This window comes from Arachis hypogaea, chromosome 15 (genome assembly GCF_003086295.3).
Source record: "Arachis hypogaea cultivar Tifrunner chromosome 15, arahy.Tifrunner.gnm2.J5K5, whole genome shotgun sequence".
In the NCBI taxonomy this organism is placed as follows: Eukaryota; Viridiplantae; Streptophyta; class Magnoliopsida; order Fabales; family Fabaceae; genus Arachis; species Arachis hypogaea.
The window spans coordinates 3,372,279-3,489,389 of record NC_092050.1 but is presented as its reverse complement, the minus strand read 5'-3'; the positions used below and the strand labels follow the sequence as shown (position 1 = coordinate 3,489,389).

Below are 117,111 nucleotides of genomic sequence, written 5' to 3'. Positions count from 1 at the left end.
TATAAATTAATTTTAACTCCTATTAGTACATTGAATTAAAAATAACATATAAAAATGTACTTGTATTTATTAAATTTTAATAACATATAAAAATTAATGACTTTTTAAATATTTTTTTTTATAATAAGAGTACATTTTTATATACTTTAAATATTTTGTATAAAAAAGTACTTGTATTTATCATACAAAAATAAAGTGTTGTGCCAATAGCCCAATATAATAACATTATAACATTTTAAATCAATTTTTTTCTAGGATTTTAGATTAAAAGCAGCACATGAAAAAACATTATTGGTATTTTAAAGCTAACTTAATTAAAAAAGATAGAACTGTATTTTTTAGGATTTTATGTACATAATTAGGCTAATTTTTTTTAATATTGATCAAAGATGTGTGTTACACTATGTTATTTGGTTTCAGATAAGTTTTACTCTACTATATTTTTTTTTACTTTTTAAAAGACACAAATCTAAAAAATTTTATAAATTAATTTTAAAAAAATATCATTGACGTTTTATAAAATTTTGTAGATTTGTGTCTTTTGAATTATAAAATCATTGACGTTTTACTCTACTATATTTATAAAATTTTTTAATTAAGTTAGCTTTAAAACACCAATAATGCTTTTTCATGTGCTGCTTTTAATCTAAAATTCTAGAAAAAAATTAATTTAAAATGTTATAATGTTATTATATTGGCACAACACTTTATTTTTGTATGATAAATACAAGTACATTTTTATACAAAGTATTTAAAGTATATAAAAATGTACTCTTATTATAAAAAAAATATTTAAAAAGTCATTAATTTTTATATGTTATTAAAATTTAATAAATACAAGTACATTTTTATATGTTATTTTTAATTCAATGTACTAATAGGAGTTAAAATTAATTTATATTTAATAATTTTATACTAAAATTAATTTACTATAATCTTATTTTATACTTCTTTTAGTATATATTTTTTATATTATATAGTATTTTTTCTAGTATCTTATTGTACAATGTGTAATTAGCTATTTGATTCGAAATGTGAGTAATTCGAATCAATTTGATTCGAACTACTCTAGGCCACGTGCTCCAAGTAATTCGAGTTAATATAACTTGAACCATGCATACAGAATTCGATACAATTTGATTCGAACTACGTTCGAATATTGCTTGGGAGTAATTCGATGTGATTCAATTCAAATTACGTGTAAATATAATTCGAATTTTATTGATTCGAATTATATAAAAGTCATATTTGGTGGAATGGTGTATCAGAATTCATTTTGGCTGAATTGCGTAAATTGTTTCCTCCCATGGCTTAATAACGTTTTTTACCCTAGTATTTGTGTAGATATAACATGATTGTAACAAATATAAAGGATCGTTTTTATCCAAATGTTTGAGGTAAATTTTATTTTAACATTTAAATCATTTTATTTGTATTTTTAATATTTATAAAAGTGATTTAATGTTATTCTATTATCAATTATACTTACAAATTAGATTATATTTTTTAATTATTCTCACTTGGATATATTCATTCTCAATTAAGACTTATTTGGATGTGTTTAATTTTAATATTATACACATTATTTGTGTTCAGATTTAATCATATCCCGAAAAAATAAATTATGTAAATATTACACGGATTAGTTTCAACTTTTGATAATGAGTTATTATTCGAAGTGGATCATCGGTTCTATCTTGGGCATTTGTATTCTTTTAAGAAGAGACTTCCAGAACTCTAACTAAAGCTCATGATATGTAATTGACGGTAGAATAACATTGAATAACTTTTATAAACGGTAAAAATACAAATAGGATGATTTAAACGTTAAAGATACAAATAGGACTTACTCCAAATATTTAAGAAAAAAATCATACTTTACTCTTATATATTAGATGTTTCACCCAGAAAGATTTCAAATAGTTAAATTATTTGATTGTCATATCTCAAATAGATATTTTGAATATAAATGTTATTTATTATATTTTGAGACTAAATCTCTAGAATCCCATGAGTTGTAAAGATTCTAATCTATTTACACCCAAGTACGATTTTAGTCTTTAAGGTAGGACCTGAAAATTTTTTTCGTTCTTAACTTTTTTTTTGCTTACAAATTCGTCACTAAAATTTAACTTAATTTTAAAATTGTGGACCAAAATACTCTTTCCTTTCTTCCTCAAAATTCTCATTTTCTATTCTTCCTTTTCTTTTTCTCCATCAGAGAAGCTTTCACCATCACAGAAGCAGAACCAGAAGCAACCAGAAGCAGATAAACAAGACAAGAAGCAGAAGTAGAAGCAATACACATGAATAATAAAAATGGATAAATAAGGCAGCCAGAAGATAAATAAGGCAATACACATTGAGAACCAGAAGGCAACAAAGCAGAGTCTTGTCTTCCTCTCCAACAAAAGAAACAGAAGCAGAAGCAACTAGAAGAATTAACAACAACAATAGAATAAAAAATAAACAGAAGCAACCAGAAGTATCAACAACAACAACAGTAATGAAATAAATAGAAGCAACACACTTTCCTTTAAATTTAAAAAATTAAAAAAAAAAGAATAAAAAATGGAAACAGCACTGCAGGGACCTCAAGGGAAAGCAGGTGATTTGCGAATCGCGAGGAGAAGGATTGCGGCAGTAGCGGGGGAGGAGGGGCTGCGGTGGTGAACTGCGAATCGCGAGGGGAGGAGAGCTGCGGTGGTGGTGGCAAATCGCGTGGAAATGATTGCGGCAGTGGTGGCAACGCCACGAATTGCGACGAGAATAGCAATGCGGCAGTGGTGGGCTGCAAATCGCAACGAAGAGGGCACTGTGATGGTCAGTGACACTGCAAATCACGAGGGAGGCACTGCGGCAGTGCAAATTACGAGGGATGACGACACTCTTGAAGGCTGGCAACGGATTCCCTTCCCTCTCTTCTTTCCTGAACACTCCTTCTTCCGTGAAACCCCCTTCCCTTTCCCCTTAACGCGTTTTTCCTTTCCCAGTTCCCCTTAACGTGTTATTTTTTATTTTATATTTTTTTAGTTAGAGATAATTTGGTAATAAAAATTAAAAGTTTGGTAAAAAAGACGATTTTAAAATTAAGTTAAACTTTAAGAATGATTTTATAAGTAAAAAGAGGTTAGAGATAAAAAAAATTTTCAGTCCCTACCTTAGAGACTAAAATCATACTTAACCTTTAAATAAATCTCTTACTCCCCTAATACTAGGTAATTAGAAAATAAACCATCATTTATTAATTTTAAGAATAATTAATAAATATTAAATAAGATAAATTTAAATTATTTTTTGTTACTAAATATTTTTAATAATAATGAACCACGTGCACAAATAATGAAGGTGGTGATGGACCCACACTCCACCGGTTCAAAACCACAGGGCACTCAAGAACCTCCTCTCCTACTATGATATGATAAGGAGAATATATAATGAACATGATCAAGATGTGATGAATTGTCTCCCATGTCACCAACAACCAACTTCATTCTCAATATGGACCATGTTCACAAACAAGAACAAGATTATTACCAACACCACCTTAGTAGTGCTGTGCCTGAAAAATAACCATCAATATAACCAGTTTTTTGAAAAATATCTATATGCACCGGTTTTACTATAGATTTTTCCTGGATTTTGAACAAACACTATAAACAAGTGGGTATGACTTTGGTTCAAGCTAAGGTACCAACATTTTTAATCCTAATCCTAATCTTCATCTTTGTAGGTATACCCAATCCGCCATCATTCTTTTGGAGTTTGGACCACTATATCGGACTGAAACTCCACCTCTTCCGCCACCATAAACCGACCCATATACATGCATCATTTATGTTGGCACTTCCTTAACACCGAAATTAATTATAAGGTGACAATTCCCTTACAATTATCGATCATTAATAATTAAAATTTATTAAATAATAATTTAATCAAATATATTAAATTATTTAACGATTTTAATTATTAATTTTATATAAATATAATTATATACGCATTTTTACCTAATTATAACTACTCTTAAAGTTACTTTTGCGGACAATAATCAGCATGGTTAATGTAAAATACTTAAATCACAAATATTAATATTTAATTTGGTAAAATTTTTTGAAAAAATACTTGTACTTTTTTAAAATATACATTTTTTATTTTATGTTTATTAAATAAAAAAGTTTATATATTTGTACTTGCAACTTTTAAAAGATATGAATACTTTTGAATACACCTAAAAGAATAATACCCCAAATAGATCTCCAAAAAATTTACAATCGGATAGATTTATCCCCAACGAAATTTAACTAAGATTTTGACTCTAAGGTTTTTAGTTATACACTAGATATGTCCCCATGTCAGTTTGACCTGGTAAGGACTAACGGTGACAATCCGACGTGGAGGTTAACAGGCTGACGTGTCCAGTTAAGTGCGACATGTCACCTCCATGACAATTTGGTCTCCATCCAAGCTGGACAAAGCGTTGTCGTATTAGATCTTATGCAAACGACTTCGTTTCGTGGAAAATAAATAAGTCCCCACCAGAAAAGGCAGAATAATAAAATGGCACCGTTTTAACTAGGGGACCAATTCGATGCATAAGTCTTCTCATATTCAATTGTGTGGTGAAATTACTCCATACCTCGTTAGCGCTGCTAGGTTTTACAAAGAAACCCTTCCATATCCCCATCAATGTTGTTCATAGTCATTGCTGTGGTTGATCGTAAAAGTGGTTGATCGTAAAAGTGGTTGTGACAGAGGTCGTGATAGCAGTTGGTTCCATACCCCATTGATCAAGGATAGTCGAAAGTGATTTTGAATTTCTGATTTTGTGTACATGTATTGTTATGGATAGTTGTAGTGAATACTGATTAGCGATAGTGGATAAAATAAGTAATGTATTATACCTCTTTATTTAGTTAGAATCCCTTGATACATTCGTTTTGTGAATAAACAAATAAGAGGTGGTACTGATGTTGACATTTGGATTGTTTGTTGGCATTTAGATGTCCAAAAATATGGTTTCTGTGTTTCATCATGGTGAAAGCTTTGTTTGAAATAACAACAGTGTCCTGGTCTACATTAGTGAAAATGTGAAAAGGTTCCCCCCAATGGACGTTGACCTCATTTGCTTCTTTGACTTGAAGAAGCTTTTTTCTGGAGTTGGGATACCATAACTACAAAGCTATGTATTGGTATGATCCCACATCTGCAACCCTAAAATCTGGTCTACACTCTATTAATGGAGATAAAGAAATTAGAATCCTGCAGAAGAATAAGATACAGAATGAAGATACGGATGAATTTTACATTTATCTTGACCATCCGATATTGAAAATGATGGAGGAGATATTATCTGATAGTGATGAGGATATTGAGGAGGTAGTTGTTGAGGATGTTGGGTTGGACAATGATGCAATCATTAAGAGTAGTTCAAATGATGATGATGGGTATGAATCTATATAAGATGAGCCATATAAGCCCCTATCTTTAGGTTATGATTTTTCTGATTTAAGTGAGGATGAGCAGTGTGATAGAAAAAAAAGGTGGATGGAAAGAGAGAAAAGGTGATCATGAGAAGAAAAAAGCTACAGCAGTGAAAGCTACAAAGCCTTGTGTCAATGTTAGCAGAGATACTAAGGCTACGACTCAAAGTAAAAGAGTATGGGATAAGAAAGAAAAATGTGCTGTAAGTGGTGGAAGTGGGCCTGATGTGAGAAAGAAGAGTGATGCTAGGTCAAGTGTCGTTGGGCCTGGTAAGGATGAATCAAAACTAAATGACAATAATTGGCCCAATAAAAGTAATGGACTGATCCTAAAAAGTCTTTAACTTTTGAAGAGAAAATTGGAGTGGAGCCAATGGATGATTTAGACATAGATTTTGAACATGAGTCAGAAGTCTTCTTGACTCCTCCAGGCTCAAGTGATGAATGGGGTGATGAATTTCATTTGCCTCAATATGATTCAAATGCAGAATTTGAAAAAGTACAATTTTAGCTGAAGATGGAGTTTAAGATTTTGGAACAATTCAAAAATTCTCTAAAGGACTACACTATAATTGAAGGCAGAAGAATATTCCATATCAAGACTAATAAGAGAATGGTGAGAGTAGCATGTGTTCATGAAAGATTCATGGTTGAAAAGGAGATACAAAAGGAAAAAGCCAAAACAAGATTGAGAGCTAAGAGAAAAGCTAAGGCAAAGAAAGATACATCAAATGTAGGTGAAACTGACAATGCTTATGAAATTATTGATAATAGTAGTATGGTACCTACTGAGACAAATGTTGCTGAAGATGATAATGCAGCTCATGACATTGCAACTGAGAAAAAATTGGCTGAAGCTAATTCAAACCAACCTAACCCTGATGAGGTGTCTGATATTGTTGTAACTGATAGAGTTTAAGGTGACCATAACCAAAATGCTAGAAAGACAGGATTTAAGGCAGTGGATGATAAAGAACAACATGAAAAAAAATGATTGTCTTTGGATTATCTAATGTGCTAGAAACTCAAGGTTTGGAGGCTACTAGATGAAGACTTTTAGTCCTGTGCATATTTGTAGGAGAGAATTTGAAAGCAACATGGCAGATTAAAATTGAAATGTAGACAAGTTGTCAACAAAAAATTTTAAATCATTTAAGACCAACCCATACAAAGGTATGGGATCATATCAAAATTGATTATAATATGATAATTAGTGACATGATGTTGTATCGGGGTTTGAAAATGGCAAAAGAGATGTATGTTGATAATGAGAAGTCTCAATATGAAAAGGTGAGAGACTACCTACAAGAACTACACAAAAGCAATCTGGTTCAACTGTCCTTTTAGTAGTGAAGCCTATTCTCCAGTCATCTCCACTATTTGACAAGTTATATGTGTGTTTAGATGCTTGTAAACAGAAGTTTAGGATCAAAATCTTAGTTAAATTTTGTTGGAGACAAATCTGTCTGATCGTGATGAATCTCTTGGAGATTTATTTGGAGTATTATTCCACCTAAAATGAAGCTTTTTAAAAATGACTTGTGCTTATTAAAATTAAAAAATTTAATATAACTTTGTACATTACTTAATATTCAAATTTAGTTCTTAGATTTATGTTTACTACAATATTTTTAAATTTTAAAAAATATTTTATCAAATGTACTTATTATTATTATTTATACTTATTAAAAATTATTTTTAATTTAATTTTTTTTTTGGTAAACCAGCGGAGCCTAAGCCCAAGAAAAGAAAACAAAAAACTAGTTGGAGGGGTTAGTATCTCTGTTTACATCTTTTAAAAGGAGATCTTTCATCTCTTCAGATGGACTATTAAGGAAATAAAATCTAAATTGTTTTCTTATACTAACTTTGGCCAAGTGGTCAGCAGAGGCGTTGCCACTTCTATGTGTGTGCATGACTTTAATCTCCCAAGACTTATCTTTTAGTTTCTGAATTTCTCTAACCAAGGAGTTGTAATTTTGGCTTTTCCTTTCTTTACTTATTTCTTTGTAAACTTCCAACGAATCAGTCTCAATAATAATTCTCCTCATCCCCAAGTCCCATGCCATGTTGAGACCATGAAAGACACCCCATAGTTCTGCCCGAAAGGCGTGACAGTTTCCCAAATTTGCCATGAATCCTCCTACCCAATCACCTTCATGAGTCCGAATCAATCCACCACAACCTGCCGTCTTCACACTTTCTATTACTAATCCATTTGTATTCAGTTTCACCCATTCAATAGGGGGAGGTTTCCATTCAATTCTTGTCTTTGCTATCACTTGTCCTCCTTTTTTCATGTTCAATTTCTTGAAAGCTTCCTTTGACTGATTTATGGCATTTCTGATTATCAACACAGCATTTTGAGGTCTATCAAAAGGTTGGGCATGAACCTCTTGGTTTTTCTATTTCCACAAATACCAACAAGTAATAAAAAATTCATCTTTTCAAGAAAAAAGAGAAGATTTACCAATATTATTCTCCAGGTTTAGCACTATCCAGTTATGGAGATCCATGCCGTAGAAAATGGCTGCCACTGCTGGATTGATAATCTGTTTCCATATGATCGCTGCTTTAGGACAGTCTCTCATCACATGAATAATAGTTTCTTGTTGGTTCTTGCAGTGATGACAATTGGGGTTTGTTCCCATGAATTTTGCTTTTCTACTTGCTGTAAGTAATCGACCATGAGCAAGTTGCCATATGAAAATCTCACTCGTTCTTGTTCCTTCCACTTCCATATGCTGCTCCATCTTATGTCATTATGAGTGTCATTAACCGGGGACAAGTTCTTATAGGCTGAGCCAATTGAAAATATACCATTAGGTGTATGATTCCAGCATATCGAATCCGTGTTACCTTGATTGGGAGGAGGGATGGATTTAATTTTATCAATAATTGATGATGGGAGCAAATGATTAAGTTCTCCAAAATTCCAGTTACTATTCTGATTTACATATTTTGAGACAGTTTCATTCTCTTTTTCCCTTGAAATTGGATTGATGGTAGCTCTGATTAAGGAATTTTCTCCCTTTACCCACTTGTCATACCAGAACAAAGTGCTTTTGCCGTCTCCAATAATCTTGTGGCAACTGTCTTGTAGTTTACCCTATAGTTTTATCATCTCTTTTCAAAGAGGAGAGTCATTTGTTCTGTAGGATCTTCCAACCTCATATTCCCTTCTTTTTATATATTTATTGTACATTACCTGTGCCTAGAGAGAGTCCGATTCAGTCCATAAATTCCAAATCATCTTCATAATGAAAGCATCATTATTTTATATATAATTCTATTTTTAAAAAATAAAAACTTTACCAAAACAAATCTAACCATATATAACATCATATTATAGCAAAAGAATAGAATTATATATTCCATTCATTATCTTAAAAAAAACATAGATAAACACAAATATTTGATTAGGTAATAAACAATGAAACCCTAACATCACTAGATTATTATTTGTATCATTTTCAGGAGTGAATGGTTGAACTGGATGGTCAACAAACATTGGCCAACGAATTAGGCATGTAATGTAGTAGTAGAAGAAGGAAATTAGTTACCTCAATTTGAACATGTCTTGCATATATTGCGATATCATCACTACCTATATATGGGGCCAATAATGGTGAATATTTATGCATCGCACAAACAAAAAGGTGGAAAAAGGGAAGCGAACCTTAGCTTAATTGTTGATGGAAACAGAGAGACAAAGAAAAGATGATCTTGAATTTAGTAGTATATATTTTGAGTTGACGTAAGATGTTTATATTCAAAGAATGCCACGGTATAATAGTAGTGATGCCTATAAAAAGGTTTAGAAAGTTTAATATAAGAACAACACGTAATTAACTATTCACTACTATTGGTGTAAAGCCACCTAAGTTGCATGTGCATATATATCTTTGGTCAACACACTATGTGATTGTGATTGTGATCGTCAATTATGATTTTCCATACACGGAAATTAGATTCTCAAGAATTTTATCAGATGATTTTTATTAACTTCAAATTAGAAAAAACAGTACAATTTTTTTAAATCTATTTATTGTTTCAAATTTGTTGTTCCTTCGTGGCACATTCCGTAAAGTAGATGTTGGACGATACACATTTATAATACTACTCAATTATATATTTATAATTAAAGTGATAATTATATCATCAAAAATTATGATTTTGGATTAATTAGTTCTTGAAAAAAAAAACATCAATGTTCTCTATAATAACAAATAGTTAACATGTATGTCTTTCTATTAATAAATAATATGAAATAATGAAATAGAGTTGTCAATATATTTTATTATTTATAGTTGTGCATATTCTATTATTATTGGTGAACATAAAAACGATGTAGTTTTGAATAATGAAGTATTATTATTTTTTGAATTTATATCTATTTATAATAATCCTACTAAAATAGGTGAAGTTTCGCTCTAAAAATTGTTATTTAATTTGTATGACAACTTTTTTATAAATAAATACGTTACAGTAAATAATAGTACATATGAACACTACTGTTAAATTTTATTTAATGAATTAATAGAAAGATATTATATATCTACTATTTACTATCATAAAAGACTAAATTAATATTTTTTTTCAAAAACTAATTAGTTTGAAGTCAAGAATTTTAAGGTCCTAATTATTTATATTATCAGTAAGGATATAATTTTCTTTTTGGATATAAGGATTAGAGTGATATTTAATAGGAGTAAGTATTGTTTTGGTCCCTGATGTTTAGGGTCAGAATTGAAATCGTCCTTACGTAATTTTTTATTTAGAATCGTCTTTAACGTTTTATTTCGTATTAAAATTGTCTTTTTAATTTTTTACGGACAAAAAGATCTTCCAGCACTTTTACCACCACTACCACCTCCCTTACTCCACCTCCCTTACCTCCATCAAATACTAATAATCAGATTCAAGAACACTAATAATAACACATTATTTAAATTCAGAAACAACATTAAATTTAACAACAAAATCAACACACAACAACAATGAAATCAAAAAAATAATAAATCAAAATCAGGAGCAGAAACAGAAACAAAGCAGAAACAAAGTAAAAGCAAAAACAGACATAGACGCAGAAGCAGAAGAAGATGCAGATGCAGAAACAGATGCAAAAGAAGCAGAATCACTGGCGTCGCCCGTGCCTCTTCCCCTTTTGTCACTGCCCCGCGCTTCGCCCTTTCTCCTTCCTCGCGCATCTCTCTCTCTCTCTCTTCGCTATTCTGCTTCCTCGACGGCAGCTCGTGGGCGAATCGCCGGCGACAGCTCAACGGCGTGGTCTTCCTCCAAGGCCCGATGATGACACGATGGCAGCGGCGACTGCAGCGAGTCCTAGCAGCGCCGACTTTCCCTCTTCTCTTCTCTCCCGTCACAGCCCCTCTCTCCTTTCTTCTTTCTTTCTCCTTTCTTCTTTCTTTCTTTCTTTTGGGTTTTTGTCAAAGCTGCTAAGGTTGTGTTGTTTGGAAAGAAATGCGATGGGATAAATGTTGATTCCCGACGGCGACAGTGACGGCAGCTTCAAGTTTCGTCGGCACCGTCCCGCTCCCCCCTTTCCCTTTTTCCTCTCCCCTCGCGCCTTTTCCCTTTTCCTTTCTCCCCCCTCGCGTTCTTTTCTTTTATTTTCTAATTTTATAATTTTTTTTATTTATTAGAATAGGAGTAATTTAGTAATAAAATTAATTTTTTTATTAAAAAATACGATTTTAATACAAAAATAAAATATTAAGAATGATTCTTAATAAAAAATTACGTTAGAGACGATTTTTATTCTGACCCTAAATGTTAGAGACTAAAATAATATTTATCTCTATCTAATATATTATTAAATCTATTAAATTGTAAAAGTGTGGTAGATGAAATAAAATTAAAAAAAAAAAGAAAATATAAATATATAATTTAAGGCATGTTTTTTAATCTTGCATATTAAATAACACATATTTACTCACACACACTACTACTAGCTATTACTATAAATTCTATATTTTTTATTGAGAATTCGAACTTACGTGCATCGCCCAATAAAATAGATGATGCTGCCATTCATCTAAGGGCTCTGCTGCAATTTAATTTATGTTCTTAAAAGGACTATTAACAAATTCATTACACTTTATTAAATTTGTCTGTTATTTTTATTTGTTATTTAAAAAAAAAATATTATACTTATTTTTTTAAGTTAATTATACTTATTTTTTAACAAAATTATTTATAGATTTTAATTGTTTTATTTTATTTTAAAATTTAAAATTAATTTAATAATTAATATAAATAGATAATATTATTCTCCCATATACAACAATATAACAATAAAAATTCTTCATATTTTTTTATTTTTTCATAATTTTATTACACCTCTTATTATTAGGCCCGTGAAATACCTACTTCAAATAGAAAAAGCCATTATAAAGCAACATCCATATGCACAATTATTATTATTATATGCACCTTAGAAAAAAGTTGATATTGGCAAATTTTAGTAAAAGATTAAACACGGCTATAGGTATTAGGACCATGTCACTACTCACTATGTATGATTGTATATGGCATTTCTTTTGACAAAATATTCAAAGATACTTTTAGATTCAGAATCAGAGACACAGCTATTTGAATCACCATCATAACTTTAAATTAAACGTGTTCAGATATTATTAGGATTCTTTTCAGTTTTCACAATTTCACCTGCTCTTAATCCCCCAACTCCCTATCATTTTCTTTATTTGGAATTCGGATTCAAAATCGGTAATAATTATTAGTTTATTACACAATGACTTATAAGAATGCATTCCCATTCGAAATATATATATATAATTTTTTTAAAATATCTTCCAGCAGTTCCAGACATATAAATACTGTATATACAAAGTTAACAAAAAATATAAATTATTTTTTTACCTACTAATTCACTATTCAGATTTCAGATAATCACATGCAAAAACTACACCTGTATTCACTCGTCACCAGTCATTTTAAATTTTAAATTTTATTATATTTTATATTTTTAAATTTTTTATTTATGAGTAATTTCTTTCTAATTTTAAATATTTTTATTATTTTTAGTTTTTGATATTTTTTTTAATGATCAACTGTTAACTCTTTTGCTAATTAAAAGTGTTAATTCCCTTAATAGACGCTTACAACGTACTTACTACTTACTACTTGGTGAAATAACTTTAAAAAAAAACTTTATAAATACATTGTTGCTAAAAGATCACAAAATAAAATAAAAGCATACATCAATTAGATCATCTTTATACGAATAAATATAGAAAATTAATTTTTTATTTAAAATTATTTTTTAATCATCATTTTTGGAGGATTCAAGTTTAAAATTAAGATTTAAATTTTAACAAAATTTAAAATAAAATATAATTTCAAAAAATTTAGCTGATGGCTAACTAAATAATTTTATATTGGATCTAACACATAGACTCCGTTTGTTTATAAGAACAAGATATAAAAGATAGAGACACAAAATTTAAGTTAAATCTCAATTTGGCCTCTGAAATTTGATCCGATACTCAGAATGACTCTTATAATTTTGTTGGCCCCAATTAAAACCTCCGAATTTGCAATCGTGCTCCGACTTGCCCTTGCGATTATCTCCGTCACTGGAATGCTGATCTGACACAATTGCATGACATGGTAGACACTATTTAAACGATGACGCATTGGTTTCGCGCCCAAATCTTTTGAAAACTACGTAGTGTAAGAGTTTTCTTGATGTTTTATAACTAATTATGATCGTCGTTGTAGTGGAAAGAGAGTTTTAACCCCAAAAAAATTGAAACAAGTGGTTTTCAAAGGGTTTGGGCGTGAAACCAATACGTCGTCGTTTAAGTAGTGTCCACCGTGTCATGCAATTGCGTCAGATCAGCATTCCGATGACGGAGATGATTGCACAGGCAAGCCGGAGCTACGATTGCAAATTTGGGGGTTCTAATTGGGGCCAACGAAATTGTGGGGGTTATTCTAAGTATCGGACTAAATTTTAGGGGCCAAATTAAGATTTAACTCCACAAAATTTTGTGTTTTTTATTCTATTTGGTGATAAACTAAAACAAATTATGAATATCTAATTTATTCTTATTTTTTATTTAAAAAAATCGAGACAAAAAATATAATTATAAAAAATTAACAAAAATAATGAAAAACATAAAAATAAGTTGTATTTTTTGTTAGTGTCTCTATTTTTTTTTTGTTAAAATTGACATAAAATATACTAATTTAATATTTTTAGACACATTATTTCTATTTATGTCTTTTATATTAAACTTTTATATTTTTATATTTCTATATTAGTGTCTATCTCTATAAACAATTGCGCAGTAATGGATACACTTAACAAGTGAGCTAGACACATGTGTTTCAATCCTAAAAGGACAGCACCTTGCATTATGAATTATTAAGATAGCCCCTCCAATTAATAGGAGGCATGAGATTATGACCACCTTAAAGGATAAGAAGCCATTGCCAACCTGTTGGAGGTTTTATCTCCTTTTGTCTACCCCTGACCATGATACTGTACCCTTCTTTCATCTTCTTCTTTGGAACATTAATTGTGACTACTCAACAAAAAGTGATTACTCTTTTTCTACTAATTAATTAGTTGCCAACCTGCTTGTTAGGCAATGCTAACAAACTCATCATACATATAATCATATATATATATATAAACATATACACACACATGCTTTAATTTGCACTATGTGTATATTTCCAGTAATGTTATTTTATAGTTAAGTATATATCTTCAACTTCCCTTTATAAATTTATTGAAGTGATACTCACAAACATAATAAAAATCAAACCAAGTAGTTCTTATATAATAACTACATTCATGGTCCTTATTTTAATCCAATCCTACTTAACTCAGTCTGGAAAAAGAATTATTTCCACTTAGACAAAAATATTTAGTCTTTACATATTTCATAATATCATATACTATTTATGTATTATTAGGAAATTAAATTCGTTCTTAATTTAGTGACACTAAATACTTAGTCTGTAAAAAAAATTTATGAGTTAAAAAATATTTATTTATCATGTGTATATATATTTTTATAGACATAAACATTATATATCAAAAAATATTTAAAAGATTAATATTTTTATTAAAATTTGGTCAATACTACTTAATCAATAAAAGAAATATGAGTAATTTTATATTATTAGATATAATCTCACACTATTAAAAATATTAATAATAACTAATTAATAATTACAAATCACAAAATTTACTAGTCCTCTAACATTTCTCATATTAAAAATATGAATTAGACGAATAAGATTGAGTATATATTCAAATTTGGTTTTACCTAAATCAAGTAAAATTATTAGTGAATGAGAATGGATTGAATATCTATAAGTATAGATGATACTATATGAATTAAGTTAAATTAGTCTAGTAGTTATTAATTCATTAGTCTACTTAAATTAGTGAAAGGAGTTTGAATTTTATTTTGTGTATGTAGTAATTCATTGGTTAATAACAAATTTTTAAATAAAGCTTTAATTTGCGACAGATTAATCTTTAATTTATCAAATTGAAAAATATCGTGAGAAATTATATCGATAGTAGTGTAAATCCTACTTGTATACGGATAGTATACTATATATGAACCCTAATAATATCTACCGCATTATTGGTATTTGGTATATATAACACACTACATACTCTTAACTAAGAACGACACACATGCTGAGCACATAGAATTGCAAAAGGAATGAAGGGTCACATACATTGGCTTGATGATGAATATCTGAGTTTCAATCATTGATTTGGAGATGGGAACATTATTATTATTATTATTTATTTGCATTATTGATAACTGACCGTAGCACATGTTGAATGAGACATAGAAGACTCAGTGGAAATACTTATCAAAGGCTACAAATTAAACAAAGCCTTCAAATTAAAAAAGACATACGCACTCTTGCTTTTCATTTTGGGTGCATTAATCTTAATTATTGCCACCTTTTTATTCTTGTCCATGCACATAAATTTCGTTATTCTATGGGCCGGGCACATTATGATATGACTCATACTTACATATACATGATTTGTAAGACATGAAAAATGATCCCTTAATTTATTATGATTATGATATGAGACATTTTCATTATCACCAAGCAATCAATTCAAGATTTGTGCCCACATGAATTTTCTTTAAATTAAAGTTTAATTTGTTTATCATTTTTTATAATTTTTAATTTTTATTTTGGAGTCGTTAGTGATTTTACAGGTCATTATGTGATTAAAAGAAAAATCTTAAGAAATAGAAAAAATAATAAAAAATTGTAAAATATCTGAAACGTAATATATGTATTTTAAACTCATTAAGCATTACAAGTTATAATTCAAGATTTTGGAATCATAGATCTTATCCAAAAGAATCGGAATTATAGCTAGTATTTGGCTTAACTCTTTAGATAAAAAAATTAAAAATAATAAATATATATAAAAATCAACTATCAGAATTAATTATTAATATATTTATATATAAATATATATGTATAATATAATTTATTTTTAATGTATATTTTAATATATATTTTATAATAATAATTAATTTTAATAATTGATTTTAATATATATTTTAGTATATATTTAATATGACTGATAATTTGATATATAATACACAGTATTATAATAATTATGCTACGCATATACTAAAGAAGAGTGTTAAGGATCAGTAATTTTTGTATTTTGTAATCATTAATTGGTCATCAATAGTATTTTTAATAGTGTGAGATTACATTCAATGGTGGGAGATATCTGACTTTTCTTTTGATGGTTAATGTTGGCCACAGAATACAAAAATTGTTGATCCCCTAGACTTTTTCTATATACACTACCGCAGAAGCGGAGAGTAGCGGCGGAGAAACAGCGGCTGTGGCCAAAATCGCCGCATATTGGACGGATAGCTGCAGAGATGACTGACGGTCTGGTAAATGACGCAAAACGCTCCTGGATAGCGGCTGGGCAGCGAAGACCACAGCGAAATTAGGATATATATCGTTAACATTTCTCGTCTGACCCTATATTATTGGCGCACACCAAAGCAGAGCAGAGGCGCGAACCGCACACACCCCCTGTGCCACAATATACCCGGCGACTACTTCCATAAATGCCGCTAGGTGAGTTTTAATTCAATGTTTCAATTCCTCTTTTTATATCACAACCAATAATCTCTTCCCCCCAATTGTGCAGAAACCCGCGAATTTATTTTAGCAGCGCGCCAACCAAGAGCAAGAGCAGAGCCGTGAACTTCAGCGGAAGAACTCACCCAGGTGAGGATCTTATCATAATTCAATGTATCCGTAAACCGTGTCAGACTCATATGGCGGCGGTTTTGTATTGTGTGCAGCAAAATTTTGATTTAGCGGCGGTTATACCAGCGGTTTATGAAAACCGCCGCCAAACACAATCCCGGCGCATATCCATGGCGGTCCTATGAACCGCTGGCATTTGATTTTGCGGCGGTTTTACTAATCAAGAAAAAAACTGCCGCCAATTCCCGCCTCCCTTGTATACTAAAATTAGTCACGGTATAAAATATATGTTAAAATATAAATATACATTGAAAATAAATTAAATCACACATGTATTTATACACAAATATATTAATGGCTAATTTTAGACTTTTAGTAGCTCATTTTGATGTATGAATAACATTTTTTTGTGTCTTAAACCATCTTTAGTAGTGTATTCTTTTTTCTTAAATAGTCAAAATTATGCTTAATAAGTTATAACTCAAATAACATATATAATCTCTCTATAATTATTTAGATGTTGCAAATTCGAATCTCACTTCTAACTAAAAAAAATTGAGACTCGAATCCGAGATCTCTATTTAAAAATAAGGAGAGTTATATAGCTCGTTGGCTTGTATACTTGTATTCTTGTTCTTGGTATATGTACTGTTATATATTATTCGTATCTTGGCAGAGACCTTGTGTGCACGTTGCTATATATTTTGCCCTGTTTTGTTGGTATCTTTGTATGTGACCCCCAATTATTGTATTTAATGCATGAGTTTCATTCATGAAATTAATATATTATTGTAAGCACTATAAATCCGTATCATTGAAGAAGGTTCATGTGATTCAGATACCAGTCATGGATCAAATTGTATGTTGAAATCCCTCTTAGTGTGACTAATCAAATACAATCTCACTAGTTACTTCATAATCTTCTTAATCTCTCTCAAATTAATTACCTTTGATTTCTGATACCTTCAATTATCTTAGGGAAAAAAAATCATAGTAATTTTCTCTATGACTAATTAAATGATATCATAGACTCTCTCTTTCGTTTATAGAAATATATAATAATTGTTGTAACGTTTATAGTGCTCGGATATTTTTATAAAATTTTAAATTTTTTAATAAACATAACATTGAACTAAATGAACTCTGCGCTTAAAAAAAAAAAACTAATGTAAGCATGACAATTGAAAAATTAAAAGACGTAAATTTTTAGTTTTGTTGCGCCACTATGGATAGAGAATTCTCGACTACTAGACAAATTTTGAACAGAAATTAAGCTAGAAAACACAAAATAAAAATATGTTATATTTACTTTAAAATTTTAATGTATTAAATTAATGAATTTTTTTATCTTATAAATTGATTAAAGGATTAAGTGCGATTTTGATTCTTAAAGTATAGATCGAAAATTTTTTTGTTCTCAATCTTTTTTGAATACAAAATCGTTTCTAAAGTTTAAAACTAAATTTTAAAATGATTATTTTTATTTAAATATTAAAATTTTAGATAAAATTACCCATAACAAAAAATTATAAAATAAAAAATAAGAAAAATATGGTGTTTTTATTCGTGAGAAGGGAAAGGGAAGAAGAAGAATAAGCTATCAACAATCCACTTTTGCCTCTACTTCTGCCATCACTTCTGTACGATTTTGGTTCTTAAGATAAGGATAATTTTAAAATTAAATTAAACTTTATAAACGATTTTGTATGCAAAAAAAATTGAAGACGAAAAAATTTTAGCCTATATTTTAAAAATCAAAATTAATTAAATTTTTTATTTTTTTATTTTTTCCGATGTAAGACTAATTTATTATATTCTTTACACTTACTATTTAACAAATCTAGGCAAATATATTAATGTATTATATTCATTAATTAATATTTAATATTGAGAAAGGCACATCTAGTTAGTGACTGAAGTTGGAATGATAATTAAGGAACTTAATGTGTTGTATTCATTAATTAATAGTGACAAAGACACATCTAGTTATTAGTGACTGAAGTTGGAATGATAATTAAGGAACTCCTCATTTATTTTCTACTTCATATATAGAGTGACACGAACTCATAATTTATATTTTCAAAAAAAAAAGAATTAATATAACAATAGGAAAAATACAATTTCAAAGGTAGAATATTCGGATGGCAGGTACACATGATTCGTGAAATAATATCTGTACGATCGATTATTGACCATTATCTTTTAAGTTAAACATTACATTTTGATTAATAAAAAATAGTAAATAGTACTGCTGCTGCAGCTAAGCTTAGACGTAAATTATTAATAAGAATGGCATATTTTTGTTGGTATATATAACTGAATAAAATTACATGCATGCCACTGCCATATCCACAACCACACATTAAAACCTGTGGATGGTTTCCAATTCAGGGTACGAAACGAAACTGCTCTAACTTGCGCTGTTTTCTTTCCAAGAAACACCAAAAAAAAACTTTGGGCCACTTGGTTATGCTATTCCTTATTTTTATTTATTAAATCCATAGTTTAATATACTAACGTACATATGTGGATTTTAATACTTTCTGGTTGATAATACTAATCAAGGTGGTTAAGATACAGCAGCAAAGTGCAAACACGAAACTTCAAATTTAGTAGCAAATTTTTGGATATTTGTATTGTTGTAAATACCTGGTATATTTAATTTCTTATCAATATATTAGGTGTATATTAAAATTAATTATTAAAATTAATTTTTTTTAGTTAAGAGTGAGATTTGAATTCGTAATCTCTAGATGAATATAAAAAAATTATATCATTTAAATTATAATTTGTTAATAATTATTAAAATTAATTAGTAAAATAAAAATATATATTAAAATATAAAATATATATTAAAAAGAAATAAAGATATATATATTTATATTATATACAAATATATTATAACTGATTTAATAATTAATTTTAGTATATAAATAATATTTAAAATTTTTTAGGTTTAATTACTCTGTTGATTCCTATAGTTTTATCAAATTTTTAATTAAGTATCTATACTTTTTTTCTTTTTTATTGAGTCTCTACACTACTTTTAATTTTGTAATTATGTTCTTTTTATATAAAAAATATTAAAATTAACCAAATATTTTTCTCAAAATACATGCGATCAAAGATCTAGTTAGATTTTTAATTATGAAACAGTTCAATTTTTAAAGAAATATTCAATTAACTCGAATATTTTATACACTAGAAAGGACCTAATTATAAAATTAGAAATAGTGTAAGAATCCTATTGAAAGAAAAAAATATAAAGACTTAATTAAAAATTTGGTAAAATAATAAAAATTAATAAAATAATTAAACTAATTTTTTATTGGCTAAAAGATTTGGATATGGGAATAGAATGAGTGTTATATCTTAACATGATAATTTTTAGTGTTTTTTAAAATTATGGGATATACACAAATGGATCCAATTTGTGTATGAAAAAGTCACCAAAAAAAAAAAATTTGTGTATGAAAAATTTGAAAAATTTGGAGTACACAAATCGGACCGTCCGATTTGTATACCTAAAAATTGGACGGCCTGATTTTTGTACCTCTTAAAAATCGGACGGTCCGATTTGTATTTTATATATTAAATTATCCCACATTTTAAAAAATACCATAGTAAATCATAATTTTAGTACTATCATAATTTTAAAAAACATCATTGTTAATCCAATATTAAAAATAAAAAATAATTTTTTATTATCGGTAAATATATATATTTAGATGTATTATATATTTTATATTTTAGTATACTTTACTACTACACGTATATATTTATACAGTAGTTAATTTAATAAAAAAAATTTAGTAAAAAAAATATATCGTTGAGATTTTTATGCCAACAAAATTGGTTTAATTTTTATAAAATCTCCTTTATGTTGAGAAAAGTAGTTAAGATATCTTCAGTCCTCACAAATCACAACATGTGTCTGAGAGTATTTTCTAGAACTCACTGAAATCCATTATTGACTTCGAGTTATACATTAAGTAGATTTGATAGGGACATGTAGTTATCCACTATACTATTTTAAATTTTAAAAATAAAAAATATCTCATTTCATTATTAAACAATAACGGGGAAATAATGAAAATCAAACACAGTTTACCTACTTGTTTAAATTAAACATGACAAGTCAGATTAAGAAAGGAAAAGGAGAAATTATTTTATCAATAACATAGAAAAGGGAACAAAAAGGAAATTAACTGTTCTATAAAATAAAGAACAAAGCAAACAGAAACTATTTTTCCAATAAATTAAGCAGTTAAATAATTTTTAAAATATTATTTTATTAGTGCTATTAACACTTATGACTTGATTGACAAATTGATGAAAATCAAAATGACTTGAAGTATATCATCATTTTTTAAGATATAACAAATATCATCTATGACTAATTAATGTTATTAATAATAATATTTGGCAAATATAAGATAGAAAAACTATAGAAAGAATCAAGAACATGGTGGGCCATGGCTTTAATTCTCTGAAGTTTTGTTCCCTTACTCTTCCTCAATCGATAAAATACGGATTACGGAGTATAGTCATTTTTTAGTATAATTTTTTTTGTTTTTTTTTTAAATCTAGACAATTTGTATTTTAATAATTAAAAAATAATAATTCATTTTCTGTTTTTTGTTTTTGTTAAACATGTGAGTATTTTTATAAGAATGGTTTTTTAAAAATAATAAAAAATGCTTATATGTAATATTAATTTGTATGATTTAGTATTTACTCTTTTACATAAATGATAATTATTTAATTGAGAATTTAAAATTATTTATCATTTATAAAATTATCAAAACAATATTATAAAGGAGTGATTATCATTTGATCCTAATCAAATAGTTATATTCACGTAGAACTGATGAGTATGCAAAAATAATAAAATTCTAAAAGAATAAAAAAATAAAAAAAAATTTATTGATTGTTAATTGATTGAATTTATAAATTATGAAAGTAAAATTAAATATATATAGAACATTGGCTTATAAAAGATAAAAATAAATAAAGATAAGATAAGATAAAGATAAGATAATAATAAAGACTAAAATTATAACTAAATTTGTGTATTTTATTAGACTGAATTTATAAACCTTAAAAAATTTTTATTGTTGTGATTGGTTAAAATAAAAGAATAATTTAATAGTTATGTTATAAATTACATCGTCACACATAAGTATTTTAACTCATATTTTGTCGAAAATTTCATAGAATGTATTTAATAAAAAAAAATGAATTATTATTTTTCAATCGTGAAGTTACAGATTGTCTAAACTGAAAAAAATGAGAACAAAAAAAATTTTACCATTTATTTTTCTTGATTTTTAGCCATTTTAATATGTTAAATAATTAGTTTAAAATAAAAAAAAACAGAGATAAAAATTAAGAATATATGTAATATACGAATAAAATCAATACTAACATAAACATGAATTTAGCTAATATATATCTTAAAAATATAAGTTGAAATTATTAATTAAAATTTTAAAAAAGTACAAAATTTAATTTTTAATGTATTTATTATATATTTATTAAAATAAAAAATTTAAATTTTTTTACACATAATAATTTTATCAGGTAATTTTTAAACACGTCATAGTTAAACCTAAACACATTCTCTAGACTCTAGGGGTCAGAAATTAATAGCTTTTTTGGGAATACGAAAAATAATAATTTAACCAAATTAAATTTATATTTATAACTAAAATAAATATAATAAGAAAACAAAAAAAAAGTGATAATTACTTTGTTGTATTTGTGAAAAATTTAATTACTTTTGAACAAAAAATTATTATTTTATTTATAAACTTCATAAACATATATAAGCACGTAATACTTCTTTAATACTTAATATTTGAAATTTATAAAAAGAAATATAGACGTTGTTTAGTAAAATTTTAATTTAATTTGTTCTTTATTAAAAAAACTTAAGCTTTTTAAGTGCTAAAAGAAATAATAAAATTTATTTTCATTTATAAATTATAATGAACTAAATATAGAAACATATAATGGATAAATATGAATAATGAATAAAATAAAAATAATAATGAGGCTTAATTAGTGAATTGGTTCATAAAAAGGTCCTTACCTTCTGCTTTACCCACTTGCCTCTTCACATTCACAATCCAAAGTGGGACCATCCACCACTCTCTCTTGACCCAAAGTCTCTTTCTTCTTCTTCTTCTTCTCTTCTCCTTCCAACTCTTATCCTCAAACCTTCCTTCTTCCACAATTATTTAACCATCCTCCCTCCTTCCTTCCTTCTCTAACAAACCCTTTCATTAATTTCTTTTCTTTTTCTCTAATTCACACAATCACATGACACGTGCTCTTAGATCCCTCACATCCACCGCCGACAACGCCACCGTCGTTGCCGCCGCTCCGCCTCCCGAGGCTGTGGCTCTTGAATCCGACTTCGTCGTCATCCTCGCAGCTCTCCTCTGCGCCCTCATATGCGTCGTCGGTCTTGTCGCCGTCGCCAGGTGCGCCTGGCTCCGCCGAGGCTCCGCCGCCGGAGCCTCACCGCGTCAGGCTCTCGCCAACAAAGGATTGAAGAAGAAGGTTCTCCAGTCGTTACCAAAATTCGCCTACGTTGACGGAGGAGATCCAGAATCCGGATTCGGTAGCGGTGCCGGGTGGATGGTGACGGCGGAGTGCGCGATCTGCCTTTCGGATTTTGCCGCCGGCGATGAGATCCGCGTGTTGCCGCAGTGTGGCCACGGGTTCCACGTGGCCTGCATAGACACGTGGCTTGGATCACACTCTTCTTGCCCTTCGTGCCGACAGGTTTTAGCGGTTGCGAGGTGCCAGAAGTGCGGGAGGTTTCCCGCCACCGGAGCTGGAAGCTCCGCCGCAAGAGCATCGATCAATGAACCTGAGCTGAAGTCGAGAGAAGACGACAATGCCGTTTTTAACAATAACACTAATAACAGTAACAGTAATAGCGGCGGTTTCAGTTGTAATAGCAACAATAGTAGTAGCAACACCAGCAATAATAGTGGTTTCTTGCCTTGAAAAAACAGTTGTAGTTTTTTGTATGTATCTGTAGGCTCTTTTTTAGCATTATTATTTTACCTTTTTCTTTTTTTTTTAAATATCATCATCACTTGGAAGTTGTTGGTGGTTGAGATTGTAATTTGGGCAATCTAAATCTTTAGCATTATAAACCTTGCCAATTGTTAGTACTATTGTTACTACTTGCTCTGTATATTTTGGCAATTTAAATTTAATCCAATGTAATTGGTAGAGTTAGATTGAGCATGTGAAATGATCTTTTTGATGTATTTGGGTGGTGGATAACATGTGAAATGGTCTCATTAGATCCAAAATGGATATTATAGAAAAGGAGATTAGTAAATGATTAGGAGAAAGATTAAAAGACCCCATATTGCCTAACGTAGTTGAAACTTGAAATCTTCGGAATTTGGACCTCTTTAAACAATTACAAAGGGACACTGTTACAGGCAATAAATAACTATATAGGGTTTAGGTGATAAAGACAAATTAGCTCCTGGTTGACCATTATTTTATCACAGATATATATGGTAGTTTGCTCTTTGCCGATAAATCATCTCTTCTAAACTAAATTGATTTTTTTAATATAATTTCATTATTAAAAAAAATGAATATTGATCTTGTTGATAATATTTTTAAAAGATTATGAGATTTTTAATAAAAATATTTATTTTAATTTTTAATTTTAATTTAGTGAAATTAATTAATTTTTTTTGTTGATAATTTTCTTTTAAAATATATTTACATAACACATTAATTATTAATATACTTTTTATTTAATTTTTATAAATAAAAGTAATTTAAAAATTATTAATATTTTTTAATTTTACACCGTAAATAATATATTTGAAAAAGGTAAAACGTAAAAATTAAACGATCCTAACAATCACTTTAAAAGCTAACGATATTCTCAACAAAAAATATGAATCTTAATTGATTTTTAATGGATAAATTAGTCATTTAATATGCCATATAATTTGTTTCGTTAATATAGAGAAAAATATTGACTAAAAAATTAATTAGTCTCACAAATTTAAATATCAAAAGTTAAAAAATAATTTTTTTTTATTGAAAATCTCATCTTTCTACTTAATTACGAGGACTGTTTAGATATTTTTTTCTTAAAAAAATCTTGACTTAACGAAAATTTTGGAAAGCTATCAGATACAGTTTATCAATAAAGAAGGTTTTCGAAAAAAATAAAAAGAAAACAAATAGGACAAAAAATTTAAGACTTCTTTTTTTGATATATTAAATTGAATAAGTTTAACTTAAATACCATTATAATCAGACAAAAAATTATTATTATGAAAATTTAAGAGCATAATTATCGAAAAGAGAGTGCTAGGGGAATAATAATTATCTTGAACAACATGAATAACCACCAATTAAATACAAGTATACTAAATTCTAATTTAATGTTACTTATTAAATTTATTATTTTAATCTTATTAATTTACATTGTTCACATATTGTTCAAGAATATTATTAATTACCTGTACTTTTCCTTTACCGAAATTGTGACAAACAACTATAGTTAGTAAGTCATACGTGGTTAGCAAGATTGAAAATTGGTTTGTAGCGAGAAATTCAAACTAAGATGAAATCAAACATTAAATTGAACCCATAATTGAAGCCAGAGAGTAACAGTGATGTTCAATTTGTAGAGCGGCATATTCAAGTTGCAATAGATTCTTATATTGAGTTATGTGAGAAATTGATTTACTCGAACATATTGAAGAAGAAAATATAAAGCTGACTAAAAATGATTTTGTCATTTTGTGACAAATAATGACACAAGTTAAAATATCTTTTATTTAATGAAAAAATTTAAGAGTTAACAATTTTATTAAATTTTAATCAGTATATAATCAATAAAAAAAAGTAAATTATTGAATAAAATTTTACATCAATCTTACATTATTAAAATTATTATTAATAATTATTTAATAGTTACAAATCATAAAAATTGCTGATTCTAACATTCTTTTTCGTTTATTCATCATAGCTGTTATTATTCTCTAACCATAACATGATTAATACATTTTTTTAAAAGTAAACACAGCATGTAGTTGTTGATATGTCATGTCAAAGGGGCATTAATAACCAGTCACATCTTAAATTGTAATTACATGCTTAGTCATGCAAGTTAGCCCAACCAACCATAACATCCTCTCAATTTTTTAATTAATTTTATTAAATCTATTCCTATACCATACAAGATTTAAATAGGATATCCTGAAAAAAAAAAAAGAGTTATATAATATAAAATCACAGTTTATTAAAATAAAAAATTAATTGCATTTATCCTAACAACCACCCTCATACGGCGGTTTCCCAATTTCCTGTGTGTCGCTGCTCTTTTTTTCCCCTTCAAATTCAGTTGGTTCACTTAGTTTTATATATGGTCAATAATCCGATTAATTTGAATCAGTAAGTAGAAATTTTAAAAGGAACATTAATAATATGTTTGGTTCTAGTTATTCAAAAAGCATTTTTACAATTTTTTTATGTAATTAAAAAAAAAGTTGAAAACTAAAGATAAAACAAATACACACTCTTTTTGCCTTTTATATTCCCCTCTTCTCTTTTTGTTGGGTACTAACCATTAATATCATATTAAAAAAAATAGAATTTACATAATCTGAAATTTAAATTTTACTTTAGAGAGTAAAGTATGATATTCTACTCTTGAATGGTTTTTCTTTTATATATATTTTTGGTCTCACCTATGAAATGAATGGTGAGAAATCACACTTTACTCTCTAAAATAAAATCCAAACTTTAGATGATCCAAATTCAAAAAAATATAAGAAAATAAGGAGTTTAGTGTATAATATATATAATAGAAATAAAAAAATTAAAATAAGATAATAATTAATTTTAAATAATTTTACAGTTTGAATTTAAAAAAATAAGAATTTACAAATGGTGCAGTTACGTTTATACGATAATCTTCTTTTCTCTGTCTGCGTGTGATTTCTTTTTGTTCTGCAGAACCTTCTTTTCGTCCATTCTCTTTCTATCACTCCGGTCCGTCGCTGCCAAGAACATCAGCTGTCGCCGCTCAGAACACCAGCTGATACCACACAGTTTTCCGCCGACGATGCCTAGCCTCTCTGCGTTCTGCTTGCGCGCCGTAGCAACGGGAGATCGCGCTGCAATAGACTTATGCATCCTCGTTACCGCTACCCACCCGCCACCGGCCATGCAGGCCCACCGTAGACCGCCGCCTCCCGTTGCGCTGTTCAAGACTACAATCAATGAATATATAGAATTAATAGCTGACAAAAAATTTGTTGGTCCATGACTTTGGTTGTTATATATCCACATATCCACGATCAATGAAGATACATAATCTTTAGTTTTCTTTTTTCTCTTTTTTAACACCTCTGATTTAATTCTATTTTTTTCACAATCTAATCGCTGTCGAATGTCAACTCTCTCCATCCCACAAATGTACTAACAAATACTAGATGGTCATTTTATTAGTCAAATTATTATTTTGATGACGATTCCACGATATTGATGGAGAGGAGGCTACAAAAGTGATTGCCGATGAAGAGGAAAAGTGATTTGGAGATGAAACGGTTTGTAATTTAGGATTTAAATTTAGGATAATTTGTCTTTCTAACAAGAATTGTACAATAATTAGCCAATTATATACTTTATCAAGATTTTTCATTGTGTTTCTAACAAAAATTGTACAATATATTATATATCATTACCAATCAATATACACATATTCATATACACAATCATACACGTACCAATCTAATCCAAGTGATTGAAATGAGAATATGTTAATCATTTTAGTCAAAGGGAATCAAATACTAAGGTCTATAATCCACCCCCAACAATAAGTGCTAACCATCTCTGCTATGACTTACACCCATCCTTCTACTTCAAGCTTCATTTCCCATTATGGATCCTCTCCTCATCTTCAATAAATAAATCTTTTTAGCAAATAATTAAATGCTAAATAATGGATCAAAATCAATCAAGTTTAATTTTGATGTACTATTATTCAATTAGATTTTTTATTTATTTATATATTTAAATAATCATGATAAGATCAGGTTTTATCAAGAGAACATAAGACTGTAATCTTTTCTAATCCATAAAAATTAAATCTATGTTGATGTTTACACATGATAAGATCAGGTTTTATAGATTTAGATCTTCTAAATTTTAAATTTTTACTTTAAAAAGTAAAGTGTGATTTTTTACCTTTAAATAGTTTCTCTTTCATATTTATTCTTGGTCTTACCTACCAAATAAATGGTGAGAGATTACACTTTATTCTCTAAAGTGAAATTCAAACTTTAGAGGATTAAAATTCAAGTTTTATGAGGAACAAAAAAGGTGAGGTAGCTTTTTCTCTTTTTCTTATTACATTTCTAATTCAATTAATTTATCAGTGATCAATGTTTTATATAAGAGTTTGTTATTAGTCGATAAATTATTTCATATACAAAATAATTTTTAAATTTTTGAACACTTATTTTTTTGGTAATCGAATATAAAAAAAGGACCTAAAAAAAGAGTAAGACTTCTCTTTAATAATAAAGTTTAAATTATTAGGGAGTAACAACTATTCTAAATACATCTACTTATTAAAAACAGTAATTTTAATCATTAAATATTCAATTCATTAAATAGTCCAATGAATTAACTACTCGATTAATTTAATTAGGTTGATTTTTCTTATTTTATATAAAAAGTTGGAGATGCTCCTTTAGCACAATGTTGGTCCTCCTCAATTCCGCATCTATCCCAATTCCCATTCAATAAGAAACGTCTCCAATAGGAGGCTATATAAAAAGGCTCCTGCCTCCCTCACACACACTTGATGCTTATACAAAGTTTTAAAAAATAAATAAATAAAAAAATCGATGGCATCTTCTACTTTTTGGGTTTCGAGAAGGACACGTGTCTTATAAGTTATTAGGCCCCGCCTCCCATTTATCTTCCGAATTTATACCTTGAAATGTGTTACATTTATATATCAAATGCAAAAAAAAAAAAAATGTATAATAGTAATAACAACAAAATTTAATGAAATTTTATATTTTATTCAATAATAAATAGCACATGATTTGGTAAAGTGGCTCACACTAATGCACGTTAGAACATTTTTTTTCTTATACCTTCCTTTCCCTTCATGTCATGGTGGCTGGCATAGTGTTGAGGTGTGAACAACCACATGCAGTGTAAAGTTGAAAGCTGATTACAAGCTATAAGCCTAAATACACTTTCCTTAATCCTCCGTAGGATAAGCATGATTAGAGAGCACTAAAGACTTATCCATTTGTCCCTTCTAATTGTTTTGTTTTCCACCAAATTGATGGATATAGATGAGGACTCAGTAACCAGCACCTTCTTTCCCAACTTTCTTTTGTTTTCATACTTCACAATCAAACCTTTCACTTAGGCACTTACTTAGCACGTGACTCATCAGAACATGACATCTCCGCGGGTCATTTGTTTCTTTGTTGTTGTTATCGACATGGTATTAATACTTCTTTTTTAAGACAGCGAAGTTCATCGTCTCATTCTTAAATAGACACACAATAAAATATGTGACTTATTGAAAAAATAAGTCATCATTTTTATTGTGCGTGTATTTAAAATATAAGACGACGAACTTGTATCTACACAAAAGGTTCTTTATCTTCTTTTGTAGCCGCCTACAGAAGTAGCAATCAAATCTCACTCTACCTAATCATTTTTTTTGGCATCTAACATGATTGTTACATGAAGATAACTATATCATCATAGCAGTGCTATTCTATCACGCCTTCTACAGGTTTAAAGGCAAGACTTGCAAATTAAGACATGGAAGCATGAAGATAATATGTAAGTGGGGTTTTTTGGATTTGATGTTTTGATTGGAGAATAACTTTGCAAGACAAGATCCTAATCCACTTCATCATCATATCATTTAATAGAGGGAGAAACATAAGTGAATAAATCATCTAAACTTATCTTAAATTTAACTCTTGTAAATTCTAGAATGTACTCTAGAGAGTCAGATATACAATAGTGATGAAAACAAAAAAAAAAAATAAAAATTATCAGCAACTATTAAAAAAGAAGCATGAAATCTTATCAAATTCAAGAACTATCATCAGTTAGAATTGTACATTTACTGTTTTCTTTGAGTGCACTTATTACTTAGAACCACCACCAACATATAACCTGATAACCTGATAACTTATCGATGAGTATCAAGTAACAAATAAGTGTTGCTATTTTTGTTGTCATATAGTCATAGATAGTTAATATTTTGGTTCATACCTCTTCTTTTAATTAATCTTCCCATTCATAAGCAGGGTATAACAAGATAGCAGAAATTACTCTTAAATTGAAACATGTTTTCATCTCTTCCTTCCAAGCGGTGGCTCTTATAATAGTATAGCTAATTGCATTCATCAAATATGGTTGCAGTTTTAACCGAATCTAGTAGAGACAATACCTTAAATCGACCTACTTTTCTCTTCATCATCACTTTCTCCTTCAAATACAGAAGCCATCTTCATGGCCAGCTTTGCAGCCATTTCCCTTCTTTGAAAATCAGGCATCAACCTTAAGCTTGCACGCATATTCCCAATCTCAGACATCATTTGTTCCAAATCATCTAAGTCAAGAAACTTACCTGTATCCAACTTCTCGCCTTCAAGATCATCCATGTCCTCTACTACTTCCTTGTCACTCTCATCCTAAAATGCAGTGCTAGAGGTTGAGGGCTCAAACTCTTTGTTGGGCTTGATTCCATCCTCATTTTCACATCCTGTTTTCAGGTTGCCATGAGGAACTGATCCTCCTGCGTCTAAGGATGTCGCAGAAACCCATTGTTGTTCACTTGTTCTGTATCATCCCATGGCTCTGCTGAACAGGCTGACTGATAAAACTTCATACTCCAATTCATAATCAGATTCTTCCGAAGACAACTCTGAAGAAAAAGAAGAGAAACTAAATTCGAAGGCTTAGAGTTTATTCTACATTACAGACATTGGTATGCTTTAAAGAACAAGAAAGGTTAAGGGAATTACCTTCTTTCACAGGCAACAATGACTCACTCGTTCTATTACCAGATTTCAATATCATTTCAGGCCACATAAGAGCAGAAAGAGCATCATAGAGCCTTTCAACTCCCTATGAATCACCATATACAGACAAGCCTGTCAAAAACAGTTCTTTGTCTCAGTGTTGCGATACATCAAACTTTTAAAGTTGGAAATAGGTTTAATACTTAATAACTCATCATTGTATCCTTGAACTAAGCGAACTAAACAAGGTTTGGTCATGATGGTGTTCCTACTTACAAGACATTGCTTGTTAACCCCCAAAAAATAGTCATGGTTATGACTAATTAATATGTAGACCAAATGTTTCAAATAAAAAATCAGAGCAATGTGCAGAGTATCATATGATTAACTTGTGTATGGACCTCATTCGCAAAGGCATACATTTGTCAAAATCGGCATCGGAAGCACATGCCTCAATGAACTCAAATGTTATTCTCAGTACACAATTCCAAGCAGGACTTTCTGATATCCCCTGATGATTCTTCATCCCCTAATAAACTAGTTCTCTCCAATTCAGATATTCTATAATCAGCAACCTCTGCATAAGGATCAAGAACAGAATCATCTAGCTTCAGTAGTTGTCTTCTGTACTCAGCATGAGCCGGATGACCTGGAAACAGGTCCACTTTGTTTCCAATGCATCTCAAAGTTTTTTGAATATCCGTGCAAGATACCCAATCTTGAAGTGCAGTTAGAGAAGATAGCTGCAAGTACAAGAGAGAAAATAATAATAACAATAAAGATATGTCAGTTCAAAAGCATAAGTTCATGCAATTAAATCATACAACATACAACACTAACATCCCTCATGTAAAAAACCATAACCAAAGCTTCCAATTCTTGCAATATAGAGAGTTTCCCAACAGAACAATCATCACCAAGGTTAGCTATCCAAATAGAAACATCAGCAGAGTAATACTTATTGCTGATATTCCACCTGTTCATGACACCAAACACACAATGAAGGAACACACACACACAAAAGAGGTAAAAGAAAATCAAAATCAATCATTTGGTGAAAATGATTCAGGGTTAACACACCCATGGACATTTACTTCAGATGCAGACTCAGAAGTATCTTCAAAATCAACAGAGAGCAACCCTGAAGTAATCAAGCATGCAAAATAAAATTCAGCAGGTGAAAAACTAAATCTAGATAGTACATTAGAATGATCATAGATAACTATGGAAGAACATGATGATCAACGTATTAGGGTTGGGCTTTTATGAGATATATACACATAAATAAACTGATATCTTGTGCTGAAAATGTGATTTGAAGTAAAAAACAGTTAAACAATATACCAAATTCAAAGTGACCGAAAACCCGAGCTTGAAATTCAACCAAAGTAACTAAAATTTCAAATGAGATAAATTGAATTGAAAAATGAGATACTAACAGCAAGCAAAACATGAAACAAGGAGAAGAGGAAGTCAGAAAGCGTAACTTACGGGATAAAAAGGTACGTTTACCAACGTTAGGGGATCCAATGATGAAGATGCCGGGTCGGCTCTCAAGGGGAATCGAATCCTTGATCGATTCATTAGCGTTCATTTTTCAGTAACAAGCTTCAAACTTTGGTCCTTAGGAACGCTTTTTTCTTTTGAATTTTGTTTCTTGCTTTTTCTGAAACCCTAATTGTTGGCGGTTCTGTTCTGACTCGGTCATTGTCGTCGTCGGCTCCTTCATGGCGCCGGCGCGAAAACCTTGCAGTGATCCCCTGAGCTGGTCACCACACAAGCAACGGTGTGGCTATCTGCGAACCAGTCATTTTCCGCCACGTTGGACCCTTTTTTTTTTTTTTTGGTACTTACCCTTTTTGTTGTCAAGGAAAATCTTGTTATTGGATCTTACTAAATTCAGAAAAAAAAATATAATTATTAGACAAAATTCCACTCCACTCTCCTGCGAGATGCTAAAATGACATTTTCCTTTCCTCTATTTTATAAATGTACATTTTCTTCTCTTCTAATTTTTAAAAAACTTCTTCTTTAATCCATTTTAAATTTTTTGTATTAACTAATATTAATTTTATCTATTTTTTAAAAAAATAAACTATTTTTTAAAAAAATACTCGTTAACAAAAATTTTATTTTTTATCATTAAATTTTATTTACTAAAATACCTTTTAATATCCTTTTATCACGTTCCCTCTTTTTTTTTTGGTATTTAAACGGGGCTAAAACGCCCAAAAGGAAAAAACCAGAAACTAAATACAGGTAGAACGGGGTAAGGTAGCCCCTCTCTCATCCTCCTGGAGAATGCTAACTAACTCTGGGAATGGATAGTCCTAGAACAAAAACCCAAAATCAAGATCAATACTCTTCTTAGCCAGGCAATCTGCACACTTGTTGCCTTCCCTGTAGTTATGTACAAAAAAAATTCTCCAATCAAGTTTTTTCAGCTCACTAATCCTTCTAATAAGAGAATTAGGGTGCCTTTCTAACTTTCTTTCCTCATTCAATAACTTCACCACTCCCTCTGAGTCACATTCTACCATTATCTTCTTCATCCCCAATCTCCTTGCCATGTTCAGCCCTTGCACAACACCCCACAGTTCGGCGATGAGGGCAGAGCAGTTTCCAATCGTGTGAGTGAAGTCCGCAACCCACTTCCCGTTCTCATCCCGCAAGAGGCCGCCGCACCCCGCCTTGCCCGCATCCCTTCCCGATGCTCCATCGACATTAAGCTTCAGCCATCCCTTCGGCGGGGTTTCCACCCCACCCGGCCCAGTCTTCTCGCCCGCGCTTTTCCAACCAGGTAAGCTTTTTCAAAAGCTTTGTTAATTTCCTGAATTTCTTTGATGATTTCTGTGTATGGCTGGATTGGTCTTCTGTAGTTGTCCTCATGATTTTCCTTATTTCTCCAAAACCAGATTTTTGAGCATGTAACCATGTATATATCCTTCCAATCTATATTTTGGTTCTGTCCCAATTGTTTTGTTAGGTTAGCTTCCACCCAATCTCCCCAATTAAGACTGAAGAATTTATGCAATTCCATAGGATTAAGAAAATTAACCCAAATTGTTGATGCTTTAGGGCAATCTCTGAATAGGTGTAGAAGATCTTCTTGCACTCCTTGGCAAACCTTGCAGTCTCCACTTCCACCAAACAGTCCTGCTATTCTCTGATTTGTAAGAGTTCTCTTATACATAACAGTCCACATGAAAACCTTGACTCTTTGGGGGCCTTTCCAACTCCATAGGTGACTCCAAATAGTTTTATTGGGTTTGCTCCAATTGTTTAGAGCTTTATAGGTCGATGCAATCGAGAAATCTCCCTCTTCATTATGCTTCCACCCTTTTCTATCCTCATCTGCCTCAGAATGAGGAGGGTATGTTGCTGTAATTTTCTGGACAATCTCTTCTGGCAGATAGGTATTGAGTTTTCTCCGGTTCCATTCTCCATTATCTTCCACCCATTCTGAGACAAGGCTATTGCTATCTGAAATCTGTGTTTTGGCACTCTCTTGCAGTGCTCCTACCCCTTTAAGCCAGTGATCATGCCAAAATCTAGTACCCCTTCCATTCCCAATAAACTTAATAGTGTTTGATTGAAAAGTTGGCCACATCTTGAGAACTTCTCTCCAGAAGCTTGAATCTGTGTTTCTACTTTGCGTGTCATCATCAATTAGGTTTCCATCATAGTATTTGTGCTTAAGGACTTTCACCCACATCTGCTCTGAGTTTTCATCCATTTGCCATAAAATTTTTATAAGGAAAGCATCATTCATGGATGATAGCTTCCTGAACCCCAATCCTCCTTCGTGCCTTGGGAGACATATAGTCTTCCATCTAATCAGGTGCAATCTTTTTTTTATTTGGTTCGTCTCCCCATATGAAGTTTCTTTGAAGTCTTTCCACCTCTCTACAAACTCCCTTAGGTACCTTTTCGTGCTGCATCTGGTAGTTCAGAATCAGACTAATAGTTGATTGTGCAAGTGTTAACCTTCCTGCCAAAGAAAGACACTTAGTCTTCCAGCCTTTAAGTTTGCTTTGAACCCTTCTCACTATATCCTTATACCTCTCCTTTCCTTCCCTTTTGTCAGAGATGCTCGCTCCCAAATATTTTCCTAGCTCTTTCTGTTCTTTAAATTTAGACAAATTTAGAATATCCTCCCTTGTGCTTCCAGCTGTACCCTTAGAGAACACAATAGCAGTCTTCTGTTCGTTTATTTTCAACCCCGAAGCATTGCAAAAAATTTCCAAGACACCTTTTATTCTTGCCATTTGGTCTTGTGTTGCTTCCGCAAAAAGAAGAAGGTCGTCCGCAAATATAAGATGGGAAATTTTTGGTCCATCTCTACCCACCCCAATCGGCTTCCATTCCCCGTCCAGCACATTTTGTTCTATGAGATGCGAGAGCTTGTCCATGCACATAACGAACAAGTAGGGCGAAAATGGGATCCCCTTGTCTCAATCCTTTTCTTGGAATAAATTCTTCCGTCTTATTCCCATTCCAAATAACATTGAACGATACCGTGCTCACGCATTGCATTATAATCTCAACCATCTTATCCGGCAATCTGAATTCTTCCAATCTAGTCTTGAGAAAATCCCAACTCATCCTGTCATAGGCTTTTTCGAAATCTATTTTGATCACCATGAACTGTTTTCTCCCCTTCATTCTCTTCATAGTGTGAATAAGCTCCTTTGCAATGATGATGTTGTCTTGAATTTTCCTTCCCGGTATGAAACTTGACTGGTGCGCCGCTATTCTGTCATTCAAGTGTGGTTTTAACCTTTCCACTAGCACTTTTGTTATGACCTTATAGCACACATTGCATAGTGCTATAGGCCTGAACTGGTTAATCAGCTCTGGATTGTTGATCTTAGGCACCAAAGCAATGAGGGTGGAGTTTGCTTGTCTGATAGTTTCTGGATTCCTCCAGCACATATCTATGAATTCCTGTACTTTTCCTTTCATGCTGTCCCAGTTACTCTTATAGATGAGAGCAGGGAATCCATCACTTCCAGGTGCTTTCAGGGAGCCAATGCTGAAAATGGCTTTCCTCACTTCTTCTTCATTTAAAGGTGTTATGAATCTCCTGCAATCATTATTGGTAAAATCAGGTGGGGCATAGTATTTTAATTCAAAAGGAACAGTCATTACCTCATTTTGATAGATATTTTTGAAGTGGTTAATAATGTGGTCTCCTAGCTCCTCCTCTTCTTCGATCCACTCCCCATCTGTTCCTTTGAGCTTCATAATTCTATTCTTCCCCCTCTTGACAATTATTTTAGTATGGTAGTATCGGGTGTTTCTATCTCCATCCACGATCCAATTCTCCCTAGATTTCTGCAACCAAAAAGATTCCTCTTTGTCCAGAATGTCATCTAGCTCTCTATTAAGTTTTTGCTCTAGATCTTCAAGGTAGGGATTCCTTCCGTAGCTATTGCTTCTTTGAATTCCTTCAATTCTATTAAGAAGTCTCCTTTTTGTTTTGAAAATGTTGCCAAAACTGTTCTTGTTCCATTCTTGGAGGTCCTCTTTGAGCTTATTAAGGGCACTGCAAAGCGAGGCCTGATTGTTCCAGCTGTCGTTAAAACAGTTCTGAAATTCTGGGTGAAGAGTCCACATAGCCTTAAACCTAAAGGGTTTATTGTTGGCTATATGTGTAACTCTCTCTGTTTTAATCAGCAGCGGGTGGTGATCCGATCTTCTTCTCGTAAGCACCTCGACAGTAGCATCATGCAATCTCGTTCTCCACTGATTATTAGCCAGACCTCTATCTAGTCTCTTAAAGACCCTCTCTTGTCCCTCCCATTGGGGTCCTCTCCAGGTGAACCGGGAGCCGATGAAACCGAGATCAATTAGCCCACTTTCATTGATCCAATTAGCAAACCGGTTACAAGCATTAAGGTCAATAGCCGCTCCACCTTTTTTCTCTGAGCTGTCCTTGATCTCATTGAAGTCCCCTGCTATTAGCCATTCGCCTCTCATAGTGTTGGCTATATCCAGAAGCTTTGGCCAGATCAATATCCTCATTTGATAGTGTGGATTAGCATAAACCGCAGTAAAGAACCATTCTTTCTTTCCATCTTCTTGTATTTTAGTGTGAATAAATTGTGCATGGGATTCCACTATGCTAATATTCAGGTCTGCTCTGTTCCAACAAATCCATATCCCTCCTGCAAAACCCTGGGCTTCTTCCCAAATATAGTTGTTAAACCCAATCTGTCTAATAACATTCTTTGCATTCTCTCCACTGCATTTAGTTTCTAACAAGATAGAAATATCAGGCTTGTGTTGTCTGATTATTTCTTTGAACGTTCTTCTAAAAGCACTACTTGCTGCTCCCCTGACATTCCAAATTAAACTAATCATTAAAAAGATTGGAAGGGAAGTAAAAAACAAAACAAAATATTTAAAACAGGCACTCAATAAAAGCACAGGAAGCCCAACACCTGGCACCCTAATTGTCATCCATTTTAGCGTCCTCAAGAGCACTGATGTGAGGAGTAGTGAAGTCTACTCCCTCCAACAATCTTATATTCAGGTCTTCTGTCTCTTCCTTCATTTCCATGGGAGCTGGACTATTTTTCTTTGTATTATCTAAGTCAGGTGGTCTTCCATTGGTTGGAGTGTTTTGATTTGATAATTCAATGCCTTCGTTCATAGTGCATTGGGTAGAATCAACTTTATCTATCCAATTTTCTTCATGATGTTCTCCCTTTTCTTGTTGTTTAGTCATGCTTCTGCTTTCATTTCCTTTTCCCCCCTTTTCCTTATGTTCTGTGTTGAGTGTATGCTGTTGCTGTTCAACATTGTTGGCTCCCCCTATGCCTTTTCCTTCCCGATTCTTCCTTTGTGTTTCAGGTTTATTTTGCTGAATCTTAACCCTCTTCCCTTTTGCATTATCTTTCTTTCCTTTTTCCTTCTCCTTTTTTCCCTCTGATTTTTTCCCATTTTCACCTTCAGTTGTCTCTTCATTCACTTCCTCAATATGCAGCACACTAAATCTGCTCTTATTTTCTGTCTTCGTACTTGTTTCTTTTGTCTTGCTGGATCCTGCCTTTTGGCCTTTTCTTCCTTTTTTTGGTCTTTGGACAACCATCCAATCACCAAAATTTTCTTGACTTTCTTGCATGACTTGCTTTCCTTTATCCAGCTTCTTTCCGTCTTCCTTATTATTCCTTTCATCACTCATATGATTTTTCTCTGGTAACTCCTTCTCCCTCTCTCCTTGAACACTTGGCACATTGTTTTGGGCTACTTTTAACGGACAGAGCTTTTGATCATGATCTATCCGTCCACAAGAAAAACAGATCTGATGTATCCCTTCATATTCCACCCTATACTCCCTTCCGTTGATTAGGTACTTCCCCACAAGTGGCTTTGTTAGGTCCACTTCTACGCACATTCTCGCAAACTTTCCTCTACTTAGCTCTGCTGTATTGCTATCCACTTTTATTGTTCTTCCAACTAAATTTCCAATCTTTCTTAGCACCATTCTGTCATACAGTTCAATGGGGAGTCCCGGTAGTCTTATCCAAGCAGTTACCTTGTCTATACTTGCTGTCAGGGGATTGAAGTTTGGTTCCCACATTCTCACTGTGAGGTAATGATCATAAATCTTCCAAGGTCCTTCTAGTAGGGCAAAATCAAAATCTTCCATCGAATAGAACTTTACTAGGTAGTATTCCTGGCCCAAGTCTATCACATCAATGCATCCTTTCCTACCCCACATAGTTTCTAGCCGTCTCTTCATTGCTGCGTATCCAACCTTCCTTCCTAATAGCTTTACAATGAGTGTATTCCACCATGGCTTCCATAATCTTCGTTCTGTTGTCTCATTTATGATTATATTGTAGAGCCCTTCCTTAACTGCCTCTACTCTTATCTCTGGGCTGGTTTACTGATCTGTTTCCTGCACATTTTCTGACCCTTCAACTCCTTCTTCTTCTGATGACATGGAGTCATCTTCCAAGTTATTTTCTGTTGGTCCATTCTTTACGGTTTGTGCAAACGATCTTTGTCTAACCTGGTCCTTCTTTCCACCTAAATCTTCGAACATCCACTCCTCTTCCCTGGGAGTAAGTAGTTGATCTCCTGTAAAACCTCCTTCATTTGTTCTTACTTTTTTCTTTCTTCCTTGCAGTGTTTCTCTTTCCTCCATCACTGGAGGATGTTCTTGGGTAGCTCCTCCTGGATCTCCAGGGTCGCCGGCGCCAGACATCAAGAGCGAAAAGGGAAAAGCACTCACACACAAACTCACTTCAGAGAGAAAAACTAGCCGTTAGAAGTGGTATGACTTTATCACGTTCCCTCTTTATTGGATCTATAACATCCCAAAAATATTTTCACTTTTTTTGTTTGAAAAAATATTTTCATTTTGTTTTTCTTAACAAACCCACAATACCAAACCTTCAACTGTTGAAGCCTGATACCACCAAAAAAATCAAGTAGCCCATAAAATCAATTTCCCAGAAAAGATTACCGTAACAATATTATTATGCGAACCTCGTTAAAATTGTTGCCCAAAAAAAAAGAAAAAAAAAACCTCATTAAAATTAAAATCATTCTCGTGACAGACCATCGAAGTCAAAATCTCTGTTTCTATCAGTGTATTTGTAGCAACTGTTAAGGGTGTGTTTGGGGTTCACGTTGGAAAACAAAAAAGCTCGTTTGAACGTCTTGAACGCCACATTGTTATGTTTGGCAATTTTTTGAAACCCCTAACCCAGAATTGCTTTCACCTGTGAACGTACGTTCACGAGAAGCTAAAAATTCAAGCTTCTGCGTTCACGTTGGAAAAATTAATGACCGTTGGAAGAGTTAGGTAACAAATTTATTTCATATCTACCAACTGTACCCTTCCTTTCTTCTATAAAAAGAATGCACATAACCACATAATTTCACACAATAGTAGTTCTTTCTATGTTCTTAGTTACAAAATTTTTTTTATCAAACTCTTTCAGATTTGTTTCCATCACTGCCAAGGTAAAGATTTTAATTTTCTTTTTAATATTTTTTAGTTCTTTCTTTCATATTTTAATTTTTATGTTTTTTATTGTATTTTTTATTTATATGATAAATATTTTTCATATTATTTTTTTAGTGTTCTGATGTTATTTTTTTAATTTTCTATTGTTATATTTTTATTTTTTTGTTTATATGACAACTATTGTTGATATAAATTTTATTTTTATTAATTTTTATTATGTTTTATTTATATAATTATTTTTTCTATCCTTTATTGTACTATATTTATGTTATGTATAAAATTTTTTATTTTTTTATTTGATTATATTCATATAAATTTTATTTACTTTTTATTATAATTTTTTTGTTCATATGATATATATTGTTGGTTGTAATTATTATATACTATATTTGTATAATTTTTTTTGTTTTTATTTTTTATTTTTATTGTACTTTATTTATTTTTATTATATAGTAATTATAAGTAATAAAAGAGTTATAAATAATAAAAATTTACAGTCTAAAATATATTAAATTAAAGAGTACTCACAGAACTAAAATAAATTATAAAATCTTTTTTTTGTTTAACATTATACAATGTATAGTACTCTCTTTTATATTTTTATTTTTTATTATTTTTTAGTTCATATGAATTTTTTTATCTTTTACTGTTCTTTATGTTTAATATGTAAGATGTCTTTTTTATTTTTATTTGACTTTGTTTTTTTATTTTTTACTTATTTTTATCATTGGCCTTTTTTATATTATTTTTCAGTGTTGTAATCTCTCATCTTTCAGGTATATTATTAATTTTTTTATGGTTTTTTTTATTTCTTGCTCTTATGAATTTTATTTTTCTTTTTTTATGCCCTGTATTTATATTGTTGGTTTTATATGATATATATTGTTCATATAAATTTTATTTTATTTTTATTATATTTCTTTTATTTATATGATATATATATTATTGATTTTATAAAATTTTTATCGTTTTTTATTTACATGAATTCTCGTTTTATATTTTATTATAGTTTATTTTTGTTTTGGCTGAAATTTTTTATTTTTTATTCGATATGTAAAATTTATAATTATAATTTTCATATATTATATTTTATTGTAACTTTTTTATAATATAGATTAATTGATCTCATCAAAAAAGACAAATTAAATAAAAAATATTCATAAGTATTAATAAAATTATGAATGTTGGATGTCAAAAAAGTCTTATAAGAATAAAATTATTGAGAGTATGGTATAAAAAGGTAACATATTTGATTAAATACTCTTATATATATATATATATATATATATATATATATATATCTAAAATTTATATTTTTTTTAATAGAATAATAAATAACAATGAATCTCTAAAGACAAAAGCAGCATGGGACACGGAGACTACTAAACAATTTATTCAAGCATGTTTAGATCAAGTTGCTAAACAGCAACGTAACGGAACCACTCTTACAACTGGGAAACAATATGATAAGATTCAGTTAAAAAAGAAATGGGACAATCTCAAAAAGGAATGGTCAGCATGGTACAAACTTTTTGGCAAAGAAACGGATTTAGGATGGAATTATACTAAACATACCGTTGATGCACCAAATGAATGGTGGGAGAGAAAACAATTGGTACGTAGTAACTTATTATTAAAGTAAAAATTTTAACTTTAATTTTGGTAATAAGTCTTGTGTTGATTAGTTGTACACATGCAGGAAAATCCCTTATATGAAAAATTCAGAAATAAAGGACTTCCTTTTAAAGATGAGTTAACTATATTATTTAAAGATGTTATGGCCGATGACAAATTTGTTTGGGCTCCCTCATCTCGGATGTTACCAAGTAGCATAGAAGAAGATGGTGATGGATATCGACCATACTTTGAAGAAGGTCACGTTGATATAGAAGAAGGTTCTGGAGATAGTGAAGAAGGTATAGGTGCTAGTGTGGGAGTTAGTTCTGAATTTCAACACATAAATCTTAGCTCTTCTCAAAAAAATAATAGTCAAAAGAGTACGGGAAAAAGAAAGAGAGATGTGGTTTGTGAAACAATCAAAAAGAAGAAAAATTTTAAAGTCCCTGCCTCAAAGCAAATTGCAGATGCAATAAGTAGAATTGCCTCTGCATCTGAATCACGCTCAACTATTGTGTCCACATTTCTAGTACCCGGTGCATCTATTGGGGAAGTAATGGCTGAGATTCAAAAGATGGAAATGATTACTAGTAATCTCGATTTTCATAGTCGTTGTTGTCAACTAATGATGTTTAAACCTGTTAGAGAAATGTTTGTATCTTTAAAAGGATATGAGCAAAGATTGTTGGATTGACTCAAACATGCAGCATATAATCCACTACCATTCATGCAAAATTAATCTTTTTTTCTTCTGATTTTCATGCAAAACTAATTTAGTTATTATTGTACTCCATTTTAATTTGTCCATGAATTTTTTGTTCTGCTAGGATAAGACAATTGAAAATTTTATGTGCTACTTATTTAGCATTTTATAATATAATGTTTGTGGTACTTAATTATTGTTCTTATGATATATAATTTATTTCTTAGTTTGGTATTGATAAGAATTTATTTATATTTTTATGTAGGACTTATTTTTTGTTAATTAATTTGGAATGAACATGGAGTATTTACTTGAAGAATATGAAAAACAACAACATGAAGAATCAAAATTACTTTCCATTATAGAAGAAGAAACAGATGAAATTGAAAATATTTCTCCATTAATTGGTTAATATGCAGTCAATTATTTGTGCAAAAAACCATGCAGAACTAGTGAACAAACAGGTTATTTATGGGTGCAAAAAATTTTAGGTGGTCATGACATTCGTTGTTATGAAATGTTTCGGATAGAAAAATATGTTTTTTTTTTCAATGTTGTGATGAATTAATTGAACAAGGATTAAAACCTACAAGACAAATGGGAGTTCAGGAAATGGTTGCTATGTTCTTAAATACGGTTGGTCATGGAGTGGGTAATAGGATGATACAAGAAAGGTTTCAACATTTTGGAGAGACAGTAAGTAGACATTTTCATAAGGTATTGATTGCTTGCTTGAGATTATCTATTAAATATATTAAGCCATCGGATCCTAAGTTTCAAAATGTTCATAGCAAAATAAAAAATACCAACCATTTTTTAAAGATGCTATAGGAGCAATTGATGGTACTCATATACCATGTGTGGTTAGCCCAAGTGATCAACCCAAATTTATTGGAAGAAAGGGATATCCAACACAGAATATAATGGCTGTATGTGATTGGGACATGTGGTTTATTTTTGCTTTACCTGAATGGGAAGACACTGCGCATGATGCTCGTGTATTTGATAATGCTATTACAGCTCCTACCATGAATTTTCTGCATCCTCCTCCAGGTTAATTTTTATCATTTTCTACAAATAAACTATATTTACTTGATTATCATGTAACTAATTTTATTCCTCATTAGGTAAATATTATTTGGTAGATGCTGGTTGTCCAACATCGAAAGGATATATTGGTCCATATAAATGTGAACGCTATCATCTTGCAGATTTTAGGCGTTCTTCTGGATTTACAAATCATAATAAAGTATTTAATTATTATCACTCAAGCTTAAGATGCACAATAGAAAGGACTTTTGGAGTGTAGAAAAATAGATTTGCTATCTTGCGACACATGCCCAAGTTCAAAATTGAAACTAAAGTGCAGATAGTGTGTGCAACAATGGCTATTCATAATTTTATTAGAAGACATTCTGAAACAGATACTGAGTTTAATCAATATGAACATGCAAACATTCTTGATGGAGAAGATAATAGTTATGTTGGTGAAAGCTCAGATCAAACTCTAACCATTAGCTCTTCTGCAGAAATGGATCGTGTTCGAGACTCGATTAGAGATCAAATTATTAATTACATGCAGTAGAAATAATAGTGTTCTTATGTACTAATTTTGTATACGATATTATTTTTTATGTATTTTCATTAGTGTTTTATCTTTTAATTTAATATTTATTAGTGTTTTTATGTATTAAAATATATTTTGTCAATTTTTATATGTTACTTTAATTTAATAAGTAAATATTAACTTTATTATAAAATGAATTAATAAGATCTATTCAAATATTTAAAGTAAAATAATAGAATAATATAAAAAATTATTTTAATTAATGTCTCTTTTAGTAATTTTTTATCTAAAAGTGATTTTGAATAGTATAACCCAAATAATATTTATTTTACTATAATCAATTTTAATATAAAAATTGCCAAACATAAATCACATTAACACAAACTTATTTTTCATCAAAAATAAGTTTACAAAATCACTTTTATGTAAACTCTCGTTTGCAAACTGAAATCCAAAACACACTAAATCTGTCAAACTTGTTATTGAACGAAGTGTCACATAATGACACAGTACACTTAAAATCTATAGATGTAAATATTTTATACCATCTACACCATAAAATTTGCCTTTATATATATGCCTCCCCTGAGACCATAAATATTGTGCCTATCGTAGTTTATTTTTTCATTTTTTTTTCAAAAATTAAGAATTAGTGGAGAAGAGATACATATTGGTTTCATGTTTCTGCAAGGTGATTGCATTGAAAGGGTTATTTATTTAAATAAACTGTTTGAAGATAGATATTATTAAATTGTCCTAAATTTGAATTAATAACAATTATGTCCTCCTAATATTTATATAAATCCTGGGTGAACCGCAAGAGTTATGAAAAAATAAATCTTCAAATAGTTTATTAAGTAAATTATCCTCATTGAAATGATAATTGAATTATTAAGAGTTTGTTAGGACGTTATTTTTAGAAAATATTTTTTTTTAAATTTTTTTATAAAAATAAGAGTGATTTTATGTTTGAATATCTTATGTAAAATTTTTTTATTTATTAATTATCTTTAGATAAAATAAGATAAAAGTACTTTTTATTCATTTATTATATAAAAAATATTTTTTTAAAAATAAAAAATATAAATAATAACTTTTTAAAAAATATATATTTTTATTTTTTTAGTATTTTTATTTTTACTATTAAAAATTTATCAAATATACTAAAAAATAAAAAAAATTATCGATTTAATGGATCCAAACAAGTATTAAGTATAAATGGGGTGAGGATTTTTTGGTTCTGAGAAGAGTATAAGCTTCATAGTTGGTTTAATTAGTTGTATCACTTGAAAATCGGGATTATAATAATAAAATCATCTTTTAAATTTTGAGTTATTTATTATCCTTGACTAATTCATTTGATAATAGTACGTATGTGTTCTCAATATTGTTTAATTTTAAATATTTACAATGATAAATAGTAATATATTTTATGATCTTATAAATATATTTAAAATGAAATTTAAATAATTCTTTTTTATATATTAGGATAATATATACGTAGATAATTTTTAAAATGAAGATACGTAAGTATTATTATAGATTTCATTACCACCATATATATATATATATATATATATATATATATATATATATATATATATATATATATATATATATATTCTGTCTACATTTTATATTGTATCATTTTTTCAATCTATCCTGAGATTTGATATCTTAAATTATTGATAGGAAGACAATTCTACTGAGAGTGAAGACAACCTACATTAGAATATGTTCAGAGTTGTAACCTAGGACTCCTTTAATCATTAAACATTTTTTCCAAAATCCACTCGTGCAATGAAATTATAAATTAAAAGGAGTACATATCATAGTCTAAAATCATATACAATTATTTTAAGATTCATGGCTCAGTTCTATCTTCACATTTTCGAAAATAATTTATTAGAAGTAAACAGTAGTTTGGAAGATTCCAATGGAAACTAAACAAGTAAACACAGTATTATTTTTATTTATGATTCTTTTGGTATACAGAATTCATAGAGAAGTTTATGTATATTCTATTAATAGAAAATTTTATGTATAATGATTAGCACTCAATTTTAAAATATCACAAAAGAATAAAAAAAATCAGCAAAATTGAAATCTCATACATAAATCTCTTATATCATCATTTTAACTACTTGTTCCTCTTTTTTATTCCCTCTTTTTTTAAAATATTATTTTTTTATACATAAATCTCTTATATCATTTTATCTCTTGTACATAAATTTATTTTTTTCTTCAAGAGTGTCGCTGGCCAATAAATTACTGCTTGCTTAAGCGAATGAATACACTGACCACTCGAGTTGGTTTCTCGTTCATCTTTTTAGTCTTTATCTTTTACTATATTCCTGAAAATCTTTCTAACAATGCAATTACTTTCTCCTGAAAATCTTTTACTCTTGGCACCCAAATTAAAGTTAAGTGCATAATGGATAGCATAATAAAACTGTAGCTGCATCTGTATTAATCCTTTAATAACACGCAATCTCTTACCATTCATTTAGGGGTAAAAATGAAACGCCAAAGAATGAACAAGGATAAACTAATATAAGGACCATTATAAACTATAAGCATAATTTGTAGATTAATACTCGTATTTATCCTAAACCCACAAAAGGAAACCTGCTGCTGATATGTGTACGGACGCCAAAATGTTCACTCATCAACTAACTTTACCAAGCTTCCAAATTCATATATGAACAATGCATTTTCTTCTTAATAATTATGATGATGATCTTCATTATCAACCTTTTGTTCCAATTGTAGCAGGATCAGTACCAGGCTTTGCACCAATTGCAAAGAACTCAATAATGACTTCCAAAGGCATGCCCTTTGTTTCAGGAACTTTCAAGTATACAAATATCCATGAAATGATGCAGCCGGCAACGAATAATCCGAAGACGCCAGTGAGGCCGAGGATTTGGAGCAAATAGGGAAATGTAGAAGTGACAATCAAGGTACAAACCCAGTATGTGAGTGAAGTCATAGAAATGCAGATTCCGCGAACACTGGTTGGGAAGATTTCGGCGCATATTATGTTGGGAATAACACCAAAGCCCATGCAGAAGCAGCTTTCATAGACCACAACACTAACAGCAGTGATTGCTGCATTGAGGACAGAACCCATCTGAAACGATTCCCGGACTACTAGTATCACGAGACAAACTATCAGAACAGGGATTGTGTACAACATTATTGACCTGCCATCAGAAAATATATGATGTCATTGTCAGAGGTACATACAGAGATTCTGATAGGATACATCAGGAGGCAAACGACTTTCATTAACTGGCAACAGAAATAACACGAAAGTAAGGACGTAATCAATGTCGTAGTTTAATCATACCTCCGGCCAGCAATATCCATGAGCTTGATGGAAAGACCTATACAAGGCAGCATACAGAATGTGGTAATGACATTTACAAGTAATGAAGAAGATGTAGAACTGATGCCCAAATTCGATAGAAGAGCTCCTACCCCAGCTTGTTCAAGAATTTGGGGAGCATAGTATAGAAATCCATTTATACCAGCAGCCTGCAACATATATTACATTTTCATAATCAGATATGAAGAAACCATAAGAGAGAACAATATGCAAGTGCCCCCTGTTTATATTGTTTGTCTTAGCTACTTTTAAACTATGAGGAAAAGAGCACCCTGGAAACAACATATCAAATTGGCATTCCAATCTTAAAGCTCATGAACAATTATCTTCATGACTATTAAAACAGTAATTTGGGCCTTCATAACATAATCTTAAAAGCTGGATAAACATCCTATTTCAGGATGAATACAAGGGAGATCAAACATAGGAAATAACCAAGTGATGTAATTCTACTAATACAAATGTTAACTAACTGTACCTGTTGAAGAATTTGAAGCCCTATTCCGACAATCAATGCTCGCTTGACACCTGGTTCTAGCAGACTTCTCCACTTTGGACCTTTTTTAGCCACTTCTGGCATACTCAACATATCATGAGTACCTAGAACAGACTGGCTGACTAGAGCAGCAGCCTGATAAGTTTCGACATCTACAGGAATGTCATACCCAGAAGCTGAAACAAATGAAACATGCTGTTCTTGAGACGGTGCAGCAGGATCTGCATGCAAATAAACCCTTTGCACTCCTTTTCCATCATCAGCTGGTTTATAAACCAATTGCCAACCTCCACCGATGTTTGTATTTCTAGGTGTCTCCACAGCATTCCCATGAGCGAAACTGCTTCTCAGGCTGCTAGTGCTCCTGAAACCCAAGTTGTCCTTTGATCTCTCCCCAGCATCACCTTGAAATGACATTAGTGGAGCATGCAGATTGTCGCCAGTACCAAAGGGGCTGGAATCTCCAAAGATGCTGTTTGCATTATGGATTAGCATGCTGCGCGAACCTCCACCCTCAGGGAGAGTGTTCTCATGCAAACTCCCAAAGAGATTGACAATAGGATCTTTAAGACTGCCAGCAGCCTGAGACACAAAGCTTCCTTGCTGCGACAACATACTGCGCGATATCAAGCTACCCTGTCCATTTACTGGGTGAGCAACCAATGACACTCCCTCATTTGGTCCATATAGCTTTATATAATCTTTCCCTGCTTCCTGGTGAACAAGAGCCTCACTGGCTGGGGCAACTATGTACTCTTCCAATGAAGTGGCTTCGCCACCAGGACTAAGACCCTCCGCGAGCAGAGCCAACTCCCCTATATATCAAAGTTTACTCCAAAATCAACAGAAAGTGATTACACAAAAGAAATAAAATAACATAAAAAAAAGAGACTAAATTACAGCAAATTGCTGTCACCTGAAACGTCTTCAACCCCGCGAAGTCTTCGCAGAACTTTTTCAGCCTCGGGGACTCGACCTTTGCTAACAAGCCACCTAGGGGACTCAGGTAGGAAAAACATGGCAAGCAAGAAATAGCCAACAGAAGGAATAGATATAACCCCAAGCATGGTTCTCCAACTAGGAGAAGACAGCAGGGACATCAAGAAAACCAAGATGTAAGCCAGAAACATTCCAGCGGAACACGAAAACTGTGTGACAGTGTTCAATTGGCCTCTGATATCGGCAGGGGCTACCTCCGATATGTAAAGAGGAGTAAGAGTCACGGCAAGCGAAATAGCAACCCCATCTAAAATCCTTGAGAGCAGAATAACAGTAACATTAGGAGCCCAGAGAATCACCAAACCACTGAGGAAGAACATAATGGATGAAACTATCAGCATAGGGCGTCTGCCAAGCAAATCAGAGACCGTGCCAGCAAATATGGTCATGATGGTGCCACTTATGAAGGACATAGATACTATTAGCCCTTCAAGTGTGGGATCAGATTCCAAGTTGAACTCTTGCTTGATGTAGGTCATGCCCCCTGCATAAGGGGAACCAACATGTTTGTTCAATTCTCTGAGTCATTAGATCAAACACCTTACACACTAGACACTACTATCCACAACAATAAAACTGGGGATACCCATTTGAGTTTCATATCATATATCATTAGAAAGAAAACAACATATGCAACAATCAACGAATTGAGAACACAGAATTAAATCAATTAATATTCAGAATGAAACATGATTAAGATAAAAGACCAACCTGCAATGGTTGAACTATCCCATCCAATCAGTAGATTCCCAACTGTTGCAGCAACTGCAATGATCACAACCTGCATCATTTTGTTTCTTCCTCTTCTTAGCTTTAATCCCTCCTCTTTAGAGAAAGAAAAAGCTAAAAAGAAAAGAATAAGCAAACACAATCACTCAACAAGAGCTCGTCATATGTAATGTGAAAAGATCAAGACTTTAATGTTGAGTTCAGATGTTCACTACTCCCCAACTTCACAAACACTGTCAATCCAAATAATGCACTCTTATTTCTTCGTATTATTTATTTATAAGATATTGTGTTTGTTCGGGTGAATTTTTAAAATGAGATTTTTTTTAATTATTTTTTTTAAAAGATTTTATGAAAAAAATAAAAGTAATTTTATCTTTTGATATTTTATGTAAAAAAAAATTTTTATTTATTAATTATGTTTGAGTTTAATAATATAAAAGTATTTTTTTGTTTATTTATTATATAAAAAATATCTTTTTTTTTAAAAAAAATTTAAAAAATATAAATTACAGTTTCTTAAAAAGATTTTTTTACTGCTTTTACTTTATTATTAAAAATTTGTCAAATACAATAAATAATAAAAAAATATTTTTTATTAAAAAAGATTTTTTTTATCCAAATAATCGGACCCAAACAACTAACAGATCTTTTTGTTTATTATATCACCATGTTTTTACTATTTTATTTTTTGAATAAGTTTTTAACTTTATTTACTCACTTGAATTTTACTTGAATTGTGTTGGTGTTCCGATTTTTTGTATGTTTTTTCAAGTAGAAAGATGAAGAGAAATTCTAAATTTTAATTTAATTTTTAAATGAAAAAGTTATTTTTATTTTTTTATATTTTTAAATATAACATATATATATATATATATTCAAATTTTATTTATTTGAATATTAGAAAAATCATTACTCTTTTAAGTAAATTACATAAGTTTCTACAAAGACTTTTCAAATTTGTTTACCAAAATAAAAAAGAATTTTTAAATTTGGCATATATAAAAAATTGATAATTTATAAAATTTAAAAAAACTATGCTATTTGAATTATATTTGATTTTTTTTTTTTTTGTCTTTCAAATCATCTAGTTGTTAGAATGCTATCTGATGATGTTATCTTTAACACCTGAATTTTGTTTTAAGATAATTTAATAATTTGATTTACACAGAAAATTTTGGTTACCAATTTTAGAAGAAAATCCATAAAAACTAGCTTAATTCAAATTTAAATTTTCAGTAACTAAATTAAGTATTTTTGCTTTTATTGTTATTAAACAAAGGAAGATGATATGAAATATAATTGATTTAGGATGATGAGATAGATTATTTTGAGACAAAATCCCACAAATATTAGCAAACAAATAAGATTTTGATGAAGATAGTTGTTGGCTCCAGAAATGAACATGTACGTATCAATCAAAGTGTTTTCTTTCTCAGCAAATCAAAATCATATCTATGGGGACTAACTGGCTATATGCTTAGCTGTCCCAAATTAAATTATTATTATGTTATTCCCTCATAATGATATGATTGCAATTTTTCGTATCTAACAATTTGCATAAAATAATTATTGAGCAATTAATTACTAGTTTAATTTAGAAGTCAAAATCAGATCTAAAATAAAATACAAACAAACGAGGAATGTGGCGTGTGTTTGAGAAGTGTTTGACTCAGAATGTGCCACGTTGCATTTTTGGACGGTCGTGATTAGCATTTGCGTAATCATTCAAAGTACTATATAACACTCTTGTCCACGTTTTTCTACAAGACTTTTCTTTATTAAGTATTAAACAATAAACTAAGATTTAAGAACCGTTTTTAAGCATCTTTTTAATAAAAAATGGAATTTGATTAACATGTACATAAAGGGAAAAGTTTTGATTAAAACATTAAATTAATTTTAATATGATTAACAAGTATCTTAAAGGTACACATAAAGTATTAACGGATTTTTTAGGAGGAAATTTAATTTATTTAATAGGTTGATTTTATAACATTCCATTCTCTTTATGAAAATTTATCTTAAAAAAATTAACAAATACTTAAAGATATTTGCTAGACTTTTTTTTTTTATTTTCAATTTATAGCGAACTATTTATGTGTTGTTGTGGATGAATTAATTTGTTGAAAACACTTGTTATTAACAAACAAAACTACAATAACGGAAAATATGGAAGATATTTGTATGAAATTAGGAGGTCATGTTTCAGTTGAGACTTGAGAGGAAAGTTCAAAGTACATAGAGAAAGCCAATGAAAGATTTTAGGCGGCAACAACCTTATCCAAAACACGTGTTTCTGATTCACTTACGAAATCCAGCAAAAATTCTTGCATAAATGTTGCCAGCCGTTCCCAACTACCTCAACAATTTTGGAAGGGCTCCTCATAAACTAAAGTAAAAATTTACTAAAAGGTAACTTTTTAAAATTTAGGACTTAACTAAGCAATAATTACAAAATACTGTATATATATTTTGGAAAATTTTAGTCTCCAGATTGGAGAATTATTTGATATACTAGTTGTATTTTTTTATTTACTGTTTAGGAAAACATTTAAGAGAATTATTAAGATATTATTTTAAATTCTCGCTAGTCTTATATTTTGATATTAAAAAAAATTAATTTAGATATACTGATAGTATAAATGTTTGATATAATCGTATAATTACACTCATTCTTTTAGATGATCGTTTATGTGATTAATGTGAAAAGTAATTATGTTTACTGATGTGACATTACATAATTAAATATACGTGTAAAAGCATTACACTATTTTATATTGATAGTGTATCAAAATTAAATTCTATTAAAATTAGTAAACAAAGATAATTCTCTATATTTTCCAAAGCTCTTTTTCTATTTTGTTTTTAATTTTGAAATGGGTGATAAAGCCCAATAGAAAGAGAGACTATTTTTATTCATAAAACTTCACCTCTGTGGATATGTCTTTTTTGTCTGGGTTTTGTTATCCGTATCTGAATAAAATTAAAAATAATTATGACCTCGTATTGTAGTGGATCAGCGTTGGGTTAAAGCACTATAGTAATAACTAATAATAGGTTAGATTGGGCCACTGTTGGGCTTTTTCCTTTTTGGGACCACAAAACTTCAATAGGTGCTAATGTAGTATCTTTAATATGGGCCTGGTATGAGTTTCCCAGATAGACCAAAAGTATGATGAGTAGTTGAGTACAACACCAAACTGAAATTTTTTGGGCCAAGCAATTGAACATTTCAAACCCCAAAAAGAAAAAAGATGTATGAATTTTAAAAATATTATGAAAATCCTGACCCAAAAAAAAGAATTCATGAAAACAAAATATTAATCACAATTATATTTATAAATTATAATCCTATTTGTTCCCTCAATATCCTTATTTTATTCAAAATTTAAAAATCATATATATAAAACTTATCTTTAAATGTTTTCAATAACTTTTTTTAATAAATAAATTTTAATTTTTGAGAAAAAATAAAATTTAAAATTTATTATTTCATTCAATATTTCTAATAATAAATTATTATTTAAAATATATTATATTTTTGCTTTTTTCTAAAAGGCATTAATATTCTTAACATGAGTTAAATAAAACATATAGAAAAAGTGTATATTCTAGAAGAAACAGCATTTTTTGTGTAAACGAAATTACACAAGTGAGAGTACTTATTAGTTATTACAAAGAAAATGAAAAGCACAATTGAAAGTGACTTTGGCAAACCAAATAAAAGTCAAGTTATAGATTCAAATTCTGAAATTCCATTTAATAGCACTGAATCATGATCTATCAATCAATCAATATTTATTTAATTTTAGTAACGTGGCCATGCATTTTGCCAAAAGAAAAGCATGGCTATAATACATCTCTTTGCTTATACAACAATTAGAAACTTCTTTCTTTTATTTTTCTTCTTAAATACATTTATTTATTTTATTTATTATTATTTTTCCATTAAAAGAAAGGGGCCAATTTTGAATTGTTCCTCATTGGGGGTTTTTCTCGAACACCTTCTCCGGAAACCCCAAAGAAGTTCCTGCAATATGGGATTGGAGGTATCTGGATTCGGGTTTAGCATTTTTATTTGCATTTACATTTTGTAGAATCAGATTCCATAGTCCTAGTTAGAGTGGCGCGTATCACTGCCTAAATTTGATTCCTTTGTTTGTGCCCACAAAACTATTGAGTGGTCAAAATCTATAGTGTGCTTAAAAAACTTAACTTTGATGAGTATTTTTGTTAGTGTGAATGGAGGTTGAGTTCTTTCACTGAAGAAGGAACGAGTTAGTTCAGTTTTTTGTTCCTTTTTCATTTGGGGTGGCTTGGTTTTTTATCATGGCCATGGAAGGAAGAAGAATCTCTGAGGAATTGAGCCCCAGGTATTATGCTCTTTGTGCTGTTGGCGGAATGCTCAGTGCTGGCACTACCCATATTGCTCTAACTCCTCTTGATGTCTTGAAGGTCAACATGCAGGTGCATTTCAATTTTATGTTATTTTTTTTTTTTTTTTGGTGACTGAAATAAATTAAACAAAGAAAAACAAAAAAAATAAAACAAGGAACTGCTTAAATAGAGGGACAGTCCCGTTTAAGACTACTCTTAAACTCCTCCCAAGGTGAAAGAAGCTCCACATGCGAAAGTTGTAACTTCATCGCCATCTTTGCCATAGTATCTGCCACCGTGTTTGCATCTCTCATAATCAAACGAAAGTCAACACGCCAATTCCAATGCATGATATCTCTTATTTTGAGCACCAGTGGATCAATAAACCCAAAACCATCTTGAGTAACAAGATTAAATGCTTCCACACAATCTGTCTCACAAATAACATCTCGTTGACCCACATCCCAAGCTAAGAGATATCCTCTCCAAATAGCAAACAATTCTCCTTGAAGAATACTATTACTCTCAATCATTCCCAAACACCCCCTTTGCCAGCTCCCATTACAATCTCTAATAACACAAGCAAAACCAACACTATCACCCGAACCAAAATAACTAGCATCACAATTAATCTTAAAAGTACCAATGGATGGGGGATTCCAAAAACCATTTAGAGTAGAGGGAAGGGACATACGTTGTAATTCAAAAATATTTCTAAGCTCCTTTTCTGAAGTTAATGCCAGACAAATGACTTTTTCCGGAGGCCAAGTTTCATGGGGATTAAAGATGTCGTTATTCCTTGCTCGCCATATCCACCAAAGTCCCGAAAAGAACTTGAACGGGTGCTCTCTGCTATGATACAAGAACCAGTTCTTCAAATCCAAAGGATGACAAGGAATATCCAACCTTTGCCAGACAAGCTGAGCTTTTGGACAATCCCGAATACAATGTATAACCGATTCCTGGCTAGAAAGACATCTTGGACACATATCCGATGACGACATCCCTCTTCTAAAGCGAAAACTTGCAGTAGGAAGAGCCTCCTTAAGACACAACCAAGCCAAAAATTTATGCTTTTCCGGAACAAGCTGACGCCAAAGCCAAAGCCAATTCTCCCTCTCCTCCCAACCAAACAGCTGCTTACACAACCACAAGTAACCATTGCGTGAGTCATAGACTTTGGCAGCAGACCCACTCCAATACCAACCCACTTCCGGACCTGCTTGTTCATCTGGATTGTAAGAGAGAATATTATCTTTCAGATTTTGAGATAAAGGAGAATAAAGAGTATCCAAATGCCACCTACCAACCGACCAAATATCCTGTATCCGGAGATTCGAATCAGAAATGTGGACATAATCCATCTCATTAGATAACCGTCCTTTTCTCCTCCAGCTAGAAAACCAAAAATTCTGGTTCAAATCTCCAATACACCAAGCAAACCCATCCTTCAACACTTTCCAAGCCTTGCAAAGACACCTCCAAATGGGAGAGTCCTTGTTCTTAGGATAACTAAAACAGTCATATAGAGATGATCGGTATTTGGCATCCAATAATTGGACCCATAGCTTGTTTGGCTGCTGGAAAAAAGTCCAAACTAGCTTCCCAAGAAGAGCAATATTTACACAATAAGGATCTCTAATCCCCAAACCTCCATATTTTTTTGGAGTAACCAGTACCTTCCAACTAACAAGATTCAATCCTCTTCCATCAACTTGTCCTTTCCAAAGAAAATTCCTCATCATAGACTCCAATTTACTAATGATTCCTTTGGGAAAAATAGAGACCTGCATCTGGTACGTGGGAATAGCAGCGGCAACAGAATTAACCAAGCAGAGTCTACCAGCCCGATTGAGTAAACTCCCTTTCCAGCTTGCTAGCCTACTCCGAATCTTATCCAGGACACCATTGAAAGCTGAACGAGTCACCCTAGAATGGCTAAGGGTAACTCCAAGATACTTGCCCAAATCCTGGACAAATCTGATAGAGGATACCCCAGTGAAAACCTCTTTCCTTCTTGCAGAGACATTCTTGGAGCAAAGCGCTTTAGACTTCTCCACATTAATCTTCATCCCAGATGCTTTGCAAAAACTCTCTAAAACCAACATCACATTTTGCACTTGTCTCTTTGTAGCTTTACAGAATAGAAGCAAGTCATCCGCAAACATTAAATGGGATATTCTTGGTCCCCCTCTAGAAATAGCAACCGGCTCCCACAAGCCCAAATCAACCTGATGACTAATAAAGCATGCCAGTCGCTCCATACACAACACAAAAAGATAGGGTGACATAGGGTCTCCTTGTCTAAGACCTCGGCTAGGAGTAAAGCCATTCAGACGACTCCCATTCCAAAGAATAGATAAGGAAGAAGCAGTGACACAATTCATAATCAAATTAAGTGTAGGAATAGGAAAACCAAAGCTCTTAAGGGTATGAGCTAAAAACCTCCAGTCAACTCTATCATAAGCTTTCTCCAGATCAATCTTAAAGGCCAGTGTGCCTTTCTTTGATTTAGTCTTCTTCATAAAGTGGAGGACTTCTTGAGCAATAATGATGTTGTCAGGAGTTCCTCGTCCCGGAATAAATCCTCCTTGAAGCGGGCCAACAATCTCCGCAAGATGAGGACGAAGCCTATTAACAAGGACCTTCGTGATGATCTTGTAAACTACATTGCAGAGACTAATCGGCCTGAAATCTTTCATAGATACCGGTGATTCAACCTTTGGAATGAGAACCAGTAAAGTCTCCAACATTCTCGGATCAAGAGTAACACCGGAGAATGCCTGCTTAACCATCTTCCAAACATCAAAACCAATGATCTCCCAATATTCTTTGAAGAAGAAAGCTTGAAACCCATCCGGACCTGGAGCTTTAAAAGAGTTCATGTGAAAAACAGCTGTTTTAACTTCCTCCATAGTAACTGGTGCCGTAAGATTATTGCAAGCTTCCTCATTCAGAGAAGGAAGAGGCACATCACCAAGGCAACCCAAATCAACATCATCCAAATGACAGAATAAGCTTTTATAGAAAGACTCTGCTTCTTGACTCAGAACCTCTGGATCAGTTTCCCACACTCCATCCTTGAGAAAAAGGCCATGAATCTTATTATGCTTCCTTCGCGCAAGAGTTTGAATATGAAAGAATCTTGTATTCCTATCCCCGAACCTTACCCACTGCTCTCTGGACTTTTGGAACCATAGGAGCTCTTCTTGCACTAGAGTATTATTATAATCATCAAGCAACTGTTGCTCTTTCTGACGCAAATAAATACTATCCACCACTTCCAAACGCTTTTGTAAATAATTAATCTGCTGCTCTAATTCACATTTCTTAACAAAAATGTTACCAAATACTTTCGAGTTAAACTCTAGTGAATTCTTCTGTACTTCTGAAAGCTTGCCATGAATTCCTCTATTTCCAGACCACCATGACTGGTTCACAATATCTTTATACCCAGGATGAGTAGCCCAAGCAGCAACAAATCGGAAAGGTCGATTCCCTTTAGGCTGAGGACGACCTTTACAACGCACCAGAATAGGGCAATGATCAGACTGAAGCCTATTTAAAACTTCTGCATAAGCCTCTGGAAAGATAGATAACCAACTACTATTTATACATACTCGATCAAGCTTTTTTGCCACGTCAACATAATTTTTCACCCTCCTGTACCAAGAAAACTGCCTCCCGATAGTCTTCAGATCAAACAAACCACTATCCCCTAATGAAGTAGCAAACATGTCTGCTCTTTGATGAGAAAATTGACAGCCCTTAGATTCATGAGAAAATTTGACTTCATTAAAATCACCAAGAACAATCCAAGGTCCTTGAAAAACCATGGATTGTGCAACAAGATAATCCCAAAGGAGAACCCTTTTATTAAATTGAGGACTGCCATAAATACCACTACACCTCCAAATTAAATTATCAAAGTGAACCTCAACAGTAACACCCTGATCAAAAGCATCAATGAACTTACAACAAACACCCTTCATAGAGGATAGAAACCAAATACCTCCCTTATGCCCCTCTGCCTCTACTATACCAACAGAGTGATACCCCAACCTTTCCCAAAATAATTTTAAATGCTGAAAAGGGGAGTGAGTTTCAACCACAATAAAGAAAACAGGTCTAAATTTCCTAACAAGTTCCTTACAATGCACCCGGGCTAACTTATTAGAAGCACCCCTAATATTCCAAACAATCATATTTAAACTATCCATAAATAATAGGGACATAATAAATAAGAACATAAACTCTAAACAGAATCACCAACCTCAATAGGTGGTTTGTCCTGCGGTACTGGCACACTCTGATCCTCAATAATTGCCACCTTTGGACCCCCTGACACTGCATTTGCCATGCTTCCATCTACTAAGGTTTCCTCCGTTGTGCCACCATTTTTATCAACTGGCGAGTTCTGCAAGGAGGAAGGCCGAGGACGCTTCCGTAGAGAAATTCCACGACGTGCAGGAGTTCTGCGCGATGGAGATGGCGCAATTTCATGTTTTTCTTGCTTCCCCATCCTAATGCCAGTTGATTTGCCTCCATCACCATGCAAATTGGGCCTTGGAACCCTTCTCGAACCAAACTTGTGCTGCTTTCCATCTTGGTCCTTCAAACCTGATGACTGGCCCATTGTAAATTTTTTCTTACGCAGCACTTGTTGCCAGCCCTCTCCATCATCCATGCATGCCTCATTAACAAGACCATCAGGCACGTGAGGAGCCAATGATTCCGTAACCACATCCTTCCCTTTAACAACTCCTAATTTCTCACCCAAATCACGAGCTTCTGATTCAGCCTCTTTTTGAATCTCATGATTGTTGTGTGGCACTAGTGTTGGGGCTTCATTATTTTTTCCATCACCAAAGGAATTTATGTTTCCTTCCAAGGACTCCTTCTCCATGCACAACGATTTATCATGCCCATACCGTGCACAAGTAGCACAAATCAACTGTAAACTCTCGTACTCCACTTCATAAGTCACACCCTCCACTATAATATGTTTAATTACAGGCAACTCAAGATTAATTTGAACACAAGCTCGGGCATATTTTCCTCTTTCTGCAAGCTTAGTAGCCAAATCTACTTTCACCGGAATCCCAATTGCAGAAGCAATTCGCAGCATTGCTTGTTCCTGGTAGCACCAAATTGGAAGTCCCGAGACTCGAATCCATACCAGCGTTGATCCAAAGGATTTTTCGCATGGCCTAAAATCCACATCCCATGGCTTTACTGCAACATAGTGACCGTCTATCAACCACGGGCCACCAAGAATGACTTTCTCACGATCCCCAGCAATATCAAATTTAACCAAAAAATATCCAAATCCCACATCCAACAAATCAAACCCTCCTTTGATGCGCCATACTATCCGGAGCTTATGCATGAGAGCCGTGTAGCCATAATACTTATCCAGCACCTTGATCACGATGGCTTCCTTATAAGGTTCAGCTAGACAGCTCTTTGCCTCCTTGGTAAAACTGACACTTGGTGGACGAGAATCACCCTGCTTACCTGTCACCGTCGCGATACCATCCCCAGATAAAGACCCTACTAATGCAAAGGCCTTAGACTTTTCTGCACCAATAACTTTATCTCTAAAAGAGACCTTGGTTGGCTTTCCTAACCCCTCTCGAGAAGAACCCTCCTTAACACCGGATGCACACCCACCCACGCTCTCCCCCTTATCTCTTCCGATGGCATGGCCATCTTCCTCACCGTGTTTCACCCTCAACCGCTCGTCCCCGCTTTCTCCTTCTCTCATTCTCTTTGAGTACGGAGTACGTACTCTTTCTCTGCTAGGGTTTTTGTACAAAATTAATTTAAACAAGAAATAATAATTTTTATGTTATAATTACACTGATTTGTTGCAAAAGTTTTAATATTTTAGGGTGCCCTTATGTCATGTGAGTGAGATATCATCAATTTTGTATTAGCAAACAATTTTGTTAGGATTGAATTTTGTTTCAGGGGGTGCCCTTAACAGCATGAGAGTGTTATGAGTGTTTGTAATGATTAATTGAATGATCTTGTTGTTAACTTGATCATGTCTCTTATGGGGAATTGGTTTTTTGTTACATATAGGTGTACCCTGTGAAGTATTACAGCATTTCCAAGTGCTTTTCTTCCTTACTGAGGGAACAAGGGCCTTCTGCCCTTTGGAGGGGATGGACTGGCAAGTTCTTTGGCTACGGCGCACAGGGTGGCTGTAGGTTTGGTCTCTATGAATATTTTAAGGGGGTTTATTCCAATGTGTTCGTAGACCAGAACAGGAACTTTGTTTACTTTCTCAGTAGTGCGTCTGCTGAAATGTTTGCCAATCTAGCATTGTGTCCATTTGAAGCTGTAAAAGTGAGGGTTCAAGCGCAACCATGCTTTGCTAAGGGCTTGCACGATGGCTTTCCGAAGTTATATGCAGCAGAAGGCACACGAGGGTAAAGAAAGATTGAACTCGTTAAATTTCGTGCTTCTAATGAACTTGTCTCTAGGGGTGATCATGATTATTTATATTCTATGTTTGGTTTACTCCTTGCAGATTCTACCGTGGACTTTTTCCACTTTTGGGTCGAAACCTTCCATGTAATTTCATAATCTCTTAAAACTTGTATTTAATTTAGCTAGTTAGGCTGGTAAAAATTTATACTTGAAAACTAGGGTGTTCTTAACTATCTGCCAGAAAATTCTGCAATAGGTGATTACATCTTGCTTTTCCCCATCTACTTAACATCCCAAAAATATGTTTCTGTATAACTTGAATCATGCTGATACGGTTATTGGCATTAGTTGCCTGATGGGTGATAATTGACAATAATAATAAAAAACTTATTTTAGGCCAATCATGCTGAGTACTCTGTAAGCTTGGACTTTGTAATTGTTAATTTTGTTCATTTGTATTAGGTGAGGGGTAAATAGTTGCAGTGATGATATCATCATATCATCAATGAACTGAATAAGTGTCCTGTTTCCTTTTGGGCAGTTTCCATGGTTATGTTTGCAACATTTGAGCATTCCGTTGATTTTTTGTATCGTAATGTTGCTAAAAGAAGAAAGGAAGATTGTTCTATAGCTCAACAGCTTGGTGTGACATGTATAGCTGGATATGCAGCCGGATCTGTTGGTAGTTTCATTTCCAATCCTGCTGACAATATTGTATCCTCTCTCTATAACAGAAAGGCCGATAGTTTCATGCTGGTACTCATTTTTCCACTTTTTGTTTTATGATTTCTTTTTAAGATTCGATATGTTGTACTAAATGTGATCCGCTAATTCTCCGTGTGCAGGCTATCAGAAAAATTGGGTTTGCCAATCTATTTACCAGGAGCCTTCCTATTCGACTTTTGCTTGTTGGTCCCTCGATAACTTTGCAATGGTTTTTCTATGACACCATCAAAGTTTTAGGCGGACTGTAAGTGCGTTACTCCTAGGCTTTTTTAAGTGATATTTATTAGTTTTCTTTGTGGTCTTCTGTTTGATTCAAATATTATTATTAACTCAACTTTGAATCCAACATTCTGCACTTCGGTTATAATTATATTTCAGGATGTAATTGTTTTCCTCCTTTGATTGTTAATGAGAAAACAAAGGAGGGAGTAAACTGAAGTAACTTGCTCATAATTAATCATTCAACAGTGAATAACTTTCACTGAAAATTTAAATTTGCAAATACATGGAGAAGAAATTTGATCTGATATATCTGTGAAAGGTTCCTTTTCATGAAATATGGATTTCATGTGTTGATTAAGTTTGTATCTTCTAACATAGGCCATCAGCTCATTCCACTTGCACATAGTTTATAGTTTACATCTATATTTGCACCAACATTGAATCATTGATGTTTTTCTTTGTCTCTCTGTCATGACATGATCATACGGAAATGCCGGTATATAAATAACGATTGAATTAGTCATTTGCATAATAGTTTGCTTCAGAAAGAACTGAACTATTTTCAGCTCCAAAAGAAAATTTGGTGATAGGTGGAAGCATGAAAACTATGTCACCTAGATAACATCATTATTTGCTTGAAGGGGATTAACAAACTGTAACAAAATGATCAGCTGGGTCACAAAAGCTATTGTTGATTATTAATCACAGTCGATATCAAATTTGATCTTTCTCTAGTAAGTAACAACAACAACAGAGCCTTATCCTCCCACTAGGTGTGGTCGGCTAATCTTTCTCTAGTAAGCAGAATACAAGAAAAGATTATAACCATTGGGCTATGATCTTTGACTTCAGTAGGGCCTTGAAATGTTTTTTACTAACAATGTAAGGAGTGAATGAATGTATACAAAAAAAACATATAAATCTTTTACTGCAGGGAAGCAGGTTTATGATTTATGTTTTCTGTAGTAATGATGTTAATATTAGAGAATTATCATTAGGATATGTTAACCAACAAAAGAAAAAAAAATGCTGAGAATAGAACTGCATGGCTTTTGAACTTCTGAACTAGCCACTAGCATGTACTGCTTGATCAGAAAAAAAAATGTTATCTAATGAGAAGTTTGGAAAGCCATTAACTGCTAATTATCTAATAGATTTTGTTTTGATTGATCTATGTTGTTCCATTTGATAACTCTGAATCAACCTACCATTTATGAAATCCAAGCATTTTGAAATGTATCTTTTTGTGATCTCGCAGGCCGACTAGTGGCGAAGTTGCAACCGACTTGAGAGATGATGCAAGCTAGAATGGAATTCCGCAGTCTGCAGTCTGCAGTCTAATTTTTGCATCGATTGCAAGACGATTTTATAGTATACACCGGAATAATTTTTTTGTGGCAGCTTTTTTGTTTTCTGCCACCATTTATCAACCTTGAATTCTGTCATGATAGGGTTTCAGATAAGCTTTTGAAGTTTGGTTTTGAAGAAAAGAGCCAATTTCTGTTATTACTTCTTGTAGTAGCCATGGATTTAGCCAAAGAACTTGAACATTTACCAGCAATGTCTTTGCTATCAGTTTACCATTTATGGTGCCATTGCCTCCCTCAATTTTATCTGATATTAAGTTCTCACTTCTTATATTGTTTGTGGTATCAGTTATTTTCATAATATTGTTTGGACCAAATTTTCAATTTAACCTAAAAAATTGAAGCATCCACAATTTAGTCTATAAAGAAGCTTAAAAAGGCCAATAATAACCTTGAAATATAATTTTTTTGACAGATTTCACTAAACTGACACGAACATAAAATAAAAATATTTATTAGGGGTGAGCACAGGTAGCGGGTTCTGATTACCCGTCCGAACCTGAACCGAACCAATTAAATTGGTTCTGGAATCAACGGGTAATTGGGTCCAATCCGAACCAAACCGATAATCTTTGTTAATAATTGGTTCGGGTATCGGTTTTGGAGTGCGGAACCTAAACCAACCCGCGAACTCGATCATATATTAATTAAATAAAAAAATAAAAAATATATATATGATTTTTTCATTAGACAAAAATTATTCACTATTAATATGTTTTGATTTTAATGAATTTAGTTTTTAATGTATTTGGTATTTAACATGTTTGGATTATTTCTATTAATGTTACATGTTTATTGTATTTGTTGAATTTTTAAGATAAAGATTTGTTTTTTTGTTATGAATTTCAAAGTCGGGTACCCAATTACCCGAACCGAACCAATCCGTTCTTAATCGGTTTGGTTCTAATTTTACCATAAACCCGAACCAAACCGACCCGTGCTCACCCCTAATATTTATGGAAATTCACAAAGAAAAAAAAATTAGAGCTTCATACACGACAATTAGAAATTAAGTATTTTAGGTGTTTTAGTCATTTTAGTCGTTGATCTTAATTATAAAATTTATAAAAAAGCTTAAAAGGCCAATAATAACCTTGAAATATAATTTTTTTGACAGATTTCACTAAACTGATACTTAACATAAAATCAAAATATTTATGGAATTCACAAAGAAAAAAAAATAGGGCTTCATACACGACGATTAAAAATTAAGTATTTTAGGTGTTTTAGTCAGCCGTTGATCTTAATTATAAAATTTATATATATAGTTAAATCAACAGCTAAAATTACAAAAATACTTAAAAAATAGTGAAACACTTAAAATGTTTCCAATATTATCCTTGTGTTGATTTGAGTAAAAAGGTAGAGTTAGGTGTTAACTATAATTAGTAGTATATAAGAAAGTGAATGATGGAGAGTATTATTGAATTGAAGAGAAGAAGGATGATGGTGTTCACGAGGAGAGTGGCATGTAGCTGATAAATGAGGGTATTGTCACAACTCACCACATGTCATTGCAATTTCATTATCATTAACATGACTTTGTATAATGTCAATATCCACCAAAACTTTAAGGCAAGGGTTGGCCCCCTTAACTACCCTTCTTTTTATAACACAAGATTCATGATCATGTCTTTGCCATATTCTAACTTTCTACACAAAAACTAGGATTTAGGGCCTCCACAAAATACAACAACCAATTATATTTTATGTATATAAAATATATATTAAAATAAGTTAAGAACTAAATACTAAGTAGAAGCTAGTGAGGGTGATTTTTTACCAAATCTTTTGACGTGGGAAGATGGTGAGGGTGATTTTTTAGGATCATAAAAACTATTTGTATGACGTGTTCTCTCATATAAGAAAGCTTTCACGGGATTCATAGCAAAGTTGTTTTTGATAACCCCTTTTTATATATTTTCGAAAGCAACAAATTTCTTTTTGATTATCATAATATTGACCCAAAGCTCTTATTTCTTGGTCCAAATCGTACCCAGCTTCTATAATAACCAAAAAAAATAGATGATTTGAACTTGTCAATGTAAATCTTCAAGGTGTTAAATTAGCAAATTGTACTAAGTGATGTAATAATAATAATAATAATAATAATAATAATAATAATAAGGTCAGGGTAACATAATTGAATAATTCCCAGTTGTATATTGCCATACACTTTTCTGGCAACCAACCATTCATGCAAATATATAACTGTGAGGGGGGCACACGTGGGGCCACCTGGAACTCCATTAATTATTAATTAATACATATAAGCAGGACCATTCTTCAAACCATCCTTAAGCTTCTTCTAGATCTTGAAGCCACAAATAATTTCTCATTTCGGTTTTTTTTAGTGGTATTTCTCAATTCGATAAATTAAAAATTAATTTATTATAAATTTGAGTTTTATTAAAAAATTAATTACTGATTAATAAATTATTACATACACAAAATAATAAAATTTAAACTTTTAATACTTATTTTAATAAACGAATAAATTCACCACTAAATTAACTTAAATTAGTTGTATCTCAGTTTTTGATCAAGTATAATGCTTTGCAAATCTGCTTCATTAACTCAACCTATGAATATTATTGGTTTAAAAATGAGAAGTACTTCTAGTAAAAATTAGGTAAAGTGATAAATATTTAATCATGTAATTAAATTTGTATGTTAAGATTGAATTTTAAGAATGATGAGTGTGGATTATTGTGCATAAATATGACTCATCAATGTGGGGTAGGGAAGGTTGGGAATTGATCGCCAACTAAGTTATATAATTTTTAAATAATATTCGTGGTGTGTATGCTGCATTTATTAAACTAGTTGCAATGGCCAATGATTAAAGAATTGTTATGGAAGTTGAAGAACCTTCTCCCCCTTCTCCAATCCATTGATGAGTTGATATATAGTTGCATAAAATATTCAATATATTACTCTTTTTCATAATAGTTATCCAAAGATCGAATCTAATCCCACATAAGTGTGGTTAGGTGAATGCTAAACAGGTCTTTTTTTTTAAGGTTTAAATTTTTGAAAAGTGAAGCATTTTATTTTATTTTTGATACATAAAAAATATTTATCTGTTTAGTGTTTGTTTTTTTAGTTTTTGAAGAATTAGAAATATTTTAAAGTTAATTTGTGTTTTTCAAATAAATATTTATATTTATTCTTACTCTTTATCATATTTATGTATATTGAAGTTATTTTAAATGTGAAAAGTAATTTTAACAAACAAAATTTTGTAATTTTTTAAAATTTAAAAGTTTATCCAACTTCACTTTAAAATCTGTGCTTTTACTTATGCATTGAAAAAACAATACTAGCCATCAATTATTAAAGAGTAATAATATTTTATTAAAAGATATTTATTACACTTTCTTTCTTATTTAATAATCTGGTTATCCAAATAAATATTTTGTATACTAAATTCAGTTATTAAAATTAATCATTAATATAAAATATATGTTAAAATATAAAATATACATTAAAAATAAATTAAATAATACATATATTTTTATATAAATACACAATGATTAATTTTAGTAACTGATTTTGATATATACCTAACATGAATGTTTTGTTATTAATAATTATTGGGAGGATATTATTATTAGCTATTGTATCAAAATTGTAAGAAAAGTATTAATCACTTAATATGCTGAATAATGAAAATTACAAACTAATCCAACCACTCCCAAGAATAAAGAAAAATAATACTACTAGGAGCAGTTATTTTTTTTTTCTCAATAAACAATTGTTACGCATCATTTTTAGCTCCATAATAACATTTCTTCAATAACATTAGAATTAAGATTTTTTTTTCAATTAATATATGCTTTCTAGGAACACCATATATGAAAATTTTATGCTCATTGATTAAGAGGGGGGAATGAAAATAACAGATAAATAGTTTAATATCCCTATCAACAATTTATATTTCTCTTGATTCTGATCACTTGCTAGATTGCTACTTGGCACTGATTTATACCAAGAAAGGCTCCGATCCCTCCTCCAATAATTATTATGAAAACCAAAAAATGATATTAAAAACAAATTATCAAAAGGACATTGAAACTCCAATCAAGATTAATGTCCTTAAATTATTTTGCCTTACCTACAAAGGTCAACTTCTATAGATTTTGGTGTCGGTGACAATTTAAAGCTTTACTAGCATGAAAATTTAGCATTTAGATTTTAAATACATTATACTCATATTATTAGTGAAGTGATATTTTCAGCTGTGATCAATCATTATCTTATAGAATGATCTAAAATGTCATTTCACTAACATTGAAATTATTTATTTATTTATTTTGAAAATTTTGAGATTATTACTATTCTTCTGTTCTTATAGTAATAAGGCCTTTGCTTTTGATTTTTCATGTAAATTAAGAAAATGATTGAAAGTGTTAGTGTTATGTAAATTAAGTCACATAATTATCTCAAATAACTATAAGCATGTAATATTAATTTGCTAAATTAACACTTATTTATGAAAAACTAACTCTGAAAAAAGGACACTTATTTGAGAATAAAAAAATATAAATTTAGCTAATATATAGTGTTAAAAATTGGGTAATTCACTTAAATAAATTGTTTCAATTTTAAAATTATGTAAATGCATTATTTCAAGACGAAGACGCAAATACATTGTTTCACATATCTATAAAAATCGCTACTGGCAGTAGTAATTTACATAAATACAGAATCCGCTGCTGCCAACTGCGGATTACGTTTAGTTGTGGTAGCATAGAAACTGCTGTTGTCTGCCGCGATTTCTGCATGATTATGATTGGTCATAAACCGCTACTATCAGTAGCGATTTATGTGCATTGGTTTACGTATGTAAACCGCTAAAGGCAGCAGCGGTTTACGTTGAGTATGAAAACAAATAGTAAAACTAATCTTTATCTAAAAAATAATTACAAAATAAATAATTAATGGTATATACTGTTTAAATAATATCATAAATAAAAAACTTAATTTGTCATTCTCTTTTATTTATATCAACCATACAAAGGAGATTCGAAGAGTTTGAAACATGGGTTGTGTTCTTTGCTGCTGATTTGCCTTTGAGGTTCTAGCTAAATGAATTTTTTTTATTTGTGCAACTTTATTGTTTTATGCCAAAAAATAAAAACTATTTGTATTTTATAGTTGATTGATTGGATAAATAATAGTGATAGCATCATAATTTTGATGAATAAAATAAAAAATATAAATATGCATGTAATAATTTTTTATTTGCATTTCTTATTAAAATAAGACTAAATAGCAAATCAAAGAGTGAGTATTGACAGAGTACTAAAATATATAAACTAAGACTATTTTTTTTATATTCATCCCTTCTAAAACTCATGAATGATAAAATAATTTATTTTTAGTAAAAAATAGTGAATTTTTTCATTAAAAATAACAAATCAAATAAAAAAATTTTACTATTTTTTACTAAAAATAAATTATTTTATCATTCATGAATTTTAAAAGGGATGAAGATAAAAAAAATTAGTCTTAGTTTATATATTTTAGTACTCTGTGAATACTCCCTCTTTAATTTGCTATTTAGTCTCATTTTAATAATAAATATAAATAAAAAATTATTATATGCATATTTATATTTTTTATTTTATTCATCAAAATTATGATGCTATCACTATTATTTATCCAATCAATCAACTATAAAATACAAATAGTTTTATTTTTTGGCATAAAACAACAAAATTGCACAAATAAAAAAAAAATTCATTTAGCTAGAATCTCAAATGCAAATCAGCAGCAAAGAACACAACTCATGTTCTAAACTCTCATAGTCTCTTTTATATGGTTGATATAAATAAAAGAGAATGAAGTGATTTTTAAAGAGAAAAATATATGATTTAGTGAACTTTTGGCTAAAAATAAATTATTTTATTATTTATAAATTTTAAAAGAGATGAGAATAAAAAAAATAGTCTTGATTTATATAATTTAATACTTTGAGTATTGTATTTTTTTAATATTATCTTCCCCATCCATTTATGAATAACACTCTACCTCTCCACATTTGGCTCCTCTATGGTTTATATAGAGAACCCATTAACACATATTAAACGTAAACCGCTGTTTACGCACGCACACCAACCTAACATACATGTAAACCGCGTTTGGTACTAGCAGTTTTTGTTCTCTTGTACCTACTGCCAATAGAATAGAACAATTTAAATAAGTAAATTGCCCTTAAAGATTACTATTAATAAAGTTTTTAAATTCATTTATTTTAATGATTACATAATAAATGCAATAAAATTTTAAATTTGATATGTTCTTAAAAAAATATTCTTAATTAATTACTTTAACATGTGTCTTAAAATACACATATTAACCCAATTCAAATAATATTTAATAACAAAAAAAATTAGCCAAAAATAATCATAATTTATCTTATTTAATATTTATTAATTATTACAATAATTAATAAATATTAAATAAAATAAATTTTGACTGTTTTTTTTCCTAGCATTATTGATAGTCTGATAATAATATACCAATGTGGACTTTATAAACATCTAATAGAATCTGATAATAACATTTATGGGTATATTCGTTGAATCTGAAGGCATCCATAAGTAATTTCAAAAGTGGGCCAATTATATCCATGAATAATTTGAATGTTATTCTCTAATTTGAAGACTACTTTGTATTAACTATCACTAGTATCACCTTTTCCCAAAATTTTGTGAACAATTCCTAAGACAATGCAATAAGAACATGTTTAAAATAGCAATTTGGTGTCCAAATTCTAATTAAGCCACGCCAGAACTTGAAACATTTCAATATTAAAGTTTGACATTTTGGCCTAAACAACCACATAAGCTGAATGTATTTGTCTGCCCCCACAATGCCTTTGACATTATGCTTTTTCTTTCAATTTTTTATTGACAAATAAGTTTATATATAATTATATATGTGTGTAAAATTTATAAAATAATCCAAACTTTAAAAATATTATTTTTCAGTTTTTTTTTTTATTTTGAAAAAGCTAAAAATATATATATTTTTGGATTAAAATTAGCGTTATATATATAACACTGTGAGTGTAAAAAAAATAACAAACAATTAATTGTTTATTGCCACATTAATAACTAACTTTTAAATTTATTATTTAAAAAATAATCTAAACACATGAATCTAATTAGATAACCATGCAAAACTCTTTATACTATTAATTTATCAAAATTAATATATATATATATATATATATATATATATATATATATATATATATATATAATTCAATTTTGTAAAATTATATGTACATATTTTGGATGAAGGAAAGGGATAATCCTTCCATGATGAAACAAAGGCTGACCTGGATATTGAATCCTTATTAATATAAATACACTTTTTTCCTTATAAGAGAGATATAAAATATAAGTATGAACACTTGTTATTATTAGCTGTAAATCTATGATAGTGAAAGCTTGTTGCATGATCTAGTGGACCCCTTCCAGATACTCAAAGAGGTACTTGACACCTTAGAGAAGCTGAGAAATTTGATGTATTTGGTTTGGTTTGATTTAATTTAATTTAAATACAATAATTGACCTCATTTTATTTATTCTTTTTGTTAATTTATGATTAATGGCATGTGATGTAGCACACTAAGCTTCCAATTTTGGATGAAGGGTTGAGTTAGGATATAGGCATGTGTTGGCCAAACTATCTTCTTCCATGGTCACAAGTATATATATTATAGAAAAAGTTTTAAGTGTATTGAAAACACCAGTGTTCTAATTATTTTAACCGTTAATTTTAATTAATATATATTATATATATTTTTTATAATTCAAATCAACAGTCCGGTATTTCTGATACACTTAAAATTCTTCCTATATTATAACCCTTTCTTTCCATTTGTTTCTTTTATTAAGAATTAGCAACTTAGTTGTAATTTTCCCATTAACATTGGCAATGCTTTTGTCTATAGGGAAAACAACCAAAGTTTATGAACATATATATTGACACTAGTGGTCAATGTCTTTTTTATGGCATTAAGTAATTATTTATGATTATTCAACATTTAATTTAAGTTAATGTTTTCTATAGCTGCCCATGTGGTTAAATGAACCATAACTAGGGACCTATGATATTAACTAATGATGATGATAATGATCTTTTTGTCCTTGAAGTCAACAATAGAAACAGAACCAAAGTGAAAGTAGCAGTAGCATATTCATTAATATGAGTGGCATAAAGGTAAATGTTATTCATTTAACAGCTGAGAGTGAATGTGAAACAACAATTTGAGGACACAAATACATAGATAGACACAGATTCAGACACAGACATAGTACATAATCAACCTCGGTTCTCCCCCAACTACCCTCCCATTTTGCCTATTGTACACTTTTCTTTTTGACAAATTATGCTTTCAAGACAACACTTACACAACAAATACAAATGAGATAAAATTGAAAAATCAAATTATACAAAAATAAAGAAAAAGAAAAAGAAAAAATAATCAGAAAATATACTACAATTTTGTGCAGCCAAGTCAAAGCAAATTTGCAAATGAAATTTGCCAATTCATTCTTGTTGTACCATTCCCTTTGTCTTGCTCAGGTTACTGACTGCAAATGACAGATATCTATGTCCCTTTTTTCTTTCCTTTTTGCCCTTCACTTCACATCTTTCTCAAATGGGAAAACAGAAGATATCAGCAGCCATTGTATCATTCCCTCCAGAAGAAATCCAGCCATGTCACAACCAGGGAACCTGATACAAACAGAACAACAGATACAACTATACAATGGTTAAACTTACAGCTAGGACTATTTCATCAACTACTCCCTTCGTTCCGTTACTACTGTCACTTATCCGGTCGATCGCTACAGGGATAAGCGATAAGTGATAGTAACATAAAACGGAACGAGACGAGTAAATTTTGTGGAAAAAAGGTTATCAAACTCGACAGTTCGTCTAAACTAATAAACTCAGGTTGGGACACAAACTAGTAAACTAGTAAGGATTCCCGAGTTAATTCGAGTTTGATAACTTACTTCGAGTGGTGGAAAACGAATTCAACTTACTCAAGGGATCTGTTGCATGCCAACAATGGTGTGATTAAAAAATCATTTCAGGTTTTCACATAATTAACTCCATCACGCTTTCTTTTGTTAGAATTGGAAAAGAAGCAGATCTGAGCCCAGCTCTTTTTCTGCTTAAGTGGCTGGGTTTTTACATCTTTCTTATCCCTCTTCTCCACTAGCTCAGTCATGTACTCCACAACAGCCTGAGATACAACAAGAGTGATTGTGATTTCTAAAAATAGAAAGGTCTATAGCGAAATACCAAAAGAACTAGACGGATAAGGGAAGTTACCTGTGCCCCCTTTTCAGCTATATGTCTTGGTGGAACTTCAAGAGGATTCTCTTCCACTCGCAGGACGCGTAGTCGTGTGAGCATCCTAAATGAGTCCGGAAGGACTCGTATCTGATTGTTACTGATATCCAGTTCCTCGAGCATTTCAAGGTTCCCAATAGATCTTGGTAAGGATCTCATGTCAGCGAAATTGTTTCCTATGTTCATCTTGACAAGAGAGGTCGCGAAACATAAGCTCTCCGGTACTGACTCGAGCTCATTGAAACTCACATCAAGTTCCTTCAGGTTTATTAGAGACGACATTGTTGTAGGTAGTTGCTTGAGGTTATTGTACCGGACAGACAAAATCTCCAGACTCTGAATCTTTCCTACAGCTTCCGGCAGGGCCTTCAGACGATTGTAATCGGCACGAAGCTCTCTAAGCTTGGTACAGTTACCAATAGAATGTGGAATTTCTTCTATATCATTTGTCTCCACATTCAATATTTTTAGGCTAACAAGTGACCCTATGGTATCGGGAAGCACTGGAAGCATATTCGAACTCAAATCGAGCTCCTCAAGCCGTATCAATCTGCCAAAAGAAGCAGGCAGTGATGTTAACTGGTTTCCCCTCAAATCAAGAAAGACCAAGCTGAGGAGACCTCCAATAGAATCCGGGAGCTCAGTGATCCTATTCGAATGCAGGTCCAATCTGGTCAAGGATGAAAGGCCCCCAATGGTGGCAGGTAGGGCCGTAATCCGGTTCTCGGATAAATCAAGTGTGACCAAACTCGACAACTTCCCTATCGAATCAGGCAACCAATCAACCTGGTCCTTCAGTTTGTTCTGCAGCTTGAGATCACGAGTACCTTTCTTTGCAGAGACCTCAATTAAACTAGCAAGTTTGATCAAACTTAACTTATCACTACCATCTTGGCCTGCACAACAAAGATTCATTTCATCAGAACAAAAACCATCCCCACCTATTCAAACAATCCAAGTTCCAATATGACTACCTAAACATAATCAAAATCATCATAAGAATAATAACCCAATTCGAATGTAAAGAAATGAGAAGCATATATGGTTTTACCTGCACTTGTCGTGGCTTTCAGAGATGGATCCAATATCTGAGGCTTGGATGGTAAACTTGATTCAATTCCAAATCCATTAGAGTAGAATGTAGACTTTGAATTCTTCACATAACTATCATCTCTTGTTACCAACTCCTTAGCCTTCCCAAGCTCCTTCTCCGCACGGAACAATATAGAAGAACCAGCAGCAGAAGAGCTCGGAAGGGCGTCAAAACCGGCCTTAGAACCCGAAGCAGACGCCGAACTCTGCGCCGCAAAGCTCGTCGAAACAGAAGCAGTTGAAGCGGAGCCATTGGAGTAACCATGCTTCCTTGAATCCGAAGTGTTAGAAGCAGAGGGACTGGAAGAAACACACCTTGAAGCTCTCTGAATCAATTCGTCGAACAGAGAGTGGACATTCTCGAGATCAAGTAGCTTCAGTGCTTCCCTCTTCTGCTCCTTGCTATGATAATAAACCAAGCTTCTCTGCATCTCTTGCAGCACCATGAAAAGCTCTTCAGGCACTTCGGGACCCTTACTCTGCCTGGAAATGGATTCAATTCTCGCTTGGTCCTCTTTGTCAACGTTCAGAATCAGAACCTTTGCAGCTTCAACCTCGTCAATGGCGGGTCTAGAAGGTAAGGATCTGTGAATCCTCATTATTTCTTCCACCACCGTGTCCACCGACGACCAAGTTTCCATTTTTATTAGCTTCGAAATCACGTTATTCCCAGCAATTCACAGAAACTAAAAACAAAACAAACTTTAATTACTGTTGGGTCCAAAGCTCAAAACTTTACCCCCATCACAAAACACCCAGCTGCAAAAACGACGCCGCTTCGCAGTTGAAATTGGAAATGGAAAGGAAAAGCGAAGAATCAGAAGAATTCCAGTTTCGTTTTTTCGTTGATTGTTCGAAGCTAATTTTGGAGTGAATTTTTTCTCTTTTTTCTTTTTTTGAATTGAAGAAGAGAAGAATTTGAGAGGTGAGTGAGAGAGAATGGAACAAGATCTGCGGGTTTCTCTGCTACTAATATTTACTCCTTTCTTCTTCTTCTTCTCCTTTCTTCTGCTTGTCTTATGCGGCAGTTTTTTTAATGTGTTTCCAGATATGCCCCTGTTATGTTGGTTAAATAACGAGAGAGGACAGAGGGGTTATGCGCCCGCGGTATTATTAACGGTTTTTAAATGCCGTTGGTTATGTATTAAGAGAATTAGGAGCTGTAATGTTCCCTCCAACTCCAAGATTCAGATTCATTCTTATTCATTGATGTTGTAATAAAGCTTTCCATTTTGTTACTGGATAAGAAAGACTTGGATAGTGGAATGAAATCCAATCATGGTGAGTTGGCAAGCATCGGATACATCAAAATTGCTTATTTTGGTCACTTGAGTGTCAGTGTTTTCTTCAGTTTTTGCACTTCTTAATAAATTACCATCATTAACCTTTTCTCTAATCACCGTTATTATTATTATTATTATTATAACTTGGCTAAAAATTAATATAATAAAAAAAGTTAAGATTAGAAGGAGATTGGAAGATGGGGAGTGGGGACAGCTGCAAGAGCTGAGAAGGGTTACACGTTCAAAGGGTGTATCCAGCTGGCAGCTCCCTTTCCTTTTTTAGTTGTTTATGATATCGCAAATCAAAATTTTATTTAAAAATTTGTTATTAGTCAATAAATTATTACATGCACATACAAAATTTAAATTCTCAATCCTTATACTAAAGAACTAGCTACTAGACTAGCCAAAATTACTAATACTCACACTATTTTCACACCCCACAACAATAGACACTATCAGTTTCTCTACTAAATTTCTATAGTACTTAGTCAATATTACACCCATTTAGTTTTTAAGATTTTAATTACACTATTATCGTCTCTAAATCTAAATTTTAGATATTATAATAGTCTTTTATTTTTTTATTTATGATAACTCAACAAATAAAATGATAAATTAAGACTCTTTTATCATGTTAGATAATGATAAAATGACATCCTTTAACTTTAGTGTTCAACCAAAACAAAACCTCCAATCAAAATGTGAGCAGACTGTTTTATATTTCTATATTATCAAAACCACGTTGTTTTATTGTCTAATATAGTAAGAAATTAAAGTGGCAATTCATCACTTTATTTACAATTAAAAGACCACTATAATGCTCTAAATTCATTCGTAGATATATAATTTATGATAAATATTAAAAGTCATTAAAATTTATTAATTTCGGTCATTAATTAGTAATTAATATTTAAAAATATAAATTAAAATATATTATTAAATTATTAAACTAAAATAATTAAATTAACAATTAAAAATAATAATAAAAGATAATAATTTTGATAAATCTCTAATATTTCTCATAATTTATTTCTTTATTCTTATTAATTATTATTATGAATTTATGAGTGAGTGAGCGAGAAAAGGGTGATGATCATGGTGATGGGTGTCATAGCTTGATGCCCTAAATTGAAATAAAAATAAAACATAATTAATTTGTTGATGTAATTAAATGATTGATTAATAGTAGAGAGTCACGTGCTATGGCAATAGATGTCCCCTCACATAGAGGCGAAGCCCATCTTCATCTTACTCGCTTGCCCCCCTTATGCCTTGCTTCTCCATTATATCTTCTTAACCTCATTTAATTTATTACTATATTTATCTCAATTCTCACCAACTTAACCACCACTATTCTCTCATCCACACCTTCCTACTAAAACTTTTATTTTTTTAAATAATTTATAAAAATTAATTTTTAAAAGTTATATTTATCTTATCCGTATTTAATAAATTAAATTAAAAATAATTTTTAATATACACAAATAATAAGTGTGTTTGGTAAAATTATTTTTTAAATTTAAAAATATTAAATATTAATATAAAAATTTAATTTTTTAATTTTGACAAATATAATTTATTTTTTTAAAAAAGTTAATGTTTTTAAAAATATTTTTAACTTTTAAAAACTGTAAGTATAAGGATATGAGTTTTTTAGTTTACTAAATATAAATATCTTTTCAAAAAATTTTACCAAATTAAATTTCATAATTACATAAGTATCCGAAATATAACATACGGTAAATGAATACGACTTTTACAAAAATATTTTCATTCTAATTTAAGTAAAGTTATATCTCGATAAGCTATGTTATAACATCAAAATCATCTTTCTATAAAACGAACAAAAGATCACAAAGTGAGTGGTAAAAAAACTCAATCTTTCCCACAATTTAACTGATTTATATCTCTCTATTAACTTGAGTATTAAAACATTTTTTGCAGATACACACTCTGCGCTCAAGATCAAAGAAGCTTCCAGATACAATCGAACAAGATATATTTTTGGATATATTCAAAGACTCTCAACCAAAAACTTATAGATGTTCTTATTTTTTTTCTTAATTGATTTTATAAGATGTGATTTATATTATATGAAGTTTTCTTTTACATACATTTTTAGAGCCATTTAAGCTTTGTAGGGTAATAAAATGGGAAAAACTTTAGAGGATCCAAATCCAATAAAATCATATTTTATGAAACCAATTAAAAGAAATCAATTTCTCCTGAAACTACAACACGTTCATATATATACATGCCCCTACATTAAATATTCTCTATTATTATTATTATTAATTTTTTTTGGGACATCCTTTTATTTAATAAGTTAAAAATTAATCAATTATAAATTTAAATTTTATTTAAAAGTTTGTCGTCGTTTAATTAGTTATTATATATACAATATAAAATTTAAATTCTGACATTTATTTAAATAAAAGAATGAACTGGTTATTTAACTAATTCAAATTAATTAATTGTTTAATATAATTATATTGTTATTACAATTTGAAAGTTTGTATTTGTATTTATAACAACCGTGCCATATATGAGTAGTGCCATAAATGTCATTGCTCATTTATGGGAATGAAAATTTATTAGTTCTTGATTGAAGGAATAATATAATAAAATGAATGATGTTAAATGTAATGTATATAAGGCAATGTGAGAGAAAGTCGGGTACACCTTTCACCCTTATGTTATCTTGTTAGGCCTTGCCCCCCTTATCATTCATTATTCATGCAATCATATCACCATGCATATAACTCAACATATTTCAATTACGAAATTGTCTACTATATATATGGGTATGTATATAATACAATACATATTCCAATTTCACTCAATATATATGAAAAATTATTGAGATGCGGGATCCAATACACTATTGACCTCACAAAACACCTTCAATTCTTATCCGTTCGTTTAGAGGAATGAATCAATAATGTGTATATATATGCATATAATATGCATATAAAATTATATAGCTCTCAGAAAACAAATTATTTAGATGTATAGTTCAGTTTTTATTTGATTAATCAACTGTGAAACAGTGATAGTATATATTTTTCATCAATATAGTTGAATTAAAGTTGTGATATTGCATACTTTTAAATGGACTTCAGAGTTGCGACGAATTAATTTTTGGCCCATTGAATGAAAAATATCGTAGATAAACAGAAAAAAAACTTGTGACACTGCATGGAATGTAATTTTCAGATTTTTTAGAAATTTAGTGTGTTTGGTTTCTGATTTTTTATAAAATTATGTTATAATATTTTTTGTTTTTGGAATTTTATAATAAAATTAAAATTCTATTTTTATTTTTATTTTATATTTCACTTCTTCTCTTACAAAATTGTAAATACTGAAAAAAAAAAAGAAAAAACCAAACATGTCCTAAACTGGCATCAGTTCATCGGAGTTAGAAGGTATCTTTTGAGTATGAGGTTTAACCATTTTTTTTAATTAATGAATTTATCATATAGATGTAGCTATTTTATTATTGTGTGTCGTGTTAGTGAATGAGTTTTCTTTTATTTTTTTTCAGATATAGATTTAAAACCTAAATCATGATATATTGATTTCTCATCATGCACACGAGTGGGTGTTGGGCAAAATACAAGCAAATTAATTTAACATCCATGCATAATCATAGTAAGAATTTTTTTCAGTTTTTTATCAAAAGAACCAAATGTTATTCTTTTTTTCTGTAACAAAAGATGATTTGTTCAGAATACTAAGAACAGCAAAATTATTGGGAGTGAACATTGAAAAAATATGGTTTGAACTCTGCTATAAAATAACACACGTAAAACAAATAAAGGAATAAAAGTTATCGTGAAACCATTTATTTTAATTATTTGATGTATAATTGTTATTTATTTTTAGATTTTCGTTTCTTGATTTTGAATATACTTTTGGTATAAATTTATCCATTTTTTTTCAAATAATAATATTATAGACAAAAATAAACCAATTATAACAAAAAAGCTTAAACTAAAAACATTGTAGATTTTGAAGGATAAATATTAATTATAGAAAATTGGGCTATAATGTTAAAATTATGATTTTGCCACCACTAATATTCTATCATTTTAAATTTGGTATTTTTTCAAATCTTTTATGGCTGTTCTTTAAATTTTCGCAAAACCTTAAAAATAAAAATTAAATGTCATTTTCAATCCGGGCCTTTTTTTTTTCAAAAGACAAGGCATCCTTCCACAATTTGAAAATTCCAAATCGGTCCTTGATTATCCAAGTAATTAGTCTAAATTACCCCTTTAAATGGTGACTTATTAATGTGTCTAGACTACTTAGATCAATTACTTGGATGGTTAAAATCCAATTAGAGATTTTCGATTTGTGAAGAGATATTTTATCATTCAGACAAATGATTGAGAATCGAAAAAGGCATACTCAAAAGTAGAAAAATTTTGCTAACAAGTAACAAGAACACTTATTAGCAATACAGTTTAGGGAGAATAAAACTTTGAAGTTTTTAATGCACATAAGTATGCTTTTCCTATAACATCATTTCCTTCTAGTGCAATTGTTAGTAAATAAGTAAAAACAGTACCTGCAATGTTGAACCATAGCATTGGGAAATATAATACAGACTTTATTTATATTATCTATAGACTAAATTCAAGTCGAACAAGATTCATTGACATATATCCTTCCACTGAACAAAATATTTTCTAAGATTTCCCTATACACCAGCACAGCAGAAAATAAAACAAAATATAAACAACTTTTCATGTGGTTTTTGTAGCCTGCAAAATTCTATCGGAGTGGGTGCACCTTTCCCGGCCTTGTTGAGGAAGGTGATCTAGACTTTGAATCCTCATGATTTGGAGATGGAGGTCCTCTTCCCAACCTCTGTAAGGCCGAAGGTCTGGTGTTTTCAATTTTAAACCTCACCCTCTTCTCAGCTGTATTTTCATCATACAGTTTTGTTGAGGAAGGTGATCTAGACTTTGAATTCTCATGATTTGGAGATGGAGGAGGTCCTCTTCTCAACCTCTGTAAGGCCGAAGGTTTTTCAATTTCAAACCTCACCCTCTTCTCAGCTGTATGTTCTTCATACAGCTTTGTTGAGGAAGGTGATCTAGACTTTGCATTCTCATGATTCGGAGATGGAGGTCCTCTTCTCAACCTCTTTAACACCTGAGGTTTGGTCTCCTCAATCTGGAAGCTCACCCTTCTCTCATCTGCCATGTTCATCACACAAAGCAAAGGCTTCTGAAAAACCAAGGACTAGAAGACTATGTAATATTTGTGCTCTAGTGGAACTTATTTTAGGGTTCACTTCAACATCATTTAAAAAAAATGGAAAACAATTAATTGAAGACAACTTTGAGAAAGTTCTCATTGTTACAGAGTATATTTAATCATCTTTAATTAAATAAAGCCAATTTTCCCCAAACACAAAAAACAAAAAAAAAAAAACCTCGAATTTGTTGGTTCAAGTGACCTCACAAGTGTATCCTGAAAGTCTTGAGACTAAACAGAAGTGAACTTCACAATACAGTGTTGGTCCTAACTTCAAACCTAGCCCTTTTTTTGCTAGAACAAGAGTTAAAAGGAACAATTATTATATCTAACAAGTAACATTTGGTGTTAAGCAGACTTTTAAAAACAATCGTGCAAATATCATCTACTGGTTTGTAAATACTAAATGAGCAGATGCCTAACCTTCACCAGAGGCATTCGTAACACCTTCCATCTTTATCCTATCAGAATCTTTATGCTTGCAGTCATATCCTGAACGCTTATCGGAAAGATTAACTGTGCCAGGTGCCATCTTTTGTTCTTCATCTGAACATTGACCCCCAAAAGGCTGCATATAGCAGAACCTAAAATAGCAATAATTGCAAAAGGATTAATAATGCAACATAAGTAATCATGAAATATAGAGCAAATTTTCATGACATGAAAACACAGTTACTCAAGCAAATATGAAATGGACTATCGTTTAGGATACCATTGCATAGGTAATTTTTCGACGTCATAGTTATGAGGTAACATTCTCCACTTTCTGCACTTGTCACATTGCACCCATTCGGAATCAGGTTTGTAGATACAATTATCTTTATGCTGGAAAAAGAAACGAAAGTACAGTTCAGCACATTTCCCTAGTAAACAAAGATATATATGTAAAAAATTGGAGTTTGTAGCATGAATAGTGACTTCTAACCCCCTATTTATCCATTTAAAACATCAGTTTATTCTCCCATTCAACCAGAGATACTAGTGTAGGAGGAAAACCAAAGTGAATGTCAAATTTCTAACATGTCTCATAAGATGAACATAACTATTAACACAACGTTTACCTAATTACAAGCAAATTCTGTTACTCAAAACAAGAAATAGCAATGATAAATTGAGAAGCAACCCCTCTATTATTACAATAGAACAATAGAATTTTCAGAAGAGCTTTACCAACTTAAGTGAATCAAAATTTTTGTCCCAGTATTCATCTGCTTTTTTCGCAAGCCACTCCTCAAGTAGCGCATATGACTCAGAGTCTTGAAATCCCTGCTTGTTGTTATGCACCCAAACACGGCCATCCTTATCATCCTATGCCAGTAAGCACAAAACAAGTACAGGAGTTAAGATGTAAAGAAAGTGTGTTTTTAGATAAAATGAACAAATAATTGTTGACAGCATTCAAGTAAAGACTCTGATAACAACATTGATTCCCATAAGATACAGGTATTAGAAAATTCTTTAGAAGTTCAATTGGAGAAATTTACTCAAAGTAAGTTCCATGAAAAGTAGGCAGAACATAAGTATAACTGAGGCTCTTGAGAATAGAAAATCCTTGGCAGAATGCAAAGAACATAAAATAGCATTGCAAAATACAAGGATCAAAGATGGAAACTAATTAAATCAAGAACATGTATTTCCTCATATATGTACTTTTTAATTTTTAGATCTTCATGTCATTAAATATATTTAATTATATTAAATAGTTAAACTATCTTTTAAAATAAAATTTATATATGTGAATTGCATTAACTCATCGTAACAATGCAAGCAAACTAAAATATAATCTAGGAACATCAGACAAATAATTTTTGTTAAAAAAATAAAAATATTAAAAAAAGAGAGAAAGAAGACTTATCATTTAGACAGCTTAACAAAGTACATAATTCCATTTGCAACACACAACCAAATTAAGTAAAACTATCTAAGCATGTAAACATTATTCCCTCGTATGTTTGAAAAATGGTTGGAGTCTAGGAAAAAAAAAAGATACCAAAGCAACATAATGCTTTCAAGGAAATGCAATCCGAAAAGACCATACCATTAAATTGGTCACATCTATGACACCAATTATACCCCGCCCTACATCTGCACTATGGATCATACCACCAACTCTCTTGTAAGCCTACAAAGGAAAACAGACAAATATAAACTCCAGTATTATATAGAGTGAAGCTAAGCATGCACAGTCAAACATGAAAATGTGTTGGAAGAGTAGCCAAACAAAAGAGCAACAGAAATTTTGAAATAAAGAGAAAGTTAAAGTAGCATCTATTGCACAAAAATAAGATAAAATCTAGCTTTTAGTGGCTTTATCATTTTGAAACAATTCTATAATGCTTAAATTGTCAGGTAAAAGCACATCAGTTGTTTTATATTCTAACAGGCACATCTGGAATAATCATAGGAATGATTAATACCCATGAAATCCAAGATCATCAGGTTCATGTATCTTCCAATGGTAGTTTATAAATTATAGCATGCCAAGTTCCCCATAATGGTTACTCCAACAATGTGGACTAACTCACCTCAATTAAACGACCATGCCAGTACAAAAATATTCCACAGTTTCCCTGCTCCCATTCTAATTCACTATATCCCAGAGTTAATTCAACAGGATTTCCCAAGATGTCACCAGATTCCACAACAGTTTTTGTTAGAAATTTTGCTAGTGGTCGACTTTTAACCTGAGCAAAGATAAGAGGAACAATTAGAATGAAGCTAACAAGGCTTAAAGATCATAAATCATCAACTTCCGTGGCCCCTGGCTAGTTATAATGTATAAACAAAGGGTTGTCTTAGTTGCACTTCAATCATCAAGGTGTGTGGAGAACCTTGAAATAATGAGGAAGATTGAGGTGCACTGGTGCACGGATCACTTATAGTGCTCTGTATTAATTTTATATCTCTAGCCAGACTTCAAAGATGTTTAGATGCATTTGAAAATTACCTATTTTCTTTGCGTGATCTAAAAAATTGCGAAGTACCTCAAAAAAAGTTCTCTTAAACTTCAGAATAAGTCTATCTAATTTCAAGATCATATTGATAAAAATAAAATTGCTATATGAAATATTGAAATTTTAAATTTCTTCAAGAGAAAAGAGAAAAAAGAAAGTGTATAATTTTGTGATCACTTTAAATACACCTTTTTTGTCACTTTTAAATGTAACAAATCACAATTTGAATCTGACTAAGACTAGAAATTAATATAGTGCAATATAAGCAATTGATGTTTGCCCCCACAATCTTTACATTAGATTGTATGGTGCAACACACACCTGGAAATTTGAAGTGCACTGAAGCATTCTCCAAAAAGCATAATATTATAAGCAAGCTGTGCAAGAATGGATTACCAGTGTTCCTTGAACAAACATCTTCATTCGTGGAACTAAGAATATGACTTCTAAATAAGCTCGTAGCGAGAAGTCTAGTGGAACCTGAATGCAACAGAACATAAAACAGGATACATAGTTTCAAATGACAAACTTGAAAAAGCAAAAGTGGTGCCAAACCTTCAGACTAACTTGGCCTTGACGAGAACGAATCCTTCTAGAGCGGACAAAAATGTCGCCTTGGTGGAAAGAACTCCCACCAAACAGTCCATCTTGCCATTCTAGACAATAACCTGACCCCCATTCATCAAGGTTCCATATGTAGATCTGTGTTCCTGTAGCACCACAAAACAAGGCTGCCTTCTCCCCAATTAGATACTTGTCAAATGGTGAAAAGTCCTTAATAGCTTTCAAATTGTTTTTTGCCAAAGCTTCAGACTGAACAGCTGTGTCAATTTCCACCTGTTGTCCTTGCCGACAGTAACTAACTATTGGAATCTCAATATTCTGCAGTAAAATCATTTAAAAGGATAGCAGTATGAACTAACAGAAATTCCATCATTATTTAGAATAATAAATACGTGTCAATCAGCATTGGGTTGTTTAATGACATCTACCATCTGGAAGTAAGACGATTTATTTTTAAACCCACAACAACAATTAATGATGTATGAAATACAACAAAACAAAATTTCATAGAACTCTCCATACATCTTTGCCTTCATTCAAAGATTGTGAAAGAAACGCTAAAGATCTGGAGTTAGCAGTCTGGGTTAGAACAAGAACATCCCTCCCAAGCCTCATTGCTCCTGTCTAAGTAAGAAAACCACGAAGGAAAAACAATTATGAATTCAGTCAACGTCAAGCAAAAAGACAAAGTGTAAACTGAAGAGATCTTATTTATCTTATAATTTGACACAAAACAAAACAAGGCTGTGAATTAAAATCTATCTTATATGTCATCCTTTTAACCTGGAATGGGGTTTTGTGAGAGAACAAGGGGTTGTATAAGATCAATTTATGCTTCTGTCAATATCCACAATGATGCCAAGGTATCAGCACACAAAGCTAAGAGAAATTCCAACACACAAAAGTCAAGCAAGCAAAACAAGCCTTAACTAGTTTCAATTCTTCTTATATTTTATAAAAGATATTTATTCATAGTAGAGGCTTCGGAGGCAAAAGCATAGGTTGGTTAACCAAACTTTTTAACGAGATCCTAGCGTCTGAGAGGATGTCAAATGAGTGGAGGAAAAACACCTTAGTCCCTATTTACAAGAAAAAAGGATATACAAAATTGTAACAACTACAGAAGGATCAAGCACATAGGTCATACCATGAAGTTATGGGAGAGAGTCATAGAACATAGGTTGAGATAGGAGACATAGGTCTCTAAGAACTAGTTTGGCTTTATGCCAAATAGATCTACCACCTAAGGTTAAGATATATACTTGTTAAGGAGAATGATGGAGACTCTAGAATAACAAAAGGATCTACACATGGTGTTTATTGCTTTGGAAAAAAAAGAAGCATATGATAGAGTATCAAGAAAGGTCCTATGGAAGGTCTCGGAAAAGAAGAGTATAATGTGACAGAGAAATTTCCTATTGGTGTAGGATTGCACTAAGGACCATCTCTAAGTCCATATCTCTTTACATTGGTTTAGGAGATACTGAACATATCCAGGAATCAGCACCCTAGGCATGTTTTTGCCGATGACATTGTCCTTATGGGAGAAATAAGGAAACCTTTAATTCAAAAGTGAGAGTTGTGGAGAAGAGCCTTAGAGGAGTATGGTTTGCACATAAGCCGCGGTAAGATGGAATATATGGAATGAAAGTTCCGTAGGTGAGAGAAAAATAATAATACAAAAGTGAAAAATAGAAAAAGCATCCTATCGCAAGTAAAGTATTTTAAGTATCTTGGGTGTATCGAACAGCATAATGGAGAAATTGAGGAGGATGTAAAACATAGGACGCAAACGGGATTGTCAAAGTGGCAAAGTGCGTCTGGTTTTATATGTGACAAAAAAAATATACTTGAAACTTAATGGGAAATTTTATCGCCATTAGGCCGGCTATGTTTTATTAAACATAGTGTTGGGCGGCAAATAAAATGCGTCCAAGCTGAAATATCACAAGTATCACCTTGTCCAGGACCATCGCAGGAAAACTATAACCAAGATCTTTTTTATCTGGCATTAACTAGAACCACGTGCATCCAAAGCACCTTTTACTAAGATCAATGTAGTTGTATGTAAACCTAGACCAATAGCATGATGAACTAAGAATTCTCTGGGTCCTATTGTTAAGAATAGAGAATTACTACACTCATTTATAGCATTTAACCAACCGGGCAACCATATGCTTCGCCCTGCATTGAACGCCAAAGATTAGGTTGCTGAGATGGCTGAACGATCACACACGTATGCACAAAACATAGAACGAAGATATATGAGAGAAAGTTGGAATAGCACTTAGTGGTTTGGACATGTGGGAAGAAAATCGGCAAAGCATCCAGTTAGGAGGGTAGATTAGATGGAAGATAGACGTTAGCGAATGGTAGAGGAAAGGCAAAAGAAATCACACATGAGGTGGTCAAAAGAGATCTACATGTAAAGGGTCTCATTGTAGACATGATACATGATAGAACTCAACGGCGTTGTTTATTCATGTAGTCAACTCCACCTAGTAGGATAAGGCATTGTTATTATTTTATTCACATTAGAGAATAATTGTGTAAAATGGACATAAAGCATTCTCTTAAACCAGCCACCAAAAAACCAAAAGATAGTGATACAAAACAACTAGACTTTGTCAGGAAGATACTGGTTGTTGGAGATCCAAGAAAACAAAAGCTTTTCAGCATGTAACACCCACAAACACTTTGAAGTTCAAATAGGCATCAAAGACAAAGGCAAAGGACAGAGTTACCTTAGATTCAAAGACAATTAGACAAATCAACCCAAAGGGAGCAAAACTAAGGTGAGCAGTGGAAAACCCAAAAAGGAGGAAAAGAAATAACAACCTTGAATCCGATGCCAAATCTGCCAATGTGATCCTTGACATCTTTATCAGGTTGTTTATGCCCAAACGATACCATTTTCACAATCTCGTCATGGTTCATCCCTTGACCATTATCAATAATTGACAACATAGGAACATTCTTCCCAGATTTCTTCAACTTGATCATCTCTACAAAAATATCCAACCTGTGACATCCAAGCAATAATAGGTACAATTTTAAGAGAATACCTTGGATCCTTTACCTCTAATGTTGAAGATTTGATATAACCATTTATTACTATTTTTTTATAGGAAAATTAAAAGAAAAGAAATCAATTGATGACAGAGAATATTACAAAAGAGAGGACTAGGTATTGCCTTGAGAAAGGGAAAAAATGCTTGTAGATCCTAAGGAAACACTCGGTTCCTGTCTTGAAATAGGAAGAAAAAGAACATAGTGGAATGGTAGAGATGCATCTCCCAAAGGTACAAAAATTGGCTTAAAAATTGCCTCCAAGACATGTCTCTTTGTGTAGCTCCATTTTGGAAGTAAAGAAATTATTTTAAAAATAGCATTTCCAATGCAAACTCATGTTTCATGAAAGTAGATCCAAGAAAGAAAAGTTAGAGTAAAATAAAGTACTGGTAGATAGCAAGTTAACTACCAAAGAGAAACAAGCAAATAGCCAACAAGAAACAAAAAACCTACTTGGAGGCTTTGGCATCCCTTGAATTATCAACAAGCTCAGCTATCCCACCAAAAATCCATCCAGAATGAGCTTGACCAAGAGTTTTTAGGTAACTTGGGTCTGCTCGTATGTAATTTTTCTCGAAGAGTCTATCCTGCTTCATATGAGTTTTACTTTTCAATTCATCACAAGTTTCACTCATAGAATGGTTGGCACAATCATCAGTTTGAGGGCAGTTAGGATCAGAGGAACAAACTTCTGCACCATTTGCTGGGCCTCTCATCATCGAAGTATTAGGTCGGCGATGCTCCTCAGCCAAGTGCGAACCTGCTAAAGAATTATCTAGTCCAAATTACTTCACCAATTTAAATGACCAGGAGAAACTAAGATTCAAATATAGGACTCCATAGTCATCTTCACCATTTGGAAAGGAAAAGCAAACTCCCAAATTATAGATAAACCAGAGCTACAAACAACATGCTACAGCTACACCTCAAAAACAAACAATAAAATACAACACAATGCACAAAAAGAATAAATGCGTGCCAAGCCATCAATTAATTAGATCACAAATAGATTGAAATAATGTGCATGAGATTATTTTAACTGAAGTATTAACTGATTACATTGTTTTAAGAGAAAAATAAAATTCGATGTACCATAGAATGCATACCTGATTCGCAATCCCGTGGTCTACTATCCACAACGCATGTCTTGCCTATCCGATAGGCAACACTAACTCGGGTAGATGTCGAGGCTTTAGCAGGGGGCAGAATGTAAAACTTGTATGGCTCAAAGTCTGCAATAGCAATCTGCCAAAAATGAGTCTTAGACATTGCAAAGACAGTGAAAAGTGATTAACGGATAGGATAAATCACACTCATTAATCACAAAATCCCATTATGTGTTGTTTTATTGTCATCAAATGAATATTTCAGTTCTTTTTCTTGTTTTGATACATAATCTTTTAGTTTTTAATAGACACATAGAATCATGTAGCCAAACATGCATATGCTTAAGTTGAGAACAAAAGATACAGAGACAGGTGTCAGAGATAAGACATAAGAGTAGCATCTCTTCCTTGGTCCCCTTCTGCTCCCGCTCTAGTGGATACAAAATTAGGCAAACTTTGCCCTAGAACAGAGACATCTTGTATTTTATGCCTAGACCTTCCTCAAATAGATTTATGCCTCCCAGTGTTTATATTTTTTTCTTGAGACAGTTATATCAAACGAGGCCTAATTGGCATTAAACCGTGCTAACAATTATAGCAACCATTATAAATAAAGGATTTCATCATAATCACAAACATATGCATGCCAGAGCTGAAATAATAATTAATAGAAGTAGCACACCATGTCATACTTGTGCAGGAAATCCAAGAACCTTCTCCACTCGTGCTTTTCATGCGAATTTTCTGGGGCAGGGTCCAATGAAAACTGGGGCAACATGGAAATTCCTGATACTTTCATATGTTTCATTGTATGTATGTTCAACTCATTGGACCTGCAAAAACTTTTTTCACGTCAGCAAATGAATCACACACAATAAATGCTAAAGAATATAGAAAACTAAAGTATGCTTCAGTAAGAAGAATAATTCATACAGTTCAGTAGGCGCGTTTGTGGACTTGACACTGCATATAGTTTTCCGATCCTTTTTAAGGACAAAACTCATCTGCATAAAGAGGATCAAGAAGTGAGAAACATTAACAGCGCATTACGTGCTATTATATCAAAAATCAAAGAGCGATGAAAGTTCAGAAAGCTAACTTGTGAATGCTTTAGTCTTGTTACAAAAAAAATTAAAAAAAAAAAAAAATCTCATTTGAAAGAGAAAATGGCTCATAAACAGAACGAAGCTCGAAAGCTTTAAAACTTGCATTTTCAAGAAGATAACAGCTGCATGCAGCAATTGCAATGCAGGTTAGGAAAACAGCAAAAGTCAAAAAGTGCAATTAAAGAAAGAGAGAAGGAAGAATGTTACTTACTATTACTATGATAATGGTGATGAAAGGGAAGGGAAACCCTAGGTAGCAGTGGAGAATGGAGAGGGAAGAGAGGAAGTGAAACGACGTCGTTTGGGACAGAAGGGAGAAAGAGTGAGGAGAACTGAGGGAAGAAGAACTGGGAAGAGAAATGAAGAGACGTTTACCCGCTCAGAGCCGATATATTCGATTAACACGTTGGACAGTCTCACATTATTTTTTTAATTGTTTAATAAAATGTAATTTCTTATTTTATATTTTTTAAATAAAATTAAAAAATATAAAAAATATTAAATAATAAAAAATTATAGAGAAAAAATCCTAAACAGACAACTACTTCAAAAGACAACGAAATTCTTGACAAAAAAAAATATTCAATTGGACTCCTAAACTTTATTTTTATATGACTGATTAACTCTTATGTCAAAAAAAAGTCAATATTATTTTTTTTGCACAAAAACTAATTAATTCCAAAAAATAAAAAATGAAGACCGAGTTAAATATTTTTTTTTGTTCCGCTACGTTACCAACAGCATATCTATTCTGCCAACTCTTATTTATAATTGTGTTTTATAGAAGTGTGTTCGTAGATGTGTCTAATAATTAATATATATTTTAAATACATATATAAAGAGACACATCCAGAAAAAAGATAGTTATTAAACACAGTTATAAAAAAAACATTTTTATTAGACACATCTACGAACACACTTCCATAAAACACAACACAAATATAAATAAGAGTTGGTAACAAAGTAGAATGACGAGAGAAAAAAAAAATCAAACCAAAGCAGAAAAAAAAAACGATAACGATATTGAAAAAAACAACAGAGTGTGTATGTATAATAATCTTAACTTAGTTAAACTTAATTTTAAAAATACTTGCCGCCTAATATTTCTAATAATCGTATTTGTTTTTATATATTTACATTAACTTTAAATGGATAAGTAATCTCGATTTATTTTATTGTTTAAATATGTGTATATAATCTAGAAATAGAATAAAAGTGCATTTAGATTTGTATTTTTATTTTTTATTTTTTAATTTTAAAATTTTGTGAAAAAAATACAAAAAATAAAAAGTAAAAATAAAAAAATATATAATTTTATTATTTTTATTTTTTTATAAAATTTAAAAATAAAAAATACTAAAAATAAAGATAAACTAAATGTGTCCTAAATTTTCCTAAAATTTACATATCATTCAAGGATCCCACTATTAAACCAATCTTGATGATGTTGATCATTACTAATTAGTCGGGAATAACAAAGAGCTATTTAAATTTCTCTCGTTAAAAGAAAATGTTTACACGAAAATTAAAATGCATTAATTGGCGGCGAATCCGGCGATATTACTCCCGAGTGAATAAATTCAAACAGCTAATTGCTTTGTGATTCAAATTTATAACATAAATACATAATAATTCCATTTTTTAATATCTAATTTAATAGGCAATGTCTAGTTATGACTTTTTACTCTTTTAGGCAGTTGTTGCATGCAATACAACTGTAAAAAATGAGGAATACTTAAAGGTTAGTTTAGGTAAATAACTTAATTAAGTTTTTTTGAAAAAAATAGTTTAAATAATAAATGATTATTATATTAAAAGTAGTTTATAAATAAGTTATTTTGTATTTAAATTTTTAATTTTAAAATATTTATTTTATAAAAATATGATAAAAAATAATAGTATTAGGAGATAAGTCATTTTTTTTAACTTCTCTATAAGTTTCTAAATAATTTTTTAGAAAACCACAATTAATTTTAAAAATTACACCAGACATTAATACTACTACTTTTCATAAGTCAAAAGCTAAAAAAAATTACTTTTAAAGCTTTTCCAACAGACCTTAATCAGACTCTTGGTAATTTTTTTGAAGGATTACCAAGTTTTTAAAAAAAAAATACTTTTTATTTTTTAATATTTAACTTTATGAGAAGTTAATTACTAATATAATTTAATTTAATTTTTATAAATAAAAATAATTTAAAAATTATTAATATTTTTTAGTTTTATACAATAAATTTAATTAATATATTTGAGAAAAATAAAAAAAGTAAAAAATAAAAACAAAACAGCTTTGATAATTATCTTCAAAAGATAATGAGATTACAAAAAAAATGTTAATCTTAGTTGGTTCTTAATAGATAAATCAACAGTCTAACATGTCATGTAGGTTTATTACGTAAATATTAATAGAAAATATTGACAAAAAAAACTAATTAGTCTCACAAAAATAAAAATTAGGGACTGAAAAGGATTTTTTTTTTTTTTGTTGAGGACCTCATTGTCTTTCGAAATAATTGTCAATAATCATTTAAAAAAAAATTTCTCGTAAAAAATTCATGGGCAAATCACTTCATTTAAAATGAAACATAGCTAATATTACCCATTTATTTTTACAATAAAACACTACGTCCAAGCCGTTGGTAAGCCATTTAACCAACTAAGTTTAACTAAATTCCTATAACCTAATTAAGTTTCATACGTCACTATCTCTAACAATTTTTTTTACCTAATGTGCGACTATATATAACTGCGTCTTTTATGCAAATTTTTTTTTTCAATTTTCTCAACTTTTTCTACCTTCTTTGTGTTTTCTTCCCTTTTTATGTTCTCTTCATTCTCAGCATTCTCTTTGTTTACGATTAATGCTCTTTGATCTGATTTGAAGATTTTGGATCAAATTTTTTTGATTTGTTTTTTCCATGAGTCTATTTATGTTATGTTTAATGGTAGTTTCGGTGCATTTTAAAACACAATTTGGTGTAATATAAAATTTTTTCGATATCGTACTTATAAATCTTCGGTGTCTTTTATGTCTATTTGTCCCAAAAATTTAGATGACTTTTAATATATTTGTGGCTTTTTTTTCACCTTTTTTTTCTCATGTTTCTTTTTCATTATCATTATCATTATTATTATCATCGTTGTCTTCTTTTTATATGTATAACAATTCAAATCTAGAATATACCGAAATTTTTTAATAATGACGACACATAAACAATCTTAGTTTAAAATAAGTTCAGACTACAAATACACTTTATTTAAATCCATAATGCACTACAATTACTTAATGATAACGACACACAAATAAACTCAATTCAAAATAAGTTCAGACCAAAAGTGCACCTTATTTAAATCCATAATATATCGATATTCAAATTCAGAATGTGAAGGATTAACATGTATTCACAACACACAGTGGAAAAAAAATAATCCTAAAGATTTATTTTGTGCTTAAACTTTATTCAAATAATATATATAGATCAGATCTAAATTATATACCTTCGAACGCTTTAGTAAAAACCTTATTCTTCGATTCTACAAAGACTCTATGTGTATCCACACCAAGACTAACATTTGCTGTCAACTCCTTGACTAATGAACATCTAATCTAAATTGAGAAATCTCATGCAACTCTTTACACGCCATAAAATTCTTCTCCAAGAATTAGACTCACATACGTTTATGTGTGTAGAGGTAAAGGAATAAAACACTTTCTCACGATTTTCCTCTACTCTTGACATACATATATATAGTATGAGATTTGTTACTGATTTTAAATTTGAATCTCAATTCAAATTTAAATCATATCTTGTTATTTTAAACTTGAAGCTTTAAAATTTATGAATCATATCATAACTCAATTTGAAACGTAATCAGTTAGGATCTCATCCAAATTTAGAATTTAAATTAGAAATAAAATAACTAATTATTCTCAAATATCATTCTCAATTATCATACTATTATTATATTCTTGGTGTTAGTAAATAATACATTAATATTCTATTTAAATTAATATAATTATTTATTTGATCAAATCAAAATATTAATTAAATAATTGCTGCAGCAAAAATTAAAACACTCGTTAGTGTGTGACCCCATATGTTCAATACTAAGTGGGTAGTAAATTAGTTATACTAAATTTACTAATCAAGGTTGGTGTCTAACAATACTCCTCAACAACCTAATAGTATAAAGTAATATATTTTTACTAAAAACATGATAAGAACAAAATATAATTCATTCTATCTTTCTAACTTTTGGTTATTCCTTAGAGTATGATTTAATTGTCAAATTCTAACTTATTAACATTATTATAACGAACTCTGAATGACCTAAGAAACTTATTTCTTCATTCATTCAATCTTCTTGGCCAAGGTTTTATTCATCACAGTTATTATAATCATAGAGCTCAAATTATGTATTGAGAGTTGACCGATTTTTTATTGATTAATTATTAATTCTACAATTATTTAAATCATACCCAATATCCATTCAACTAGTAGCATCTTAGGGTATTTGGTATCCGGAATCAAAGTATAATAAATACATTATTAATTACTATGACAGTCGCAGGTCAAAAGAAACTCCATTACTATATTCATCTTGAGAATATCCTATTGACAAATATACGATAATTATAACTATTATGAATTCTCAAAGTGAGTCAATTCAATGGTCATATCTCTATATGCACCATATATATATAAATATTGATCTAGAATTAGTCAAAAGGTCCCAACATCCTGTCTTTATAAACGAAAACACAACCTAATGAACTTAGCTCCCAAAAGACTAGAATTAGTCAAAAGGTCCCAGTAATATTTAATGGTGTGAAAGCGCTATCTCTTTGCTATAACGAGTTACTTTAGTATCAAAAAAAATACTTTAATTTCCCAATATCCTTAATTCTAGAATGAGATTCTAAGATTCGCTTAATGGTGGTAATCTCGTAAATGGAATTTTCAATAAGCACAATATCATCAACATATATTAGCAAGATTCACACAGTGTGTTGATATCCACGAGAAAGAAAAAGATTGGGGAGTTTTTTATACTTACACTTGACTAGATTGGTGCAATCCATACAAATATTTGTGGAGATGACAATATTATTTTGGAAGACTTGAAGAGAGGCTCGGTGGCAACTCCATGTATACCACTTCCATAAATTGCTACAAAAGAATGCATTGTTGACGTCAAGCTGCTAAACTGACCTTTGTTTAATATAATTTAAAGCCATAATCCTAACAAACTTGTAAATTTCATAAAAGATTTCGATCCTAATAGAATAATTTTATACAATGAGTCACTACGTTTAGAAAAAAGAGAGGTGAAAAGATGTGAAAATGATCTAATCTGGTTAGGCCTGATTTTGCTTAAGTTTAGCCAATTATAATGTCTAGTCCAATAAATAGAAAGAATGCGAAAAAAAGAGAGTAAATATTCATTTCTATATACAAAATTTGGACGCTAACAACACTAACAATAAAAAATTGAAAACTATATAAAAATAAGTTTTGTTCGATAAAAATAGTTAATTATTAATTTTTTCATAATTCCGTAAATATCCTCCCATTTTCTCTTTCGATTGCTACATGTTATCAGAACCAGATGGTTTCTGAGGTTTTGGTGACACTACTGGTGTTGACTTGTACTCTACTACCATGTCATGATACCACTCATCCCAAAAACTTTAACTAATGAAAAAAAGTAACACTAATTATTATATCTCTAATATTCCATAAACCTCTATGACTCCTCATACTTTCCCTATAAAAAAATTTCTAACATTACTATAGAAATCCATAATAAAGTGTGTGTGAACGTGTATAGTGTAAGGGCAAAAAAATAAAATAAATTGAAAAAACAAAAAGTGTATTTAGTTCTTTTGTACCTGTTGTAAGACAATAGATATGGAGAGAGAAAATCAATTTGGTTTAAGTTTGTCTGAATATAAAATTTGGTGATAATTTTTTTTATGATGAAAATGAAACTCAACTAAAATTATTAGTTAAAAATTGTTAAATAATGTAACATGTTAAACTAAATTATTATCCAGTTACTTTTAATTATTAACTTCACAAACAGCTCATACATGTGAGTCTTTACTTTCTCTTATTTTTTAATTGTTGTTACAGCAACTTCCACCCAATAAAGGGAGTTTTCGGTACAAATAACAAAAATAAAAACAACAAAACATACATGACATACATTTTTTATTAGCTTTTTATTTTCACCTACCCTATCATAATTTTTTTGGCATTGCCATCGAAATGATTGTGAATTAAAATTTTATTACTATTCTCACAATGGTTTTACATCTCTCTCCGCATTTGGATGAAAGTGAAATTCTTTGGATTAGCTTTTTCAAATTGAAGTAATCTAATCTGTTGGATAAAATTATTAAAATTATTTACCATGTAGTGCAAGAGAATGAGTGGAATAATTGATGATAAAGTTATTGGAAGAGAAATAGGAATATTATGAAAATAAGAACAAGCTAAAAAAACAAAAGTTCATTAAAAAGTTTAGGTCTGGCATACAGAGTCTATATCCCTCTTTTAACCCAAAGACAAATTTTTTTCCCTACCTCTGTCACAATATGGGGAGATACAAATTAAACACACTTTTCTCAACCATCACTTTATAAGAACAACTTTCGATCAAACAAAACAACAAAAATCTATGTTCATTTACTTCATTAGTTCATTATTATTCCAAAAATTTATTCATTCTAATTAAATTACTGCAAAATTTAATTCCAACACCTACTTCAAGGGGAGCATGTATGAAAAAGAACTAAATTTATGCAATGGACCAGGGACAACTTCATGATATTCCATACAAAAAATACAATCACTTGAAAGATCGAATAATGGAAGATCGCAAACCATCTTTAATTTCCATCCAATTTAACACTAGCTAACATGACATTTCATCATAATCATATCAGCAAAATCGCAGAAGTTTGATTTGACTGAAACCAGAGCTTCACTGTATATATATATATATATATTGAAAAAAAAACTACCTTATAAGCTAATTAGTAGGATTCTGGCTTACCTCTGATCCATGAATCCACTAATTGACATCATTTTTGCATGCAAGATCTCAGATCCATTTTCCTCCATCCCCACCAACCAAAAATTTAATTTTATTCGAAACAAAAATGACGATAAACACAGAACGGCTAGATTGAAAGTTTTACATCTCATTTGATTTATCAACAAAAATAAAATATAAAATACAGATGTGCAAAAGAAATCGCAAGTCCATAGATGAAACAAGGAGAAGACGGTGAATCTCTTTGGAATTAGGATCATTGCATGCAAAAATGATGAGAATTAAATGGGTTCCGCAATTGGAAGAAACTGCATGCGTTCGCAAAAATTAGAACACATTAACTGACATCATTTTTGCGTGCAAGATCTCAGATCTATTCTCCTCTACCCCACCAAATAAAAATCTAATTTTATTTAAAAAAATGACAATAGATACAATCAAAGCGGCTAAATTAAATATTTTGCATCTTTTTTATTTATAAACAAAAATAAAAAAATACAGATTTGCAGAATCGAAGTCCATGGATGAAGATGGAAAATATCTATGGAACTAGGATCATTGCATGCAAAAATGATGAGAATTGAATGGTTCCGCTGTTGAAAGAAGCCGCATGCTTCCCCAAAAATTAGGTCAATATAAATTGGGAATGAAAAGAGAGTATAAATAGGAGAGGCTAAGCTCTACATAGGAACCTGCGGGTACCCACCCGCTCCTATCCGCTCAGGGCGGATTTTTAGCGGGATGGGTTCTTGGGAGGGATAGGACGGGGTCGGTTTAGACAATACTCGTCCCGTTATATATGTAATATATATTATTTTAATATATAATATGTATAATATATGTAAAATAATTAATAAATAATTAACAATATTGTATCATATTTAAATTTTTACTTTAATTTATGTTATGTATGTGATGATGGTTATATAAATATTGAAATTTAATTTTATTTATTGGATTTTAATAATTATAGGAACGGATAAAGGAGGAACAGGTACCCGCAGGAACGGGTTAGGGTTCAGCGTTTTACTACCCGCAGATAGAAGTGAGGGATTCTATGCGGGTTGGTGTACGGCAGAGCGGAATCAAGTAAAACAAAAACCCGCCCCTACTCGCTCCGTTGCCACCTCTACTTCTACAAAAGAGTCAAACCCACTATTAAGACAAACTTAATGGCATTTATTGAATGTATTTTTTTTTATGGTAGCTGAGATTTTTTTATTTGATTTACATGGAATATGTTCGATGAAAGTTTTTAAATTTATTTACTTAACAATAATATAAAAGCTTAAATTTTGTATATATTTTACTAAATAATTCTTAATGGGTGATTTTAATATGCATCAGTTTTATTATTATTATTGGCATATGTGCAAGTCAAAATACATTTTATTTATTACCCTTATATAGCACAAAGTATACAAAATTATTATTTTGTGATTAATAATAAAAGGATTATATACACATAAAAAGTTGCTTATCAAATAAATTATGATATATTTATATATAAATAAATACATTATTACATATATTTATAATATGTATTTTATATATGTATGATTTTTTATGTGCACTTGTTATAAATGTGAAAGGATTAGAATTCAACAAAATTTGCTAATGAGTGAGAAAAAAATTAGTTAAAATGTTAAAAGTAAAAAATACGTTTTTATGAGTGTTTAATAATAATTGTTAGCAAAATAGTTTTTTTTTGTGACTTGTTAGCAAAATAATTTGTTTCCACCCATGTTACCATCTATTTTATTTTCACGGAAATAAAATCTACTACCTTGGAGAAACAAAATAGTTTCTGTTTCCTCCGTGTTCAACTTAAAATGTAAAATTATTTTACACTCATTAGTCATTACCGAAACAAAATCATTTTTTAACTTATATTAATTAATTAAAGAAACTTTTTGTTATATCATTTTCACACGAAAAGAAAATGGTTTTTTCTTTTTCTTTTTTCTAGGTATCGGAAACAATGAAAAGTGGCCCAAAGTATAAAGGGACCTTTTTTAATTTGGATTCTACATTTGATTCGTGGGCGTTTTCCCAAACTGAAACGAGCACAAAGCCTTTTGCTCTAGTCCTTTTCTTGTTTCTGGTTTCTAATTTCTATTAATCTTAATGGAAATATTATATGAAAATATTTTTTTGAATGCAGTGTTTTGTTTTGTTTTTTCTAATTGTGATTAGGGTTAGAGACTTAGGGTGTTGCTGCACTGAGTTTATTTATTTATGGTGGATGGTGTTAGTTGGCTCAAAGCCTCAAACTAACATAATCTTTTTACAATATTACCAATTTTGTTCTTTTTTTTACGTTTTTTAGAATGTTTTTTTGTAATACCAATTTTGTTCATTATCAGGCCACAAAAAAATGGTATATTGGTTCCTCACTTCCTCTAGGCCTTCCGAGTCCAAATGAGCATAGTTCTATTTTGACATGTAGTCCATATTACACATTTAAGTTTTTTTGGTAACTAAGTTCAATCAAGTCGGTTCAAATAAACAAAAATCAGTTTCATTAGTGAAAGTGTGTAGACTTGAATGAACACGTATTATAATCTTATTTAATTAAATGAATGTAAAAAATAAATTGCATATTAAAATATCACAAGATAACACCAACATTACTTAAATTAACATGTTTGTACTATATTCGAATCTTATTTAGTTGCATGAATGTAGGTTCACATTTATTGGATTGAATTTTTTCCAAAAACAAAAAAACATTGAAATTTCCTAATTTTGACACCAAAGTATTATTACAAAAATACAGAAACAAAAATTTAATGATTTTTTAAAAGTTTTTTTTTGTTACTCTTACTTCTTTCAAGAGCATTGCTTTTCAATTAGACTTGAATGCACACTTAATGAATTAAAATCTTACATGCAAAAATTTAAAAGAGAATAAAAAAGGAAAAGAAAATGATAATAACGACGATATAGCGATGATGATAACGATGGAGGAGGAAGGAAAAGAATAAGGAAAATAAATTCAAATAAGAAAGGAAGGAGGAGAAAGAGAAGGAGGTGGTGGTGATGACGACAATAACGAAAAAGAAATAAAAAAGAGGCAGTAACGGCAACGATATGCGAGAAGAAGAAAAATTACAAAACAAAAAAAGCGGCTGAACGAAAAATACATTATAATAATTGGGTTAGACTTTATTAGATAAATAATTTGAATGTAAAGCTTTTCTATTTAATATGATAAAAGTGTCATCAAATTTTTAGAATAACAAAATTATTTATTCAATCAAAATAAACTTGTAGCATCCAAACCTCTATGATATGAATAATGCATGTCATGAAGTTATCACAATATTATGAACACATTTTATTATGTGACAATAAGGTCATGAGTGATATTTTGATTTAGTTAATTTTAGGATATAGAGAGTTGCTATTTATTTTTAACTCTTAGAGTTTTAGATAGGTAATCAAGTTTAACCTTTTCTTTAAAAGATTAATGATGGTTATTACAGTATAACTAATTGGTTGTAGCGCAGGAGAATGAGGGGAATAGTTGATGATAAAGTTACTGGAAGAGAAATAGGAATATTATGAAAAGAGCAATGCTAGGGCCAGCAATTTTTGTGATTGTTAGCCATTAACTAGTCATCAATGGTGATTTGATGGTGTGAGATTGGTATGAGATTTTATCCAATGGCTCACCTTCTTCTGCTGATTACATACTGACCAAAATTCAATAAACTGCTGGTCTCCTAGACTTTTCCTTTATAAAAATAAAAACATGCTCAAAAACAAAAGTTCATTAAAAAGTTTAGGTCTGAGAATCTATATTCCTCTTTGTAATCCAAACACAAATTTTTTTCCCTACCTCTGTCACAATACGGGGAGATACAAATTAAACACACTTTTCTCAACCATCACTTTATAAGAACAACTTCTCTCAACTCATATCAATCAAAACAACAAAACAAATATAATTCTTAAATATTCTAACTAATTACCATTTCGGCTAGGGTTCATTTACTTCATTAGTTCATTATTACTCCAAAAATTTACTCATTCTAATTATATTATTGCAAAACTTAATTCCAACTCCTAAAGAAGAACTAAATTTATGCAATGGACCAGTGACAACTTCATGATAATCCATAAAAAAATACCATCAATTGAAAGATCGATGAATGAAAGACGCAAACCATCTTTAATTTCTATACAATTTAACACTAACTAACATGACATTTCATCATAATCATATCAGCAAAATTGATTTGACTGAAACCAGAGCTTCACTACAAATATATATATATATATATATATATATATATATATATATTGAAAAAAAAATAAACCTACCTTATAAGCTAATAAGTAGGATTCTAGCTTAGTCTCTGATCCATAAACCCACTAATTGACATCATTTTTGCGTGCAAGATCTCAGATCCATTCTCCTTCATTCTCACTAACAAAAAATTTAATTTTATTCAAAACAAAAATGACGACAAACACAAAGCGGCTAGATTGAAAGTTTTACATCTCATTTGATTTATAAACGAAAATAAAATAAAAAAATGCAGATTTGCAAAAGAAATCGAAGTCCATAAATGAAACAAGGAGAAGACGGTGAATGTCTTTGGAATTGGGATCATTGTATGCAAAAATGATGAGAATTGAATTGGTTCCACGATTGGATAAAATTGCATGCGTTCGCAAAAATTAGAACCCATTAATTGACATCATTTTTGCGTGCAAGATCTCAGATCTATTCTCCTTTACCCCACCAAACAAAAATCTAACTTTATTTGAAACAAAAAAGACAATAGACACAATCAAAGCGGCTAAATTAAATATTTTGTATCTCTTTGATTTATAAACAAAAAAAATTTAAAAAAATACAGATTTGCAGAAAAATTCGAAGTCCATGGATGAAGATGGAAAAGATCTATGGAACTGGGATCATTGCACGCAAAAATGATGAGAATTGAATGGTTCCGCCGCATGCGTCCTCAAAAATTAGGTCAATATAAATTTGGGATTGGAGAGAGAGAGTAAATGGAAGAGGTTGAGCTCTACAAAAGAGTCAAACCCACAATTAAGACCAACTTAATAGCATTTATTGAATGTATTTTTTTTACGGTATCTGAGATTTTTTTTATTTGATTTACATCGAATATGTTCCATGAAAGTTTTTAAATTTATTACTTAACAATAATATCAGAACTTAAATTTTGTATATATTTTACTAAATAGTTTTTCATGGGTGATTTTAATATGCATCAGTTTTATTATTATTATTGGCATATGTGCAAGTCAAAATACATTTTATTTATTACCTTTATATAGCACAAAGTATACAAAATTATTATTTTGTTATTAATAATAAAAGGATTATATACACATAAAAAATTACTTACAAATAAATTATGATATATTTATAATATGTATTTTATAGAGTTAAATTTTAAATTAGTCCCTCACTTTATATTAAGTGACTCATTTTAGTTTTTAAAATTGAATGTTGTGCACCAAACTAGTCCCTTCACTAGTTTTTTTCCTTTTTTTCGATAAAGTATAGGGAGCCAATGACCTAAGCGTACAATGTGTACAATGGAGGTTTAGGAAGTATTAAAGATGATAAAGTATAGGGAGCCAATGACCTAAGCGTACAATGTGTACAATCAATATCTTTGAATTCATTAATTTCAATTCTATTTTTTCACATGTTATTTAAATACAAGTATTTTTATAAAATATTTGTTCTCTTGCGAGTATTTTGAACCGCTATTTTGGAGTTGACGTGAAGATATTTCAAGCACCCCACCACGAGCGGAGCTAGATAAAATATTAGAGGGGCCAAAAATATTTAGACAATAAAATAAGATTAAAATAAAATTTTAAGGGAGGCTAAATTGAAATTTACATATAATTTACATGTAAAAAATTAAAATTAGGGGGTATTGCCCCCCTTTCCTACAATGTAGCTCCGCCCCTGACCCACTACCATTTCCGACCTCTTTCGTCTAGACTAAAGAAGTCGAAAATGGTAGTGAGAGTACTTGAAGTGCCTTCGGTCGAACCCATTTATGCACAATGAAAACATGTATTTTATAAGAACCGGAAAAAAATGTGTATTTTAGTTATTGATTTCTTGTTAAAAACACATTTTTTGTTTGAAAAAATATGTCTAATCAATCATATAATTCTTTTTTTATAATAACATACTTATATATTACAAAATTTACTAATGTTAAATTATTATAAAAAAATATATAATTAAAACTAAAATTTTAAAATTTTTTATATGAGCAATGCTAGGGGGCCAGCAATTTTTGTGATTGTTAGCCATCAACTAGCCATTAATGATGATTTGATGGTGTGAGATTGATGTGAAATTTCATCCAATGGCTCACCTTCCTCTGCTGGTTACATGCTGGCCAAAATTCAATAAAACTGCTGGCCCCTAGACTTTTCCTTTTTATAAAAGCACTTGTATTTGAACGATATGTGAAAAAATAGAATTGAAATTGCTGCATCTAAAATATTAAAAATTTTAAATTAAAAAAATGAGAAAAAACTGGACTAATTTGGTGCACGACATTCAATTTAAGGGACTAAAATGAGTCCGTTAACGCAAAGTGAAGGACTAATTTGGTGCATATACAATGATGACATAATAGATGATACGTGGACGAATATTATTGCGACACGTGGCACAAACAGACACGTGCCTAAATAGCATTGTGACACGTGTCACAACTATCCACGTCAGCATGTCACGTGTCACTGGTTAACACATTATCATATTATTACATGTGGCCAAATTATGGAGTGACACGTGTCACTAACACGCCATGTCATCAAGTTATGTCATCACGTCGTTAATAGAAAACGGATAAGGACTAACGTGGTGCAGTTTTGTGAATCTCATAGACGTTATTAGTGTCGTTAGAATTTTAGGGACGATTTCAGTGCACGACGCTAATCTCAAAAACTAGTTTAGGGTTTAACTCGTATTTTATATATGTGTATGGTTTTTTATGTGCACTTGTTATAAATGTGAGAGGACTAGAATTCAACAAAATTTGCTAATGAATGATAAAAAAAATTAGTTAAAATGTTAAAAGTAAAGAATACGGCTCATTTTTTTTATACGAAAGTATGTGTGTGTTGTACATTATTGTGAAAAATGTGAGTATTAGACATATATGTGAGAATAATTTTTTCTGAAATGGGGATGAAGAAATTGGACTATCTAATTTCTTTGTAAAAAAGTTAAGTTTACTAATGGGACAGTCCCATTAATGTGGAAGAGGAAATTTAAATTATTGGTGAAAATAATCAGACCCTCTGATTTATATTTAAAAAATTAAAAAAATTTGGAGTACACAAATCGGACCCCTCCAATTTGTGTACTCCAAAATTTTTTAATTTTTTAAACAAAAATCAGACTCTCCAATTTGTATACTCAAAAATTGGACGGTCTAATTTTTATTTCTAACACCACAGTTGTGTAAAGTATTTATACACTCTATATCTACGTTTTACACTATTTCTCCTCCCACGTCTAAATACGTCTTTTTGAGTGTTTAATAATAATTGTTAGCAAAATAGTTTTTGTTTCCACCCATCTCACCATATATTTTATTTTCACGGAATTAAAATCTACTACCTTTGAGAAAAAAGTTTCTGTTCCTCCATGTTCAACTTTTTCTTTTTTCTAGATATCGGTAACAATGAAAAATGGCCCAAACCCCAAAGGAACCTTTTTTAATTTTGATTCTGCATTTGATTTGTGGGCATTTTGCCAAACTGGAACGAGCACAGAATGCCTTTTGCTCTATCCTTCTCTTGTTTCTAATTTTTATTAATTTTAATGGAAATATTTTATAAAAAAATTTTTTAGTGCAGTGTTTTGTTTTGGTTTTTCTAATTATGATTAGGATTAGGGACTTAAGGTGTTGCTGCACTGTTTTAAATTGATTTATTTAGGGTGGATCGTGTTAGTTGGCTCAAACTAACATAATTTTTTTTACAATATTACCAATTTTGTTTTTTTATTGTTTTTTTGGAATTTTTTTTGTGTAATACCAATCTTGTTCATTATTAGGCCATAAAACAAAAATAATGGTATATTGTTTCGTTCCTCACTTCCTTTGGGCCTTCCGAGCCCAAATGAGCATAGTTCTATTTTGATATGAAATCCATACTAGCGTGTAGATTTGAATGAGTACGTATTATAATTTTATTTAATTGAATGAATGTAAAAAGTAAATTGTATATTAAAATATCACAAGATAACATCGAAATTACTTGAATGAACATGTTTGTACTGTATTCGAATCTTATTTAGTTGTATGAATGTAGATTCACATTTATTGAATTGAATTTTTGTCAGAAACACAAAAACATTAAAATTTCTTAATTTTGACACCAAAATGTTGTTACAAAAATACAGATTTTTTTAATGTTGAAATTTTTTTCTGTTACTTTTACTTTTTTGTAAGAGCATTGATTTTCAATTAGACTTGAATGCACACTTAATGAATTAAAATCTTACATACAAAAATTTGAAAGAGAATTAAAAAGGAAAAGAAAACGACAATAATGACGATAGCGATGATAATGATGATGGAAGAGGAAGATAAAGAAAGAGAAAAATAAATTCAAATGAGAAATGAATGAGGAGAAATAGAAGGTGGTGGTTGTGACGACGAAGACAACGATAACGAAAAATAAATATGAGAAAAAACCTTAGACTGTCTTACGATTGATGCATGCCTATCCTACGGCTGATGGAGCTCATCTGTTGGTTATCCAACCAATCCGACAAGTCCAAAAATCTTAGACTGTACCTCGACGTGTATCCCCAAGAGTCTATGCATAGTTTTTTTCTCAAATAATCAATATTGCTCAATGGGGTAATATTCCCGGGAATTTATAGTGCCCGGTCACCCTTACGTCGTAAGGTCAACAGAGTATCGAATTTTCAACCTGGTACACGTAGTGGCAAGCCACGGTACTTTACCCAGGGAATCTCATATCTCAGATCATTCAAATTCATAAGCCATATAAATAATTCAATTATAATTTATCAACATCCACATCATTCTCAATCGCATCTCATTCATCATCATACATCAATCATATTTAATCCTTATTCTTCATTATCACACCTCCTATTCCATTCATCAATAGTTCCAATTCAAAACATAATTCATTCTTTTCTAAATGAATCAAACTTAAAACATACTTATTTTCTTAATAACTCAATACACGCACGCACGCACGCACGCACGCACGCACGCACGCACGCACGCACGCACGCACGCACGCACGCACGCACGCACGCACGCACGCACGCACGCACGCACGCAATTTAATACTCAAAGCTCAAATTTAATAAAATTAAAATAGAATTATCGTATCTTCACCTTATCCAAGCTTCACATAAGCAAGAGTGAACATTTTCCTCAAGTTAATTGGATCCTAAAACATCAAATATGATATGAAAATATTTTTTTTAGTGCAGTGTTTTGTTTTGTTTTTTCTAATTGTGATTAGAGTTAGGGACTTAGGGTGTTGCTGCACTGTTTTGAGTTGATTTATTTATGGTGGATAGTCAAACTAACATAATCTTTTTACAATATTCCTAATTTTATTCTATTTTTTTGTGGTTTTTTTTGGTGTAATACTAATTTTGTTCATTATCAGGCCACAAAACAAAAAATGGTATATTGCTTCCTCACTTCCTATAGGCCTTCCAATCCCAAATGAGCATAGTTCTATTTTGATGTGAATTTTCTGCTACACATTTAAATATTTTTAGCAATTAGATTCAATAAGTTTGTTTAAATAAATGAAAATTAGTTTTATTAGTGAGAGTTTGTACACACGCTCCAACTATTTCTTCTTCTTCTCTGCATACGTTTTTTTTTTTTTTTTCTTTATCTTTTTGGTAATTTTTGGTAGCATTATATATGTCTTTTTTTTGTTTTATTTTGTTAAGAGAGTAAAATAAGAAGAATTATGAGAATGTGAGACAAGAAAAGAAGATGATGACAATAATGATATCGAAGAAAAAGAAAATAAAAAATTTTGAATTATACATAATTTATTAGAAAATAACACCAATTTTTTTTAATAATAATACTAAAAATTTTTAATTTTGGCACCAGAATTTAACTGCAAAAACACAGCTGAAGAAGAGAAGGAGGAGTTTTGAATTGTTATTCCTATTTTGTTTAGGATTATTACTTCTCATATTAGACTTGAATGAACATGTATTATAATTTTATTTAATTGAATGAATGTAAAAAATAAATTGCATATTAAAATATCACAAGATAACACCGAAATTATTTGAATGAACATATTTATACTATATTAGAATCTTATTTAGTTGAATGAATGTAGGTTCATATTTATTGGATTGAATTTTTGCCAAAAACAAAATAAATATCAAAATTTCTAAATTTTTGACATCCAAATATTGTTACAAAAATACAGAATTTTTTTAATATTGTATTTTTTTATTTTTTATTTTTTTCTATTGTTCTTTATTTTTTTAAAGGCATTGGTTTTTAATTAGACTTAAATGCACACTTATTAGATTGAAATTTCACATGTAAAATTTTGAAAGAGATTGAAAAAGGAAAAGAAAACGACAATGACAACGATAGCGATAATTATGATGATGGAAGAGGAAGAAAAAGAAGGAGAATAAATTCAAATCAGAAATGAAAGAGGAGGTGGTAGTGACGACAATGACGATAACGAAAAAAAGATGAGAAAAAATAAGAAGAATAAGAAGAAGCAGTATGAGCAGCAATATACTAAAAGAAGAAGAAGTGCATGAACAAAATACATTATAATAATTTAGTTGGACTTTATTAAATAAATAACTTGAATGTAAAACTTTTCTATTTAATATGATAAAAGTGTCCTCAAATTTTTAGAATAACAAAATTATTTATTCAATCGAAATAGACTCGTAGCATCGTAACCTCTATGACATGAATAATGCATGTCAGGAGATTATCATCACAATATTATGAACACATTTTATTATGTGACAATAAGGTCATGAGTTATATTTTTGATTTAGTTAATTTTAGGATATAGAGAGTTGTTATTTCTTTTTTTCTTTTTTTTTAACTCTTTTAGAGTTTTAGACATGTAATCAAGTTTATAACTTTTTCTTTAAAAGATTAATGATGGTTATTACCGTATAACTAATTGGTTATAGCTATTAAACTCATAAAGTTGAGTTATTAAATATTATGCTGACTCAAGAAAAATTATTATTCTCTCTTTCATATTTTCAAAATGTAATATTTTAGTTTTTTCTTTAGGATTTTGAGACCCTCACAATTATCAAATCAGATTTTTGACATTTTAGATTCTCTTATACCCGATTTTCAACACTAATCTTAGAGAAATAGTTTAAAACAATGATATATCTTTTTTTCCTTTTTGAACAAATTTAAACCTATTTTTTTGTTTGAAAACTCTTATGTGGATTAGGATTAAATGCAATATATACAGAGCTAGCTCGCATGAGTTATATCCTAATATTATGATACATTGATATGTATTATTGTTGAGTTAAGAAATTAACTAAATTAATTAGTGATGACAAACATTATTTTTGGGCAAAATAAATAATTAGTGTTGATTAATTATAATTGCTTATTACTAATTATTTATTGTTGCAGGCCAAAATTCAATAGCCCAAATGGAATGAAAAGTAATCAGCAAGGATATTGGGCTAAAAGCAAAATTAAGAGTCCAAGGAAAAGCAAAAAAAGAAGCCAAAGAAATCAAAACGGGCCAAGCATATCACTAACTGATTCAAGCCCTATCTGATTTCAGAAAAACAAATCCCTCTCTTTTGTATAACCAAAAGCAACGTTCACCTCTGTGAGTTGGTCAGAAACTCAGAAAAGTTAGAAAGAGAGAAAGAGCTTCTTCCCTAAACTAATCACCAAAGAAGCAAGAGAGAGAAAGATTAAGCTTGAAAGACAGACGTCAAATCACCGAGTTTAAACCAAATCAAGTTTAGGTTAAAGGTAACCCATTTCCTCTTATATGCATCAGATCTTCTTTTCTTCTTTCCAACTCTCTGCTCTATCCGAAATGGGATACAAAGGAAAGCTAGTCTTTGTTCTTATCTGCTGTGTATCCACGGTCTTAAACATAACTTGGGGATCAAGTTGGTTTTCAAGGGCTCAGATCAAGTTGACTATTGAAAGATTCATGTGGTTGCTGCTTTATGGTTTTTGGTCAAATTGGATAAGTCAAAAGCAAAAGTTCTACTCTGATGTTTAAGGAGAAAAAGTGAATCTGTGGGTTGGTGAAGCTCAAGGCTCAAGGTGTTGACCTTGGAAGAAGAACCAAGGAACATGCAAGGAGATAAAAGAAGCTTGCTATTCATTCAGAAGGCAAGGAGAGAAAACCAGAACCTGAAAGTTGTGTTCTGAAAAGAAGTTCCTCTACTTGGATAATGCTTTATTTCAAAGAAGCATTCGGCCAACACTGAAGAACTCAATATGAGGTTTGCGAATCTGGTTATGCACATAGTTAAGAGGTTGTTGATGAAGTCAATCTCCTTCATATTTTACTGATTGTAATGTATTTTTTCATATTTATCTTTCTGTAATTTCTTGTGAGAAAAGACATTGTGAGAAAGCTCAAGTAAAAGCCATGAGTTGAAAAAAGTTGAGTGATACACTTAAGAGAAAAGTCTATAGTTATTTTCTGATTTCTTTAGGTTGGTTAAGTGTCTTGTATCTTGTACCTGTTAGGTATCCCTTTCTTAGTTGGGTTAGCACTAAGAGTGAATAGTTAGGTGTTAGCATAACCAATGTCAAGTTATGATAGAACTTGAGTGTGAAATTAGTGTATGTAATACTTTTAATTATAGTGGAAATTCCTCCATTGTTGTGGAGGAGACTAGACGTAGGTTGCATAGCACAAGGCAATCGAATAAGGATATATGCTGGTGTTAGCTTTTCTCTTCTCTACTGTGTTCTGTTTTCTGATATTCATGAGACAAAAATAAATTGTCTCATAAATTTCTGTTGCTGAGTACAAACAGAATCAGAATTAAAAATTTTGTTGTAAAAGGTCAAAACAGCAACTTAAAAAGAAGGCATAGATTCAACCCCCTTCTCTAAGCCTACCATAACCTTCAATTATCTATATAAACGATTTTTTTATAGACATGATACATAATAGAGTTTAATGATATCGTTTGATTTACGTAACAAATTCTATCTAGTAAGACAAAGTTTTGTTATTATTTATTATTGTTGATATGTATGAGTGTTTGACTGTGTTTATTGTCATCAATAGATAAACACATATCAAAAAGTGGTTTAATTATTCTATTGATTTTATAGTTTTATCAAATTTTTAATTAAATTTTTATATTTTTTTAATAGCTGGGTTCTTATATCTCTTTTAATTTTATAATTAAGTCATTTTCATGTCAAAAATATTAAAATTTTTAGGATATTTTTTTCAAACTGCATGCGATCAAATATCTAATTAGGTTTTTAATTATGAATACTTTTAATTTATAAAAAAATATTTAGTTAACTGTAATATTTTTTACAGTAGAAAAGATCTAATTATAAAAATAAAAACTATGCAGAGTCCTCAATTAAAAAAGGTGAGTTCTACCCAACCATCTCTATTTCAACATGTAAATTACCCTTCGTGACGTGGTATGTTTTAATTGGATGCTTAGTTTTAGTTTGAGTTAATTTAACTTAATAAGAGTTAATATGTTAACTAAAGTAGGATAATTTTATAATTAAATATTTTTATAAGAGGGATAAATATATAATTTCTATAAACATTAAAAAGTAAAGTTATATTTTTATCAATCATCCCCATTCACAACGAAGGTATGTCCTACAATTATCTGTATTCATATGCTTTAGTTTAATGAGTAAGCTAGCAAATTATTATTTATTTATTTTCTCAACAGGTTGCACCTTATGAAGTTTTTCGAATTGAAAAACATGAAGGTTCATCTGTTATCTCCATTCCTCATGAAACTAATGTTGACAAGTTACCTCAAGAGATGATTGAACACAGAAGTCTACCCTCTGACATCATTGTGTGGGAGGATAATTTGGGAGAAGAATGAAAGACTGAATTTTTAATATTTTAGTAAATTATATAATCACCCACTTTGGGCTATAATTTAATTACCAATAGTTTAACCATAGTTAACATAGCAACCAATTAAAAGATGACATGTCACAGAGGGTAAATTACATGTTATTATAAGAAAGGTAGGCTAAAATTTACCATTAAAAAATATATAAAGACCTAATTATAAATTTAATAAAACTATAGACGCTAACATAATAATTAAATCTTAAAAAAATTAATATTTTTCTTTTGTATTTACTGTATTTGAATCAACACTAATTACAATTTTTTTTTTTACTTAAAATATTGGTCCCTTAATATTTCATAGAAGGAAGTATACCCACTTCTTCAATGGGAAGAAGACGTACGAGGAAATATTGATGATCGAAAAATAAAAATAATAATGACATATGCTGCGAAATTAATTATATTACATTACCTCATCAAAATACCAGAAGACAAGAACATTATAAAATGTCACAATAAAGAAAACCGTGACACTTGTGCTGGCTAAGCTATTGGGATGTATACAAGTTTCTTTTTCTTTTTCGAGGAGATAGAATCCATGGTTTGCCACGAAAAGTTGGCCACGGATCCACGAAAATAAATGCTACATATATGCCAAATAATTTTTTCCTCATATAGAAGAATTTTAAATCAACTAGAACATGGATATTGTTCAATTTTTTAGAAACTTTTGAAAACCAACCTTCCACAATGAAAACTTAACGTACGAAAAAAAAATCCAAAACTCTTAAGAATAAGAACATCTAAGATTTAATTAGTAGAAATATCTAAATTTGTACTCAACAAAAACTCATTTTTAATAGACTTTATATTAAACTTGCTTTAACAACTTGTTATAGCGTGTATTGACTAAAATTAGCTGCTATAGTTTTGTTTATGGGTATTCGCCGTGTAATTTAGTTTGATTATTTAAAAAAAAATAATCCATTTTGATCGTTTATTAAAACTGTAGTTCGATTTTGTTCGATTTCTTTACTGACATCATTCGAATCAAACCAAACTGAGCCTTGCAAGCCTTTTTTTTATTTTTTATTTTTACCACACTTTATATGCATGCTTTTCTCCAACTACAAGCTAGCTGGCGAAGTCACATAGTCATCATGTATCGAATTGAAACGAATTATAAGAACGTACGCCATATGATATATAATTGAGTAAAATTATTTAGGGTTAAGAAATTTGATTATATTATATATTGACTTGGAGCATAAAGACAAGACACAATTTGGTACTTGGAGAATCACATGGATCATGCATCATGCATGCAGTAGCCTTAATTATAAGGTTCTTAACTTCTTATTGATTATTTCATCCATATATAGAATCTCTTGCCGTAGCTAGTTTATCCATCACGTTGAAAATACGAGACTAAGTAAAAAAAATAAAAATGTACGCGAATGATATAGCTAAAATTTCGATCTAATTCTTACTAAAATGATCAGACCATATCAAACATAATATTTGTATTTTTTTTTTCGGATCGGATAAAAAAAATCTTTCCCCTCTTTTTTTATACTTATTTACTTTTAAAACACTATTAAACAATATTTTCTTGAAAAAAAATTACTAAAAGTATTCATGAAATTTATAAACGCTGATAGAAACATCCATAAATTAAAGAAATTAATACTATACTCATAGAAGATGGATTTCGTACGACAAAAATATTAAAATCCTAATTTTTTGTTAACTTTTTAATAAAATTTTCGAACTACCTTCATCCTCAACCTCAACTCACTTTTCTAATTCTCCATATATAACCCAATTTACATCTTTAAAACCTTTGCCATGGAGTTCGAAACTACTCAAAGACGAAGCCGAAATCAATGGTGGTAGTGGAGAACCTTGACCAATTTTTAATAGAAAATACCATAATGATGAGCTTTTTTCTATTTTCTTCACCACATCCCTTCACACAAGAAAGTCCCCAAATTAAGAAAAAAAAAGGAGAAAATATCTAAAACAATTAAAAATTGTTTCTTTATGATTTTTTCTCTGATTTTATCAGTATTAATTAGTTGATTTTATTGTTAATCTTAGCACTGCAATTCTCTGTTGCGTTACTATTCAGAGCTCCCACTATAAAGATTCATCTCTTCAATCCCTAAAAACATAACATCACCATTCAATTCGATGTTGACACTGCAGTCATCGTCGAAAAGAAACTCTGTCGCCTGTTGCACGTCTTCAGCCACATCCTGAAGCTCTTGTTTCGGTCCGACGCTGATGTTACAATTGAAGAGGCCTCTGATTGCTTTTGCTTTTTAACCGAGACCAAAGAAGAGGAAGAGGTTGGAGGCGGCGGAAGCAGCGGCAACACAGGCAACGCGAGGCGGAAGAGGGTGCCAGTGAGGAAAGCTTGCATGAGAGGGTAGGTGATGCGCTGCGACGAGATGGAGGTCTCCGAGGTAGCCGAAGAAGAGTATGGAGACGATGGAACGGGAGTAGTAAATGAAGGTTGTAAATATGGTAGAAAATGCTAAGAAAACGAGGGATTTGAGTGCAATGAAAAAGGGGAAATTTGAGTGCGATGGAGAAAGTCAGAAGAAGGCCGATAGAGCTATGAGTAGAAAATAAGGGATTTGTAGTGATGGAGTTGAGGTTGAGAGTTGAGGTAGTTTAAAAATTTTATTAAAAAATAAAAAATAAAGATTTAGATACTTTTGTCGTATAGAACCATCTTCCATAAACATAGCGTTAATTTTCTTATTTTATAAATATTTTTATCAACGTTTGTAAATTTTAGATATTTTTAATATTTTTCCTTCCTTAAATGATAATAATAAAACAACTAATCATATATGAACAATAATAAATATATCTAAATAAATAACAATCAAATCTAATTATCCGACCTTCCAACAACAAGAACAAATTAAATAATTAATAGTGCAAATTTTAATATCCCAATATTTAAAAAGTGCAACATAAATAAATAAAAACTAAACCAAACAAAAAAAATGCTTAACATAATAACATTACATAATTGCAAACATAAATATAAACAAAAAATATATTTTATTTATTTTACAGATCAACATATATATTTAAAATTCACGATATTATTTATGCAGATTAGATCTAATAATAATCATACAGATTAGATCATATCCATAAATAAGTAATCAAATACGGATAATAATATTATGGATCTTGCGAATGATCAGATCCCCTCGAAAAAGGTTGAATTAACTAGATATACCGTCAATATTATTAGTTGGTATATATATAATCTTGGTCTGTCGGGCGAGGTAGCAATATATACACAAATATCCAATTAATTAAGCATATGATAGGTCTCTTCCAAATTAAAGCAATTTGTGTAACTCAATGCCCTATCTTCAAGGTAAAATCAAGGTTGAGATCATCATCATCACCACTGCTAATACTAATATATATACACATCCTAATAACTAATAACTTGATTTCTTTTTAGTTTCTCAGATAATATATAATACTACTACTATTAATAATTTGATGGTATGGCATATATATTATTGCTTTAATTTCACCAATATATAATAATAATAATTAATTAAACCTCGCTCCCAATGCATGCATATTAAATTAAATCAGTTCCCAGAAAGTGAACTTCGAACGATCACCAATCATAGTTGACTTTACTATTAAAATGTAGTTAGCTAAAGATAAATAAATATTAAAATTGTTCCTATTAAAACAAAAATCTTATCAGCTATGCTGAAATTTATGAGACAATAAATGGTTTTAATTTGCTCGCATGTTTAGGTGTTGCGATGATGTATGTTATTGTGAGTTGTGCCTAAGCTGCTATTAAGAACATTTTTAATGGAATATTTTTAGAATAGAGGAGTGCTACACGTACAAGTCATTTTTGTTTACAAGTCTTACAAGTTGGGCCTAACACGCGTATTACAGAAGAAGAAGAAAAAGAAGAAGAAAAAATTGGGCCTAACACGTGCGTTACAGAAGAAGAAATGACTTATATGATTTGTATGGAAAAGCGTTCTCTCTTTGCCTTCGATCTCCTTCTGTTTTTTTCGATTTTCATGGTTTCTGAAATCAAGCTTTGAAATTGTTTTAAAGATGATGGAACTTCAGAAATACACCCGAACGATTACAAAAATACACCCAAACGATTATAGAAATACATCCAAAGGATTACAGAAATACACCCAAACAGTTACAGAAATAAACCAAATGATTACAGAAATACACCCAAATGATTTAAGAAATACACCCAATATAGAGAGAGACAGTATATTTCTTCTTGAAATCAATACACCCAAAGAATTATAGAAATACACCCAAATGATTACAAAAATACACCCAAAGAATTTAAGAAATACACCAAAATTCGTTGAAGTACACCTTATGCATAATTCAGAACTCTTTCTCTTTTTCTTCCTCATCTTCTGCTACTGCTTCTTCTTCTTCAAAAACGATTTCAGAGCTTAATGTCAAAAAACAATGAAAACCGAGAATAACGAAAAAAGAAAACAAAGAGAAAAGCACGTAAATGAAGAAGAAGAACAGGAATAGGAAGAAGAACGTGTAGCAAGAAGAAGAAGAAGAAGGAGAAAGAGAAGGCAAGAAACGTACCTTGAATAATGTTTCTTCGTTTTTTCTGGTGATTTTGATGAAGGAGAAAGAGAAAACGAAAAGAGGAGAAGAAATTTCAATTAAAAAAGAGGGAGGAAGAGAAGAAAAAGAGACACAGAGAAAGAAGAAGAAGAAGAAGAGGAAGAGGAAGAGGAAACACGGAAAGAAGAAGAAGAAAAAGAGGTACAAAAAAACGTGAAACGACGTGTCTATAAATGACTTGTATGACTTGAATGGAAAATCACTTGTATGTAGAGAATTACTCTTTAGAATATTATTTTTAATATTTTTAAAAAATAAATTAATTTAAAAATAAAATTTATATTAAAATTAATTTTTAAAATGAATCTAATATTATCTTAAAAATATAATTAGATTCATTTTAAGATAATATTAGATTCATATTAAAAATCAATTTTAAAATGAATCTATATAGGATATTATTTTAACAGAAAATTAATAAAATTTTGTTATTTATATAATTATGTTGATAAAATAATTAAAAATAATATAAAATCTTAAATTAAATAAATTAAAATTAAGCAATGAAAAAATAAATTTTATTTTTAATTTTAAATTACTATTTATAAAATATGATTTCACAAATGCTCTTATAAAACCCAAAATGAAATTGAAATTATAACGAGTATTGAAAATACTTTAATTAGCTAGTGTTTGAAAAATAAAAATAACAAAAGGAAATTAAATGGTATTTCATACATGGTTTAATGTCACCCTATTTTCACTTACATGGTTGAGGTGTAATACCTAAATAAGGAAAGAATTTCTATAAAAGGGATACCTATATTAATGTACAGTATGGTAATTCTTCCCACATATGACATATGAATATAAGTGGTTGTATCATTTTTAATTACAAATTAAATTAAATCTAATTGAACACTTGTAATAAATTATCAAGTACTAGCTTATTATTGTATATTGAATGGTTATATTAATTATTTGGAGCTTATTAGTAATTCAATTTCGTTGTCTGATAGGTTACGTTTATTTTTAGGGATAGGACATTGAGATAAGAATATAAAGAATAAAATTGTGTTTGACAGATGAGATATGGATAAGAATATTGTGTTTAGGGATATTGAATTAGTGTATTTTGTGTCCATCTGATAAAACGGATATAGAAATACTAACAAGGGACACAATTTTTTTTATTTTTTTTTCATTATTCTTGTTAGTATTTTATAACTATATTTTTTATTATTATTTTTTTCTTTTCAAATTTTTTAAATGAAAAAATAAAAATAAATTAAATTTTCATAATTTATTCTAATTTATTGTCAAACAGAATATAAAAACACAAAATTTTATGTCTCTATGCTTTATAGAGAAAAATTCAAAATAGCCCATGACTGCATGACAATTACCTCAAAAGACAACGAGGTCCTTGACAAAAATAAATACCAACCCGGCTCCTGAGATTTACTTTTATGGGACTGATTAGCTCTTGTGAAAAAAAAAATCAATGTTATTTTTTTGGCACATGGGCTAATCAGTTAAAAAAAAATATCAGAAACCAGATTGAATATTTTTTTTAGAATCTCGTTGTCCTTTCAAAATAATTGTCAAGAACCGAATAAAGTATTCACTCTTCTTTATATTTTATTCTCAGTGTTTTATCTTATTCTCTTTTCAAAAACAAACGCAACAATAAGTACCAAGTGTGTGGTGTATAAATTGCTGTCTATAATAAATGAGTATTATTTGAAATTAAAATGCAGTTAAGAAAAAGTTGTTAGGACTTCCAATTTATGGAGGATATGGATACATATTTATTGCATATTAATAATAACTAACCACTCTTGAATCTTGCACGTATATATATATGAATATATAGTTTTATGAAAAAAATCGACAAAGAAGGCTAATTATACATCCATATATCTCATTTATTATTACATACCCGTGAATCCGCAAAATGACAATAAAAAAGTAAGTGTAGTTTAGATGTATTCGAACTCCCAACTTTAATTACTTTTAATTTATGATGTATATATGGATATAATTATATATATTATGTTTAAATTCATTTTAAAAATACATGTTAAGAATAATGTTAGATATATTGATATGTAATGATATTTAGGAGTATCTAATTGTATTCGGAAAAAAATATTTTATTCTTTATTAAGACATAATTAGACACAAAAAATATGTGTCAGACGAATATCAATAAATATCGTATTAAAAATGTATCCAACACGCAGATATGACAAATTAGGAAAGTATCTATTCTTGGTAACTTTAATAAAACAGACGATATTAGATTCAATCATGCTACGTATACATTAAAATTAGTCATTAAAATCAGTTATTAATATATTAAAATACAAATACATATTAAAAATTAGTTAAACTACATATGTATTTATAAATAAATTTATTAATAATTAATTTTAATGGTTGATTTTGATGTATAAATAGTATTTATTTTTGGATTTTAGTAGCCTCTTTTCACCGTTACATACTTATTGAGTAGGGGTGGAAAAAGGCCAGGCGACCTGTCAGGGGCCTGTAGCCTGGCCTGTGTTTGGCCTGGCCTGTTATAAAATAAGTATAGGTCCAGGCTCTTTTAAAAGTCTTAATACATTAATAGGCTAGGCCCAGGCTTACTAATTAGCCTTATAGACCTGGCAGGCCTGCCTGGGCCTGTTAAAATATAATTAAATATATAAATAATTATTTATTATTAATAAAATTATGAGATATTTTAAATTTATTATATTTTATTATAAATATTTTTGTATATTTTAAATATGTTAGAAGTTTAAAATTTTTTATAAATATTAAATATATGACATATTATATATAACAATTTTATTAAAAAATAATTTTTTAAAATAATATTTTTATTTTTGTAAAAAAAAATTATCAGGCCTTTTAACAGGCTTCAGACCAGGCCAGGCCTAGTATTTTATAAAGAGTCTATAACAGACTGCAGGCCAATCAACTGTATGACAAGTCAGACCTGTTAAAAGCAAAGTCTGGCCTGACCT

General features: G+C 30.6%; 5 protein-coding genes and 1 pseudogene across 25 annotated transcripts; 2 read left to right on the top strand and 4 right to left on the bottom strand.

The window, feature by feature from the left end:
* Window positions 1-21,665: 21,665 nt before the first annotated feature.
* On the top strand, window positions 21,666-23,953 carry LOC112747631 (RING-H2 finger protein ATL8-like). Its single transcript, XM_025795757.3, has one exon. The coding sequence runs from the start codon at window positions 23,085-23,087 to the stop codon at window positions 23,778-23,780; it is 696 nt and encodes a 231-aa protein (XP_025651542.1). The 5' UTR covers window positions 21,666-23,084; the 3' UTR covers window positions 23,781-23,953.
* A 5,914-nt stretch (window positions 23,954-29,867) lies between these two features.
* On the bottom strand, window positions 29,868-32,562 carry LOC112747630 (uncharacterized; annotated as a pseudogene).
* Window positions 32,563-46,144: 13,582 nt separating this feature from the next.
* Window positions 46,145-49,602, bottom strand: LOC112747629 (monosaccharide-sensing protein 3-like). The gene is made up of 5 exons (XM_025795756.3): window positions 49,303-49,602; window positions 48,509-49,075; window positions 47,575-48,407; window positions 47,058-47,245; window positions 46,145-46,911 (listed from the first exon to the last, which is right to left on the bottom strand). Exons 1-5 carry the CDS (start codon window positions 49,379-49,381, stop codon window positions 46,455-46,457), a joined length of 2,124 nt encoding a protein of 707 aa, XP_025651541.1. The 5' UTR covers window positions 49,382-49,602; the 3' UTR covers window positions 46,145-46,454.
* A 3,470-nt stretch (window positions 49,603-53,072) lies between these two features.
* On the top strand, window positions 53,073-62,724 carry LOC112747628 (mitochondrial phosphate carrier protein 1, mitochondrial-like). Of its 2 annotated transcripts, none has more exons than XM_025795755.3 (6): window positions 53,073-53,790; window positions 59,788-60,137; window positions 60,239-60,282; window positions 60,680-60,894; window positions 60,984-61,108; window positions 62,345-62,724. In XM_025795755.3, exons 1-6 carry the CDS (start codon window positions 53,653-53,655, stop codon window positions 62,391-62,393), a joined length of 921 nt encoding a protein of 306 aa, XP_025651540.1. In that variant the 5' UTR covers window positions 53,073-53,652; the 3' UTR covers window positions 62,394-62,724. The 2 variants fall into 2 exon arrangements, with proteins under 2 accessions (XP_025651540.1, XP_029149271.1); XM_029293438.2 differs by having other exon boundaries at window positions 53,113-53,790; window positions 60,984-61,112.
* Window positions 62,725-70,677: 7,953 nt separating this feature from the next.
* LOC112747627 (plant intracellular Ras-group-related LRR protein 4-like) lies at window positions 70,678-74,266 on the bottom strand. Of its 2 annotated transcripts, none has more exons than XM_025795753.3 (4): window positions 72,889-74,266; window positions 71,817-72,733; window positions 71,525-71,727; window positions 70,678-71,237 (listed from the first exon to the last, which is right to left on the bottom strand). In XM_025795753.3, the coding sequence occupies exons 1-3, from the start codon at window positions 73,568-73,570 to the stop codon at window positions 71,572-71,574; spliced, it is 1,755 nt and encodes a 584-aa protein (XP_025651538.1). In that variant the 5' UTR covers window positions 73,571-74,266; the 3' UTR covers window positions 70,678-71,237; window positions 71,525-71,571. The 2 variants fall into 2 exon arrangements, with proteins under 2 accessions (XP_025651538.1, XP_025651537.1); XM_025795752.3 differs by having other exon boundaries at window positions 70,678-71,210; window positions 72,889-74,169.
* A 4,546-nt stretch (window positions 74,267-78,812) lies between these two features.
* Window positions 78,813-96,142, bottom strand: LOC112747625 (uncharacterized). 19 transcript variants are annotated; one of them, XM_072217502.1, is made up of 16 exons: window positions 95,351-96,142; window positions 93,347-93,459; window positions 88,116-88,186; window positions 87,865-88,015; window positions 87,183-87,321; window positions 86,530-86,839; window positions 85,843-86,026; window positions 83,527-83,628; window positions 82,996-83,322; window positions 82,837-82,920; window positions 82,012-82,170; window positions 81,525-81,608; window positions 80,657-80,794; window positions 80,199-80,311; window positions 79,910-80,070; window positions 78,813-79,425 (listed from the first exon to the last, which is right to left on the bottom strand). In XM_072217502.1, the coding sequence occupies exons 3-16, from the start codon at window positions 88,184-88,186 to the stop codon at window positions 78,998-79,000; spliced, it is 2,451 nt and encodes an 816-aa protein (XP_072073603.1). In that variant the 5' UTR covers window positions 93,347-93,459; window positions 95,351-96,142; the 3' UTR covers window positions 78,813-78,997. The 19 variants fall into 19 exon arrangements, with proteins under 19 accessions (XP_072073603.1, XP_072073606.1, XP_072073616.1 ...); XM_072217505.1 differs by having other exon boundaries at window positions 86,530-86,836; XM_072217515.1 differs by having other exon boundaries at window positions 87,183-87,308.
* Window positions 96,143-117,111: the final 20,969 nt, after the last annotated feature.

Coding starts and splice junctions, on each gene's coding strand:
- LOC112747631 (XM_025795757.3), top strand. CDS start 23,085: ATGACACGTGCTCTTAGATCCCTCACATCCACCGCCGACAACGCCACC.
- LOC112747628 (XM_025795755.3), top strand. CDS start 53,653: ATGGCCATGGAAGGAAGAAGAATCTCTGAGGAATTGAGCCCCAGGTAT. Junction 60,138..60,238: donor GCAGCAGAAGGCACACGAGG/GTAAAGAAAGAT, acceptor TACTCCTTGCAG/ATTCTACCGTGGACTTTTTC. Junction 60,283..60,679: donor TTTGGGTCGAAACCTTCCAT/GTAATTTCATAA, acceptor CCTTTTGGGCAG/TTTCCATGGTTATGTTTGCA.
- LOC112747629 (XM_025795756.3), bottom strand. CDS start 49,381: ATGATGCAGGTTGTGATCATTGCAGTTGCTGCAACAGTTGGGAATCTA. Junction 48,408..48,508: donor CGGGGTTGAAGACGTTTCAG/GTGACAGCAATT, acceptor TTTGATATATAG/GGGAGTTGGCTCTGCTCGCG. Junction 46,912..47,057: donor ATGGATATTGCTGGCCGGAG/GTATGATTAAAC, acceptor TTCTGATGGCAG/GTCAATAATGTTGTACACAA.
- LOC112747627 (XM_025795753.3), bottom strand. CDS start 73,570: ATGGAAACTTGGTCGTCGGTGGACACGGTGGTGGAAGAAATAATGAGG. Junction 72,734..72,888: donor GAAAGCCACGACAAGTGCAG/GTAAAACCATAT, acceptor TTTGTTGTGCAG/GCCAAGATGGTAGTGATAAG. Junction 71,728..71,816: donor TAGCTGAAAAGGGGGCACAG/GTAACTTCCCTT, acceptor GTTGTATCTCAG/GCTGTTGTGGAGTACATGAC.
- LOC112747625 (XM_072217502.1), bottom strand. CDS start 88,186: ATGAGTTTTGTCCTTAAAAAGGATCGGAAAACTATATGCAGTGTCAAG. Junction 82,171..82,836: donor TGTTTGTTCAAGGAACACTG/GTAATCCATTCT, acceptor ATCTTTGCTCAG/GTTAAAAGTCGACCACTAGC. Junction 79,426..79,909: donor TACGAATGCCTCTGGTGAAG/GTTAGGCATCTG, acceptor TGAACATGGCAG/ATGAGAGAAGGGTGAGCTTC.